The sequence below is a fragment of the Hyperolius riggenbachi genome, chromosome 12, assembly GCF_040937935.1.
Source record: "Hyperolius riggenbachi isolate aHypRig1 chromosome 12, aHypRig1.pri, whole genome shotgun sequence".
Lineage (NCBI taxonomy): Eukaryota > Metazoa > Chordata > Amphibia > Anura > Hyperoliidae > Hyperolius > Hyperolius riggenbachi.
This window is the reverse complement of record NC_090657.1, coordinates 174578770-174722948: the sequence shown is the minus strand read 5'-3', so window position 1 is coordinate 174722948 and position 144179 is coordinate 174578770. Positions and strand designations below refer to the sequence as shown.

At 45.5% G+C, this 144179-nt stretch overlaps 4 protein-coding genes across 17 annotated transcripts in view; 1 reads left to right on the top strand and 3 right to left on the bottom strand.

Annotated features, from left to right (window-relative positions):
• Positions 1–26182: 26182 nt before the first annotated feature.
• PCMTD2 (protein-L-isoaspartate (D-aspartate) O-methyltransferase domain containing 2) lies at positions 26183–45748 on the bottom strand. Its single transcript, XM_068263874.1, has 6 exons — positions 45673–45748; positions 38950–39278; positions 34088–34190; positions 33647–33818; positions 31353–31476; positions 26183–27520 (listed from the first exon to the last, which is right to left on the bottom strand). The coding sequence occupies exons 2-6, from the start codon at positions 39254–39256 to the stop codon at positions 27138–27140; spliced, it is 1089 nt and encodes a 362-aa protein (XP_068119975.1). The 5' UTR covers positions 39257–39278; positions 45673–45748; the 3' UTR covers positions 26183–27137.
• Positions 45749–60318: 14570 nt separating this feature from the next.
• LOC137541518 (uncharacterized) lies at positions 60319–64771 on the top strand. Its single transcript, XM_068262847.1, has 3 exons — positions 60319–60782; positions 62342–62504; positions 63009–64771. Exons 1-3 carry the CDS (start codon positions 60497–60499, stop codon positions 63820–63822), a joined length of 1263 nt encoding a protein of 420 aa, XP_068118948.1. The 5' UTR covers positions 60319–60496; the 3' UTR covers positions 63823–64771.
• Positions 61327–87563, bottom strand: LOC137541520 (uncharacterized). 2 transcript variants are annotated; one of them, XM_068262849.1, is made up of 4 exons: positions 87262–87563; positions 64527–64680; positions 63892–63993; positions 61327–62298 (listed from the first exon to the last, which is right to left on the bottom strand). In XM_068262849.1, exons 2-4 carry the CDS (start codon positions 64670–64672, stop codon positions 61446–61448), a joined length of 1101 nt encoding a protein of 366 aa, XP_068118950.1. In that variant the 5' UTR covers positions 64673–64680; positions 87262–87563; the 3' UTR covers positions 61327–61445. The 2 variants fall into 2 exon arrangements, with proteins under 2 accessions (XP_068118950.1, XP_068118949.1); XM_068262848.1 differs by lacking the exon at positions 87262–87563 and having other exon boundaries at positions 64527–64763.
• Positions 87564–92396: 4833 nt separating this feature from the next.
• The window catches only part of MYT1 (myelin transcription factor 1), a 485419-nt gene continuing 433636 nt past the window's right edge, over positions 92397–144179 (bottom strand). For 10 of the 13 annotated variants that reach the window (XM_068261871.1, XM_068261873.1, XM_068261870.1 and 7 more), the window contains 22 exons: positions 140568–140619; positions 138701–138734; positions 135408–135470; positions 133256–133515; positions 131198–132016; positions 124238–124372; positions 122322–122412; positions 121237–121347; positions 120406–120620; positions 118799–119004; positions 117498–117767; positions 117243–117397; positions 116440–116541; positions 113029–113091; positions 112834–112902; positions 109686–109748; positions 107857–107940; positions 102711–102932; positions 101881–101972; positions 97004–97107; positions 96504–96647; positions 92397–96153 (listed from right to left, as the gene is read on the bottom strand). In XM_068261871.1, coding sequence (XP_068117972.1) covers positions 96013–96153; positions 96504–96647; positions 97004–97107; positions 101881–101972; positions 102711–102932; positions 107857–107940; positions 109686–109748; positions 112834–112902; positions 113029–113091; positions 116440–116541; positions 117243–117397; positions 117498–117767; positions 118799–119004; positions 120406–120620; positions 121237–121347; positions 122322–122412; positions 124238–124372; positions 131198–132016; positions 133256–133515; positions 135408–135470; positions 138701–138734; positions 140568–140619 — 3495 coding nt within the window. In that variant the 3' untranslated portion in view covers positions 92397–96012. Of the gene's footprint in view, positions 96154–96503; positions 96648–97003; positions 97108–101880; positions 101973–102710; positions 102933–107856; positions 107941–109685; positions 109749–112833; positions 112903–113028; positions 113092–116439; positions 116542–117242; positions 117398–117497; positions 117768–118798; positions 119005–120405; positions 120621–121236; positions 121348–122321; positions 122413–124237; positions 124373–131197; positions 132017–133255; positions 133516–135407; positions 135471–138700; positions 138735–140567; positions 140620–141999; positions 142838–144179 lie in introns of those variants that run through there. The other 3 variants (XM_068261877.1, XM_068261868.1, XM_068261869.1) reach the window with 3 other exon arrangements.

Sequence of the window (144179 nt, the reverse complement as noted above, 5' to 3'; positions counted from 1 at the left end):
CAGGCAGAGAGGAGGGTAAGTGCTGGCTACCAGTGCAGGCAGAGGAGGGTAGTTTCTGGGTAACAGTGCAGGCAGAGAGGAGGGTAAGTGCTGGGTAGCAGTGCAGGCAGAGAGGAGGGTAAGTGCTGGGTAGCAGTGCAGGCAGAGAGGAGGGTAAGTGCTGGGTAGCAGTGCAGGCAGAGAGGAGGGTAAGTGCTGGGTAGCAGTGCAGGCAGAGGAGGGTAAGTGCTGAATAGCAATGCAGGCAGAGAGGAGGGTAAGTGCTGGGTAGAAGTGCAGGCAGAGAGGAGGGTAAGTGCAGGGTAGCAGTGCAGGCATAGAGGAGGGTAAGTCCCGGGTAGCATTGCAGGCAGAGAGAAGGGTAAGTGCTAGGTAGCAGTGCAGGCAGAGAGGAGAGTAAGTGCTGGATAGCAGTGCAGGCAGAGAGGAGGGTAAGTGCTGGGTAGCAGTGCAGGCAGAGAGGAGGGTAAGTGCTAGGTAGCAGTGCAGGCAGAGAGGAGGGTAAATGCTGGATAGCAGTGCAGGCAGAGAGGAGGGTAAGTGCTAGGTAGCAGTGCAGACAGAGAGGAGGGTAAGTGCTGGGTAGCAGTGCAGGCAGAGAGGAGGGTAAGTGCTAGGTAGCAGTGCAGACAGAGAGGAGGGTAAGTGCTGGGTAGCAGTGCAGGCAGAGAGGAGGGTAAGTGCTGGGTAGCAGTGCAGGCAGAGAGGAGGGTAAATGCTGGATAGCAGTGCAGGCAGAGAGGAGGGTAAGTGCTGGGTAGCAGTGCAGACAGAGAGGAGGGTAAGTGCTGGGTAGCAGTGCAGGCAGAGAGGAGGGTAAGTGCTGGGTAGCAGTGCAGGCAGAGAGGAGGGTAAGTGCTGGGTAGCAGTGCAGGCAGAGAGGAGGGTAAGTGCTAGGTAGCAGTGCAGACAGAGAGGAGGGTAAGTGCTGGGTAGCAGTGCAGGCAGAGAGGAGGGTAAGTGCTAGGTAGCAGTGCAGACAGAGAGGAGGGTAAGTGCTGGGTAGCAGTGCAGGCAGAGAGGAGGGTAAGTGCTAGGTAGCAGTGCAGGCAGAGAGGAGGGTAAGTGCTGGGTAGCAGTGCAGGCAGAGAGGAGGGTAAATGCTGGATAGCAGTGCAGGCAGAGAGGAGGGTAAGTGCTGGGTAGCAGTGCAGACAGAGAGGAGGGTAAGTGCTGGGTAGCAGTGCAGGCAGAGAGGAGGGTAAGTGCTGGGTAGCAGTGCAGGCAGAGAGGAGGGTAAGTGCTGGGTAGCAGTGCAGGCAGAGAGGAGGGTAAGTGCTGGGTAGCAGTGCAGGTAGAGAGGAGGGTAAGTGGTAGGTAGCAGTGCAGGCAGAGTGGAGGGTAAGTGGTAGGTAGCAGTGCAGGCAGAGTGGAGGGTAAGTGCTAGGTAGCAGTGCAGGCAGAGAGGAGGGTAAGTGCTAGGTAGCAGTGCAGGCAGAGAGGAGGGTAAGTGCTAGGTAGCAGTGCAGGCAGAGAGGTGGGTAAGTGCTGGGTAGCAGTGCAGGCAGAGATGTGGGTAAGTGCTGGGTAGCAGTGCAGGCAGAGATGTGGGTAAGTGCTGGGTAGCAGTGCAGGCAGAGAGGAGGGTAAGTGGTAGGTAGCAGTGCAGGCAGAGAGGAGGGTAAGTGCTAGGTAGCAGTGCAGGCAGAGAGGAGGGTAAGTGCTAGGTAGCAGTGCAGGCAGAGAGGAGGGTAAGTGCTAGGTAGCAGTGCATGCAGAGAGGAGGGTAAGTGCGGGGTAGCAGTGCAGGCAGAGAGGAGGGTAAGTGCTGGGTAGCAGTGCAGGCAGAGAGGAGGGTACGTACTGGGTAGCAGTGCAGGCAGAGAGGAGGGTAAGTGCTGGCTACCAGTGCAGGCAGAGGAGGGTAGTTTCTGGGTAACAGTGCAGGCAGAGAGGAGGGTAAGTGCTGGGTAGCAGTGCAGGCAGAGAGGAGGGTAAGGGCTGGGTAGCAGTGCAGGCAGAGAGGAGGGTAAGTGCTGGGTAGCAGTGCAGGCAGAGAGGAGGGTAAGTGCTGGGTAGCAGTGCAGGCAGAGGAGGGTAAGTGCTGGATAGCAATGCAGGCAGAGAGGAGGGTAAGTGCTGGGTAGAAGTGCAGGCAGAGAGGAGGGTAAGTGCAGGGTAGCAGTGCAGGCATAGAGGAGGGTAAGTCCCGGGTAGCATTGCAGGCAGAGAGAAGGGTAAGTGCTAGGTAGCAGTGCAGGCAGAGAGGAGAGTAAGTGCTGGATAGCAGTGCAGGCAGAGAGGAGGGTAAGTGCTGGGTAGCAGTGCAGGCAGAGAGGAGGGTAAGTGCAGGATAGCAGTGCAGGTAGAGAGGAGGGCAAGTGCTGGGTAGCAGTGCAGGCAGAGAGGAGGGTAAGTGGTGGGTAGCAGTGCAGGCAGAGAGGAGGGTAAGTGGTGGGTAGCAGTGCAGGCAGAGAGGAGGGTAAGTGCTGGGTAGCAGTGCAGGCAGAGAGGAGGGTATGTGCTGGGTAGCAGTGCAGGCAGAGAGGAGGGTATGTGCTGGGTAGCAGTGCAGGCAGAGAGCAAAGTGCTGGATAGCAGTGCAGGTATAGAGGAGGGTAAGTGCTGGGCAGTGATGCTCTCACGAGTAATACCGAGTGCTTAAAGGGACACTTAAGTCAATCAAAAAAAATGAGTTTTACTCACCCAGGGCTTCCAATAGCCCCCTGCAGCTGTCCGGTGCCCTCGCCGTCTCCCTCCAATCTTCCTGGCCCCGCCGGCAGCCACTTCCCGTTTCGATGACAGGAGCTGACAGGCTGGGGACATGAGTGATTCTTCGCGTTCCCAGACACGTTAGCATCCTCTATGCTGCTATATGGTATATGATATATGCTATAGCAGCATAGATGGCACTATTGTGGCCAGGAACGCGAAGAATCACTCGCGTCCCCAGCCTGTCAGCTCCTGTCACCGAAACAGGAAGTGGCTGCCGGCGGGGCCAGGAGGATCGGAGGGAGATGGCGAGGGCACCGGACAGCTGCAGCGGGCTATTGGAAGCCCCAGGTGAGTAAAACTCATTTTTTTGTTTGACTTAAGTGTCCCTTTAAGCACTCAAATTCGTGATTTAAATGAGCTTTAATTAGCTCAGGTGTGCGGCAGGGAGTGAAGGGGTTATTTACCCATAAGTGCACGTCCTCCCTGTGCACCAACTAGCTTGCACACGTCCTATTTGATGCCTCACTGCTTGCACTTCCTTCTTCAGGCAGGGAACACACTTGACTGTTTTCGTGCGAGTTTTTTGCACAGATAAACTGAAAACTTATGTTAATTAATGGGCTAGTTCACACTTAATATGTTGTTCGCGCACAGAAAAAAAAAAACTGACATTCTGCATGATGACTCTGCACATTTTGTCAGTTGTCTCTATCAATTACATTAGCTGCTGTGAAAAAACGCACGCGTTTTCCTGCATAAAAACACAGTTGGGCTCCCTGCACACTGCAAATCCATTTTCTGATTCCGTTTCCGATTGCATGCAGTGTGCAGAAAAGGTACGCAGAAAAACGCGTGCAGAAAACAGAAAGACAAGTGTGTTCCCTGCCTCAAGCCGGAAGGAGGAAGTGCGTGTTGGTGAGGCTTGCAACGCGACCAATAGGATGCATGCAAGCTAGTTGGAGCACAGGGAGGACGTGCACTTATGGGTAAATAACCCCTTCACTCCCTGCAGCACACCTGAGCTAATTATAGCTCATTTAAATCACGAATTCAAGTGCTTAAAGGGGAACTGAAGAGAGAGGTATATGGAGGCTGTCATGTTTATTTCCTTTTAATCAATACCAGTTACCTGGCGGCCCTGCTGGTCTATTTCTCTGCAGTAGTATCTGATTAAAACCAGAAACAAGCATGCAGCTAGTCTTGTCAGATCAGACTTATAAGTCTGAACCACTGAAACACCTGATCTGCTGCATGCTTGTTCAGGGGCTATGGCTAATAGTATTAGAGGCAGAGGATCAGCAGGGCTGCCAGGCAACTGGTATTGTCTAAAAGGAAATAAACATGACAGCCTCCATATACCTCTCTCTTCAGTTCCCCTTTAAACACTTGTTATTACTTGTGAGAGCATGGCTGGTGCTGGGTAGCAGTGCAGGCAGAGTGTTGGGTAGCAGGGCTAGCTCCAGGACATCTCCAGAGTACTCCTACTCGGGAATTCTCTTCCCCCACCCTTCACCACCACCATCAGACTCTCCCTCACCTTCAGCTTGTTCAAGCAAGCCTTAACCTCCCTGGTGGTATGGATGAGCCCGACTTGTCCAGGGAAAGATAGCTGTAACCAGCTTTTTTGCATGCGTTCTTCACATTAAAATTACATTTGTGTGCACATTTTGGAAACCTGTATTAGAACATTTGCACCTGAATTGTAAATGTGAAAAAACTACGTTTTCTGCCAAAAAGCTTAGGAGGAGTGAGGAAATTAAGGCAGAAAGGGAAAACTACCGTAAAGAAAATCATTTAAAAAAATAAATTATTTATACCCAATATGTATACTAGACCCTTGGTAAGCTACAGCCAAAAAAAAATTATGAAAATTTATTGAACCACTTTTTGCAGAGAAACCCAGCAGAACTGCATCCCTGAAAGGTTAAAAGACTAATCTTTTCAGCATTGTGCCATTTTCATAACGCCATCTCCCTTGGACTTACATCCCACACCCCCCTTATGTGTCCCTCATCCCCACCCTTTAGATTGTAAGCCTATTGGCAGGGCCCTCCTCCCAGTATGCTCTTCTCCACCACCATATGAACTTAGTGAATCGTCTGCTATATTTATCCCTACATTGTTACTGCCATATTTGTTTTGTATACCATTGCTGAACGCTTTAGCCTGGCGGTGCATTTCTGTCTGGAATTATGAGTCAAAAGTAGGGATGCTTGTCGGATTCTGCGGAATGGAGATTTCCGCGGTTCCGGTCGGTAATTGGCAATTCCGTTCCGGTAAGCCGGAACGGAAAAGCTATAGCGGTAATCGGAAATAGCGGAATTTCTATGTGGAATTCCGTCGGAATTTAAACAGAAGCGTGTAAAATCTGCATTAGCCAATCAGAGGGATCAGAAGGGGATAGACCCATCACAGAAGCTTAAAACATGATGATTTCTGCATTAAAAACGGAATTTCTGCACCAATTACAGTCTTAACAAAAACCAACCAATCCTAGCTACCTACCTACCATCAGCTATCCCACCCATTTTGTATACAAGAGGAGTGACAGTCACGAAGCTTGTGGGCTTCAGTCTGGTGTTGGAGAGAGGAGAGACAGACCCATATTAGTGGTTTCAACATACAACAATAGTCTTTTTAAAGACTGTATATAAAACAGAAGTCTTTTTAAAGACTGTGAGAGAGAATTAGATTGAGTGTGAGCTATTATTAGTAGTAGTTAGCTAGCTGTATTTGTGAGAGAGTGACAGTAGATTGTTAGTTTGAATCAGAATCGCTTTTATTTCGCCAAGCACGACTGGGTCGTGCCCGGAATTGGGCTTGGCACAACAGATACAGGGCATATGCATAGAAACATAAGATACATCAGAACATAGATCATAGTAGACAATATTTCATCGCATAGACATAACCATAAGCCACATAAACATAACCATAAACCACCATTCCCATCACTTCATCACATAAACATAACCGTAGGCCGTAGTTTTCCCTGACCAGGTGAGTTACATGCCTAAAGTCAGCGTGGAGGAGCAGGGGCAGCCTAACAGGGGAGGGCATGAGCAGAGTTTATCGCGTTCAGCAAATTTACCGCTGAGGGGAAGAAGCTGTTTTTGTGTCTCGTGGTCTTTGTCGCGATGGACCGAAACCTCCGATACCTCCGCCCCACAGGGAGCTGACTGAAAAACTGGTGGCCAGGGTGGGAGGGATCGTTTGCAATCTTCAGTGCTCTGGAGCGTAGTCTGGCCTTATAGAGGGAGTCCAGGGCAGGGAGTTGGTTTCCAATGATCCTTTCCGCTGACCTGATGACCCTCTGTAGTTTGCGTCTGTCGCGATCGGTGGAGCCAGCATACCAGACAAGGATGGAGGAGCAGAGGACAGATTCAATGGTTGCGGTATAGAAGCTCCTCAGGAGTTTTGGGGACATGCTGAACTTCCTCAGTTGGCGGAGGAAGTAAAGCCTTTGCTGGGCCTTCCTCTGGGTGGAGACAGTGTTTTCCTTCCACTTCAGGGTATTGGAGATGGTGGTGCCCAGGAGGCGTACACCAGGCACTCTTTCCACCACCATCCCTCCAGTGTGCAGTGGAGGCGGGGTGGGGGCGTGCTTCCTAAAGTCGATGATAGTCTCAACGGTTTTTGCATTGTTGAGGACCAGCTTGAGTGATAGATTGTAGTGTAGTGTACTAGTAGTTGCTGTGTAGAGAGGGTTAGACAGAGCCAACCAGGCCGCAGGCTTAGTGTTTGACAGAGTGAGAGAGGTGATTGATTAGTTAAGTTCATTTTTTTTTTGTTTTCGATTTATTTTCATTTCACCCCCTTATTTTCTTATCTGTTTTTTATTTCAAGTTAGTTGGATTTATTTTACTTTGGTTCTGTCGCTCATACCCCTTCCCCAATAAAAGTTTTTGGCCCCAAAAGAATGGAGCGAGAGCAGCAGCAATTTCCTGCCACTCCCAAAAGAAAATGGAGTGATGGTGGTGTTGGTGGATCACGTCAAGTACAGCTTGGTGTAGTTTGCCTTCTTAAAACAGAAGGAAATTTGCAATAATTCAGTTATAAGTGAACATTTGTGGTTACCCACAATGCCCTACTGAATATGCAAATTATCCCTTTTCGCCCTTGTGAAGCCAAGCAAGCATCCAGAACCGCTGGTATATAGCAAGCCTATAGCTTTAAGTTTTACACAGCCATATCAAACCCACATGTAGACAGCCTGTTTCGGACTTTTGGTCCTTATCAGTACATGGCAGGGATTGATAAGGCTGTATGAAATAGGGCTTGGACCAGTACAACAGAGTAACCAAGCAGCTCAGGGTGACCCAAACTACTAGGAATGTATAGGGGGATAAAAGGAACCAAAAAGGAGGGCTTTTTGGTTCCTTTTATCCCCCTATACATTCCTAGTAGTTTGGGTCACCCTGAGCTGCTTGGTTACTCTGTTGCTCTCACGTCAAGTACGTGATCAGGTTGAGGGTAGCAGCAGGAAGCGTTCCGCCCTGATCAGAGATGTCCTCCCTGTGTTGGCACGCAGGACATTTTTAACAGAGCAGCAGGCGAACAGAGTAGTTGATTATTTTGATCAGGAACCCTCTACCCAGTGTGAGGAACTTGAAGCTAGTTGCAGCAGCACCAGTAGTGGCCAGGTTCCTCATGACCAAAACCTGACCGCAGCCGCTTCTCTTGACGAGGTTTCTTCCTCCCAGTACTCTCCTCCAGAATTAAAGCACACCTATGTCGATGAGAGAGATCTGCAGAAGAATTGGGATGAGGCATTGGAGGAGACCATGGGACCAAGGTCCCAAGAAGTGGTGGGTTCTGTGGTGACAGATATGGCCCCTGTGTTTTCTTCATCCAGTAGTAAACCATCACAACTGGGAGCTTTTGTCACCACCAATCTACATCACCACCAGTCAACTACAGAGGTGTTTTGTAGCCAGGTGGAGGGTTCAGAAGAGTCATTTATGGGTTCAAGCGATTTAGTTGAACTGGATGACGTTTTTGATAAAGAGGTGGTTGATCCACCGTGGTTGCCATCTGGTGGGTTAGGCATTAGCAGGCTTAAGCAGCATGGAGAAACAGAGCAGACGGTTAGACAGCAGCCTGCAAGTACTTTCCCGTCTGTCAGTACCCACCAGTCCAATGCTGACGATAGACGTGCTAGAACAGGTCGCACCACTGCTCCACGTGCCTGCACGTCCCCTGCATGGAATTATTTTACGGTTCTGGAAGAGGATGAATCCAGGCCAGTCTGTTTTGTGTGCCGTAAATCGGTGAGCAGAGGCAAATCTGGCACCGGGTTCGGCACGTCAGGGCTGATAAGCCATCTGCGCAACCACCACAGACAGGAGTTTGAATATGTAAAGAATTACAATAAGATGGGTGGAGGAAAAGCAGCAGCAACAGGCCCCTCCTCTTCTTTTTCTACTCGTCCTGTCCCTATCCAACCTGCTCAGTCCCATTCTAGTTCAAATTCCTCTGCATGCCAGGCTGGAAGAGGACTCCAGACCTCAGCAAGCACCTCATCATCACCCTTGTTGGTTTCCTCTGAATCACCAGTGTTCCAGCATCAGGCCTCTGTGCCAGAAATGTTGCAGAGGAAGCGGATGCTCCCTGAAAGTGATCCATTTGTTGTGAAAAATAATGCGCTCCTTGCAAGACTGTTGGGCCAACAGCTGCTGCCCTACCAGTTTGTGGACTGTGCCCCTTCCGCAGACTGATGAACAGTGTTGCTCCACAATGGCGGATCCCCAGCCAGCCGCCATTATTTTGCCAGGAATACTATCCCTGCCCTTCACCAACACATTGTGGAGTGTGTCAGCCAGTCTATGGATCACGCTGTCGGTGGCAAGGTGCACTTCACTATGGATGGCTGGAGCAGCAGGCATGGGCAGGGAAAGTATCTAACTTTTACCACCCATTGGGTCACCCTCCATGGTGCTGCTGCAGAGGGTGCAAGATCTGGGGCATCTCAGCTGGTGGTGCCGCCACGTGGGTTAAAGAGGAGGTCTGTTCTACTTCCCTCTGCTACCTGTTCTTTCCAAGGCCAGTCCGCCGTTGCTGAGCCTCCCAGCAAGTGATTCCGCTCCTACACTGGTCTGCAGCACCATCGATGCCAAGCAGTGCTGAAACTCGAATCCATGGACGAGAACAGGCAAACCGGATCTGTAATCCTTGCAGCCTTACAGGATCAGATTCGGGAGTGGCTTTTCCCCCTAAAACTGGTCACAGGGGTAGTGGTGTGATAATGGTGCTAACATGCTGGCGGCCATTCCGGAAGGTGGCTACACGAACTTACCTTGCTTGGCCCACGTCTTCAACCTTGTAGTCCAGAAATTTCTAAGAACTTTTGATAGGTTGAAAGAAGCTGTGGCCTCAGCACGAAAAGTGTCAGCCCACATGAGTTGCTCCACAACCGCGGCCTTGAAACTGCTGCAGCGCCGCCATAGCCTGCCGCAGCACAGGCTTATTTCTGATTGTCCGACACAGTGGAACTCCACCCTCCACATGCTGGAGAGGTTGTGGGAGCAGTGAATGGCGGTCAGGCTATACCTATCTTAGACATCTTCCCCCAGAACAGGGCCACTGGACTACATTACTGGGGACCAGTTGTAGCGGATTGGACAGGTCTGTAAAGTGTTGGAGCCATTTGAGCAGGCAACAAAATTGGTCAGTGAGGAGCACTGCAGCATATCAGAAGTGCTCCCTATTATCTTCATGCTGGACAAGGCTCTTGACAAAGTGCTCGGACAGGTGGAGGAAGCCCTACTGAACAGTGGTCAGTCAAGTGGGGGAGTGAGTGAGCGAGCATGCTCAAGTCCTGGATGAGAAGGCAGAGCTTGTGGAAGCGGAAGAGCCCATTGTCCGGGGGTGGGAAGAAGATTCTGATGATGTGGAGCTGGAGCATGAAGACAGTTCTGACAGCCAGGAAGATGTGATTAATGGCAGACATCTCTTCCCTATGGCTGCACATATGCTCCAGTGCCTCTGTAAGGAGCCCCGGATTAAAACTCTAAAATCAAGGCGCGACATGTGGGTGGCCACCATCTTAGATCCCCGGTGCAAGGGGAAAATGCGGCAGTTCATACCCCCTTCCAAGCAGATGCCAGGAGGAGCCACATCCAGGATGCCCTTATTCGTTGGGTAGAAGATGCGTTTCCTGCACCTGTATCCCGGGCCCAAGCTACCAAGCCTCATCATACTCAGCAAAGGTCTGGTGGTCCCACTCCCAGCAGCAGCACCAATAGCCAATCTGTGAACCTGCTGAGTATGTAGAAGGAATTTTATCCGCCAATGCCAGATACTCCTTCTAGCAGCAGCACCACCAGCAGGCAAAGTAGTCACTGCCAGCGGCTGGCCCGTATGGTGAATGATTACTTGGGGTCGGCCAGTGCTCCAGACAATATGGAGAGTAATGATGACCCCATGGAGTATTGGACAAAACAACTGGATACCTGGCCTGAATTCGCTCAGTATACACTGGAGGTTCTGGCATGCCCCGCCACCAGTGTTCTTTCCGAGCGAGTATTTAGTGCTGCAGGTGGGGTGGTCACCGACCAACGAACCCGTCTGTCCACAGACAATGTAGACAGACTAACGTTCATAAAAATGAACGAGTCATAGACCAGTGATAATTATAAGGCCCCTCTCACTGATTCACGATGAAGATTCGACAGACTAAATTAAAATTTTGCTGTAAAGACTTCCGTGGAACCACCTCTAGGTCCCATGGCCTAAGACAACTCCTGCTGCTCCAAAAAAAATTGTGATGACTGCCATGAAACCACCTCTAGGTCCCATGGCCTTCGACAACTCCTGATGCTACAGAAAAAAAAATTGTGATGACCGCCGTGAAACCACCTCTAGGTCCCATGGCTTACGACAACTCCTGCTGCTCCAAAAAACAAAAAAAATTGTAATCAGGATTGTGATTCAGCCACCACTAAAGCCAAAGTGATCAGCAGGACTGCCAGGGAACTGGTATTTGTTTAAAAAGGAAACATCCAATAGGTTCCCTTTAACATTGTGGAAATGGTTCCACCGGAATGCGGAATTCCACGGAATACCGCGGGGATCCGACGGAATGTAGCGGTTACGGAATTTCGTTATCGCCTGTTCTGATCATCCCTAGTAGGGGGAACTTGGCCAGGTTCATTTTAAATGGTTACTCTACTTACATACAACATACATCACTATGAAAAGAATTTTGTAGCATTATTACATTTAAATATTATTTTATAACTTCTTTCTACAACAGTTTGCCACCACTATACCTTTCTTTTATTTATGTTCAGAAAAACCATGGCAACAGTATGTGACCTGGTATGAAAGCTACCCAGAATCCTCTGTGCCACTGGTTCAGAAATCTACACAAAGCAGATAGCAAAAAGCATTGCAGTCTTGTTCACCCTTACAGCTCTTCTCTGAGCTTACAGAAAGAACCCCTTTATTTATTTTTTTACTACTTTTTGCAAAACGTATTGAATTACCTGACTAACTGGCTCCTGTAGCTCCTTCTTGCTGGTTGAAGAGATTATACGTGACACCAAATGTCCATCTCCATGTTTGACTGTGGGGATGGTGTTCTTGGCGTCACAGGACATACCTCCTCCTTCAAACACGTTGAGGTGATATCAAAGAGCTCAATTTTGGTCTCATCAGACCAGATCACTTCCACCCACTTCTCTTCTGGATCATTCAGATGTGCACTGGCAATCTGCGGACACAACGGTACATGTGCTGTCCTCAGCAGGGGGACCTTGTGGCAGGCTCTGCAAGATTTGAGTCCTTCACGGTGCAGCGTATTGCCAGTTGTTTTCTTGGCCGCTATATGGTCCCAGCTGCCCTGAGATTATGGACAAGCTCACCCCATGTAGTTCTGGGCTGCTTCACCACCATTCTCATGGCGATTACAACTCCATCAGGTGAGATCTTGCATGGAGTCCCCGATTTAGGGAGATTGACAGTTTCTTCCATCTGTGAATTAATGGGTCAACTAGTTTCACCTTCTCACCAAGCTGCTTGGCGATGGTCTTGCCTTGTGCAGGTCTACAATATTACCTCTGACATCCCTGGAGAGCTCTTTGGTCTTGGCCAAGGTGGCTAGTTTGGAATCTGATTGGTTCATTGATTCTGTGGACAGGGGTCTTTTATACAGGTCCTGCAACAAGCTGGGATTAGGAGCACTCCCCTAAGGTGCTCAAACATCTACCGACTTGGCGTTCAATTGACCATCCGATTCGATAATTCAAACAAGATGAAAATCGGTGTCACCAAGAGCATGCCCCATTGATGATGCAACAAATTCCGGGCCAAAATTGGTCGCTGCATCAGACATGCTGCAAGACGTCGGGCCGACATGCTTGATTGGGTGCACGGCAGTAACAGTGTGCGATAACCGCCAACGAACCCAACGGAAACCCTCGGCCGCTGTCCCCCTAGTGTAAAACGTGCAGTTATGCTTTATCTGCCGCCGCCATCGTTGTAGTTACTGGCACATTGTGCTGTAGCACAAAGGGCATGTGGGAGAAGCAATGCGCCACCCACATGGTGCGTAAATCCAGGAGTGCGGAGACAGCGGCAGGTAACGTATAACTGCACATGGGCACATTTTACACTTGGGGGGGGGGGGGCATCAGCCGGGGGCTTGAGGCGTCATGAGGTTGAATCCCGAAATACTTCATGCTGAACTCAGTCGGGAAACGTCCTGCGGTTTATGGCGTCCAACAGATCTCTCTCCGATCAGAGAGATATCTGTCTCTGTTGATCTGCCCATACATTGGCTGATATATGGGCACCTTTACAGAGGGGCTCCTAACCTCAGCTCGTTACTTGCATACAGTGAAGAAACCTTGGAGCTGGTTGATAGGGGATCAAGTACTTATTTCATTCATTACAAAGCACATCCAGGTCAGACTTTGGGGGGCTGGGTTTTTTAGGGTTCTTCAGTTGTTGATTCTGTCTCACAGCTACAATAAACCTTCAAATACAATTATAGACTGGTCGTTTTTGGTCAGAAGGCAAACAAGCAAATTCGGCAGGGGATCAAATACTTCTTCCCCTCATTGTATATGTGATTTATTGCAAACACTCGTTCATCTGTATTGTCATTCGAGGACCCTTATCATCTACCCTGCATTGTGCAATCTGACTCTGATCAGTAACTGATTGCAAAACGCAGGATACAGTCTAATCCAGCACTGGGCAAACTGCTTCTCCTGCCCTCCGACAGGCGGCTGGATTCCCCTCTCTCCATGAAAAGTTGTGAGCGGGCAGCGGGGGATTTGAAACTCACCTCGTTCACCGATGTCCAGCGTCACATCTCCATGGCAACAGGGCATCACATGTCATGATGTCAGGACGCGCTAGCGTGTAATACACTGGTACGTCCTGACATGTGACGCCCTGTTGCCATGGAGATGCAGCGTGGGACATCGGTTAAAGAACCACTACTGCCAAAAATTGTAACGTGTAAAATACATGTAAACACATACAAATAAGAAGTATGTTTCTTCCGGAGTAAAATGAGCTATAAATTACTTTTTTCCTATGTTGCTGCCACTTACAGTAGTTAGTAGAAACCTGACGGAACTGACAGGTTTTTGACTAGTCCATCTCTTCATGGGGATATTCAGTATATCGCATTTATTCTTTACAAAAGCACTCCCTGGAAGGAATCTATATAAAGATGGCAGCCAACCCTACCACCTGTTTGCACACTATTCTGGAAGGTGGTCTGAGCAACCGCCATTCACCAAAATGTTTTTGAAAATAAAGAAAACCCTCAGAATCCCCATGAGGAGATGGACTAGTCCAAAACTGTCAGTTCTGTCAGATTTCTACTACCTACAGTAAGTGACAGCAACATGAGAGGAAAGTAATGTATGGCTCATTTTACTCTGGGAGGAATGTACTTTTTATTCATGTGTTTTAATGTATTTTACAATTCAAAGAGAACCTGAGGTGGATCATCGGTGGGCAGATGGGACACAGAGGCATGTCCTCTGCCTAATGACATGCCCTTGTCCCCACACCACTGCGCTCATAACCCCCCCCCCCGACAAGATTTGTTGCTAACTAGGAGGTAAACACAGGAGAGAGGGATTCCCTGTTTAAAACACCCACCAGGGCGATGCCTCCTGCAGCTCCCTGGCCATGCCTCCTGCAGCTTCCCCGCCTCCCTGCACGCTATGAGAGACAGCACCAGACGCGTATCTGGAGGGGTGCAGGCATGGTACCTGCCCCAGGCCCACTTCAAACAGGGGAGGGGCGCAGTGCTACTGACAGCATTCCTGAGTCTAAAGGAGTAACGATCATCCAACAGCCTGGACCTCTCAGTCTTTGTCATATATCTACATTAGTAGCTATTGAGAGGTGAGCTCCAAACTGTTACCTCTCTCCCTACCACAGATCATGTCTCAGTCCCCTGAGATAGCAGCAGATGCTTTTGGTCTGGAGGTTACAGGATCTCCCTTATCTCAATGTGCTGTTAACTTCCTTTTATTTATGACACGCTCTGCACTTTACTCATTATCCTGCTGGCATCTCTGTGGCCAGTTTTAACAACTTCTCTCTTGTACAGTGTACCTCAATTGTTAAAACGCACATTATTTCTAGCTCAGTATCTATCTACTGATATTTAATAGGTTGTCAGGTTTTTATTATGTTATAATCGTCACTGCAAATGTTTCATTGCTTTCATTCATATGAGAGTGGTGGCTGCCATATTTATTTCCTTTTAAACAATACAGTTGCATGGAAATTGTGCTGATCTTTCTGGTCAGTAGGGTCTAAATCACACACCTGAAACAAGCATGCAGCTAATCTTGTCAGATGTGTCATAGACATTTGATCTGCATGCTTGTTCAGGGTGTATGGCTGAGGCAGGAATCACACTTGTCTTTCAGTTTTCAGCTCGCCTTTTTCTGCGTAGATTTTCTGCACACCAAGTGTGTTTCTATGCAGAAAAATGTGTTTTTTTTCACAACAGCTAATGTAATTGATACAGAAAACTGACACAATGTGCAGAATTATCATGCAGAATGTCAGGTTTTTTTTTTCTGTGCAAGAAAAACACATTACCGTAAGCGTGAACTAGTCCTTTGATTAACTTGAGTTCTCAGCTTTTCTGTGCAGAAAACACGTATAAAAACAGTCAAGTATGTTCCCTGCCTTAAAGTATTAGAGGCAGAGGATCAGAAGGATAGCCTTAATTATTTCATAGTGACTGTTGCATTCTGGTATGTGTGTGTGCGCATATGTTCTGATTGCGTAAAGGGGTTACCCTGTCCAAAAAGGCTAGACAGGATGCTGTTGTTTGTAGGTGTGTGCGTGTGTGTGTGTCTGTGAGTTTGTGCGTGTGTGTGTGTGTGTGGGGGCGCAATTTTAGTAGTTGCCATGGGCGCTGTCTTACCTAGATACGCAACTGGACAACACAGTCTCTCAGTGCAGCATCGAGACCCAGAGGTCACGCAAGTGAATGTGGGCCATTGCGACCCACGGGAGCGGCGGTTTTTGCAGCTACCTGATATGCTCAGCCCTGCAGATCAGGTAGACTTTTTTTTTTTCTTGAGCCCACCTCAGGCTCTCTTTAGGGACTTCAAAACAGCAAGGGGTAAAGCAACACTCTCTCTCCTACTCAGAAAGCATAGCCAGGAGGATCCCCACATGTTTGAACAGGCCATTATAAGGAACTGTAGTGAAAACAACAATGCATAAGATGGCTTACTGTTTACAGTATTCATTTATAGATTTAGCCAGTGTTTGGCCATTGTAAATCTTTCCTCTTCATGATTTAATTTTTGAACTGCTGGTGACAGCTTCAAGTTGTATCTGCCCGCCTCTGGGATCAATGATTATGATGGGGAGTCCAAATCCGGTAAGAGGTCCATCAATCCTCCCTTCTAAAGTCCAGAACAGCCAAAACAATCCCAGTTGGGACTCGACCCTCAGCGGATAGATATCCAATCAATTTTTATTGCATACCACTTGCGGTAGTACAAAGCATAAAAGCGAGCATGTTGTTTCGGGCCAAGTGCCCTTTATCAAATGCATTTGATAAAGGGCACTTGGCCCGAAACGTCATGCTTTGTACTACCGCAAGTGACATGCAATACAAATGGATTGGATATATATCCACTGAGGGTCGAGTCCTAACTGGGATTGTTTTGGCTGTTCTGGACAGCTTAAAGTTGGCCATACATCTAGCAATTTTGAAGCCGATCATCCAATTCGATAGTTATCAAATCAGATGAAAATCAGTGCCGCAACAAGCATTCCCAATCAACCTTTTGATTTTGGCACAAAATCAGTCAAATGTATCGAACAAACATGCTGGGAAATTGGATGTGTGGCAGCAACGGCGCCAGATATCGGGATGATCAGCAAACACAAGAGACCGCGGCTGCTGTCCTTCCCCCAAGTTTAAAACATTTACCCTCCCGTTGCCCGTGCGGTGTAATAATGCTCACCTGCTTGCTGGTGAGCAATGTCTTCAGCTGTTACCTGGATTACAAAGTACCTGTGGTTTGTGGCACGCGCTTGTGACATCACACACGCATCACGCAGTACACGCGCCATGTGATACAGGCACTCAGTAACCCGGGGTGACAGAGGAAGATGACGGATGGGGTGGGGTGGGGGGGACACTTAAACATTTGAGGGGACAGTGGCCAGCCAGGAGAAATCAGTGGCGTCATGAGGTCAATTCCCAAAAGATTTCACGTTAAAACCGATCGGGACTTGGTCTGCGGAGTATGGGCAGCCAAAGGATCTCTCTCCGATCAGATTCGATCAGAGAAAGATCTGCTTCTTGGTTGATCTCCTCCATACATTGCTAGATCCATGGGCAGCTTTACACCTGTCTAGTGTAGCTCTGCAGAATGTTCATTTACTGAGAGTTCTGAAGCCAGTACAAAATATACTTGGTCTCCTAGAATGTTCTGGGAAAAGAATTCCGCATAATAAACAGCCTAGGCTAAGCCTCAGTGGGAGAAGAGAGTCACATTGCAATATACAGCATTATATATGTATTGGAGGAGTTTCTGATACTGCAACCAGGATTCTTAACATAAAGAGAACCAGAGATGAAGCTCCCTCATGCATTTTACCATATACATCAATGAGAACATGACAGTAAACACCTACCCTGCTCTCGGTTTCATTTTTGTCTGCTAAATCTGCCTGTTATCAGCCTTGATAAGAATCCCCGACTGAGCATTCAGTCTAGCTTTTCCCGGAATGCTTAAAGCTGAGTCAGTCTTCTGTGATGTCTTTTCAAGCCCAAGCCTGCATCCTTGTGGCTCTGCTTTGCTGCTTCGAGGATAAATAGCAGCAAAGCAGAGCCACAAGGGGGCAGACTTGGGCTTGAAAAGACATCACAGAAGACTGACTCAGCTATAATCATTCCGGGAAAAGCTAGACTGAATGCTCAGTTGGGGATTCTTATCAGGGCTGATAACAGGCAGATTTAGCAGAGAAGAATGAAACCGAAAGCAGGGTAGAGGTTTACTGTCATGTTCCCATTGATATATTGTAAAATACATGAGGGTGCTTCGTCTCTGGTTCCCTTTAACATAAAAGTGGGTATCCTGAATAATTGACTGCATTCTACTATATGTCACTACAGGGCCTCTTTTAAACATATGTATTATCATTTAAAACAAAAAAAATATATATATCCACTCAGAATAAAGCACACCAGATAATCATGAAAAAAGAACATATATTTAAACACTATAGAAGTGACAAAACACCATACAATCCAAGCAAGAGAGACTGGGCAGCGCAGAATAACAAGAATGAAAAAAAAAAACTCAAAAAAAACTCACAAAAAGAACAGATGGGTAGGAAGTCTAAGATAGGCAATGTCTATTTTGGCACATGAAAGTGCACCTGTCACGTTTGATGAAATTAAGCGTTTTGTGTGCCATACTTAAATTATTCAATGGGACCTTTAACTTAAAGGACACCTGAAGCGAGAGGGATTTGGAGGCTGCCATATTTATTTAATTTTCAACAATATCAGTTGCCTGGCTATCCTCCTGGTCCTCTGCCTCTAAAGCCTCATCTACACGGGTAGATGAGGCTGCGATCCGGAGGCTCGATTAGCCGCCGGATCGCCTCTTCCGCGTCCCCGCTCGACACGCGTGTGCCGGATTCGATTCCCCGCTCGTCCCCGCTTATCTTCCGCTCGATTCTCTGCCATTGTCCCCTCGCAGGTAATCGGCGATGGGGAGATCCGTCCTGTCGTCCAGCGGCTCGATTAATAAGCCACATCGCCGCCGCATCTACGTGTGTACAGTGGAGGAAATAATTATTTGACCCCTCACTGATTTTGTAAGTTTGTCCAATGACAAAGAAATGAAAAGTCTCAGAACGGTATCATTTCAATGGTAGGTTTATTTTAACAGTGGCAGATAGCACATCAAAAGGAAAATCGAAAAAATAACCTTAAATAAAAGATAGCAACTGATTTGCATTTCATTGAGTGAAATACGTTTTTGAACCCCTACCAACCATTAAGAGTTCTGGCTCCCACAGAGTGGTTAGACACTTCTACTCAATTAGTCACCCTCATTAAGGACACCTGTCTTAACTAGTCACCTGTATAAAAGACACCTGTTCACAGAATCAATCAATCAAGCAGACTCCAAACTCTCCAACATGGGAAAGACCAAAGAGCTGTCCTAGGATGTCAGAGACAAAATTGTAGACCTGCACAAGGCTGGAATGGGCTACAAAACCATTAGCAAGAAGCTGGGAGAGAAGGTGACAACTGTTGGTGCGATTGTTCGAAAATGGAAGGAGCACAAAATGACCATCAATCGACCTCGCTCTGGGGCTCCACGCAAGATCTCACCTCGTGGGGTGTCAATGGTTCTGAGAAAGGTGAAAAAGCATCCTAGAACTACACGGGAGGAGTTAGTGAATGACCTCAAATTAGCAGGGACCACAGTCACCAAGAAAACCATTGGAAACACATTACACCGCAATGGATTAAAATCCTGCAGGGCTCGCAAGGTCCCCCTGCTCAAGAAGGCACATGTGCAGGCCCGTCTGAAGTTTGCCAATGAACACCTGAATGATTCTGTGAGTGACTGGGAGAAGGTGCTGTGGTCTGATGAGACCAAAACAGAGCTCTTTGGCATTAACTCAACTCGCTGTGTTTGGAGGAAGAAAAATGCTGCCTATGACCCACAAAACACCGTCCCCACCGTCAAGCATGGGGGTGGAAACATTTTGCTTTGGGGGGTGTTTTTCTGCTAAGGGCACAGGACAACTTAATCGCATTAACGGGAAAATGGACGGAGCCATGTATCGTGAAATCCTGAACGACAACCTCCTTCCCTCTGCCAGGAAACTAAAAATGGGTCGTGGATGGGTGATCCAGCACGACAATGACCCAAAACATACAGCAAAGGCAACAAAAGAGTAGCTCAAGAAGAAGCACATTAAGGTCATGGAGTGGCCTAGTCAGTCTCCGGACCTTAATCCAATAGAAAACCTATGGAGGGAGCTCAAGCTCAGAGTTGCACAGAGACAGCCTCGAAACATTAGGGATTTAGAGATGATCTGCAAAGAGGAGTGGACCAACATTCCTCCTAAAATGTGTGCAAACTTGGTAATCAATTACAAGAAACGTTTGGCCTCTGTGCTTGCAAACAAGGGTTTTTCCACTAAGTATTAAGTCTTATTGTTAAAGGGTTTAAAAACTTATTTCACTCAATGAAATGCAAATCAGTTGCTATCTTTTATTTAAGGTTATTTTTTCGATTTTCCTTTTGATGTGCTATCTGCCACTGTTAAAATAAACCTACCATTGAAATGATACTGTTCTGAGACTTTTAATTTCTTTGTCATTGGACAAACTTACAAAATCAGTGAGGGGTCAAATAATTATTTCCTCCACTGTATATGCGTCTTTATACTATTAGGCTGGTTTCACAGTGGGACGTTACAGGCGCACGTTAGAGCAGCCTGTAACGCAGCCCACCGCACAGCAATGAAAAATCAATGGGCTGTTCAGTGCCCACGTTGCGTTACATTGTAACGCAGCACGTCCTGATAACGTACTGCATGCAGTACTTTATGTTAGACTGTTTGCACATGCTCAGTACGGGTGGGTTTTTTATTTTGGGGGCGGAGAGGAGGCGGGGAGAGGCCGCTACGTAGCCAAGCACATGGCTACTTAATATTCACTGCACTTGCAGTGTTTTCTTCTTGGAGCGGCCGCTGATTGGCTGGCGGGACCACGTGATGTGGAGAGCTCCGCTCACGTGGTCTCCGCAGTGCCTCCGACAGAGCAGGCGCACCAACAGCTGCTTGAAACGCGGCTCTTGGTAGCGTCCTGCTCCAACACCACCAGGCGTTGCGTTAGGGGCACGTTATGCAACCTTAACGTCCCCTAAAATGCAACGTCCTGGTGTGAAACCAGCCTTAGCCCCCGAACAAGCATGCAGCAGATCAGAGGTTTCTGACATTATTGGCAGATCTGACAAGATTAGCTGCATGCTTGCTTTCAGGTTTGTGATTCAGACATTACTGCAGCCAAATAGACCAGCAGGACTGCAAGACAACTGGTATTGTTTAACCCAAGCTTTCTCAACCAGGGTTCCCTGGAACCCCAGAGTTCCTTGAGTACTCTGCAGGGGTTCCTTGGCATTTTCCCCTGTTGTGGTGGTGGGGGAAGTATGATAGAGCAAATTATAATAGGAGGTATTGAAAAAAGAAGCACAGTTATAAAACAACTAGAATAAGGAGACACTGTAATAAGGGGTAGTTAAATTAACAGCCACACCTACTTTTAAAGACCATGCCTCCAGCAAAATAAATGCAGGGGTTCCTTCGAGATCCAAAAATGATTTGCAGGGTTCCTCCAGGGTAAAAAAGTTGAGAAAGACTGGTTTAACCACTTCGCATTCAGTCGTTTTCACTTTATGCGTCCGAGCAATTTTCACCTCCCATTCATTAGCCTATAACTTTATCACTACTTATCACAATGAACTGATCTATATCTTGTTTTTTCCGCCACCAATTAGGCTTTCTTTGGGGGGTACATTTTGCTAAGAGACACTTTACTGTAAATGCATTTTAACAGGAAGAATGAGAAAAAAAACTGAAAAAATTCATTATTTCTCAGTTTTCGGCCATTATAGTTTTAAAATAATACATGCCTCCATAATTTAAACCCACGTATTGTATTTGTCTATTTGTCCCGGTTATTACACCGTTTAAATTATGTCCCTATCACAATGTATGGCGACAATATTTTATTTGGAAATAAAAGTGCATTTTTTCCGTTTTGCATCCATCCCTATTTACAAGCTTATAATTAAAAAAAAAAATTAAATATTTCATCTTTACATTGATATTTAAAAAGTTTAGACCCTTAGGTAAATATTAACTTGTTTTTTTTGTTTTCTTTTATTGTAAGGTTTTGTTGGGTTTTTTTTAATTAAACATTTCATGTGGGTATTTTTTGGAGGGTGGGGTTTAAATTGTCATTTCTAAATGTAAATATATGATTATTTTTATATTTTTTTTACATTTAGGTGTAGTTTTACTTTTTGGCCACAAGATGGCAGCCATGAGTTTGTTTACGTGACGTCACTCTAAGCGTAACGTACGCTTAGAGGGACGCTAGAGCCAGAAAAAGTGAAGCTTCCGAGAGATCGGGCACCATAGCCTGATTCACTGATTGCCTGGCTAACGAACCGCAGGCCGGGAGCACGCGTGCGATCGGCCGCGGGAGCGCACATGGCCTCCTGGACGTAACTTTTACGTCCAGGAAGGTGAATTGGCTTAAGTGATATAAATATGGCAGCCTCCACATACCTCTTGCTTCAGGTGCCCTTTACCCCTTTCACTTTAAGATATGTTAACCACACCTAAGTATAAAGCACACCAACGCTTTAAAGGATAACTGTAGCGAGAGAGATATGGAAGCTGCCATATTTATTTCATGTTAAGCAATACCAGTTACCTGGCAGCCCTGCTGATCTATTTGGCTGCAGTAATGTCTGAATCACACACCTGAAACAAGCATGCAGCTAATCTTGTCAGATCTGAGAATAATGTCAAAAACACCTTATATGCTGCATGCTTGTTCAGGGTCTGTGGTTAAAAGTGTTAGATGTAGAGGATCAGCAGGATAGCCAAGTAACTGGTATGGCTTAAAAGAAAATAAATATAGCTTCCTCCCATATACCGCTCACTACAGTTGTCCTTTAAACAAAATGTGTGATATTTGGTATTTTTTGTTGGCTATGCTAAAAAGAAAAGCTAAACCAAAAAGACAAACGAAACCCAAAACAGCATACAGAAAACCTACACAAGAATGATGTCAGTTAGAGGAAACTAAAGGGCCTGTTGCTATTCTGACACCTGCAGGTACTTGGTCTCCCTCCGGTGGCTGGATTGAAGCATTGCAACAGAGTGCAAACTTGCACAGTAAGGCAGTTAATATACGATTAATCTTTTTCTATGAATAATTGCAAGTATTTTTTTGCCATCTTGCACCTGGATTGCAGTACTGCACGATGTTAAAAAGAGTAGTGAGCTTGTGATATAAAAAATGCTAGATTATACCCCCAACATTTACCCCCAATAATAATGCAATCGTAATCAATTGATATCCAAAGAGAAAAAGAAAAAAAAAACTTAAACTCAACTGAAGACTTGTATGTTGTAGATGATGTTTCGTGCGGTTACAGGAACCTTTCTCAAGTCAAACGAGGTGGAAGAAGAACTACCCAGACGCCTATATGAATAGATAGTTCACTTAGGGTGACCATACACCTATCGATTTTTCCCATCAATATCCAGCCGATTCCAACACTGATCGAATCTGCTAGATTTTGATGCCATGGCCAGCAGGATCAATCGTCCAATATGGATTGATCGATAGCGGGATCAGCGGCAGATCAACGGCCCGCAATACTGAAATCTATTAAAAATCTGTGCCTAGTGTGTGGCAGGAATAGATCCCTAGCAGATGAGATTTGAACTGACAGAGAGCTGTCTGATGGTTCAATCTGGTGGCCATCCTTTATGCCTAGTACACACAACGAGATTTCAGGCAGATTTCCTGCCAGATCGATTATTTTCAACAGATCAATTATTTCCCACAATGCAACAAGGCTCCCACAGTGTGATGACAGCATATCAGTGCTATGAGGTGCTGACTTCACACTCTGTGGGAGGGGTTTCACCACAATATCAGCCATACCGACCCCCCCCCCCCCCCCACACACACACACACACACACACAGGTGTACACTTGTTTCAAAGAAAAATGCACTGTAAATGTAAATCCTATCCCCTCTGCTGTTTGCAATCTACATGTTGCCACTCGGTACACTTATCCAACGACATGGCCTGACGTACCACTGCTACGCCGATGACACACAGCTATACCTGTCCTTCAAACCTGGTGGAACAGACCCTACCCCAAAAATAAACTCTTGCTTAGCTGAGCTACAGGCATGGATGAATGATAACTGGTTGAAACTGAATGCTGACAAAACTGAGGTCCTGTTTGTCCAAAGCCAGTGCTCGCCATCAAAACAGCTCTATCCTAAAGCAACACCAATCAGTATTGGGAATTCAGACATAAACAGCTCCAACTTTGTGCGCAGCCTTGGCGTACTAATCGATGGGGAATTGAGTTTCAGAAACCAAATTTCATCTGTAGTTAAATCTTCCTTCTTTCATCTGAAGAACATTGCAAAGATTAAACATCTGATTCCCCCAGAGGATCTTCCAACCCTAGTTCACGCCTTCATCACATCACGGCTGGACTACTGCAATGCCCTTTATGCTGGCCTCCCCAAAAAAGACTTGCGTCGCCTGCAATTAGTGCAGAATGCTGCTGCCAGATTGCTAACAAACCAGCCTCGCCACTGTCACATTACACCGATCCTTCGTTCACTGCACTGGCTACCAGTAGAATGGAGAATACTCTTCAAGATTGGACTGCTGACATTCAAATCCCTGCACAATCTGGGCCCTGGATACACGAAGGACTTGCTGAAGCTGCACCACACCTCTCACAACCTCAGATCAGCAAGTTCTATAAACTTGGTCACTCCCAGAGTGCACCTCAAAAAATCTGGAGACAGAGCCTTCTGTCATGCTGCCCCTACTCTTTGGAACTCCCTACCACACCCAGTAAAGACAGCACCATCCCTGGAGCTATTCAAATCCAGACTGAAAAGCCACCTGTTTAGCCTGGCATTTCCAGATTTATAAAATTCTTCCCCTGTACCACGATGGTCGGAGCCATGCTTATGCGCTTTGAGTCCCACGGGAGAAAAGCGCTTTACAAATGTTATTTGTTGTTGTTGTTGTTGTTGTAATGTAATTGTCACTTGGTGAGCGCTAGTGCACACTCGGCGCTTGGAACGCCGTTAGCCCGAGTTTGGCTCCGCGATCGTGATTTGCGGCTAAAATCTCGCAATTCAGCGTGATTTGCGCTTGTGGTTTCTGTTCAATAGAAAGGCTGCATGCAGCACGTTTGTAATTGATTAAAATGCTGCAGTGTGAATGTATCCATCAGTGCTTTGCTGATCACCAAATGTGAACCAGCCCTCAAGGTTTTTAAAGCAGCACGGACAGCCATACCATTGCTGGCGGCTGAATTGCATCTCCCCCCCCCCCCCCCCCCCCCCAAGTCCATGGCAGCCTGGAGGGGGAATAGTAATGAACGCCGCCGGGACTTTTGCAGGAGCAGGGTGAGCTGTTTTTCGGCTTTATACTGCACCCAAATTCCCCGCCCCCCATTTTTGCATGCATGTGACAAGGGTGCATGTCATTTAACATTTTATAGCTTTTGTAGAAGTGTCCCTTTAAGCATCAAGTAAGCAGCATTGTACGGATGACAAAATCGTGTCAAAGGCCCTCTCCCCAGATTGTCAAAGATAGAGCGCAGAGTAGCCCTGCAATGGCGGACCACGATTTCAGCACAGGACTTTGCTAAGATGAGCTCTACCCCAAAGCGTGCATGCGTGTTTCTTGCCTCAGATTGAGGCAGGGGTCACACTTGTCGGCTTTCATGCACGATTTCTGCACAGAAAAACTGTTTTTAACTGAGAACTCATGTTAATCAATAAGCAAGGTCACACTTGAATGTAGATTTCGCACGCAGAAAAAAACCTGACATCTTGCGCAATTTGTCAGTTTTCTCTATAAATTACATTAGCTGTTGTAAGGTAGAGGTCACATTTGTCTTTCAGTTTTCTGAAAAGTGTAGAAACTGAAAGACAAGTGTGACCCCTGCCTTTAGAGTGATATCTGTACAGACAAGTCTGGGCATCTCATTTCAGCTGAATAAGATTCTTGGACTAGCAAAAGATCTCCCAGAACATAAGAATGTTGGCCAGTCTTTTTTTCCTTAGAAGCATCGATCCTGGAGATGGTCAATGAGATGCAAATCATTCCAGTTAGCATGCAAATATAATACAAATTGTATGCAGATTGGGACTAGGCCAATAAGAAGCCACAGGAAGTGGACTGGATTGGCCCATTTCCTGGCTACACACAACTTTCACCAAGCAGATATTATTACATCCCACTGGCCATTTCGGACCATGACATTACAGATTCTACTCCGCCTACCTATTGTTTATAAAGCCCCTCCCACCACCAGCAGACTGTACTCCATATTCACACTAACTAAAGCGGACATTACCTGCCTGCGATACAAAACTCATATCTGTGATCGCCTGTCTGCCTGCTGGATTAGACAGGAAGGAAGAAGGTTCAGGCTGAGAGCCGATCACAGAGGGGGAGTAGATCTTATGCAAGGTACACATGATGAGATTTCCTGCCAAACAGATTATTTGTAGCATGTATAATCTGATTTCCGGTCAATTTCCCATGGAATTGAACGGAAAATCGATCAAAAATCATATCGGACATGCTGGGAATAATCGATCTGGCAGGAAATCTGCCAGAAAATCTCATTGTGTGTACCTAGGCTAGCATTAGAATCTCAGTGGTAGGGAGTTAGGAGTTCAGAGGGTGATCCTGGCACTGATGTATATGGGGTACAGACTGCTGGTGGAGGGGGATGAGTTTATAAAAAATAAGGGTCAATAGATTACAATTGCATTACTTATCAGACTAGCCCCTACTTATCAGGGGGCAATGCGGGCCCATGTAGTACACATCTATGTTAGTTAGAATTGATCACTTAAAGGAAACCTGAATGAGGAGGGATATGGAGGCTGCCATATTTATTTCCATTTAAACAACACCAATTGCCTGGCAGCCCTGCTGATCCTCTGCCTCTAATACCTTTCAGTCATAGACCCCGAACAGGCCTGCAGATGAGAGGTTTCTCACTGAAGTCCAACAATCTAGTCGGACCTCAGTTGCAAGCTGCATCCTTGTTTCTGGTGTGATCCAGACACTACTGCAGCCAAATAGACCGGCAGGGCTACCAGGCAGCTGGTATTGTTTAACAGGAAATAAATATGGCAGCCTCCATTTCCCTCTTGCTTCATGTACACAGCCAACATGACAAAGTCAATAAGCAGTTTTCTATTTACTAGCACAAAAAACAAAATGCTCCTTGGCCTGCTCCCTAACAGAGGATACTTATAGGAGGCAAGTACTTCTAAGCAGTCTTACGCCACCTGCAGGCAACGAGAAGCTATTAAACCTCAGCCAACAAAACACTGGGACAAGCCACTAAGATGAGGGAGCTTCTCAAGTCAGAAAAGGGAGTACAAGTCAGCACAAACAACAAAAGCTAAACACAAGTGAGTATCAGATCAAATGTGGTTAATCCTGGATCTGGAGTAACCACGTTCTGTTTTGAATCTTCTGCAAAGTCTAGGTGGCCTGAATTGTAGGTGGCCTTCTAAGGCTTCAGGCGTATTGTCCAGAAGCATCAAGGCGTAGGGCAACTGGATGAGGTTTAACATGGAATGAGCAAAGCGACAACCTCTGGTGAAGGCCGGTGAAAATAGATCAGACTTTACTTAGCTAGACAATAAACTTTGCCATCTCCTCAATATCTCCCAGTCCATGTAAAGTCCTTCTACCCCTCCCCCAGGAACAATCAAGGAACAACCCATCACAAGTCATCTTCTGTGACGGTCTCAACTGTGGCAATCGTCCGCCGCAAAAAAAAAAAAAACCACCATCCGAAAGCAGATTTCAGAAAAGAAAAAAAAAAGACCTGGGGGTGCTTTAAGTAAGCTGTTGGAAAAAGCATAGGCGTTTCTGAGAGGAAACAAAATACCTTGCACAGGAAGTAGGCCTACAGCTGCTATGGATCTTCTGCCATTTTCCTTTCAAAAAAATGAAAACTTTATTCTTCATTTGCTGGAAATGCACAGACAAAGATTGGCCAGGCTCCCCCACAGCCAAGAATGGTCACCTCCATGCACAGACATGTCTCGTGTAGGTGACTACAAACCCACCCCCCCCCCCAGAGGGCCTCAGGCTTGTCCTCAATCAGATGTCAGAGACCCCGGCGGTCACTTCTCTCTGTAATAGAGCAGGTACTGCTTCAGAGGATCCGGCAGAGGAAGGCGGAGGATTTTCTGACGAAGGAAGTTGATTGGTGGGTCGGTTTTCACGTCACAGGGCACCTTCTCTTCCTCCTCCCTTAGGTCATCCTCTGTGTCGTCATAGTTGTTGTTGTCGTCAAAGGGGTTGGGGATCTGGCTGGCGAATACCTCCTTGTCTAGAAAGACGATGGTCCCCATGCGACGCCGGCGCAGGCGTCTGCGCTTGTATCTCGGCGGGTTTTTCAGCACTCCGCTCCCCTTGCTTCTGGCCTCCTGACTGACTGATTTCTTTATTCGGCCGCGGATGGTGATGCGAGCCAGATCTTGCAAGGAACGTACGTTGGGCAGCGCTGTGGAGAGAGACAGAAGGAAGACGGTTATGGTTAGGACCACACAGAAAAAAAGATCGGTGGGTAAAAACAAAAACTGGCTAGGTATAACTACAAGTCACAAGGTGTACATGTAATAAAGACCTCAGGTAATTTAGACGTCAGATAAAGCCAGTATTAGAATATCTGTAATGTTACCGATACCACCCTAATTAGGTGGTTGCAGACAGAGGTTAAAAATAGCCCCAAGAACCCCCACTGTTATGGGGGATAAGGGGGTCCCAGTCCTGGGGTGCAGAGTAGCGTGGGAGCAGAGCTTCATATGCAGCATTCCAGCGGTGGGACAGCTGCAGCCAATCACCTTGTAGCAATGCAACATATGTATATAAATGTATCTGCACTAGAGCATAATCTGTAAACTGCCAAAGTAAAGTCCACAGGATAGATTTCTCAGATAATTGTGCCAAACCTCAGCGCTGTGCGTGTGCAGACCTCCTCCACACCTGTCAAAAGCGTAGACTTACCGAGATGTAGTAAGAACAAAATGATAAGGTCTATGCCAAGGATGTCAAATCGGTTCTACGAGGGCCAAGGTCCTCACACATTTTTTAAACGGTCTAAGGGCTGGTGCACACCAAGCGGGTTCTTCGGCGTTTTTGCCGACGCTTGCGGCTGCGGATACGCTTGGTCAATGTATCTCAATGGGGTGGTTCACACCAGAGCGGGAGGCGTTTTGCTGAAACGCATACTCCCGGGGTGAGGCATTTTTTGGATTGCGGAGGCATTTCTGCCTCCAATGTAAAGTATAGGAAAAACGCAAACCGCTCTGAACGGCAGTTCAGAGCGGTTTTGCAGGCGTTTTTGTTACAGAAGCTGTTCAGTAACCGCTTTACTGTAACAATATATGAAATCTACTACACCAAAAACACTTCCCAAAACCACAAAATACTAGGTGAAACGCTACAGAAAAATAAGAAAAAAAGTGTTTCAAAATCTGCTAGCAGGTTTTGGTGTGCACCGGGCCTAAAACAGGAAAGGTGTGATCCATCAGGTAGAACACATTCCTCTCTTTCTCAGTCCATCCTAAGCACTGGCATGGATCTGGCCCTCCAGGCCTGGAGTTTGACACCTGTGGTCTATGCGCATAACAAATCGCCACTAGGTCAAGCAATGGTCTCCTCCTCCTTCACTCCTGTGGACATCACATGCACCCAGACCAATCAAATTCCCAAGGTCTTTGAATATAATCAAATATTAAAAACAACTATATGTGCACACTGTTTCAAAGTACACTAGACACTTTATTTGCCCCAGATAAAGCTTCTTGCGAAACCGGTAGAGCGGAGTGGAAGGTGGACCAGGGGACGGTGCCCATGGTCATTTTGATTGTGGAGCATGCAAGATAAAAAGGAGACAAACGAAAGCCCCTGATAGTGCAGTATGTGGAATAAGACAATATCCAATATTAAATGTAGTGAATTGATACTCACAAAGGAGGGTTACCACCAAGGTAACCACTGTATACACAAGTGAGCAGATTAGACTTCACCCATCTTGTGTTAAGATGTCGATGTCCAAGATGATTGATTGAGGCAAGATACTTCTGTTGGGTCCCTGAAATACCGGCCTGTATGCAAGTTCACTTTTATTTGATGGTTCATTCTTTTTTTGTAATTTTAGCTCAATAAAGTTACCCAAACACCAGGTGACTTGGCAGGCCATCGACCATCCGATTCGATAATTATAATCGAATTGGATAAAAAACGGTGTTGCTAAGTGCATGCGCGATAGGATCAATTTCAGGCTAAAATTGGTCACATGTATCGGTTGGACATGCTGCAAGATGTTGGGCCGTCGTGGTCGATCAGGTGTGCGGCCGTAACAGCAAGCGATATCGGGACAAGAGACGAATGCGATGAAACCCCCAGTGATGTTCCTGCAGTGTATAAATGTGTGTGTTTGTGTACATTTATACATTACCTGTCCTGTGTCGTGGTGCCCGTCTGTCGTCCGAATCTGCCACTCTATAATTAGCCCCATACACACCGACGGTGCATAGCACACGGCACGTGCGTAACGTGACATGTGTCACGCCGGCAGCTAATGGAAGAGTGGCAGATTCAGAAGAAAGACAGGCACCGCGACACAGGACAGGTAATGTATAAATGCGCACATACATGTACAGTACATTTATGCATTAGGGGATCATCGGTGAGGCGGCCGATTCCCAAGAGAGTTCATGCTGAAATTGATCAGGAATCAGCCTGAGGTGTATGGGGAGCTGACAGATCTCTCTTTAATCAGATTCGATAAGAGAGAGATTTGTCTCTTTTGGTCTAATCTGCCCATCATCACTAGATGTATGGGCACCTTAAAGGGATACTGTAGGGGGGTCAGGGGAAAATTAGTTGAACTTACCCGGGGCTTCTAATGGTCCCCCGCAGACATCCTGTGCCTGCACATCCACTCACCAATGCTGCGGCCCCGCCTCCAGTTCACTTCTGGAATTTCTGACTTTAAAGTCAGAAAACCACTGCGCCTGCGTTGCCGTGTCCTCGATCCCGCTTATGTCATCAAGAGCGCACAGCGCAGGCCCAGTATGGTCTGTGTCTGCGCAGTACACTCCTGGTGACATCAGCGGGAGCTAGGACACGGCAACGCAGGTGCAGTGGTTTTCTGACTTTAAAGTCAGAAATTCCAGAAGTGAACTGGAGGCGGGGCCGGAGCATCGGTGAGTGGCTGCGCAGGCACAGGATGTCTGCGGGGGACCATTAGAAGACCCGGGTAAGTTCAGCTCATTTTCCCCCGACCCCCCTACAGTATCCCTTTAAGAGCAAATAAAGTGTCTATTGTACTTTGAAACAGTATGCACTTAGATTGTTTTTAAATGTTTGAATACAAACAACGACCTTGGGAATTTGATTGGTCCGGGTGCATGTAATGTCCATAGGAGTGGAGGACCTGGTGGCGATTTGTTATGCGCATAGACCTTATAATTTTGTTCTTACTACATCTCAGTAAACCTATGCTTTTACAGGTGTGGTGCAGGTCGGCACACGTACAGCGCTGAAGTTTGACACAACCAACAGCATACAGGACCAGATTTACATGACAGGAGCCTATAGGTACAGATGTTCTGGCACCCTAGACTCCGCCCTCTATGAACCTACAGACCCCGCCGAACCAACCACAAGTGTGCTGGCTGGCCCAGGTGTCACTTCTCCCTTACCCGTCATAGGTAGCTACAGGTGCCCCTTAGCATTAGGTAGCCAGAGGTACCCTCAGTATTAAGTAGCTAGAGGTGCCTCCAACCGCAGGGCAATCTCGTCACCTGAAACCTGGGTGAGCAACCTCTCATTTACACAGTTCTGGTGATTCTGCACAGAGGAGGAAAGAGGGAGGGAGGCACTAGAGGAGGGGAGTGGGCCGCCTTTCCATCATCAGGCGCCTGTAGGCACGTGCCTACAGTGCCTTATGGTAATTCCAGCCCTGACTGAATGCAACACGCAGCGAGGTGATAGGCTGCACAGTACTGCCACACTGAAGAGAAGTGAAGAGGACCTGTCCTGCCAATGAAATGACATAAGGTATGTATCTCCGCTACCCTGACAGCGAATTTCCAGACAACTGTTTCTTTGCATTGCATGTTTGCTGTGCGTCACCCAAAGTGTGACATCAGCCGCCGTTCGCTTCGGGAATTGCACATGGTGTGTGAGATTAGGCTCCAGGCAGCAACATTTTTCCCCTTATGCAGGAAACGCATTTAGATGTGAACAGGCCCGTTGATTGACATGTGTGCGGGGAAAACAAGTGCAAAGCCTCCAAGCAGTGCCTTAGGGGCTTCCAAACTTACGGAGATCCAGAGGTTGCCGCCTCCCAGCATCGGAATGGTTTGGTTGGACCAGCGGGGCAAAAGACACGGCCAGGATCTTCTTGGTCTCCCAGGAGGCGGGTCCTGTACGAGTGATCTTTGTCAGCTTCAAAAATAGCAAATAAGGTTAACGTTTTTGTATTTACACTTTGAAGGAAAACTAGTGAGAAGAATATGGAGGCTGCCAAATGTATTTCCTTTTAAACAATACCAGTTGCCTGGCAGCCCTGCTGGTCTATTTGGCTGCAGTAGTGTCTGAATGACACCAGTTACAAGCATGCAGCTACGCTTGTCAGATCTAACAATAAGGTCAGAAACACCTGACCTGCATGCTTGTTCAGGGTCTATGGCTAAAAGTATTAGAGGCAGAGGATCAGCAAGAGAGCCAGGCAACTGGTATTGTTTAACAGGAAATAAATAGGGCAGACTCCATATACCTCTCATACTACCAAAAGGGAACCCAAGGTGAGATATATGGAGGCTGGTATATTTATTTCCTTTTAAACAATGCAGGTTGCCTGGCTGTCCTGCTGACCCTCTGCCTCTGAACAAGCATGCAGATCAGGTGCTCAGACGGAAGTGTCACTGAATTAACCACATGCTTGTTTCAGGTGTGTGATTCAGACACTACTGATGCATAAAAAAATAATAATTAAAAAGAAAGTATTTATTTTAATTTTTTTTCATATTTTAGGCAATCTTGGGTTCGCTTCAGCATTTATTTGGTTGGCTAAAGCTTTCAGATTCAAGTGCATTTTAAATGATTTACAATGAATGTACATGTTCTGGGTAATTAAATGATCAAAAATCAAAGTAGCAGCCCAGGAGCTGGTACCTCTAAAAAAAAAAAAAACAACAAAAAACACAAGTTAGCAGTGGCTCCAGAGCGTAGCAATAAGGGATGGCGAAGTTGTGACTGCATCAGGGCTCTTGGGCCAACCCCCCCTGCCCCGCAGTATTAGCTCTCTATAGGTCCTGTGCTGGTAATAATCACTCCTATAGATACTTTGAATAGTAGTAATCACTAACAAACTGTTCCCCATCCCCTTCTTGCACCTCTGACACTGTGGTTGTTCCTGGCAGGTTTTGGTGCGCCGTATCAATTGTTATGTATAGAGTGCTTGGGGGGCCCTAGTGTAAAACTTGCACTGGGGCCCTTAGCTACACCACCGCAGTGGCTGCTTGCATATCTGTATTATGACAGGTTAACCTCAATGCTTCAATAAAGGCAGAAAAGCTGGGAAACTACACAAACAATAACTTAAAGCCAATGGGTACCGGATTAAAAAAGAAAAAAGTCAGATACTCACCTAAGGAGAGGGAAGGCTCGGTCCTAATGAGCCTTCCCTCTCCTCTCCCGGTGCCCTCGGTGCTGCACTGGCTCCCCCGTTCGCGTCCGCCGCCGCAGGGACTTCGGAGGTCTTCGGGAGCACTCGGGCTTCCGAAGACGGGCCGCTCCATACTACGTACGCGCGAGTGCGTCATAGAGGGCGCTCGCGCATGCGTAGTATGGAGCGGCCGCGTCATCAGGAGCCCGAGTGCTCCCGAAGGCTTCCAAAAGCTCCCGAAGGCATGCGGAAGTGGCAGTATTTGACCGAACTGGTCGAATACTGCCACGGGGGATCCTGCGCGGGACCGGGCACCGGGAGAGGAGAGGGAAGGCTCATTAGGACCGAGCCTTCCCTGACTTTTTCTTTTTTAATCCGGTAAACATTCACTTTAACATGAGGGATAGCCACGGAGATGCGTTTTGGCCAATAAAATGCACTTCCTGTCAAATCTAAATGGCCCATTTTAAAGCAGTCTTCAATTTGCATGGAAGCAAGAATCATTTGCATCTGACATTTCATTGACCCTCTCCCTAGTGGTTGGCAGATATGTAAAAAAGGTTTAGCTAAATTTGATTAATTTACATTTGGTAAACATTAGTCCTTTATATGGACTGAAATATGTCTTACAAAAAACTGTGGCATGTTGGGGAACATTACCACTGGGTTATTAATCTGCTCTTTAGAAAGTAAGCTCCTCAGGGGTGGGGTCTGAAGTAGAATGTAAACTCCTCAGGGGTAAGGGGCTGAAGTAGAAAGTAAGCTCATCAGGGGTGGGGTCTGAAGTAGAATGTAAACTCCACAGGGGTGAGGGGCTGAGTTAGAATGTAGGTTCCTCAGGGGTGAGGTCCGAATTGGCATGTATGCTCCTGAAGGCTGGGTCTGAGAGAGAATGTTCTGAGCAGAACACAGAGTATCCAGATGATAAATATTTTTGTAGGGGGCTACCTTCTCCTCCAGAGGCATGACCAGTATCCCGCCCACTTTCAACAGATTCTTCATATAGTCTTCGTGTTCCTTCTGTACTCCAGCTCCGCAGTATACACGGTCGTAGGCCCAGGACTCCAAAGAGATGTCCAGGCAGTTCCCGGCTACAAAGGAGGGCTCGCAAAACTCAAACCTAGGAGGGGAGAGACATGAAATAAAAGTAAATTAAAGAAGTCCTCCAACAGAGGTATACAGTGGGACTCTGCATGGGGATGATAGGACACAGTGCTTCTGCCATGAAATTACTGATAATAAATCAACTCAGCTATGCAATGCAGGGTGCTGCTGCCTGATATTATTATTATTATTATTATTATTATTATTATTAATACGCCCTACACGCACATTCATTTTTTGGTAGGAGTTTTAGTTGGACAAAAGAAGTTCTTGAACAAGCTGTACCTGTCAAAGCTGTCACTGGTGCGGACAAACTGGTCCAGCTTTTGCTTGGCGTACTCAATGACATCTGGGTGGAGCTCAACTCCGTGGTTAACGCCGAACGGCCCTGTGGACACAAAGCTAAGTGTTAGACGTGTAAAGTCATGTCGTGTTCCAGACGCTGAACACGCTCTCCCAACCGCAGACGCCAGATTCCCGTTCCTACAAACATTTAAAGGTCAGTTTGGTTCAGCAATTTCCAATTTTTATTAAGTACACTTAATCTACATCAAATGGTGGTACACGCCCACTGCAACAAAACTGGAAAAACAGAAAGCCCGACTTCCAGCAGAAATCAGAACGAGATTTGTCTGTCGGTGCGACAGTGGATTTATACAGCTGCTCTAAAATAAAGGGATTGCTGCCAAACAATTTAATTTTCACAGTCAGTCAATTTACTGCTCAAAACCAAAAACAAGATTGAAATCTTTTTGTGTGAAGTTGCAAATTGGTCTAAAATTGTTTAATCTTAGTTAGCAATTGTGAACTTTGTCGGATAGATGTCCAGCTTAGAGTGAGGCTGTGTCAAGTAAACAAGACATTTTCTAAACTTAAGATTGGATACTTACCCAGGGCTTCCTCCCGCCCATAAACATATCTAAGTCCTATGCTGTCCTCCTGCTGTCTGCCGTTCAGCCAGGGTAACTGGCTCAGTCGGGTCAGTCTGGGTCTACTGCACATGCGGAGAAGACCCAGACTGGACCCGAATGAGCCTATTACCGTGGCTGATCGCGGCTGAAGGGCAGACCGCAGGAGGACTGCATGGGACTTAGAAGTGTTATGGGGTGGGAGGAAGCCCCGGGTAAGTATCCAATCTTAAGTTTAGAAAACCTCTGGTACACTTTAAAAGGACAACTAAAGTGAGAGGGACATGAAGGCTGCCATATTTAGTTTCCTTTTAAACAATACCAGAGACCTGGCATCCTGCTGATCTTTCTGGACATCCAGTCAAGTGCTCCGACTCAAGCCTGACTGGATTAGCCACATGCTTGTTTCAGGTGTGCAATTCATGCACTACTGATACCAGAGGTGAAGACAGCCAGTGTAAAATAGGAAGATTTTAAAAATATTGTAATAAATATTTATAAAAATAAACATCTGGGGGGCGATCAGACCCCACCAACAGAAAGCTCTGTTGGTGGGGAGAAAAGGGAAAGGGTTGGGGAAATCACTTGTGTGCCGAATTGGAATGCCCTGCAGCAAGGCCTTAAAGCTGCAGTGGCCAATTTAGTGAGAAATGGCCTGGTCTTTAGGGGAGTTTAACAAGTTGCCTGGCAGCCCTGCTGGTCTATTTGGCTGCAGTAGTGTCTGAATCACACCAGAAACAAGCATGCAGGTAATTTTGTCAGACCTGACAATTTCAGAAACCCCTATATGCTGCATGCTTGTTCTGGGTCTTTGGCTAAAAGGCAGAGTTACATGTTTTGTTAACCTCAAAACATGTTATGGGGGGGGGGGGGTTAAATATATATATGCGCAAAAAAGTGGGATCAGCGCATCACCAGGCCACCTCTGAATGGCCTCTGCTCAGAGATGCGCTGAGCCCCCCCCAGAAACTACAAACGCACCTTGAACCCAAACAGAGGCTCTGCATATACACCAAAGGCAAAACTGTTAAAGAGGAACTCCAGTGAAAATAATTTAATATAAAAAGGTGCTTAATTTTTACAATAATTATGTATACATGATTTAGTCAGAGTTTGCTCATTGTAAAATCTTTCCTCTCCCAGATTCACAATTTGACATGTATTACATGGTGACATTGTTACTGTGGGCAGATTATGTAGCTGTTCTGGCTTTAACAGACAGCTATAAACTGCCATTTCCTTTGTGTGTCATTGTTACATTGTGGCAGTTTGCCCAGAGTACCGTACGGTACCAGAGCCTCTTGTGGGAGGGGTTTCAGCACAAAATCAGTCATACAGCGCCCCCTGATGGTCTGTTTGTGAAAATCATATTTTTCATGTAAAAGTGGGTATCAGCTACTGATTGGGATAAAGTTCAATTCTTGGTCGGAGTTTCTCTTTAAGTGGGAGCAGCTGACCAGAAATAAATTATAACATAGCAAAGAAATGAACAGCGCTACTTAAAAACAGATGAATGCTTACCTGCAAAAGAGTGCAAGCCCCACTTATGGGATAAAATACACACTGAGCATACACATGACCTGTCTACCACTTGGAGGATGTTAGTTTCCTGTAACAGCTTGCATGCAACTTGTTAAGTACTCGTCCCTCCCACTGTCGAAGAAGTCTTTCCTCCTTGGGAGGGGACCTAACACTAACTAAATCCTACCTATACATATGCACAGCCTGGGCGCGCTACCAAGTATACATATATACACACACACAAATTGGACTTGTAGTTTTTGAGAAAATCAGAAAAAAAAATCAAAGTAAAAAGGACTTTTAAACTTGTATAAACAGGTACAAAGGGCAGAGATGACACAGGGGGGGGGGGGGGGGGGGGACACTGGAGGCATAGAGGAGGTACAGGGAACAGAGATGGCACAATGTTCCAACTTAAGAACAGATTCAGGTTAAGAACGAACCTACAGTACCTATCTCATTCGTTAACCGGGGGTTATCGAGAGGGAATAGAGTGTGTTATAGAATTCACAATCGATGAAAAGTGACTGATTTCATGTTGAATCGACCAGCTTAGTCGATCGAGCAGGGTGCAATATATCAGGCGATTGCACGGGAATCGGCTACTGTCCACATTTCATTCCATCGACTCTGAATCGATTTTTGCATTCAGAGCATTGGAGACAACATTGGTCAGATTGATGAGGGATGGTGAATCGCATTGGATATCGCCTGTAGTGTGTGTGTTACTAGTCAATTGACTTTCGATCAACTATACTGAAGTCGATTCCTTAATAAAGTTGATCGCTTTGTCGATTGAATCAGAATCACTAGATGTATGGCTACCTTTAGTGAAACCTCCACTTCTTTCAGAAGCTCGGAAGATAAGATTGTGGTTGTTGTCACTGTACAAAATTATCAGGTTGCGTGAGAGCGAACAATGCAGAAAAGTTTCTGCTGTATCCAGGATACATCCAGGCCAGAGAACTTGCCTTGTTTGTTCAGCAATTACAAGACAATCTAATAATTTGTCCAGCAACTGGCAATGTTATCAATTTGCTCCAGTGGAGTGCAGAAATATGCCTTCCAGTGACTGTTTTATAGCAGTTTGTTTTGTTTGTTTTTTTGCTTGGTTTAAGGTTTTAGAGCAAAAATGTAATTTTGAGCTTCATACCACTTTAAAGTGAACCCGAGCCAAAGCTTGGGTTCAAAATCTGATACTTACTATGAAGAGACGGAAGCCTCAGGATCCTATTGATGCTACGCTCAGTTGTCACAAGCCCCCTGTTGCTGAGTGTGGCCTGTCTTCACACCAGGGGACTACGCAGCTCCTCTTTCTGGACCATGTGCGCGCAACAGCCACACGAGCCCGTCTGCGCAAGTGCAGTAGCACGGAGACCATGGCTCTGTGCTACTGCGCAAGCGGGCTCATGCGGCTATTGCACGCACATGGTCCAGAAAAAGGAGCTGTGCAGTCCCCAATATGATTCGTGACAATGCCTTGTCGGTAATCTTTCTGGGGCAACGAGGACCGCGGAGTAGCGAGGGAAGCCTCAATAGGATCCTGAGGCTGCCCTCTCTTTAGGTAAGCATCTCATTTTGTATCCCTGCTTCAGCTCAGCTACACATCAAATAAAGATCTGTTTTAACTACTTGCCAACCGCGCGTGAAGTCCTGGGGGCATGTTTTGCAGATCGTGTGTGCATCTCCGCTTGAATGACGGAGCTCCACTCCATCATCAGTCTTCCACTGGCGATCGGAAGCGCAGTGACCTACGGCAGCGCTGTACTGGGGAGGATCAGGAGCGATCAGCTCTCATAGGCTAATGCCTATGATAGCCGATCGCTGTCATTGGCTGGCGGGGGGAGGGACGGGAACAAAAAAAATAGTACATTTAATTTAAAAAAAATAATTATAAATTAATTTAAAAAAAAAACAAAATAAAAACAATAACCTACAGCAGCAATCATAGCCCTCCAACAGAAGGCTCTGTTGATGGGTAAAAAGGAAGGAAGGTGGAAATCACTTGTGTGCTGAGTTGTACGGCCCTGAAGTGAGCCCTTAAAGCTGCAGTGGCCTAATTTGTAAAAAAAATAGCCTGGTCACTGGAGGGGTGGGGGTAAAGCCTCTGGCCCTTAAGTGGTTAAGTCATTATAGAAATGCATTTAAGTATGACTAACTAAATTTGGCAAATCAATGAATAGATCCCATCCAGGTGTGGACAGCATTAGATGACATTTATCAAGAGTATCTTGGGGTACAGTCCTTTTTATTGTGAAGGATCAAAACACAGTCCTTTTTCAGGGTAATCCACCTTACCCACCAACGCTTATTTGTAACTTTAAAAAAAAGGACCATATATGAAAAAACTGATGCAATCTCAGAGAGGCCAAAGAACTATGAAAAAAAATTTGACACATATAGAAAAAATATCAAAAACACATGATTCTTCAATATCGCAGTAATAGGTCTTAGAAGTGCATAAGATTGATTTGAATCAACAAGCGGTTGTAGCTTTACGGGTATTGAACTTCAAGGCCTTGAAGTTCAATACCCGTAAAGCTACAACCGCTTGTTGATTCAAATCAATCTTATGCACTTCTAAGACCTATTACTGCGATATTGAAGAATCATGTGTTTTTGATATTTTTTCTATATGTGTCAATAAATATTTTTTCATAGTTCTTTGGCCTCTCTGAGATTGCATCAGCATTAGATGACCCCAGAGGTATGGCTCACCCAGGATCAGGCCAGCCATAGTGCTGAGATAGCCAGTCCCGCTCCCCAGGTTCAGGAAGGACAGGCCGGGCTGTAGCTCCAGCGCCTCCATGACTTCGGAGTAGATGCACGGCGCGGACAGGTGAATGTTCCCGTGTTTCCACGCCAGGTCCTTGTAGGCGTTCTCCTTAAACTCCTCCAGGTAGTAATCTGCCCGATCGATGGCTCGGAAGGCCTGCTCCACCTCCTCTGTGCGGATGTACTGAGCCTCCTTCAGGTTGTCGATTAAGTCATCGTTGTCCTCGCCGGCACTTACAGCCCCGCCCATGGCGACCGGAGAAATGAGCAGCCTGGAAACAAAACAGACCCATTCTATGAGAAGCATGGTACTGCCTTCTTAAAAGGCCACTATCGTGAAAATTGTAGAATTTAAAATGCATGTGTACACGTACAAAAAAGAAGTAGATTTTTTTCAGAGTAAAATGAGCCATAAATTACTTTTCTCCTATGTTGCTGTCACTTACAGTAAGTAGTGGAAATCTGATATTACCGACAGGTTTTGGGTTAGTCCATCTCCTTATAGGGGATTCAGAGGGTTTTATTTATTTTGAAAAGCATTTTATGAATGCCAGTTGCTCTGTCCAACTGCCAAATCAGTGTGCAGTGAGCAGGGCAGGCAGGCTGGCATCTTAGTATGAATCCTTTTCAAAGAGTGTCTTTATAAAGAATAAAGGCCGCACTGAGAATCCCCTATGGAGAGATGGACTAGTCCAAAACATGTCGGTAATGTCAGATTTCTACTACCTACTGTAAGTGACAGCAACATAGCAGAAAAGGCTCCTCCTCCAGTTATCCAAAACAATGTTGTCCGAGCTCCACCCACTAACATCTAAACACCATACTGGCCCATCCTCCAGTCATTCAAAACAATGCAGTACCAGCTCCGCCCACTGACACCCAAATACCATGCTGGCTCCTCCTCCAAAACAATGCACCCCAGCTTCACCCACCGACACCCAAATACTATGCTGGCTCCTCCTGAAAAACAATGCAACCCCAGCTCCGCCCACTGACACCAAAATACCATGCTGGCTCCTCCTGAAAAACAATGCAACCCCAGCTCCGCCCACTGACACCAAAATACCATGCTGGCTCCTCCTCCAATCATCTAAAACAGTGCAATCTCAGCTCCACCCACTAACACCTAAATACCATGCTGGCTCCTCCTCCAATCATCTAAAACAGTGCAATCTCAGCTCCACCAACTAACACCTAAATACCATGCTGGCTCCTCCTCTAAGCATAAAAACCAATGAAATCTCAGCTCCGCCCACTAACACCCAAATACCATGACGGCTCCTCCTCCAAAACAATGCAGTCCTAGCTCCGCCCACTGACATCAAATACCATGCTGGCTCCTCCTCCAGTCATCCAAAACAATTCTGTCCCAGCTCCGCTCTTTGACACCCAAACAATATGCTGGCTCCTCCTTTAAGCATCCAAAACAATGCAATCCCAGCTCCGCCCACTGACACCCAAATACCATGCTGGCTCCTCCTCCAGTCATCCAAAACAATGTTGTCCGAGCTCCACCCACTAACACCTAAACACCATACTGGCCCCTCCTCCAGTCATTTAAAACAATGCAATCCCAGCTCCACCCACTGACACCTAAATACAATGCTGGCTCCTCCTCCAGTTATCCAAAACAATGCTGTCCTTGCTCCACCCACTAACACCTAAATACCATGCTGGCTCTTCCTCCAGTTATCCAAAACAATGTTGTCCGAGCTCCACCCACTAACACCTAAACACCATTATGGCCCCTCCTCCAATCATTCAAAACAATGCAGTCCCAGCTCCGCCCACTGACACCTAAATACCTTGCTGGCTTCTCCTCCAGTCATCCAAAACAATGCTGTCCCAGCTCCGCTCTTTGATACCCAAACAATATGCTGGATCCTCCTTTAAGCATCCAAAACAATGCAATCCCAGGTCCACCCACTAACAACTAAATACCATGCTGGCTCCTCCTCCAGTCATCCAAAACAATGTTGTCCGAGCTCCACCCACTAACACCTAAATACCATACTGGCTCCTCCTCCAAAACAATGCATTTCCAGCTTCACCCACTGACACTTAAATACCATGCTAGCGCCTCCTCCAATAATCCAAAATAATGCATTTGCAACTCCACCCACTGACACCCCAATACCATGCTGGCTCCTCCTCCAATCATACAAAACAAAACACTACCAGCTCCACCCACTTACACCCAAATACCATGCTAGCTCCTCCTCCTCCAAAACAATGCATTTCCAGTTCCACCCAAATACCATGCGGTCTCTTCCTCCAATCATCCAAAATAATGCATTTCCAGCTACACCCACTGACACCCAAATACCATGCTGGCTCTTCCTCCAAAACAATGGATGCTGGCTCCTCCTCAAATCATCCAAAACAATGCATTGCCAGCTCTGCCCACTGACACCCAAATACCATGCTGGCTCCTCCTCCAAAACAATGCATTTTCAACTCCACCCACTGACACCCAAATACCATGCTGGCACCTCCTCCAAAACAATGCATTTTCAACTCCTCCCACTGACACCCAAATACCATGCTGGCTCCTCCTCCAAAACAATGCATTGCCAGCTCTGCCCACTGACACCCAAATACTATGCTGGCTCCTCCTCCAAAACAATGCAACCCCAGCTCCACCCACTGACACCCAAATACCATGCTGGCTCCTCCTGAAAAACAATGCAACCCCAGCTCCGCCCACTGACACCAAAATACCATGCTGGCTCCTCCTGAAAAACAATGCAACCCCAGCTCCGCCCACTGACACCAAAATACCATGCTGGCTCCTCCTCCAAAACAATGCAGTAAAAGCTCCGCCCACTGACACCCAAATACCATGCTGGCCCCTCCTGCAAAATGATATGTTAGCGCTTTATAAACACAACAAACAATACAACCCCAGCTCCGCCCACTGACACCAAAATACCATGCTGGCTCCTCCTCCAATCATCTAAAACAGTGCAATCTCAGCTCCACCCACTAACACCTAAATACCATGCTGGCTCCTCCTCCAATCTAAAACAGTGCAATCTCAGCTCCACCAACTAACACCTAAATACCATGCTGGCTCCTCCTCTAAGCATAAAAAACAATGAAATCTCAGCTCCGCCCACTAACACCCAAATACCATGACGGCTCCTCCTCCAAAACAATGCAGTCCTAGCTCCGCCCACTGACATCCAAATACCATGCTGGCTCCTCCTCCAGTCATCCAAAACAATTCTGTCCCAACTCTGCCCACTGACACCTAAATACCATGCTGGCTTCTCCTCCAGTCATCCAAAACAATGCTGTCCCAGCTCCGCTCTTTGACACCCAAACAATATGCTGGCTCCTCCTTTAAGCATCCAAAACAATGCAATCCCAGCTCCGCCCACTGACACCCAAATACCATGCTGGCTCCTCCTCCAGTCATCCAAAACAATGTTGTCCGAGCTCCACCCACTAACACCTAAATACCATGCTGGCTCCTCCTCCAGTTATCCAAAACAATGTTGTCCGAGCTCCACCCACTAACACCTAAACACCATACTGGCCCCTCCTCCAGTCATTTAAAACAATGCAATCCCAGCTCCACCCACTGACACCTAAATACCATGCTGGCTCCTCCTCCAGTCATCCAAAACAATGCTGTCCTTGCTCCACCCACTAACACCTAAATACCATGCTGGCTCTTCCTCCAGTTATCCAAAACAATGTTGTCCGAGCTCCACCCACTAACACCTAAACACCATTATGGCCCCTCCTCCAGTCATTCAAAACAATGCAGTCCCAGCTCCGCCCACTGACACCTAAATACCATGCTGGCTCCTCCTCCAGTCATCCAAAACAATGTTGTCCGAGCTCCACCCACTAACACCTAAATACCATACTGGCTCCTCCTCCAAAACAATGCATTTCCAGCTACACCCACTGACACCTAAATACCATGCTAGCGCCTCCTCCAATAATCCAAAATAATGCATTTGCAACTCCACCCACTGACACCCCAATACCATGCTGGCTCCTCCTCCAATCATACAAAACAAAACACTACCAGCTCCACCCACTTACACCCAAATACCATGCTAGCTCCTCCTCCAAAACAATGCATTTCCAGCTCCACCCAAATACCATGCGGTCTCTTCCTCCAATCATCCAAAATAATGCATTTCCAGCTACACCCACTGACACCCAAATACCATGCTGGCTCTTCTTCCAAAACAATGGATGCTGGCTCCTCCTCCAATCATCCAAAACAATGCATTGCCAGCTCTGCCCACTGACACCCAAATACCATGCTGGCTCCTCCTCCAATCACCCAAAATAATGCATTTCCAGCTACACTCACTGACACCCAAATACCATGCTGGCTCCTCCTCCAAAACAATGCATTTTCAACTCCACCCACTGACACCCAAATACCATGCTGGCACCTCCTCCAAAACAATGCATTTTCAACTCCTCCCACTGACACCCAAATACCACGCTGGCTCCTCCTCCAAAACAATGCAACCCCAGCTCCACCCACTGACACCAAAATACCATGCTGGCTCCTCCTCCAAAACAATGCAGTAAAAGCTCCGCCCACTGACACCCAAATACCATGCTGGCCCCTCCTGCAAAATGATATGTTAGCGCTTTATAAACACAATAAACAAACAATACAACCCCAGCTCCGTCCACTGACACTAAAATACCATGCTGGCTCCTCCTCCAATCATCTAAAACAGTGCAATCTCAGCTCCACCCACTAACACCTAAATACCATGCTGGCTCCTCCTCCAATCATCTAAAACAGTGCAATCTCAGCTCCACCAACTAACACCTAAATACCATGCTGGCTCCTCCTCTAAGCATAAAAAACAATGAAATCTCAGCTCCGCCCACTAACACCCAAATACCATGACGGCTCCTCCTCCAAAACAATGCAGTCCCAGCTCCGCCCACTGACATCCAAATACCATGCTGGCTCCTCCTCCAGTCATCCAAAACAATTCTGTCCCAACTCTGCCCACTGACACCTAAATACCATGCTGGCTTCTCCTCCAGTCATCCAAAACAATGCTGTCCCAGCTCCGCTCTTTGACACCCAAACAATATGCTGGCTCCTCCTTTAAGCATCCAAAACAATGCAATCCCAGCTCCGCCCACTGACACCCAAATACCATGCTGGCTCCTCCTCCAGTCATCCAAAACAATGTTGTCCGAGCTCCACCCACTGACACCTAAATACCATGCTGGCTCCTCCTCCAGTTATCCAAAACAATGCTGTCCTTGCTCCACCCACTAACACCTAAATACCATGCTGGCTCTTCCACCAGTTATCCAAAACAATGTTGTCCGAGCTCCACCCGCTAACACCTAAACACCATTATGGCCCCTCCTCCAGTCATTCAAAACAATGCAGTCCCAGCTCCGCCCACTGACACCTAAATACCTTGCTGGCTTCTCCTCCAGTCATCCAAAACAATGCTGTCCCAGCTCCGCTCTTTGATACCCAAACAATATGCTGGATCCTCCTTTAAGCATCCAAAACAATGCAATCCCAGCTCCACCCACTAACAACTAAATACCATGCTGGCTCCTCCTCCAGTCATCCAAAACAATGTTGTCCGAGCTCCACCCACTAACACCTAAATACCATGCTAGCGCCTCCTCCAATAATCCAAAATAATGCATTTGCAACTCCACCCACTGACACCCCAATACCATGCTGGCTCCTCCTCCAATCATACAAAACAAAACACTACCAGCTCCACCCACTGACACCCAAATACCATGCTAGCTTCTCCTCCAAAACAATGCATTTCCAGCTCCACCCAAATACCATGCTGGCTCCTCCTCCAATCATCCAAAATAATGCATTTTCCAGCTATACTCACTGACACCCAAATACCATGCTGGCTCCTCCTCCAAAACAATGCATTTTCAACTCCACCCACTGACACCCAAATACCATGCTGGCTCCTCCTCCAAAACAATGCATTTTCAACTCCTCCCACTGACACCCAAATACCATGCTGGCACCTCCTCCAAAACAATGCATTTTCAACTCCTCCCACTGACACCCAAATACCATGCTGGCTCCTCCTCCAAAACAATGCATTTTCAACTCCTCCCACTGACACCCAAATACCATGCTGGCTCCTCCTCCAAAACAATGCATTGCCAGCTCTGCCCACAGACACCCAAATACCATGCTGGCTCCTCCTCCAAAACAATGCATTTCCAGCTCCACCCACTGACACCAAAATACCATACTAGCTCCTCCTCCAATCATCCAAAACAATACAGCCACCGATCCACCCAATGCTGTCCAAGCTCCTCCCACTAAACTAGCTACTGTCATGGCTCCTCCTCTAATCCCCAATTAATGCAGCCGTCTCCTCCCACTGTCAGATTCCTGGCTCATCCCACTTTCTGTTATTCCAACATAACTTTAGCCACTCCCACTCAGGGTATACAGTACAGCGCTGGCTCCTCCCACTACACGGGAAAGCAAAACAGCCGTAGCCCCGCCCCTCGCCACCGGTCACAGCGCCCCCTCCAGCTAGTCATGCATAACAGACGCTTCCCCGGAGCAAGCCTGAGCCCCCCCCCCCTACCCCTGCTGCACGGCACAGAGCCCCCGTCCCCGCACACAGCGCACCCCTCTGCCGAGCCCGCCGCCTGCTTTACCTGCCGCAGCCCGGAACGCAGAGTGCACAACACCCGTGACGTCACCACCACAGCGGCCAGCCCCTATATCTCAAACTCCGCCCTCACTCCGCCCACTTCACTGCCGCTGCGCAAAACTCAGCGTGCGAGTCACGTGCCCAGCGCCACATGCGAGTAATTCCGCCCACCCGGCCACAATCAACTGCTGTTGTCACGCGGGGCGGATGACGTCACAAGCCAGGACTTTAACTTAAAGGGGCAGGCTACATAAATGACAGCAGTGAGCGGAAACGGCTGGCGCTGTATAAATCTAAAATACTATATCTGCCACATGGCCAGGATGAGATCTAGAAGCTTATTATTATTATAATTAGACTGTTGTCTTGATATTCTTCATTTTGATTGTAAGACGTGTGAGTTACCCCTCTCCTCCCGCCTGGTACCATTTCTGCCTTTGCTCCTTTAGGAAACACCCGGTTAGAGTGAGGTGTATAAACGTTCACCTAGAAATAGTGATCATTCCGACTTGAAAATAGACCCGAATCATTAACTACATTTTATTGGTTAATTCCAGGCTGCACGGATTTGCAAGAAAAACAAATAGTAACATAACATTTATGTCAAAATATAAAATATAAAACAAAGCGCTCTATATAATTCACATATACAAAGTGACTAAACGGATAAAAGTATATCCTATAGCCATCACTTAAAATGTGTCTTACACAGCTGATCAGACAATGCACCAACTTGTGTGCAATGTAATTGTGAAAAAGAGTCCAAGTTCAGCAAACATAGTACAGGGTTTTGTTGGTAATTAATGCATAGTCAAGGTTTGCACTCTCTGACTCTTCAATATTTCTATGCACAACACAATGCAGGCCCCCGGAAATGGCGTGACTTTGAAATGATTCCTGAGCAAAGCCAGACTGAATGCTCAGTCCGGGATTTTATCAGGACCAATAACAAACAGGCTGAGCAGTTAGGAATGAAACAGAGAGCAGGGTAGGTGTTTTCTATAATGTTTACACTGATATATATATATATATAGTAAAATACATGAGGGTGCTTCGTCTCTGGTTCACTTTAAAAAGAAAAATTCAAAAAAGAACTTTTAGTTTTTGAGAGAATCGATTTTGAAATTTCAAACAAAAAAGTATTCGTGATTAAAAATCCGCCAAACCCCGCCGACTTTAGCAGTTAATAGCAAGGCCCCCTTACGTGGTAGGAACACCAACGACCCTGATGAGTTGCTAGGCAACAAAACGCATTGGGCGGAGCCAGCAGAGTGATGTCACTGGTGGAGGAGTGTAAAAGCGAACGAGCAGCGTCCAGCGTGCCAGCACAACATGACAGCGGCGATTAAGGCAGCAGATGGTTATAGAGCGGTCACTCAGGGACTGGGCTCACCTGTACCTTTTGTAAAGCCCATGAGACGCTTGCCAAACTTGTAAAGTTTTATTTAAAGACTTTTAAACTTTTACAATAAACGATCTGCACAATTGGAAGCGCTTTCCTCCCTCCCTTCCTTCTCTTTGATCAGCATGTGGATGTACATGATGGTGATCTGAATCTGGTAAACGAGGAAATACGGAGGAAGAAAGCAGCTTGCCAGAGAGGCGACGGGTAGGCATACACCCCGGAGGCGTGATTTGGTCGGTCAGACCAGAAGATCTGGTGAGTTATACCCTGAAGAAGGGGGGCCTGCATTGTGTTGTGCATAGAAATATTGGAGAGTCCGAGAGCGCAAACCTTGAATATGCATAACATTTACTGTATGTCAACTTGAAAATATTAGAATTTCTTTGACTGTCTGTTAAAGTGTGACCCATTAGCCTATGTGTTTACTGTGCTAGAAAAGAAATAGTGCGGCACTCCCATTCAAATATCCAGTGGCAGGGGCGTAGCAATAGGGGTTGCAGAGGTAGCGACCGTATCGGGGCCCTTGGGCCAGAGGGGCCCCGGAGGGCCCTCCATCAACTACAGTTTTAGCTCACTAATGGTCCTGTGCTCATAACAATCACTTCTATAGATACTTTGAATAGTGGTAATCATTAACAAACTGCTCCCCATCCCCTTCTTGCACCTCTGACACTGTAGTTGCCATTGGCAGGTTTTGGTGCGCCGTATCAATTGTTTTGTATAGAGTGCTTAGGGGCCCCATTATAAAACTTGCATCGGGGCCCACAGCTGCTTAGCTACGCCACTGGCCAGTGGAAGAATAAAAAAGAACAAGCAAAACTCTCTCACCGCTTCCAGCCAAATCCTTGCTGCCACTCACATGTGGGACGTGTGCTCCGCTGCGTAGTAGGCATAGAAGTAACAAATCTTGGTAATGAAGAAAGAAAATGCGTGCACCTTCCGTCCTGAAACATCCGTGTTTATTGCAGCAGTGAAAGAAACATCACGTAGGATTCCATATAGCAGTTAAGTGGTTAACATACCAGCTTGTGGAGCGATGATGGTGAAGGAGGTGGGTGGCGGGTGTGGATGGCGGGGAGCGACGGCCGTTTCGTGTCACAAAGACACTTGGTCACGCTGCGTTCCACCTGGCAGTAGCGGCTCTCCACTCTGATTCTGGTGGAAACAGTATTGCCCCATCGGCTCTGCTCTACTGCGCATGCACACTGGTGGTACTTGAAAATTTTCAGGTGTTAAAACTGGTACAATTAGTGAAAAGATTGAAAAGCCCTGCCCTAGAGGAATGAACAGAAAGGTCAGAGGTCAGTGCCCATTACAGGCCCCACCTCTAGACAAGCTAAGGGGAGTGGGTAAGTCACAGGTGTATTAGTCATCTTTTTTTTTCCAACAAATCATTTTATTGATTTTAATAACTCAATCCTCATATTTGTATACTTTTAGAAATGCATTTAACTTGGAAAAAAAATCAAAGCACTGAAATGACCTTGGGTAGGACACCACTATCACGCAGTCTGTTCTACGCATTCTAGAGGAGTAATCGTTCTCCACCACCCCTCCTTCGTTCCTCATCAAAGGAAGGGCTATGAGCAAGATCATTTAACAAATTGGACACAGTACTAGAATGTTATTGTTCCCCCCTAATGGCAGCTCTGACAGAGTACACTGAGAATTCATACTTTTTCCGTACCTACCTAGGCCAACTATGATATGTAGCTGACCATATCATTCCATGTGCAGCAGACCACCCTCATTCCATGTGCAGACCACCCTCCCACCCTCATTCCATGTGCAGCCCCTTCTCCATGTGAACAACTCCCACCACCCAGTAAGTACTGCAGTGACACTGTTTCAGTTGGGTCCGGGTGGTGCCGCTAGTAGTAAAAGATCAGAAATTTAATTTAGTGATATTTTAATATGCAGGTCCGGCACCCATTCTCACTTGAACCCCCCCCCCCCCCCCCCCATTACCTACTGCCTAATCTAAACCCTCAACACCTCAAAACCCTCCCCCCATTCCCTAAAGGCACTTCCCCACCCACTCTAGTAAGAAGAGCACCTTGGCCTTAGGTCAAAGGGGGAATGGCCTAAGGAAGAGCGTATGCTTACTGGAAAAAGTGCGTTTTGAGGAAGCGTTTAAAGATATCATAGGTTTGGAGAGTGACAGATGTGTTGTGAAAGGGGATTCCAGAGCAGAGGTAAAGCACGTGAGAAATCTTGTATATGTGAATGTGAGGAGGTGATTCTAGAGGAAGACAAAAGAAGGTCATGTGCAGATCTGAGATTGCGGTTAGGATGATATCTGGTAAAAAGTGAGGAGATGTACAGGGGAGAGAGATTGTGAAGAGCTTTGTAGGGTTAAGAGTTTAAACTGGATCCTCCGGTTAATTGGTAGCCAATGAAAAGCTTGACAGAGAGGAGCAGCAGAGGAGGAGCTAGAAGAGAGATAAATGAGACAAGCAGCCGAGTTCAGTACAGATTAAAGCAGTGCCAGTCTGTTAGTTGGTTGTCCACAAAGTAGGGACCGCTAGTTGTATCGTCTATGATCAGCTACAACCATTTTCCTATGTATCAGCTACTACCCTCATCAGGGGCCGAAATCACCATTTAGGTACTGGACTATGATACTAAACACGGTAGCTAGTAGATGCCTGCCAATCCTTGTGCTCAAATGACTTGATCCGTCGCTCAGGGCAGTTTCTAGGCTAAATTTCACCCAGTTTGAGAGTCAAAAAATACTGACCGTCAGACCACCATGGTCTGACTTTGACTCCCTGGCTGTGGGTGGTAGGGGGGTGCTCTTTTTGCCCTGGACTGGTGGTCAGAGCCCACCATGGTCTGACTGTGACTCCCTGACTAGGGATGGGGGTACTCTTTTTGCCCTGGGCTGGTTGGTGGTCAGACTCTGACCACCAGCCCAGGGCAGAAAAAGCGCCCCCCTACCCCCAGCCAGGGAGTCACACTGTTAGACCATCACCATGGTGGGCTCTGACCACCAGTCCAGGGCAAAAAGAGCGCCCCCCTCCCCCAGCAGCCACATCAGAAAGAGAGAGGCAGTGCAGTACATAGACTGCCTGCCTTACTGCCTACTTACCATGATGTCCATCTCATGGCAGGTGGAACTGGAAGAAGGCGCCGGGCCAGGATCGGTGGGGGTCCGGGCTGGGGACCACGGAGGTGCTAGCGGGCAGCGGCAGCAAGGGCCAAGGCACACACTAGCAGCAGTGGCAGCGAGAAGCCCGAGTCCGACTGGCCAAAAAGACTCCACCTTCTGGGGCTGGGCTCCGCCGCACACCGCTGCTGCACAGTAGGAGGAAACGTCCGTGACAGGATCGATGTCATCGCGCGGCCGCTCCTGTCACGTGACGTTAACACGCAGGAGTGCCCAGAAGGATCTAGGAAGCCGGTGATCACACTGGTGCACAGCTCCTCCTGCCTCTCGCTGCACTGCGTCCGCACGTCACCGGCTCCTAGCAGTGACGTGACGTCACATCCTTTCTGCCTGGCGCCCCCTAATCTGTCACTCTCATCGGCTCCCCGTTCAGCAGAACCGGCTGAACAGGGCAAGAAACGGCCCTGCCGCCGCTCCTATTCATGTATCGCTCCCATGGGAAGCAGCTTGCTCCTGTCTTCTATATGTTGCTCCCCATTTGCATCCTCCTCTTCCATATGCAATAAGTCCTCCTTCCAGGGGCGTAGCTAGAAATCATGGGGCCCCATAGCAAAATTTGGATTGCCCCCCCCCAAAATATATATACAGTGGTGTAAAAAACTATTTGCCCCCTTCCTGATTTCTTATTCTTTTGCATGCTTGTCACACTTAAATGTTTCTGCTCATCAAAAATCGTTAACTATTAGTCAAAGATAACATAATTGAACACAAAATGCAGTTTTAAATGATGGTTTTTATTATTTAGTGAGAAAAAAAACTCAAAACCTACATGGCCCTGTGTGAAAAAGAAATTGCCCCCTGAACCTAATAACTGGTTGGGCCACCCTTAGCAGCAATAACTGCAATCAAGCATTTGCGATAACTTGCAAGGAGTCTTTTACAGCGCTCTGGAGGAATTTTGGCCCACTCATCTTTGCAGAATTGTTGTAATTCAGCTTTATTTGAGGGTTTTCTAGCATGAACCGCCTTTTAAGGTCATGCCACAACATCTCAATAGGATTCAGGTCACGATTTTGACTAGGCCACTCCAAAGTCTACATTTTGTTTTTCTTCAGCCATTCAGAGGTGGATTTGCTGGTGTGTTTTGGGTCATTGTCCTGCTGCAGCACCTAAGATCGCTTCAGCTTGAGTTGACGAACAGATGGCTGGACATTCTCCTTCAGGGTTTTTTGGTAGACAGTAGAATTCATGGTTCCATCTATCACAGCAAGCCTTCCAGGTCCTGAAGCAGCAAAACAACACCAGACCATCACACTACCACCACCATATTTTACTGTTGGCATGATGTTCTTTTGCTGAAATGCTGTGTTACTTCTACGCCAGATGTAATGGGACACGCACCTTCCAAAAAGTTCAACTTTTGTCTTGTCGGTCCACAAGGTATTTTCCCAAAAGTCTTGGCAATCATTGAGATGTTTTTTAGCAAAATTAAGACGAGTCTTAATGTTCTTTTTGCTTAAAAGTGGTTTGCGCCTTGCATATCTGCCATGCAGGCTGTTTTTGCCCTGTCTCTTTCTTATGGTGGAGTCGTGAACACTGGCCTTAATTGAGGCAAGTGAGGCCTGCAGTTCTTGAGATGTTGTCCTGGGGTCTTTTGTGGCCTCTCAGATGAGTTTTCTCTGCGCTCTTGGGGTAATTTTGGTCGGCCGGCCACTCCTGGGAAGGTTCTTCACTGTTCCATGTTTTTGCTATTTGTGGATAATGGCTCTCACTGTGGTTCGCTGGAGTCCCAAAGCTTTAGAAATGGCTTTATAACCTTTAGCAGACTGATAGATCTCAATTACAGTACTTTTGTTCTCATTTGTTCCTGGATTTCTTGGGATCTTGGCATGATGTCTAGCTTTTGAGGTGCTTTTGGTCTACTTCTCTGTGTCAGATAGCTCCTATTTAAGTGATTTCTTGATTGAAACAGGTGTGGCAGTAATCAGGCCTGGGGGTGACTACAGAAATGTGTGATAAACCACAGTTACGTTATTTTTTTAACAAGGGGGGGCAATCACTTTTTCACACAGGACCATGTAGATTTGGAGTTTTTTTTCTCATTAAATAATAAAAACCATCATTTAAAACTGCATTTTGTGTTCAATTCTGTTATCTTTGACTAATAGTTAACGGTTTTTGATGAGCAGAAACATTTAAGTGTGACAAACATGCAAAAGAATAAGAAATCAGGAAGGGGGCAAATAGTTTTTCACACCACTGTATATATGTTACGGCCAGAACCCGAAGTTTGGCCAGAACTAGAAGTGGCCGGCCACTTCGGGTTCTGGCCGGCCAATGTGCGAACTGGCCGCTGCGCTGCGGCCAATGTGAGAAATGCAACAATTCCTGTAAGGTTAATGTTATGCTGTGGCCGCAGCGCAGCGGGCAAATGTATCACATCTTAGTTTATTCAATGAAATTAAGCCGCCGGCTTTTTCTCTGCCTCTCTCCTCCCCCCGCCTCTCTCTCCTTCTCTTATGGGCAGCGGGCGGGGGACACGCGTGTCCAGGAGAGTCGTTCGTTGCGGCAGGAGAGCAGAGCGGGGAGGCTGCAAACATTGCTTCTGCCAGCACCCGCTCTGCAAGAACGGCAGGATTCCCTGCCGCGACGAACGACTCCGGAGGGACACGCGTGTCCCCGCCCGGCTGCCCATAGGAGAGCGAGAGAGGCAGGGGGAGGAGGAGAGAGAGGCAGATAAAAAAAAGGCAGTTCGCACATTGTCGCCGGCTTAATTTCATTGAATAAACTAAAGATGTGATACATTTGCCCGCTGCGCTGCGGCCACAGCATAACATTAACCTTACAGGAATTGTTGCATTTCTCACATTGGCCACAGCGCAGCGGCCAGTTCGCACATTGGCCGGCCAGAACCCGAAGTGGCCGGCCACTTCTAGTTCTGGATAAACTTCGGGTTCTGGCCGTAACATATATATTACCTTGTGCCCCAGGTAGCCCCCCCAGTAAAGGGAGCTAGAGATACCCTCCAGTATTAGGTAGCCCCCAGGTCCGGTTTAAGCAACAATGGGGCCCCAGTGCAAAATAAACCTGGGGCCCCCCCCCAACAGATACCCCGTAACAAAAATCGGCATTAAGGGACCTTTTTTGCAGCTGGTATAGTCAGGGTGTGAAGCCCCAATCGGTCGGAGCTCCACATTCTGGCTACCCCAGTCTGCATGGAGGACAAGGGGTTAAAAAGTTTCAGGAGGGGGGACCCCACATAATTTTTTTTTAAATTCCCACACTCTAAACATAAAAAAATTGGGAAAATAGGAAAAAATGCCAGGGATCTTCATACAGCCATATTGCGGCTGTATAGCAATCCCTGGCCAAAGCGCTGCGGCTCTGTATGGACCCCTTGGAAACCCCGTCAGGAAATTTATTGCTCTTTCTTTTGATGCATGTAAAATTACACTACCGTTAGGTTTGCTACTAAAAGTGACATTTACCGCATTTAAAAGTATACTTTTTTCCTTTGAAACTTTCGATTTTCTCAAAAACTATAAGGTCGATTTGAAATAGTTTTTTTCCTCTTGTAGCCACTGGGGGCCCCTACAAGCTCTGGGGCCCTGGGGCAATTGCCCCCTTTGCCTCTATGGTAGCGCCGGCCCTGGTAGCCCCCACAGGTAGCCACAGTATGTATAAGTAGCTTAACCTCCCTGGCGGTAAACCCATGCTGAGCACGGGCTATGCCGCCGGAAGGCGCCGCTCAGGCCCCGGTGGGCCGATTTGCATAATTTTTTTTTGCTTGCTGTGTGTGCAATGCGATCGCCGCCGCTACCCGCCGATCCGCCGCGCCGCGGCCGCCCCCCCCCAGACCCCGTGCGCTGCCTGGCCAATCAGTGCCAGGCAGCGTTGTGGGGTGGATCGGAGTCCCCTTTGACGTCACGACGTCGATGACGACGGTGACGTCATCCCGCCCGTGGCGACGGGGGAAGCCCTCCAGGAGATCTTGTTCTTTGAACAGGATCTCCTGATCTCCGATCGCCAGAGGCAATCGGAGGGGCTGGGGGGATGCCGCTAAGCAGCGGCTATCATGTAGCGAGACCATGTCTCGCGACATGAAAAAGAAAATTAAAAAAAACGGATTTGCTGCCCCCTGGCGGATTTTTAGCAAACCGCCAGGAGGGTTAAAGGAGGCTGCCATATGCATTTCCTTTTAAGCAATACCAGTTGCCTGGCTGTCCTGCTGATCCTCTGCCTCAAATACTATTAGCCATAGACCCTGAACAAGCATGCAGCGGATCAGAGGTTTCCAACATTATTGTCAGATCTGACAAGATTAGCCGCATGCTTGTTTCTGGTGTTATTCAGCCACTTCTGCAGACAAATAGAGCAGCAGGACTGCCAGGCAACTGGTATTGGTTTAACAGGTAATAAATATGGCAGCCTCCATATACTATCTATCAGGTGTCTCGCTGTAACTTCGTCTTTCTCCAGGGTGCCTCTGTCCCCTCTGGGAGACCCCCTACCGCAGCTGTAGTTATGGGCTACTGTGCATGTTCAGGCACGCCTCTCTTGATCAAGATCCTGTAGATGGGAGCATTCTACACTTGCCTAGTTTGTCTTTGGGAACTGTGAAAGCGCATAATGCTTCTGGCTAAGGGAGCATTCCCTTCTGGCTATGGTTGCTATGGCGATTCCTACGCCACTGCCTCCTTCCTATCCAGCTGCCCAGGACCTGGGCCTGTGTGACCTTTCCGGAAATCTGTTCCCTCTCCTCCACTTTGCCAGAGATATAGATTATGGCACTTGACACTACTGGTGGATAGTCACAAAAATTATTATTTTTTCCTTTAAAGGGGGGTTGCTTTTATTTTGATTGTTGAAAGCTGGGCTGGCCTTACCATGAAGCCACCTGAATAATTGGATTTAGGCAGCAACATCTAAGAGGAATGGCAGGGGAGAAGTGGCGCAGAGCGGCTGCTGTAGAGCACGATTACTTGGTTATTGCCAGGTTCTCCTCTCTTCTTGTGCACTGTGCACCTCCTATCACTGTGCGGAGGTATCTCTCCATAGGCTCCCAATACATGTCATGTGACATTCAGAGCCTACGGGGAGATGCTGCCACCTAGTGATCGGAGAGAGAAGAGGATCCAGCTCCTGATACATGTCATGTGACATTCGGAGTCTATGGGGAGACGCTGCCACCTGGTGATCGGAGAGAGAAGAGGATCCGATGCCTGATACATGTCACGTGACATTCGTAGCCTATGGGGAGACGCTGACGCCTGGTGAACGGAGAGAGAAGAGGATCCAGTACCTGATACATGTCATGTGATATTCGGAGCCTATGGGGAGACGCTGCCACCTGGCGATCAGAGAGAGAAGAGGATCCGGCTCCCGATACATGTCATGTGACATCCGGAGCCTATGGGGAGACGCTGCCACCTGGCGATCAGAGAGAGAAGAGGATCCACCTCCTGATACATATCATGTGACATCCAGAGCCTATGGGGAGACGCTTCCACCTAGTGATCTGAGAGAGAAGATGATCCGGCTCCTGATACATATCATGTGACATCCGGAGCCTATGGGGAGATGTTGCCTCCTGGTGATCGGGGAGAGAAGAGGATCCATCTCCTGATACATATCATGTGACATCCGGAGCCTATGGGGAGACACTGCCATCTGGTGATTGGAGAGAGAAGAGGATCTGGCTCCTGATACATGTCATGTGACATCCGGAGCCTATGGGAAGATGCTGTTACCTGGTGATCAGAGAGAGAAGAGAAGAGGATCCGGCTCCCGATACATGTCACGTGACATCCGGAGCCTATGGGGAGATGCTGCTTCCTGGTCATCGGAAAGAGAAGAGGATCTGGCTTCTGATACATGTCATGTGACATCCAAAGCCTATGGGGAGATGCTGCCACCTAGTGATCGGAGAGAGAAGAGGATTCACCTCCTGATATATGTCATGTGATATCCGGAGCCTATGGGGAGACGCTGCCTCCTGGCTATAAGAGAGAGAGGAGAAGAGGATCCGGATCCCGATACATGTCATGTGACATCCGGGGCCTATGGGGAGACACTCCACCTGGTGATCGGAGAGAGAAGATAATCCGGCTCCCGATACATGTCATGTGAGATCCAGAGCCTATGGGGAGACACTGCCACCTGGTGATCAGAGAGAGAAGAGGATCCGGCTCCTGAAACATGTCATATGACATTCGGAGCCTTTGGGGAGAAGCTGCCACCTGGTGAATGGAGAGAGAAGAGGGTCCGACTCCCAATACATGTCATGTGACATCCGGAACCTATGGAGAGACACTGCCACCTGGTGATCGGAGAGAAAAGAGTAGAGGATCCGGCTCCTGATACATGCCATGTGACATTCTGAGCCTATGGGGAGACGCTGCCACATGGTGATTGGAGAGAGAAGAGGATCAGGCTCCCGATACATGTCATGTGACATCCGGGGGCCTATGGGGAGATGCTGCCACTTAGTGATTGGAGAAAGAAGAGGATTCGACTCCTGATACGTCATGTGACATCCGGAACTTATGGGGAGACACTGCCACATGTTCATCAGAGAGAGAAGAAGAAGATCAGGCTCCTGATACGTCATGTGATATCCAGAGCCTATGGGGAGTCACTGCCATCTGGTGATCAGAGAGAGAAGAGGATCTGGCTCCCGATAGATGTCATGTGACATCCGGAACCTATGGGGAGACAATGCCACCTGGTGATCAGAGAGAGAAGAGAAGAGGATCCGGCTCCTGATACATGTCATGTGACATCCGGAGTCTATGGGGAGACGCTGCCACCTGGTCATCAGAGAGAGAAGAGGATCTGGCTCCTGATACATGTCATGTGACATCCGGAGCCTATGTGGAGATGCTGCCACCTGGTGATTGGAGAGAGAAGAGAAGAGGATCTGGTTCCCAATACTTGACATGTGACATCCGGAACCTATGGGGAGACGCTGCCACCTGGTGATCGGAGAGAGAAGAGGATCCGGCTCCTCATACATGTCATGTGACATCCAGAGCCTATGGGGGGCACTGCCACCTGGTGATCGGAGAAAGAAGAGGATCCATCTCCCAATACATGTCATGTGACATCCGGAGCCTACGGGGAATTGCTGCCACCTGGTGATCGGAGAAAGAAGAGGATCCAGCTCCCAATACATGTCATGTGACATCCGGAGCCTATGGGGAGATGCTGCCACCTGGTGGTCGGAGAGAGAAGAGGATCCGACTCCTGATACATGTCATGTGACATCTGGAGCCTATGAGGAGACACTGCCATCTGGTGATCAGAGAGAGAAAAGGATCCGTTGATAGACCAGTCAATTGTGCTGCCTCTCTGCATAATGTAAGTGGGTAGAGGATTGAGGAACACACTGTCCACACTCCTTGTTTGCTGGGGACGGAGTGAGGGGTTATGGAAGCACAGGTGACCCACTAATTGTTTGTCAGTTGGAGGGGTGTTTTTGAGCACACTGGTTCCACTACTTGTTTGAGGAGGAGGGGGCACTTATTGGAGGATAGGCGGCTCATGGTTGAGAACCATCCCTGACCGTGACCATAGCTGCTGCTAACTCTGGCACCACCACTAGTCAGAGTTTGGCTTACTGTACTTTAACGAACTCTGGTGCCTGGCACCAAAATTACCCTTGTGGCCTATGGCGGCGCCCAATTGCCCACATGCGACTCATTGACAATTTTAGTGTTTCAGGAGGGGGAGAGGGGATCCATAAAAAAAAGTATAAAGGAAAAAAAAAACATAGAGTACACCTTGTCTGAGGTCCACACAATTTTATGAATTTGGGTGGTGGTCCTGTTGCAAACCAGAAGTGAAAATAAACTGATGAGATAAACAATTAACAATTATAATTATTTATCAGTGAGAGTAAAGGTGCCCATACTTCTAGAGATTTTGGTTGTCGATTGACCAAGAGACAGATCTCTCTCTAATCGGAACTGAACGCAGAGAGATCTGCAAGCCCCCCCAACCATCCCGGATCCTGCGGGACTGTCCCAGGTTGGGGGGGCTTTCCCGATATCCCGTGCCACCCCCGTTGTGTCCCGGTCAGCTGGGCAGAGAGGAGGCAGCAAAATATGGTTGAGGCGGCAGCTGCGCCAATGCCGGCATCATTCCTTTCTCCCTCCCTCCCTCTGAATGGCCCCCCTACCATGTCCCCCTGCTTGCAGAGTTTGCGCAGCGGAGTGGCCGGTCCATCCACACATACTGACAGCCGCCTCTTCTCTGCTTCCTGTTTCTATGACGTTCTGCCGGTATGCTTGGATGGATGGTAAGATGACTGCCTGCTCTGCTGCGCAAACTCTGCAAGCAGGGGGACACAGTAGGAAGGGCCCATTCAGAAGGAGGGTGGGAGGGAGGAATGATGCCAGCCCCACATCCCGCATTGGCACCTCGATATTTTTTTTTTGCCTCCTCTCTGCCCAGGGCATCTTCCTCCCACTCTTAAAGTGGCACCCCCTACCCAACCCACGGACACCATCCTCCCCACCCACTGGCAATCCCCTTTCTACCCACTGGCACCCACCTCCCCACCTAAAGGCACCCTGCTCCTACCCAGCAGCAACCTCCTCCCCACTTAGTGGCACCCTCCTCCCTACCCACTGGCAACCCCCTATTACCCACTAGCACCTTCCTCCCCACCCACTTACAACCCCCTCCTACCCACTTGCACATTCCTCTCCACCCACTGGCAACCCCCTTCTACCCACTGGCACCCACCTCTCCATCCACAGGCTCTCTCCTCCCTGCCCATTGGTACCCTCCTCCCTGCCCACTGGTCCCTCCTCCTTCCCATTAACATCCCCTTCTTCCCACTGGCACCCTCCTTTTCACCAACTGGCACCCTCCTCCATCCCATTGTCACCCTCCTGCAAAAGCAGGGGTGTGGCTTAAGGCCTCACAGGGGGCGTGGCTTAAGTTTCCCTCTTTCGCATCTTCAAATGTTCGGAGGTATGGATCTGTTGGCCGCCGTAAGCCACAGGCCGATTCCCGATCGATTTCAGCATGAAAAATCTTTCTGGAATCGGCCTAGTGATGCCGCCTTGCCACCCCTGGCACTGTCCCCCCTTGTGTAAAATGCCTGAGATTTGGCAGCATGTCCGATTAATACATGCAACCAAATTGGCACGAAATCGATCAGGCATGCTCTTGGCAACACCGATTTTATATGATTTTATTGTAATCCTCAAATCGGATGGTCGATCAGCCGCCAAGTCGCCTGATGTATGGCCACCTTTACTGTACAGTCCAACTCACTGTACAGAATGTAGTGTTGTCTGAGGCCTAGTGCACACCAGAGCGTTTCGGCTGCGGTTTGCGATCCGCTTGCGGGTGCGGATCCGCTTGGGTAATGTATTTCAATGGGCTGGTGCACACCAGAGCAGGAGGCGTTTTGCAGAAACGCATACTCCCGGGCTGCTGCAGATTTTGGATTGCGGATGCGTTTCTGCCTCAATGTTAAGTATAGGAAAAACGCAAACCGCTCTGAAAAACGGCACTTCAGAGCGGTTTGCCAGGCGTTTTTTGTTACAGTAGCTGTTCAGTAACAGCTTTACTGTAACAATACATTTAGGGCCCATTCACACCTGAGCGGGAATCGCACGATTCCCGCTCGCGGCAAACCGCTAGCGGTTCTGCAAGAACCGCTACACATTGTAGCTAGTGGCCGTGTTCTCACTGCCGCGGTTGCGGTTAGCGATAACCGCAACCGCGTTGCATGCAGCGGTTTGCCGGCGACGAGCGTTCCGCGATTTGCGATCGTGATTAGCGTGCATAGCACGCTAATCGCGATCGCTCCAAAACCGCCGCAGTGTCCAGTGATTTTTCCGCGCTAATCGCGGGAAAATCACTCCCGCAGAACGCCGGCGGTAATCGCCGGCGTTCTGCGATTGTAAGTGTGAATGGGCCCAAAATCTACTACACCAAAAACGCTTCCCAAAACCGCAAAATGCTAGCTGAAACGCTACATAAAAATAAGAAAAAGCGTTTCAAAATCTGCTAGCATTTTGCGGATCTGCTAGCGTTTTTTGGTGTACACCAGGCCTATGGCCTAGTGCACACCGGAGCGTTTCCACTGCGGTTTGCGATCTGCTTGCGGGTGCGGATCTGCTAGGGTAATGCATTTCAATGGGGTGGTGCACACCAGAGCGGTAGGCGTTTTGCAGAAACGCATACTCCCGGGCTGCAGCAGATTTTGGATTGCGGATGCGTTTCTGCCTCAATGTTAAGTATAGGAAAAACGCAAACCGCCTGTCAAACCGCTTGGTATAGCGTTTTTGGAAGCGGATGCAGATGCGTTTTTTGTCAGAATCTGCTCTTCCAGGTCAAAGTGTACTTCCTGTTGTTCTGCTTTGCATGAGGGATTGCAGAGAAGGTTTGTGCAAGATGTCTGGCACGTGGTTTACCACAGAAAATTTAATAATTAAAATACAGAATAGTCCAGAGCTGTATGACAAGACATTGCCTGGACACAAAGATCATCAAAGGCTGCATGACATCTGGAGAAACATTGCCCATGAGTTCCTGGGTGAAAAATGGGAAAAATTGTCACCAAAGACTCAAGAAGCAAAAGGTGAGTGTATTTGTTAAACATGTGTTGTTAACTCTTTTAGGTTGACTCTTTTGGCACTGTGCTGACAATATGTGAAGACCCCTCCCCTGAAAGGTTAATTAGCTAATCCTAAGTGTCATTACCACATGTCTCTCTTGCAGTCTGTGTCTCTGTATAGGCATCTCTCAATCGGAACAGCACGTCAGAGGCGGGACAAGGTCCTCCAGCACCCAAGGCTGAGACACCAAAGTGCGCCCCTCCATCCCTCCCCCCCAGCCATCACACACTGATTGCTATTAGACTAAGAGGTGCCACAGGGCCCACAACCTCCCCAACACCTTAATATCTAGTTATCTGGCTTGCAGTCACTGCTATGTATCCCCTTGTCTTATTTCTTTCTGCTTCAAACACAATTAGGAATGACAGCTAAATGAATTGTGCGCCCCCTCCTACACTGCGCCCTGAGGCTGGAGCCTCTCCAGCCTATGCCTCGGCCCGGCCCTGCAGCACGTACATGTGTGTCTATGTATGCACATGTATTCTGCATGCGGTTGTGATATTACAGTAAAGAACATGATCATAGATTAACACATACAAAGAGGTTGACCTATTTTTTAATAGTAAAGTAAAGATCATAATGTAATCAAATTAAATGTCAACCTGTAATATTTACATACTTATCGGTTATGGCACAAAGTAATCTGCGAGTTTATCTCGCATTTGAATGGCAGAAATAGGCCCACGTAAGGTAGAAGGGGCAACATTTTGAAGAGCACAGGGTGGAATCTCCTCCTCCTCCTCTGTGTTCATGCCATCTAATGTTCTGACATAATTGTGTAAAACACATGTGGCCTTCACAACTGCAATAGCATACTGTGGTTTCATTTTTAGGGCAGTATGAAAAATGCGCCATTTGTTAGAAAGTATGCCAAAAGCACATTCCACCACTTGCCTGGCTTTGGTAAGGCGCTGATTAAACACTTTTTTTTTCAGAGACATATCTCTTTGGGCATAAGGCCGCATCACATGCTCGGATAGAGCAAATGCCTCATCAGCCACAAACACACATGGGTAAGGTGGGTGTTGTCTGTCAGGCCAGGGTCGTGGTGCTGGTAAGGTCATTTGGCCAGTTAGGAGTTTCAAGCCAAATCTGCTGTGTTGGAAAACAGCAGAATCATGTGAACTGCCGTAAGCACCCACATCCACATATATAAATTTTAAATTCGGATCCACCACAGCCATGAGCACAAGAGAGAAATATTTTTTATAATTGTAATACACACTGCCAGTGGCTGCAGGCATAACAATACGGACATGTTTCCCATCCACTGCTCCTAGGCAGTTAGGGAATTGATGCTTTTCCCAGAAATGCTGAATATTAGCCTCCCACATAGGTAGATCAGGAGGTGGCATAAATTCGGGCTGCAGTGTTTTCCAAATCAGTTTGCATGTGTCCAAAACCAGGTAGCGGATAGTAGATCTTCCCATCAGGAACTGATAATGCAGAGCTGCATATGAATGTCCTGTTGCCAGAAATCTGAAAAGTAATACAGAAATGTTTATTTGTTTTTTGTTCGAAGTTGGTCTCCTGCGCAAAAGATGGAAGTCTGTGCGAGACAGTTATAAAAAGGAGCTGGAGAAACAATATCAAGAATCTAAAAGTGGGTGTGGCAGTTCCCAAAGAACAAGATATAAATTCTGTGGGATTCTGGAATTTATGAGAAAACATCATGAGTCGGCTGAGTAAGTATGGCGCAAATGTACACCTATTACACTTCTGAAAAAAGTATCCGCTACAGCTGTAATATAAATACAAGTCACACAATGCATTGCAGGAGTGTGATAGACTCAATGTGATTCACTGCAGGTCATTTTACAGTAGGCCTTTGCTTAATATGATTGTTTACTAAGCTATTTATAGTGCGATTATCTGTCAGGAATCTGGTAGGATTTTGTGGACAAATACCAGTTGCCTTACACTCATGTGGATCTATTTGGCTGCAGTAGTGTCTGAATCACACACCACGAACAAGCATGTGTAGATTATACATTAATACTTCACTACAAACATGTGATCTGCATGATGACTCAGGGGCTGTGCCTTAAAGTAATACTCACAACATTTCTGCAGGAGAGAAAGGCAACTATGATTGTTGTACAGTTACACATGTACATCAATGACATTTTCTATTTTACATCACTGGCCTCTATACCAGTACTCAATTCTTCTCTTCTTCTTTACATTAGAACTGAAGATAGCCTGCCACCTGATCCTGATCCTGAGGAGGCGGAAATAGATGCAGGCCACAACACTAGCAGTGATCTGGAAGTGGATGATTTAACTCCACAGGATGGTGACACAGCTACACTGAATGAGAGTGACTCAACAACTGCTGATCAAACACAACCCAGTACACTAACTACTAGGCCACGCACAACTCACAGATCTAGTAGAGGTGTGAGGGCATCAAACCAAGGCAGGAGAATAGCAAGAGGTATGAGCAGGGCTGAATATGATCACAAGCTCATTACTTCTATTGAAAAGGCTGTGGATCATATGGAGAAGCGAGAGGAGGAAATCAAACAATTAAAAGAGCCATGCACCCAGTATCTGCTAAGTTTAGTGCCATTGTTACAGAAAGTGCCACCTGATAAGCAATGGGCAGCCAGACATGCCATATCTGAGACCCTGGGCAAATTTTTGCAAACTCAGAGCCAGGCAGAAGAAAATAGCTCCAACTATGTCACTCAACAACACATGCCTCATGCCACTCCTCAGTATCATTCATACCCACAACCATCTTACCAGAGTCACCGTATGTATGACCCACCTAGTTACCCACCTATGCATATGGCAACCCGGCCATATGGGCAGCAGCCACATTATCCTATGACAGGACCTATGCGTTTTGAGCAAGCTAATAGGTATCAAAGATCAGACACTCCAGTGTACACTGATTTATCAGCTCAGACCCAGCCACAAACTACTTCAGAATCAGCTACACAAGCTTTCATTCATGACACTGGAAGCATGTCTGATTATCTTGCACAACATGAGTAGGAAGTGTGCCTTATAGGTAGTGTAAATCGTTATATTTTATGTTAATATTTTAAAGTTAGTTTCACATACCTCAAAGTTATGAGGAGACGCTCCGTTGGAGTGATTGCACGGCGATAATTAGTATCTTGTCTTTGAAGGGCATCCTTCAATTTGGACAGTAGACAATCAAAACTGTCAAAAATACAGATGTATATGTAATTTGTTGATGATGTTTGTGATATAAAAGCATTCTTTTTTGAACATATACATTCTATGTTTGCAAAAATACCTTCATGACAACATGGCCTAAAGAATTATTTGGGCAACCACTACCAAAAACAAATAAAATAATGTCGCTGGCCACAACAAGTGTCTTTACTGAGTTTCTGCTGTTCATAGGTGCATGATATTGGTATAGGTATAAATGTGTGTTACGTGGGGTTATTACCTTAGGTTATTGTTCAAAAATGATGTATGCTTATATACTATAGTAGTTACTGGGTAGTCCAAAAAAGCAATAGGTGTTAGGCAGTGTATGCATAACACACCAGGAACAAGCATAATGGTAATCTTAGTCTTTTAATGCATATACATGATTGCTGAGTGTGTTGGTTTGTACATTGGAGTCCAACAGAGTGTTAAATAAGGCTCAGCAATGACTGCAACATTCATTATTTAAATAACAAGAATGCCAAATGGTACAGAACAAACAAAACAACTCTTACCTGCCCACAGACATTCTGGTGTAGCCAAAGAACTTGTCTGGATGCTGCCTCAAGTCACGATAGAGTGTCCAAAATTGACCCTTCCTGCGCCGCTGTTGCAGTATGGGATGCACCCAGTATCTCCGTGTCCTTGGCCTGCGTCTCATATATGCTGCTACACATATTAGTAATAGCAAATCAGGATACATTTTCTCTCTCCACAAAAACAACTCACTCTCAAACACTATGTCACCTCTCCTCAACTAACCCACAATGCTGTGAAGGAGCACTCCCTTTTTATATTGGTACTTGCACTTTAATTCCTTCATTTGATCCACATGTCATCAATATATCTAATTTTTAGCCTTTGGTTCAACTCTTTCTACCTTTTTCCTTAAAAAACGCAAAACGCAAAACGCTAGAAAAACGCATGCTAAACGCCACCGCAAAACGCAAAACGCTAGCAAAACGCAGCTAAAAAAACAGACAAAGCGTTCAGAAAAACGCTAGCGTTTTGCGGATCTGCTTGCGGTTTTTGGTGTGCACCAGGCCTCAAAGTTTGTTAAAGCTATACTGCCTCTGACCACCAGGTGGCAGAGGTGTACATGTTATGCATCAACACAACAGTTCCTGCACGGTGAACTTACTGCACAAAGATCCACACAAGAATCAGCGTATTCACCACTTAACTGGGTCAATGCTTATAAAAATGGCATAACTTAGAATGCAATGATCCTAAAAAATGATGAGTATTTATAATAGGAATCCTTTAAGCTGACCATCAGGTCTGTAAATGTGGCAATCTGCAAATCTTTAGAAAAATGCTGTGATTTCTCCCGATTTCATTCCTGCGTCTCTCATCCCTGCTGACTAATACCTTGATTAAAGTAAAAGGAAATTAAGGAAATTAGTAAACACTCTCAGAGGAGATATCACACTTAAAATTGATATTAAAGCTAGGTTTCATACAGGGAGTGTGTGTGTGTGTGGGGCAGAGCAGGATTATCCTCCAGGCACAATAGGCAGGTGCTTGGGGCCTCGTAGGTATCAAGGGGCCCACATGTCACCCTCTGTGACCTCTCTCCACTTCAGCTTAAAAGGACCACAAAGGGGCCCCAAATCTAAAACTCTAGAGCACTGTTACATCTTAATCCATCTTTGGTGTGTGTGAGAGGGGGGAGGGAAGGGGTTAGGGTGGCATGCAGATATATCACCTGCCCTGATAACCAGCTCCTCCTGTCCAATCAAACAGTTCCTGGGACCTGAGTTGTTGGAGCAGACCATTCAGCTGCAGGAGGGCCAAGGGGGCCCCCATCTTTAAATGCCAATGTGATGGGAAACAAGATTTTTCTCTGAGGGCCAACAGGACTTATAGTTACACCACTGCCTGCTTCTTGCTTCCTCCATCCACTCACCTTGATCAGCAGGAGGAGAGACCAGGAAGGTCTAGGCACTATGCAGCGAGTTGTTCCAACCATAAACTACACTGACTAGCGATCCAGCGGCATTATTCCCATGAAACCACCAGGATAGTGAGATATCGAAAACTGCAGCACCACCACTGCTTGATACTCAGCATTATGGGATTATGACCCATCCATAGTCCGAACTTTTTTTAATGAACAATATGGATGAGGCTCAGGGGCGTAACTATAGTCCCAACACACCCGGATTTACATCACAGGAGCCTATAGGCACAGATATCCTGGTATCTTAGACTTCGTCCTCCATGAACCTACAGACCCCACCGAACTGCACCGCAAGTGTGCTGGCTGTCCTGTCTGTTACTTCTCCCTTACTTCCCTTGCCCATAGGTAGCTACAGATTTCACTTAGCATACCCTCTGTATTAGGCATTAAGACTGAAGGGAGATCTCGTCAGTGGAATTCTGAGAGCTGGGCACATACCTTCTCATTGATGCTCTGTTTGGGACTCTGCATAGGAAAGTAGGGAGGGAGGCACTAGAGGAGGGGAGTGAGTCACCTCTCTGCCATCAGGCACCTGTAGGCACATGCCTACAGTGCCTCATGGTAAATCTGGCCTTAAGCCATGATGATGGAGTGGGGGGGGGGGGGTAAGGGGAGAAGGTGGTCCTGCAGAGTGGCAGCAGAAGATTACCTGCTTCCAGCAGCGATACAGGTCCTCTTCTCTTCCTGTTCAGTTTACAAATGCAGTGCAGCCAGCCAATTACCATGCAGCTTTCGTCCTGGTCCTTCATGGGACTGAAGCCGCATGGTGATTGGCTGGCTACACGGCACTTGCAAACTGAACAGGAAGTGAAGAGGGTCTTGTATTGCCACCGGGAGCAGGTAAATGACAGATATCTGTGGGGCGGCCCGGCCTGATGCAGTTACACCTTTGATGTGCCCATTTCTACAGACTATCCATAAATATATAGTTGGTAACCGTGCCTCTATCACTTAAAGAGGAGCTGTTAGGTATAAGGTCTCAGAGAAAAAAACCACATATATCAGTAGCTAAATATTGGCTATACTTACATTACATATGCATTTTACTGTCCACGTTTAGATTTCACAGAATTTTTATATAGTATTTGCAGAGAATGATGCTCCTGACAGCTCATGGCAGGTTCCATGTTTGTCTGTCTCCTATGAAGCCAATTGTGTCGTCATGTCCTCCCTGCTTCCTGATGATTCGACTCACAAAAAAGATCCTAATGGACAACACTACTGTGCAGTGAATATTAATTAGCCATGTGGCTAGGAACAATAGCGGACTCATGCAGTATACTCTGCCCTGTGATTTTTCAGTGCTGTGAGCTGGACTGCATTACAAGCTGTTGTAACATGAGCCTGTAACTTCTCACTAGCAGCTGTGGGGAGGACCCAAGGTGGGGAGAAGCAGCCCCAGAATGCTTTGCAGTATGTTATGCGGCCTCTCGTCCTTTTAAGAGCTTGGGAATAACAGCCTTGCTGTTCAGCACATATCAAAAGTAAGAGAGATTTTTAACTTCAGTATTGCCTTTTTCTAAACTGTTTAACACAGGACAATAGAGGTTTAAATTAGCTTTTGCAGCCTGACAGTTACTCTTTAAAGTGTACCTGAGACGTGGATGAGGGAAAAATTCATACATACCTTGAGCTTCCTCCAGCCCTCTTCAGACTTTTGGCTCCCTCACCATCCTCCTGGGCCACCTCGATCTGATGCTAGGGTCCTCTGAAGTTCCTCTAGTCAGGGCCAGTCGGCACATGCACCATCACGCGATGGGAGCATGATGGGGCGCGCGCTTGTGGCCAAGCCACACATGCACAGTAGCAAAACCAACCGGAGAAACTAGGACCCTAGTAGCGGATTGAGGCAGTCCGGGAGGACAGCGAGGAAGACAAAGGTCTGCATGGGACTGGAGGAAGCTCCAGGTATGTATGATTTCCCCCACCACCATCTCAGGTTCCCTTTAATATACTCCTCTCACACCCTCTCAGTTCTCTTACTACCCACCATCACCTCCCATCATCTCTCTCTCTCACCCTGCCACCCTAAACACATAATAATCTGAGCAGACGCGTGGTTATTTCTTGGGAATAATCCCTTTTGGTGGGGGAATACAAAGATGAGAAATAATGAAATTCTAATAATGGAAGGCTGAAGGTTGTAGGTCTCCAGAGTTTTGCTGCTACCGTGGCAAATCTACTGTTCCATTCAGCCTCGCCCTCCCATGTCCGTCACACATTAGCCAAGATAAGCTTGTCAGTGGTGGTCAGCAAGACACAAAGGACAATGGCCTTGCCCAGGACCTCCTCCTTGACACCCCGGCTGGACCTGAAGGTTCCATCTCCAAGATCTAAAAAACTGGTAGAATAATCTGTCTGTCTCAATGTTCTGCTCCAGTTTACTTTTATCGTAAAAATGAAGGAGGCAATCACAACTTGTCATTGATCATTTCCAGCATCCTGAGAAGCTTACGCAATTCACTGAGCAATGACTTCTGGTGTCACTGCCAAAGACCCATGTCCAATAAAGATCACGTAGGTTGTGGAATGGCGGGATGCTGCATGAAGGGTTTGGGGCAAGGAGGCCACCTATAAGAGGGGAAGAGGATGCTCCAATGGGTAGAGGAAAATGTCTTGAGTAAACCCAAGGCCCTTCCAGGGAAATACAAAAACAAAGAGACCACAAGAGGCGTACGTATGATTCCGCCGACGGTGAGCTGTGCGCAGGGTGAGCTAAATGACAAATCACCGGCGGTGTTAGAAGTACTATACCCTCTCCGAGTCATAGCAACTTGGAGGGAGAAGTAATTTGGGGTTCGGAGCTCGGCGGAAACCTGAATTACACTTGTATTGTATTGCACTATAGCATTACTGCTATAGCAGCACCCAGCTTTGGCGCTGAGTGTCGAAATAACCTGCTTCGTACAGGAGCTCCTTATAGTGTAGTAATTCACTGCACGGGGTATCTATTCTGTATTAAGGAAATGACTCACAAGTGTGGGTTCCAAGACCAGAAACCACAGTGTCAAGCAGGTGAGAAGCATAAATACGAAGGTGTCACTTCTGGTCCAGACGCGCAGGTGTTGGTGATACTCTGCATCTCCTATTACACCACTGAGTGTGCAATAGATGCGCAAAGGGTGCCACTTCCGCGTCAGGAAGACTCCAGTAAGTAGTGAATTCGCTTCCATTGCTGCCCTGTGTCTTCCAGCCAACGGGATGGTTACCTTATCCACCTATCCCAGTGGGCTAACTACAAGGGGCACACCGCTTGCACCCTCAGAAAAATCCTGAGCTTTGGTTGACTCCAGCTTTTTACTCTCCCTCGTCCCTCCCTCTAAGCAGGTAGGTGTTGCTGGGACCTTCATGACCATGCAAGCCTCTCCTTCATGTTAGATGAGGCAAAGGCAACCCCCATTTAACAGTCAGTGGATCCCAGGCTGTGTAGCATGACTGCACCAGTATGGATCAGCCCATCATTCACCTAGGTGAGTGGTTCCTCAATAGTTAGGCAGATCCTGTTAGATATAAACCTGTTGATCTCTGTTGCTTTGCTAGAGGAGTTACACTGACTGGTCTTGCTACCCCACCTCTGACAGTGAGATCCTGCTCATCATATAGGTCTAATTCGGTACCTGCTATCTGTGAAAGAGCAGGCTGCCTATAGAACCAGAAGGCTACACGCGTACAAAGGAGGCTACTGCACAAGAGTTTAGGAAACACTGGTGGAGGCACTCTTAATACAATACTATGTACTATTATTTAGGTAAGAGGTGTGTCATATTACCAAGTTAAATGAAAAAAGTAGTTATTCATGCACAACGCGTTTCCTCGAGTCAGTAAAAAGTGCCTTTGCAGCTATTGGTCACAAGCTTGAGCGCCTCTATTCCTACTGCACAAGAGGGTCTGGACACGGGAGTGTGAAGCCGATGTACATAGAGTAGGGGCAGGGGTATTGCTAGCCCTAAAGATCAGTGACACGTGCCCCGGATCTATTCTGGGGTGCCCCAGATGTTCCCCAGGCAGAGTCAGCTGTGGTGCCTCAATGGTAGGTATGTTGGGAGCTGTGATGCATCAATCAGGGGTATGCTGGGTGCTGTGGTGCCTCTATGGAGGCATACTGAGTGCTGTGGCGCTTTGCTGGGCACTGTTATGCCTTTCTGGGGGCGTGCAGGGAGCTGTGGTTCTTCTATGGGGGCATGCTGGGAGTTGTAGGAAGCTAGGTAACTCTGCCTAGTTATGTTTGGTATGTTTGGACTTCATCCAACATTTTCTGGGCAGGCCTACTTAGACTGATGTTAAGTTCATGTAAATTTGTCTCCACCCATGACCACACCCACATTCTGGTGCGTGGCCACACACATTTTCTGTCTAGAGTGCCCAAAAGTGCCCCGGATCTCTTAGGATCCTAGCAACGCCCCTGAGTAGGGGTGATGTGTATTCACAGGCATAACTATCAGGGTAGCAGGACCTTAGTCACTGCATCTACCCCACTCTGCCTCTCCTCCAATCTTATCTGCCCCCCCTCCTCCCATCTGATCTGCCCCCTCTCCCTCTCACCTCCCTTCTGATCTTCCCCTCTCCTCCCATCTGATCTGCCCCTCTCCTCCCATCTTATCTGCCCCTCTCCCCCTCCTCCCATCTGATCTGCCCTCTCCTCCCATCTGACCTGCCCCCCTCCCCCATCTGATCTGCCCCTCTCCTCCCATCTTATGCCCCTCTCCCCCTCCTCCCATTTGACCTGCCCCCTCCCCCATCTGATCTGCCCCTCTCCTCCCATCTTAATTGCCCCTCTCCCCCTCCTCCCATCTGACCTGCCCCCCTCCCCCATCTGATCTGCCCCTCTCCCCCTCCTCCCATCTGAACTGCCCCCTCCCCCATCTGATCTGCCCCTCTCCTCCCATCTGATCTGCCCCTCTCCTTCCATCTGATTTGTCCCCCTCTCTCTCTTCCCCTTTGATCTGCCCCTTGCTGAACCCTCCCTCTAACCCTAAGACCTCCCTCATCTGATGCCTAACCCTTAACACTTAAGGGCTCTGCCTCTGACACAGGAGACCTGGGTTCGAATCTCGGCTCTGCCTGTTCAGTAAGCCAGCACCTATTCAGTGTGAGACCTTAGGCAAGTCTCCCTAACACTGCTACTGCCTATAGAGCGCGTCCTAGTGGCTGCAGCTCTGGCGCTTTGAGTCCGCCAGGAGAAAAGCGCGATATAAGTGTTCTGTGTTTTGTTTGTTTAAATCAACCCCTTTCTCTATTACCCAGAGCTTTACAACAGCATTTTCCTTTTACCGGTCTTTCAAAGTAGCTTATATACCAGCGTAAACAAGAAATAAAAATGATATTCAAAGATTGATTGAAATATCTGATGTCATGCGGCGATATATTAGTTCTACACTTTTCAGAGCCCCTTTTCATCAGATGACTGTAGGCAGCTGCCACTAAACCATAAACCAATCGCAGATTCAACTCACCTGCTAATTCAATTTGTGCTGCAATCAGCAGCAATCGCCGACCAGCCGAATAATAGCGTTAGAAGGGCAGCCTAGACCGCCGCGTCCGGCCAAACGCCCCCCAGTATCATTTGTCAAGTCTACAAAATGTATCTTGCCTAATTAGACAAAAATTAGCAAAGACATTGCTCCGTATAGATCTATAAAAAAGGCAGGTCGGTAAAGAAAAACTCCCTTTCCCCACAAAGATATGTCAAAATATCGATTGGGGCCTTTCAGAACTAGGCCCCTGTGGGTTGCGGACAAAAGACCTGTCTAGTTGAAGGCCGGAACCTCCCCTTCGGCCCTCTCTCTGCCCTACGGATCAGCCTCAATTTGTGCGAGACTGAACTTTACCCCCAGGGGGCTGCCCTGTCCACACCAGAGGCCAGAATCTGGGCCGCCGCCATTTGTCCCCCTCGCGTCAAATCAAAGAGCAAGCTGGGCGAGTCTGTCTGCGGCAGGCCGCCTTGGTTTCCCATGAAAGTACTTCTCATTTCCCAGATGTCACCTCTCCTGCCCTCTCTGCCTTGATGAATACATTAGCACTAACTTCTTAACAACTGTTCCAACAAGGTTAAATTTGCTCTTTGTGTCTGAGAACTCGGCTGGGATTGTTTAATCCTTTCTCTGGCTGCCTTAAGGCTTTATAAAAAAAAAACTGGGACACTGAACAACCACAATGGACAACGTGGGCTGCGGAACGGCCTGTTGTGGGAAGTATTCTTCAGTTGGAAAGTTACCAGACTTTTTTTAGGCAACTTTGGGTAATGAGTAAACTTTATCAGTAGAGATGGTCCGAACCTCCGATCTTCGGTTCGCACCGCAAACAGCTGTTTGCATAGTGACGGCCGTGCTGGACTGGTGCGCACCATGGCAGGCCATGGCGGTTTTCAAGCCCATATGGTCGCCGGGCTGTGGTAGCTCAATGATAGAACAACAGTGCCTGTCCAGCTGATCAAATTTGGTCTGTCCACAATGAACGACCTTATTATCTTTGGTGTGCCACCCCCCGAGACACTCATATAGCCGGCGGTCATTGCTTCATTGTGATACGCAAGCTTCTTCACCGCAGCAAGGTGATGATCACGAAGGGGAATGGGCACATGTACATGCCTTTTGTTTTGTTGTTGCAGCCAGAAAAATTAGGCAGGCATGTACACGCACCAGAAAAATTATTATTAAAAATTCAGGAATCCGCCTGGAGTCCTGGACCCTGTTGGTGGTGGCGGAGAAGGCAGTCAAGCGGCCTGCGGGCAGAGATGCTGAGTGGGGAGCGACTTAGTCTTGGGGCAGGCAGTCACACGGCGTCCAGGCAGAGATGCTGTGTGTGGGGAATGACTAAAGGTGGCCACTAACGGTCCAATTTCTAGCGAAAAATCGTTCGAGCGATCAGAAATTCTGATCGGATTGGTTGTAAATAATCTCCATTGGTGGACACAATCGATTATGAATGGGTGAAAAAAATGTCGTCCGAATGAATTTTCGTCTAACCAAAATTTGCATTTTCTTGTTGGTTGTGATAGATAGGAAGCAAAGATTGGTTCATTGATGGTGTAGTGAACGATGTATTACAATATTTCACTTCCGATCAGAATTTCGCTCTAATGATTTTTCGATGGAAATTGGACAGTTAGTGGCCAGCTTTAGTCTTCGGGCAGGCAGTAGCCCTCCGGGATCCATGCCTCATTCATTTTGATAAAGGTGAGGTACTAAACACTTTTCTCAGTGACAATGCCTCTAGATGCGCTGAAGGTCCTTTCTGACAGGATGCTTGAGGCAGGGCAAGACAGAAGTTGGATGGCAAATTGGGACAGCTCTGGCCACAGGTGAAGCCTGCGCACCCAGTAGTCCAAGGGTTCATCGCTGCTCCCAGTGTCTACATCCACACTTAAAGCCAGGTAGTCGGCTACCTGTCGGTCTAGGCGTTGGTGTTGGACTAGTCGGCTACCTGTCGGAAGGGCTAAGGCGAGGTGTTGGACTAAAGAATGTCCGCATGTCCGACATCACCATCACCGTTTTGTCCATATGGGGGGGGGGGGGGGGGGGTATGCACTGATTTGACTAATACAATGTGCAGTCACACAGGTGCAGTTAACAGGTATGCATGGAGTGGTATGGAGTGGTATATCACACTGCGTGCACTCACGTAGGTAGGTGGGTGCACTGAACACAACAGGTAGGTATATGCAGTGATGAGGTGGGTGCACTCAACACAACAGGCAGGTATATGCAGTGATGAGGTGGGTGCACTGAACACAACAGGTAGGTATATGCAGTGATGAGGTGGGTTCACTAAACACAACAGGTAGGTTGTGTTGTATGCAGTACTGGGTATTACAATGTGCACCTGTCACACACACAGGTAGTCACTGAATGTGCTGTGCCTGGCAGTGGCACACACACAGTATGAATTATCAAGGCTGTCTATGCAACACAAGTGTCAGTGGGACACACAGAAAAAAAAAAAAAAGATCACAAGAACAAGATTAGCTCTTGAAAGAGCTGTTATGGGGTGCTATTTTAGCAATAAGAAATCAGCAAGGAGCAAGCTAACAAGCCTACAAGAGCCTAACCAAGCTTTCCCTATGAGAGAGTCTACAGCAGCTCTCCCTTCTCTAATTACTGCAGGCACACGAGTGAGTCCAATGCCTGACGCTGCATGCCTTTTATAAGGGGGGGAGTGGCTCCAGGAGGGAGTGTAGCCTGATTGGCTACAATGTGCCTGCTGACTGTGATGTAGAGGGTCAAAGTTGACCCTAATGGTGCATTATGGGGGCGAACCGAACTTCTGGAAAAGTTCGCCTTACATGGCGAACGTGAACCGCCGGAAGTTCGCCGGGAACCGTTTGCCGGCGAACCGTTTGGGGCATCTCTATTTATCAGTAAGTCACTGAATACCAAGCATTAAAGGAGTAGTGTATGGGCAGCCAACAGATCCCTCTTTGATCAGATGCAATCATAGAGGGATCTATCTCATGGTTGATCTGCCCATACATCTCCTACTGTATGACTACCTTAAAGAGGAACTCCAGTGAAAATAACGTAATAAACAAAAGTGCTTAATTTTTACAATAATTATGTATAAATGATTTAGCCCGTTTTTGCCCATTGTAAAATCTTTCCTCTCCTGCTGGCAGGTGATGTCAGTGGAAGGAGATGCTGCTTGCTTTTTTGGCAATTGGAAACAGCTGTTATTTCCCACAATGCAACAAGGCTCCCACAGTGTGATGTCAGCACCATGGTCCTGACATTACACTGTGGGAGGGGTTTCAACACAATATCAGCCATACAGAGCCCCCTGAAAATCCATTTGAGAAAAATAAAAATTTCTCATGGGAAAGGGGGTATCAGCTACTGATTAGGATGAAGTTCAATTCTTGGTTACGGTTTCTCTTTAAGCTGAACTCTGACATAGACATAAGCCTCACAAGCGCCAGAGCCGGATCATCCACAAAGCAATTCTAGGCAGTTGCCTAGGGCCTGGAGAGAGTCTAGTAACTGTGTAAAAGTGTGGATATTTGGAATAAGGTAACAGGTGAATCAAAGTACGGCTACTTTTACGAAATTATGATTTAAAATGTTTAATTTTCTTTTTTTAAGCTCCTCAAATAGTCAGTGTTGTCAACAACAGATGAACCTATTTGAATTTTCTTTTCTGCCTGAAATCGTCCTTCAAATTGGCGTATTAAAAAAACAAAAACATACTTTTATGCATATTCTATACACATTTTTTCCCGCTTTGATGAGCGATGTGTTGTCTACCTGCCAGAGAGGCATTCGCTGATTAATTCAATCCCCCCAAAAAGTTTTGGGTTTTTTTTTTTACTTTTTCTTTGCAAAGTTGGAAAACAAAAGGAGTGTTTGGTTGGCTGCCATCTGTCACCTGATTTCTAAGGGGCTGATTAGCATATTAACTGCGGCATCTCTTAAAAGCATCAAAGTGGCAGAATTACCGTCGACAACATCGCCGCACAGCAGTCGGCGGGTGTCACGGCAGAATAGAGGAAAAATTACCCACCAAAGAGGAAGAATAAGTACAAAGAGATGCGGTAACATCCACCAGATTCTGCAGGACGCCATCATTTGAAGTCTTTCTTTTTGAAACCGGAAACTATATCGGAAGTGGAGTCGTCCACAAAAAACACACAGCAATGACAAGAGAACAATAGACGAGAAAGCCCTGCTTTTGCAAGCGGGGAACTCACTTGCTCGATTTGTGTGCGTTTTTCCGCACACAGCAAAATGCGCATTGGTCATTACAGCGAATGGCCCGCTCAGGAATCGCACATCGCAGGTGATCACATTCCGCCGTCATGTTTTTCCCTGCAGAGCCGGGACAAGGTCCTCCAGCACCCAAGGTTGAGACACCAAAGTGCGCCCCTCCCACCCCAGCCGTCTCACAGCTATTAGACTAAGAGGCACCCCAGGGCCCCCAACACCTTTATCTCTAGTTATCTGGCTTGCAGTCACTGCCCTTTCTTATTTCTCTCTGCTTCAAACACAATAGGGTAATGATAGCTGAGTGAGTTGTGCGCCCCCTCCTACACTGCGCCCTGAGGCTGGAGCCTCTCTCGCCTCTGCCTTGGCCCGCCTTGTTTCACCGAGTTATTTTTAATTCGGACTGCTTTCTTTCTTTTTTTCCCTGCACAACTTGAAATTAGGATATATTCTTCTCATTGCAGGAAAACATGATCACGAGTGCAGAATGAAGACTGTGGAACCAGAGCTCTGTCACCGGCTGAAAGGAACATCCTATAATGGGCTTGCCTGAAGACGTGAAGGTGGCCACTAATGAATTAGGCTATGTTTCCACTTGTGCGTTTTGTGTCAGTTTTTTTGGTCAGAAAATTCGCATAGATTTTGTAACTAATGTTAGTCAATGTAGCCGTTTCCACTCTATGCGAATTTTCGTTAGCGTTCGTACGCGTGAAAAAAGGTCCTGCATCAGATTTTCGGACATCGCGTACGATTCGCGTACAATGCTTTGTATAGGCAATGCAAAAATTCGCATTAGATCCATGGTTACAGGAAGTTGCCAGCAGTCATGACTAAGCTGTTACTAGGCAGATTATGTATATTTAACTAATGCGAATTTTCGCGTAAGAAAATTCACATAAAAACGCATACAAATTTACGTGCGAATTTTCACCACTCAGAAAAATCTTAGACGATTTTTTGCAGGCGAAAATGTAACGCTATAGTGGAAACGTAGCCTCAATCTTCATTGTAAAATCTTACCTCTTCTATACTGTATATGGTGCAGAAACAAAGGGGCCTTATGCAGTTTATGGGGGGTCATGTCATTGCTGCCCAAGCCATTCTTGCCCTGGCTGTTGAACCAGCCTTGTCCCTACAGTTTTATTGAACATTTAAAGAGGAACTGTAATGTAAATAACATTATGAATAAAATTGCTTATTTTTTACAATATTCATTTATAGATTATTTAGACAGTGTTTGCCCATTGTAAAATCTTTCTTCTCTCTGATCTACATTCATTTATCACTAGTGGTGACATTTTTAGTTCTGCCAGGTGATCTGTACGGAATGTTCGTTACTGAGAATTCTATGCACAGAGGGAGTTGCTTGTCAGTTGGAAAAAACTGTTATTTCCCATGGTGCATGAGGGTCACAGACAGCAAACTGTCAGTGTCAGGACTATCCTTAATAAATCTTCTCGAAATAAAGAATCGATAATAAAAATTGTACTGTTATGGGCACCTTAATATGAGTGACTAACTTATTGAATTATCTATTCAAAGTTACATGCATTCAAAAATACAATCTAAATAGTTTCGGAAAGATTGTACAATCAAGATTGTATCATCGATGGTCACCTCACCTTTGGGGCTGATTCACAATGGAATTGCGATCGCCTGTTGGAAGGCACTTGTGATTTTCTCTACTTACAACGTATGCTTTGCAATGCAAAAAAAGCCTGTTCTGATGCTCTGAAATGCATTTGTGATTTGTGATATAGGAGGGGTAAAAAAAATCTATTTCTATTGCAAGAAAATCACCTAGCTCTGCCAGTTGCTATGCAATTTACCTGTGATCCTAGGCTTGAGTGCAAATACTTAAAAAGTGCAGCATGCAGTGTATTTGCGAGCAGGACAAATAGTGTCACAATCGCATTGCAATGATGTGAGCGTCCCTGCACTTTATCCGCTATATCGTCGATGGATGTCCTTGAGTTTAAAGATCTGCATGCAATCTGAAACGGATTGCAAAACTAAGTAAAACAGGTGCCGTGTGAGACTGCCCTTGGTAGAGAGGTTAAGAGGGTTGGAGAGTGACAAATGTGCTATGGGATTGAATTCTAGAAGAAGTGGAAAGCTCATGAGAAGTCCTGCATACAAGAATGATTATAGGAGAGTTGTGCCAAGAGGAGGCTGCATGTGGGGTGGCAGCTGGAAATGAGTGCGCTTTGTAGTTTAGAGGTTTAGATCTGCTCTCTGGATAATTGCAAGTCAGGTGTAAGGGCTGGTGCACACCAAGAGCGCTTCTGAGCGCTTTTTAAAATGCTTGCAATTTGAAAAGCGTTTGGCTAATGTATTTGAATGGGATGGAGCACACCAGAGCGATGTGCTTTTTTTCTCAAACGCAAACGCGGGTCCTGCAGCATTTTTGCTGATTTCTGAGGCGACTCAGCCTCAATGTTAAGTATAGGAAAGTGGAAAATCCCTCTGAAAAGCGCTAGATCAGAGCGATTTTCCAAGCGTTTTTGTTACAGAAGCTATTCAGTTCCAGCTCTACTGTAATAAAAAATAAAAACCGCCACACCAAAACATTCCAAAAATCGCTGGGCATGATTAGAAAATTGCTAGGCATATGCCTAGAATGGCCTAGGAAAATCACTTCAAAAAGCGCTGAACGTTTGCGATTACGCTAGCGCTTATGATGTGCACTGGCCCTAACATAGGAAGGCGAGGCAGCAGCTGAAAACCTAGAAAATGTGGGCAAACTAACATCTCCAATGGGTGACGCCTGCATCGGAGGCAGGGGATATAAGCAGCTGCCCCCTCCACCCCCTCCAAAAAAAGGTACTCCCATCCCAAAGAAATGAATATGAGAACTTTGTATTAAAAACTATGAGAAAATTCTCATGCAAATCTGCATTAATGTAGTTTCTCCAGCAGGTGTCTCAATATTTCCCTAGTAAATAGCAACACAGCTTAGTTTTCCAACCGCCGAACCACGGCAAATAGAATCACCTTGAGGCTGGGAACACACTGGGCGCTGCGTGAAAGGTTGCGTTTTGCTGCATATGCGTTTGGGCGTTTTAAGTGAATTTTGAGTGCGTTTGCATTTTGCGCATACGTTTTCCTTGCGTTTTAATGCGTTTGCATTTTGCACATAAAACTCGCATGTGCATTTTTGTGCGTATTGTATGTGATTTTTATATGCGTTTTATGCTCATCACTAGGAAGTCAACAGGAAGCGGAAATACATCATCAAACTTGTTTTTTTAAAATAAAAATAACGCATAAAAGAAACACATACAAAACGCAATAAAACTCTATACCTCCGGGTCGCCATTGACATACATTAGGTGCGTTTTAGATGCATTTAGGAAAAATATGCAGCAAGTTCAGCGTTTTTAAAAACGCACATTGCAGAAAGCGAACATGTGTTTTTTCATGCAGCCCATTGACTTGCATCATGTGTGTTAATGCTAGAATTGTACGCAACGCTAGCGTATCTGCCTAGTGCACTGCTCTGTCTCTCTCTTCTCTCATAGCAGCAGCGCAGAGTACATCAGGAAATGCGAGTTAGATAGAGAAAAGAACAGAGTCCTCCAGCAGCAAAGAGTATATCAGGAAAGAAAAGTCATATAGAGGAAGGAGCAGAGTCCCCCAGCAGCACAGAGTATATCAGGAAAGAAGAGTCATAGAGAGGAAGGAGCAGAGTCCTCCAGCAGCACAGAGTATATCAGGAAAGAAGAGTCATAGAGAGGAAGGAGCAGAGTCCTCCAGCAGCACAGAGTATATCAGGAAAAACGAGTCATAGAGAGGAAGGAGCAGAGTCCTCCAGCAGCACAGAGTATATCAGGAAAGAAGAGTCATAGAGAGGAAGGAGCAGAGTCCTCCAGCAGCACAGTGTGTATCAGGAAAGAAAAGTCATAGAGAGGAAGGAGCAGAGTCCCCCAGCAGCACAGAGTATATCAGGAAAGAAGAGTCATAGAGAGGAAGGAGCAGAGTCCCCCAGCAGCACAGAGTATATCAGGAAAGAAGAGTCATAGAGAGGAAGGAGCAGAGTCCTCCAGCAGCACAGAGTATATCAGGAAAGAAGAGTCATAGAGAGGAAGGAGCAGAGTCCTCCAGCAGCACAGAGTATATCAGGAAAAAAGAGTCATAGAGAGGAAGGAGCAGAGTCCTCCAGCAGCACAGAGTATATCAGGAAAGAAGAGTCATAGAGAGGAAGGAGCAGAGTCCTCCAGCAGCACAGTGTGTATCAGGAAAGAAAAGTCATAGAGAGGAAGGAGCAGAGTCCCCCAGCAGCACAGAGTATATCAGGAAAGAAGAGTCATAGAGAGGAAGGAGCAGAGTCCCCCAGCAGCACAGAGTATATCAGGAAAGAAGAGTCATAGAGAGGAAGGAGCAGAGTCCTCCAGCAGCACAGAGTATATCAGGAAAGAAGAGTCATAGAGAGGAAGGAGCAGAGTCCTCCAGCAGCACAGAGTATATCAGGAAAAAAGAGTCATAGAGAGGAAGGAGCAGAGTCCTCCAGCAGCACAGAGTATATCAGGAAAGAAGAGTCATAGAGAGGAAGGAGCAGAGTCCTCCAGCAGCACAGAGTATATCAGGAGAGGAGAGTCATAGAGAGCAAGGAGAAGAGTCATCCAGCAGCACAGAGTACATCAGGAGAGGAGAGTTAGATAGAGGAAGGAGCAGAGTCCTCCAGCAGCACAGAGTATATCAGGAGAGGAGAGTTAGATAGAGGAAGGAGCAGAGTCCTCCAGCAGCACAGGGTATATCAGGAGAGGACAGTCAGATAGAGGAAGGAGCAGAGTCCTTCAGCAGCACAGAGTATATCAGGAGAGGAGAGTCAGAGGAAGGAGCAGAGTCATCCAGCAGCACAGAGTATATCAGGAGAGGAGAGTCAGAGGAAGGAGCAGAGTCATCCAGCAGCACAGAGATTATCAGGAGAGGAGAGTTAGAGGAAGGAGCAGAGTCCTTCAGCAGCACAGAGTATATCAGGAGGGGAGAGTTAGAGGAAGGAGCATAGTCCTCCAGCAGCACAGAGTATATCAGGAGAGGAGAGTAAAGGCCCATACACACGTCGGATTTTCCCGAACGACGGGTCGTTTGAACGTCCCGTCGTCCGCACACCAAATCGGGCGTGTGTACAGTCCGTCGTTTGGGTGATAAGACTGGTCTTGAGTGATCTGCCCGGTGGACGTTCAAACGACCCGTCGTTCGGGAAAATCCAACGTGTGTATGGGCCTTTAGATACAGAAAGGAGCAGAGTCCCCCAGCAGCACAGAGTATATCAGGAAAGAAGAGTCATAGAGAGGAAGGAGCAGAGTCCTCCAGCAGCACAGAGTATATCAGGAAAGAAGAGTCATAGAGAGGAAGAAGCAGAGTCCCCTAGCAGCACAGAGTATATCAGGAAAGAAGAGTCATAGAGAGGAAGGAGCAGAGTCATCCAGCAGCACAGAGTATATCAGGAAAGAAGAGTCATAGAGAGGAAGGAGCAGAGTCATCCAGCAGCACAGAGTATATCAGGAGAGGAGAGTCAGATAGAGGAAGGAGCAGAGTCCTCCAGCAGCACAGAGTATATAAGGAGAGGAGAGTTAGATACAGAAAGGAGCAGAGTCCTCCAGCAGCACAGAGTATATCAGGAGAGGTGAGTTAGATAGAGGAAGGAGCAGAGTCCTCCAGCAGCACAGAGTATATCAGGAGAGGAGAGTCATAGAGAGGAAGGAGCAGAGTCATCCAGCAGCACAGAGTATATCAGGAGAGGAGAGTTAGATAGAGAAAGGAGCAGAGTCCCCCAGCAGCACAGAGTATATCAGGAGAGGAGAGTTAGATAGAGAAAGGAGCAGAGTCCCCAAGCAGCACAGAGTATATCAGGAGAGGAGAGTCAGAGGAAGGAGCATAGTCCTCCAGCAGCACAGAGTATATCAGGAGAGGAGAGTCAGAGGTAGGAGCAGAGCCCCCAGCAGCACAGAGTATATCAGGAGAGGAGAGTCAGAGGAAGGAGCAGAGTCCTCCAGCAGCACAGAGTATATCAGGAGAGGAGAGTTAGATAGAGAAAGGAGCAGAGTCCTCCAGCAGCACAGAGTATATCAGGAGAGGATAGTTAGATAGTGGAAGGAGCAGAGTCCTCCAGCAGCACAGAGTATATCAGGAGAGGAGGGTAGATAGAGAAAGGAGCAGAGTCCCCCAGCAGCACAGAGTATATCAGGAGAGGAGGGTAGATAGAGAAAGGAGCAGAGTCCCCCAGCAGCACAGAGTATATCAGGAGAGGAGAGTCAGAGGAAGGAGCAGAGTCCTCCAGCAGCACAGAGTATATCAGGAGAGGAGAGTTAGATAGAGAAAGGAGCAGAGTTCCGCAGCAGCATAGAGTATATCAGGAGAGGATAGTTAGATAGTGGAAGGAGCAGAGTCCTCCAGCAGCACAGAGTATATCAGGAGAGGAGAGTTAGATAGAGAAAGGAGCAGAGTCCCCCAGCAGCACAGAGTATATCAGGAGAGGAGAGTCATAGAGAGGAAGGAGCAGAGTCATCCAGCAGCACAGAGTATATCAGGAGAGGAGAGTTAGATAGAGAAAGGAGCAGAGTCCCCCAGCAGCACAGAGTATATCAGGAGAGGAGAGTTAGATAGAGAAAGGAGCAGAGTCCCCCAGCAGCACAGAGTATATCAGGAGAGGAGAGTCAGAGGAAGGAGCAGAGCCCCCAGCAGCACAGAGTATATCAGGAGAGGAGAGTCAGAGGAAGGAGCAGAGTCCTCCAGCAGCACAGAGTATATCAGGAGAGGATAGTTAGATAGTGGAAGGAGCAGAGTCCTCCAGCAGCACAGAGTATATCAGGAGAGGAGGGTAGATAGAGAAAGGAGCAGAGTCCCCCAGCAGCATAGAGCATATCAGGAGAGGAGAGGAGAGTTAGATAGTGGAAGGAGCAGAGTCATCCAGCAGCACAGAGTATATCAGGAGAAGAGAGTTAGATAGAGGAAGGAGCAGAGTCCTCCAGCAGCACAGAGTATATCAGGAGAAGAGAGTCAGTGGAAGAAGCAGAGTCCTCCAGCAGCACAGAGTATATCAGGAGAGGAGAGTTAGATAGAAGAAGGAGCAGAGTACTTCAGCAGCACAGAGTAAACCAGGAGAGGAGAGGTAGAAGAAGGAGCAGAGTCCTCCAGCAGCACAGAGTATATCAGGAGAGGCGAGTCCTCCAGCAGTAAAGATGTTATTAATCTTGTATATAGTCATGCAGGCTTACACATCCATTATTTTCTGCATTAGTAGTAAATATGACACCCATTCTGCAGGGAGGCGGTCCCCAGGCAGCTCTCGCAGTAAATAGCAGAGGGGTGGTGGTGGTGAGGACCGCTATTATCAATGACATATATCCTGCCAGCATCCTCTCTGACTCCGCGAGCCAGTTGCCATAGTTACTGAGCATCTTATGCGGGGATCATTCATTCCCTCACTGCTCAACCTTTCCAGGATTTTATATATATGTGTATGTATGGGCTGCAGTAAACACGGAGTACGGAGGCAGAATACAAATAACCCGGGTGAAATACAGAACAGAGGGAGCTTTTGTATGTCGCTTCATAAAGTGAGGATCGCCTGGTGGAACTACAACTCCCAGCAAAGTTTGCCAGGGGAATCCATGAGCCTAATACAAGATACAAACCCCAATCTGAGGCTTAGGAACCAATTTTGTGCTTTTTTAAGTTTGATCCGTATTTGGGTTGTATTCAGAGAAATGTAAGATGGAAGAGTCAATAAGTCTCATTCACTAAGCATAGGAATAACTACGAATTACGGGATCTCCTCCACCACCCAGGCCCAATCAGTGCAAAGCAGGAGGTTTGGGTGCACTGTGCTGAGCGGCGAAATTAGGCACTGCCATAGCAGTAATGTTATACTGTGTATAAAAAATAAACAAGTCAGGTACAACACGGCCAGCACGGTGCACCAAGAAGAGGGGTCCCTGGATAGTGTACAGGGGCGAGGAAAGAAAAAACAGGGTCTACTTGCATGGGGCTTCTTCCAGCCCCTGGCAGCCTATCTGTCCCTCATCGCTGCTCCGATGTCCCGGGATCCCCTCCATTGCAAATGCCGACCTCCCCGCTGTCAGCATCTTCTGCTCCTGCGTGGGCCTGCTTGTGATTGCGCTCACGTGGCCTAGACCGTTCTGCGCAGGTGCAGAAGTACTGTGCCTGCATACAACGCTCTAGGCCACGTGAGCGTGATCGCAAGCGGGGCAGGCACAAAAGATGCGGACCTGGCGAGGTCGGCATTTACAACGGAGGGGATCCCGGGACACCGGAGCTGCGATGAGGGACAGATAGGCTGCCAGGGGATGGAGGAAGCCCCAGGTAAGTTGACCCTGTTTTGTCTTACCTCGCACCTGTCCATTAACCAGTACACTATCCAGGGGACCCCTGTTCTCAGTGCACAGCGCTGGCCGCATAGCGCCTGAGTTTGGTGCGGCTATAGAAGCAATCCTGTAGTCCGCCGTTCATGCACACGTAATTCTGGGTTCCTGCGATCATCTGACCTCCCTCAGAGTTGCTGTGACTCAGAGGGGGAATAGTATTTTCACCCACCAGGGATTTGAGCGGCAGCAGCGTGAGCTTTCATTCGGCTCTCTCTGCTCCCAGCTCACCGGCGGCGCAACTATATATACGAACGCCAATCAATGTTCCCACCCTTTTTACCCTCTTCTCCCCCTTAGTGATCTAATGTCCACACCAGAAATGGATTAAGATGAAATGGGGCTCCAGGCAAGACAACAGTTCTGCTCACCGCTGATGGTCACCTGACTTACTCAGTAAAATTTGATTGGGGCTAGCATCCACCAGGCCCCTAGATTCTCTCCAGGCCCTAGGCAACTGCCTTGTTGCCTTGTGAATGATCCGGCTGTGGTCCACACACAAAATATATAGCAAATCGCTCCAATCAGCATTAAAAAAATGTAGTGTCTAAAACAAGTCTCTAAATCTAAGAATGTCTAACGTCTGTGTGTGTTCTTTTGGAGGAACAGTCCCTCTTTGGGAACCAAATCCCTCTGTCCTTTTTTCTTCCTCATTTGTCCCTTTCAGGACTGATGTACAGATCCATGTAAATATATGTATTTTTCTACTGAAAAATGTGTTTAACCGACTTAACATTTTATCCCATCAATTAAATTGATATATTTCTTGTTTTCATATGTTATAAGCCCACCCACACCCCGCATGTGCGTTGCATGGTACAGGCCATGGGGTGAGGGGGGAGAAGAATGGATAAGGGCGAAATCATGTGAGGTTGTGGGGTGGAGCCAAATTTCCACAAACCTAAGGGCCTAAATTCCATATAAACAGACATATGAGACGTAACACAATAACAATTTTCCAAAGTAACCGTTTGTTAGACACAGAACATTTATTTTGCGCTTTTCTCTCGGCGGACTAAAAGCACCAGAGCTGCAGCCACTAGAGCTCACTCTATGGGCAGTAGCAGTGTTAGGGAGTTTTGCCCGAGGTCTCTTCACTGAAATAGGTGCTAGCTAAATTATGTTTCAGCAGAAACCTCCCCCACACACAATGATTATTGCAGCATGTTTCCTCCAAAACACATTATTCAGCAGTGTGGGCACCAGACAACATAACTTGCAGCGTGTCCTTCAAAAAATAAAATTTGTCGGCCACAAACAAAGTAGCTAGGCAGCTCCAAGCCACCCCCCCCCCCTCCCCCACCAAAAAAAAATAGCTAATGTTTTTACCTAAAATAAACATAATTAGGCAGGATGTTCCACAAACTTATTTAAGCAGAATTTCACGCATTAGCGTCCATCTGCCCCATTAATTGCCTGGTAGTCTAATAGGCCCCCTTCCTTATTAAAGTTTTCCATAGTAGTCCTAATTTAATGATCCACCCCTCTTAATAATATAGCTTTGCCAGGTAGTCTAGTTGTCCCACCTATCTTATAGTATGCTCTCCATCACCACATCTTTCCTGAGTAGTTCCCCCTCCCAACAGTATGCCCTGGTGTGCTTTTCCCCTACATATAGAGATTGGCATGGGAATTGATGCTGGCTAACTAACTCTCCAGTCCCAGCATCTCTCCCGTGTTCTGCACAGGAGCTGTATTCCTCTAGTCCTGGTCTCAGCTTGATATCATTAAGTTAGGACTCGGAAGATAGCATTAGAATTTACCCAACTCCTAGAATCCATACTTTCAGCTGTACAAGATCATCCTTCTTCCAAGAACGTAGGGCTAAAGGCAGCTTTTTTCCCACACTTGGTGGACTTGCCCTAATAGTCACTCAACCATGGGGTAAAATCTCACGACTTATTGAAAATGTCAAACTGCACATGGTCCCAAGAGGACTAATAGGATAGCATGCCATATGCAAAACATAAATTACCATATTTTTCATTCCATTTAATTCCCTAACCTACAAAGCTCTCCAAAATCTCTCTCCCCTGTACATCTCCACACTAGTTTCCAGATACCAACCCAACCGCACTCTCAAATCTGCACGAGCTTCTTTTGTCCTCCTCTGTAATCACCGCCTCGCATTGATGTCTACAAGACTTCTTACGTGTTTCACACCTCCTCTAGAATGCCCTCCCAAAACACATCCGTCACTCTCCAACCTTTATTGCCTTTACACACTCTCTCAAAGCTCACTTTTTCCGACAAGCATAAACTCTACCTTAGGCCAGTTCCCCTTTGTCCTAAGGCCAAGTTGTACTCCTACTAGATATCCCGAACCACACTGCCTCTAGGTATGATTATTGTATGCCACCTCTTGTCCCCCTCCTATTCCTTTAGAATGTAAGCTCACAAGGGCAGAGCTCTCTCGCCCTTTTTTGTTTTGGAATTTGTTATACATTTTATTCAACTTATTGCTTTTGTCACTGCAATTACCAATTTGGTATTTTGTATCCACCCTGTATTTTGTATATTGGTGTATACCAGGCATGGGCAAACTTGGCCCTCCAGCTGTTGAGGAACTACAAGTCCCACAATGCATTGCAGGAGTCTGACAGCCACAGTCATGACTCATAAAGGCAAATGCATTGTGGGATTTGTAGTTCCTTAAAGTGAACCTAAAGCCTAGAAAAAAAAAATGAGATTAACTCACCTGGGGCTTCCCTCAGCCCCCTGCAGCCGATCGGTGCCCTCGCAGCCCCGCTCCGACGCTCCAGGACCCGCCGGCGAACACTTCCGGTTTGGCAGTCACCGGCCGACAGGCATGGGAACGCGAGTGATTGTTCGCGTTCCCAGCCTGTACATCGCCCCCTATGCTGCTATTGCGGCCAGGATCCAGAAGCATCGGACCGGAGCTGCGAGGGCACCGATCGGCTGCAGGGGGCTGAGGGAAGCCCCAGGTGAGTTAATCTCATTTTTTTTTCCAAGCTTTAGGTTCACTTTAACAGCTGGAGGGCCGAGTTTGCCCATGCCTGGTGTATACCATTGTCTTTATTATTATGTACCCAAAGTTTCTTTCTCACTTTGTACAGTGCCATGTATGTTGGCACTTTATAAATCAATTATAATAAAAATTCCATAAAATGCATCTGACCATAAAATGCACCTAGGTTTAGAGGGAGAAAGGCAAGAAAAATGAAAGACAAGAAAAAATATACTAAACCAGATGCGTCTTTAGGGTGCAGCGTGTCCTCTGGAGCGTTTGGGCTGCCATCAGGGCTCCCTCTAAATGGGGTTCTGGCCCCAAGCTGTCAGGCCTCCATCTAAACTTTTTTCTTTGGAGGAGGGGAGTATATCTTATGGAGCAAAAAAATATGGAACGTCAGCTTATAAACACTTCACTTAGAGTACATATTGCTTCTAAATGGAACAAGCCCAATTTAGCATTTAAAAATGTGATGGGTATTGCACCATGTCCCCTCTCTGCTCAGCAAGCAGAAGTTAGAAGAGACAAATCACCATGTGTGTCCTTCACAAAGGCTTTTGGCCTACTCGAAACAAAAACTTTATTGAAAAGGCACCTGGCTATACACAGACATAACTGGCTATACACAGTGGTCATAACTGGTATTGCAACATAAGGTCAAAGTAGTTGTACATAAGACAGGCTTGTACTCTTAACAAGTAATCATTGATATAATCAATGTGACCATGATTTATAAATAAATACAAAAATAATGCTAACCTTATGTACCAGATAGCGATATATAAAATTTGGAATCCTTGGATTCTCAACTGAAAATTCCTTGGACTGTCCAGGCAGCTATGTACAGTATATGTCTGTTATGTCTCTCCCCACCCACCTTTGAGTGGAAACTTTATATATTTTACTGTATGCTTTTAAAGTTTCAACTTTTCTGAACCACTACAACTTAAAGAGGATTTGTAACCAAGAATTGAATATATCCTAATCAGTAGCTGATACCCCATTTCCCACAATAAATATTTATGTTTTCTCAAATAGATCATCAAGGGGGTCGGTATGGCTGATATTGTGGTGAAATCCCTCCCACAGAGTGATGTCAGGACCTAGGGCTTGATTTTGTTCCTCTGGATCAACAGGGATATGTGAGGGAGCAGGCTGGTGTTGTACTTTGTTCTCTGGTTGAACTCGATGGACGTATGTCTTTTTTCAACCAAAATAACTATGTAACTATGTTTATTTTTGTCCCTGGTTTGCTAAAGTTAACTTTAATGTATAGTTTTTTTAGTTTATTGTTAATCTTGTTCTCGTAATCTTTATAAGATTGAGAAAAGATGAAATGCTATCTTTTGACCATGTTAAAGAATTGGTTTTGAACCTAAAAGTTCCTGGGTTATGCTGGATATTAGTGGGAGGTGCTAATAGATCAGAAGTAGTGTGATTGCAGCTTTGTATATGCCGTACATTACAAGAACATGCACTACAACTCATGCCCTAGTTGCATTTATTGTAAGAAGATCTCCTTGCTATGGATGCTATATATGGCTTCACTCGCAGAATCACAGACCCTGAATGGGATCTGATTTGACCTTGGTAAAGGTTGACAAATCTGAACCACTTAAAGAGTACCTGTGACAGCACAAGGGTTTATATTTTCCTGGGGCTTCCTCCTGCCCCGTGTAGTCTGCTTGATTCTAGAGGAAGTGGGATTTTGGCTATAGCAGGTCTGGTTTGGCACCTCAGGGGGTATATATTTTCACAGCTGTTGATGGAGCTGCAGTGTAAATGGGCTCAGATATAGAATTAGAATATTCCAAGGCCTGAACTGGTTTACTCCACACATATAATGAACTATTGACCTTAGCCCGAAAAAAAACGGGCTAGATCTGTCACTGCGCCCGCGCGCACACGCCAGCCGTTTCTGGCCCCGTCCTCCCCTGCAAGCCTTCAGTGTCTCTGCGGGGCAGAGACACTTGCAAATTATATATAGAGATGGAATATACCACAAGGTACAAAGAGATTGGGACATGCCACAAGACACTCCAAGAATGGAACATTCCAAAAGAAACTCAGGGAATGGAACATACCACAAGGTACTCAGAGAGCAGAACATACCACAAAACACTCAAGAATGGAGCATACCACAAGGCACACAGAGAATGGAGCATACCACAAGGCACACAGAGAATGGAGCATACCACAAGGCACACAGAGAATGGAGCATACCTCAAAGCACTCAGAGAATAGAGTATACCACAACACACTCAGAGAATGGAGCATACCACAAGGTACTCAGAGAGCAGAACATACCACAAAACACTCAAGAATGGAGCATACCACAAGGCACACAGAGAATGGAGCATACCACAAGGCACACAGAGAATGGAGCATACCACAAGGCACACAGAGGATGGAGCATACCTCAAAGCACTCAGAGAATAGAGTATACCACAAGACACTCAGAGAATGGAGCATACCACAAGGCACTTAGAGAATGGAACATACCACAAGATACTACAAGGTTGGAACATTCCACAAGACATTCAGGGAATGGAGCACACCACAAGGCACTCAGAGATTGGAACATGCCACAAGGCACTTGGGGTTTGGAACATACCACTAGGCACCCAAAGAATGGCACATACCACAAGGCAGAGCATGGAACATATCACACGGCACTCCGCAGTATATAGTATGAAGGATGATTAGGTTACATAGTCAAATAGGTTACAAACAATAAATCTATCAATTTTAATCTCCCATAAACTTTGTCTCTCATAATATGCCCAGAACCTGCTTTTGTCAAGAAATCATTTGATTATATCGCTACACATGACCAGTTATGGCTCTTGTACTTTATGGAAAATGATGATGCAGACCACTGGACATCACAGAAAGCCCTACATAAGCTTTCCTCTTCATACAGTTCCTCATAGATCTCTAGATACCATCCCTACGGAACCTTCGCTCCTTCCAGGAGATCCTTTGTCATCCAGCCTGGTTACCTCCTCTGACTACTGCATCCAGGATTTCTCACAGGTGTCACCACTCCTTTGGAGCTCTTTCAGCAGCCTGTTCATCATACCCCAAGCTTGGAAACCCTTAAATGCAACCTTAAAACACACCTTTTTCAGACAAGTTTATAATTTGCTATAGGATGCTCACTGCCTCATTCCCTAATCTCTTTTGTCTCCTTGCCTAGTGTCTCCACCCTACTACCCTCTAGACTGTAAGAGTGCAAGGGCAGGGACCTCATCCTAGTGTTTCTTGTTTCTGTACTTAATCAAATGAACCAGTTTTGTTGAGATTTCACACCACACATTTACTACCATATGTCCGTGAATATAAATCGACCTTGTGTATAAGTCTAGTTGAATATTTGACCATCTTAATCTGGAAATTTTTATTGACTCAAGTATAAGTTAATGGCTGCACTTGGGGCCCAGGAGGGGTTAATGACTGCACTGCATACAGTATTGAAGCCAATAATCCCTCCTGTCCCTTACGTGCAGCCATTAACTCCTCCTGGCCCCCAAGTGCAGCAAGTATTCTCTCCCCTTCCTGCAGCCCAGTATTTCCCCCCTGTTCCTTTCCTTTCCTCGTTAATTGTTGTGACCGGGACTTTCACACCTGTGTTTTCTTGGCATTTCCTTTACCAAGAAAGTGTCACTTACCACGGGGTAAATTGCTGTAAATGGGAATGTCACTAATAGTACATTACTAAGTGTGCTGAGTGTTGTTCGTGGCTCGTGTATAAGTCGACCGCTATACTCTTATTTTGTGAGTCAGACCTAAATATCTAGACTTATAGTCAAGTAATATGTGTATATTAATACTTGTGTTGCTGAAAGTCCTGATTATACAGTGTGGTGAACTACTCATGGTACCTATGCTCCCCTCTATTTGTTTTGTATTATGTACAGTGCTACAGAAGATAATGGTGCTATATAAATAAAAAATAAGATAAATAACAACTCAACTATTCACAATAAACAGCACCTAGCAGTCTCTTCCCTGTCACATCCATTCCTTTCTTCTGTAGCTCATTGCCTGCAGGCCCTGAAGAGGAGATGGAGAAAGAGATTGAGCATGAGAGCTACCGCCAGTTCCTCCTTCTCCGACTGATTGCCAGTGGAAACAGAAGGAAGAAACGAAGGTATTTCCATACACTCAAAGCAACACTATTTGAATTTAACAGCATGTGCAGATTGTCTCAAGAGGAAGGGGTTGGTTGGGCTAGTCTTTCGAAAAGTGTGGCATCTACATTTTCGTATTTGTTTGGGGGCACATATAGTTCAAGTCTGCTCTGAATGGTTCTAGAGTGGTGTCCAAAAAAAATGTCTTTACATTTTTGACTGCAGAACCGCTGTTCTATTTCATTCCCCAAGATTCAATTCAACTAATCTTGTCCACTTGAACCCATTCTAGATGTCCCATTTCCCACTGGAAAGTAAGGCCCAGAACTGCTCCCCCTTTCCATCACATTATTTATACAGGTAATATCTAGGAGTATGTAGTGGGAACATTAGAGAAAACACCTACTCTGCTCTCTGTTTCATTCTTCACTGCTCAGCCAGCTTGTTATCAGCCCTGATAAAATCCCCGACTGAGCATTCAGTCTGGCTTTGCTCAGGAATCATTATAGCTTAGTCATTATAGCAGAGCCAGACGGGGACAGGCTTGGGCTTGAAAAGACATCAGAGGAGACAGATTCAGCTATAATACTTCCTGAGCAAAGCCAGACTGAATGCTCAGTCGGGGATTTTATTAGGGCTGATTAGAAGCAGGCTGAGCAGTGAATAATAAAACAGAGAGCTGGGTAGGTGTTTTCTCTAATGTCCCCACTAATATATATGGTAAAATACATGAGGGTGCTTCGTCTCTGGTTCACATTAAGCAGGTAAGATCTACTGTACATACTCCTGGATATTACTTGATGATTAGAAACGTAGGGCGCCTACAACAGTGTATATAGATTAGCTTTACCCTACGTGGTCTTATATTATGAACGCTGGGTTCCCAATTAAACCAAGGAGTGCGAACGACCAGAGCCTGCCTAGTGGATCTGGAATACCGAGCGGGGGCAGTTACTTTCCCATAAGCCTGAATGGTGGTTGCAGGGTATAGTGCAACCCATCCTTGTGTGTATAATACTTACATATTAGCATATCCAAATCTAATAAACGATACTGCACCATTGGGCTCCTGGTCCGTCTCATCTAGATACTTGGAGGCGATTACGACTACAAGGAATCAACACCAGTCTTTATTTATACAGGGGCAACAACATACTATCCTCACATTTTTATCTCCTGTTTACACAACTCAAAGTTTGATTTGACTTCATAAAAACGAGAAGAGACAGATGGCCGCAAGTAGAACGTGAATTTTATTTCAATTAGGTTGGTTTTTGAAAGTTCCCTGAGACAGGAATCACAGTATTTGAAATATTATCACGGAACAACAGCAAATTAGCATCAACCTTCATTGCAACCTTTTATTATTAATATTTTCTTCTTTTTTTTTTTTTCGTTATTTGACTTTAAATATTAACAGGAATTTCTTCACATAAACAATCACAGAACAGGCTCACAAACATGACAAAATAAATATACAAGTTCACAAGTTCATTTTCAGTTTTTTTGTACTTAAATAGTTAATAAATAAATACAGCATTTAAATATACTGTCATCAGTGCCTGGAATATTTGTGGCCCTTTCACGGTGGAGAAGACTGCAGTGAATTTCAAAAAGTTTTCCCTGAAGTCTTCACCAGCAAACAAGGGATTACATAAATGAAAAAAAAAATAATTACGACAAACAAAACCTAAAGAAAAAAATAACATTTTTTTCCCTTTGCCCAATAAAATTAAAATAAACAAAAATATCAAAACTCCTGCTTTATAAAATATCTTTAAAAAAATCCCATTGCTTAAAAGAATAAATAACAAAATATATAAAAAATAACTAGGTTTCTTCAAAACTATTAGCTGTAGATAGTGTTTTTATTTCATATTTTCCCATGGAATATAATCTGTCAAAAGTTTTTTTATTATTATTATTTTATTTATTGTTTTCTCATTTTTCTTTTTTTTTTTTTTTCTTTTCTTTTTTCTTTTGCTCCTTCCCCTTATTGACGTGTGGTGTCCAGTTTAAGGTAAACAAAAACAAATGAATAAATTAGAATGAACTTTAAATAAATATAAAATGTTCACATGGATTAAAATGTATAAATTACAACAGAACTTGGTAAAAAAATTAAATATTTTACACAATTAAAATTAGGTCTAGGTTTTCCGTGGAAGTGCAGCTGTTCTATGGGTAAGTACACTCACTGTTTCATATGAACAGACTGCGTGGATTTTATGTGCAAGTCCAGAGATTTCTTTTTTTATTTCATCTGCTTAGTACACACAAGTTTTAAGAACCATATTTTTGAAAATTCTAAAGTTTGTTTTGGAGTTTACAGTTATTTAAAAATTCTCTTGACGTTGTACAAAAAAACCAAAACCTGGATTATCATATTTTTTGACTATCAATTAGGAATAAATATTTGGGTTTTTCCACGGAAAATCCTCAGTGCACTAGTCAATATTTCTCCAGAGGCAGTCTCTTCAACTTCAGACAGGTCTTAAAGTGCACAGTGAGACATTGAAATGATATTTCATACCCAGTCAGTGCTATGCGTCATGCAGTAGATATTTCTAATAGTATTCAAGTCCCAAAAAATAAATTAATTCAAGGCGCTAATGATAAACAAAACTGTAAGGTCGGACTTTAAAGTTTGATTTTTTTTTATGAATGTTCACATTTACGTAAGCTACTGATTTTTATATTTTTAGCACTATGCCTAAATACTATTACCTACTTCTCCTTTACAAAATAGCTATAAAATGTGGGCTGTTAATAACTTCAATAGAAGTGGTCTTATTTACAAGGAGACTTGGAAATGAAGGACCTTATGTAGGTTGTAGCGTTACTACAGGGGATAAGTAAAGTCTAGCCTAGTGTTCACACTACAGCTAAAGCAAAGGCGTAGGGTTGCTTACTTATCCGTTTTAGGTCCAGGCATAGTATATGTTTTGTTACCTCTCTTTCGATGGAATCCAGCGATAGGCTTTAACGTTACACAGGTAAGTTTACAGTATCCGTTTTACTGAAATCCATACATAGACTACATAACTTTCTCTCTAACTTGGGAACAGATATAGGTTGCCAACATTTCTAAATTTTACAGTGAAGTAGGCCCTTTAATCAAGAAAACCAGTAGCTTCCCAGCACTTTTTAGGTACTAAATTACGGGGAATGAAAACATCTTACATGCTTGAGTTGAGACCAAGTTTGGTCAAGAGTCAGAAACTGCAAATGTTTTTTATCGCAATATAGGTGTGGCCACTCATTGGTAAAAAATAGATTTTTATGAATGGCTAAGTGGGTAAGTTTTACAGTGAAGTAGGCCCTTTAGTCAATGGCTATGTGATCAGGAAACCTATCTGCATGGTGTGCTTCCCAAAATTGTGTAACTTTCCTCTGGGAACTACAGGATCCTGCCCAAAATTAAAAAAACACAGCTAGGTTGCTGTGAAGCGAACATTGCGTAGGTGCCATGTCTAATATTAAACGGTTTATGTCACTTAATGCATGGTAAGTGGTGTGGTGGGTTGCACCACCAAGCAGGAGATCCTAGAGAGTGCTATAGGTGAACTTTCCCCTGGTCCAATTCAGAAGAACGAACCAAGCTACTAAGTCATCTGTCCTTTACTGAGGCACAGAGATGGGTCAACTAATTATGAGTCTTTTCTATTGGGGTTCACGTAATAGCTCTTAAAGGCCTACCACAAGATCGTAAAAATATAAAAATGTATTGCAAAATCACGTACAACTGCCTTCCAGCTGTGTTCCTGAATAATTGATAAAACAAAAAAAAATAGAAAGAAAGAAAAGTTCACAATTAAAATGCCCAACAAATTTACATTTCGTCACTACAGACTCCATAACGTGCAACAGATATTTACTCTCTCATAGGTAGGGGGATAGTAAAAGCATAAGGAACATGGACAGTCATCGAATGCCAAAAAGTCAAGTCACATTTTTGCCAGGCAGCCAATAGAAAGGCGTTCCACCCTTCCTGCTTGATGCAGAAATATTGCTGCTTTCATTTCCTGCACTGCAGCACACAAGAGACAAGGACGATACGGAAATTTTTCAAACAAAATCATAGACACGGTAACATAACAGAGACCTGGCCCACCCACACACAGCCACTGGACATCGACAAACTGACACTTTAAAACGTTTCCGGTCAGCAACCTATTTTGAGGCTGCTAGTTCCTGACATCCAACTGCTTATCGTAGGGTTAAGACACAAAGAAAACAAAAAAATTACGCAGTTGGTAACTCCAAAAGCTTTCCCTGAGAACCGATAATCCTTTGCGCTTCTGATGGAATTATAGAACTGCTCTTCGAATGTTTCTTGAAGAAGATCATTAAAAATAAAATTATACAATATTGATTACTCTTTTAATGAATAATACTTTGCCTTATTTTTTTTCCCCTGCCAGGTCAAGTCGTGAAAAACAAAAAAAGCAACCAAAAAACCACAAGGACTGAGATAGCCCAGACAGCAAATCCGTGGAGGTAAAGCTTACACCTTGTCTTCCAGTTGAGTTTGGTCCATGTAATCATATCAGGAATTTACATTGGTTAAGTGATTTTACTCTTTTTCTGGTCCACAGGAAGTTGATGGTGTGATTTGGCTTGTTGCCACCAATCGCAAGCGAGGACCTTCTCCTCCCACGTTCTGTCTTGGTAACCACATATAACCGACAGACAAAAAAAAAAAAGTTTACTTTTTGTCCAACTTTTTTGGGCTTCTTCATAGTTTTTTTTTTTTTTCAAATTATTTTGGTCCTTTAAGTTTTGATTCAAAGCACAAACCAGGAAGGCTTGTGAACCTGAATACTAGATGGGAAAGTCTGGGTTATTCCTCTTGTTAGACCTGAATACCTTTAACTGCTTGTTTGATACTTTCCAGCAAAGCTTTGTTCTCGGGGTTTTGGTAACACTCTTGGTTACTGTACATGTCGGTGAGGGTGTTAACGTAGGCATCGAAATTCTGTTCGCTGATGGGTTCCTGCAAATAAAAGGAATGAAAATTAAAAAGATAGATGACATATTCCAGCTAACGTCAATTGTTTTAGGGTTCTTTTGACTTGTTTGTTGGAGAAAATATGCTGAATGTGGTCAACCAGATGGACCCATTTCTAAAATAAAGAGGAGATGTTGAATGGGAACTGGCAGCATCCAGGTTTTGAAGGTGAGAATAGAAGTTTATCCAATTATGCAAATGTTCCAAAAATGAATGAGTGGTGGTGTGTAATGTACCGATATTGACATGACTAGCCTTCTGACATTATCTAAGAGAATAACTATAGGTAACGTCTACAGAATACTGCAAAGCTGAGTGACGACTCAAAAACTCACCAGGTGTGGAAGGCGGATGTTGGTAAGACTTCGTATGAGGGCCTGACTGAGCCCAGAAAGCTCTACAAACAGGGCCTCATTTTGTTCCTCGATGACCTTGTTCTCATCTTCGATGTTCTTCAAATTTTTCTCCATTGATGTTATCTGTAGTTAGAACATACTCCAAATTAACATTCACCAAAGTCCATTGACAACTCTGAGTATGCCGCCTATCCATTCACTAGAAACCAGTGACATCACTGAAAATGCAGCCTATCCATTCACTAGAGGCCAGTGACATCACTGAGATTGCAGTCTATCCATTCACTAGAAACCAGTGACATCACTGAGAATGTAGCCTATCTGTTCACAAGAGACCAGTGACATCACTGAGAATACAGCCTACCAACTAGTACTGACACTTAAATGCTAGTGTTGTTGGTAACAATGAGTTGTGTGAGGTTTGGCCTTGGCTGGAGACATAAAGACTGGACTCATTGTATGTGAAATTTTTTACTGACCTGAGTCTGTAGGTTCACCATGTCTGATTCCATCTCAGAGTTGGACTCGGTCAGTTCATTAATCTCCTTGTTGAGTTGTTTTATCTCTTCATCATTCTCTAAGACTGCAAGAAAAAGACAACCATAAGGCTATAGCAGGGAAGTGGACTTCTTATAGACCCTAGACAGATATGCTTGTTTGATCCTTCACGTTCAGCTATAAGGCAGTTAGGCTTGTCCATTTAAAGGGATCCAAGCTATAACATCTTGATTCTAGAGGTAGAACATGGTGTAACGAACCATGGTACCAAGCCTCACAGAGGGCCTGTATAAAAGAACTCCATTGTTCCTCAAAAAATCATATTAAGGTGAAATTCTGAAGTTGTATTGTAACACACCATTTGGATTTGAAGGCTGGAGGAGTAAAATCCTATTATAGGAGTAGAGGGCAGAAAGGCGATGAATTCATTGGCCAGTCAAAGCAACTGCTGAACAGGCCATGGGGCATTTGAAGTGGGCTCTTCCCCCATTGGTCCTTATTTAGTGTCTGCACTAGCAGGATCCTTCATGGGTTAAAGGTGACGTATCAGGAAAAAATGGCACAGGAGCCCTAAGGAAAAAACAGCTCTGCCATAGGCACCTATTATATCAAAAATAATAATAAAGAATGGAAATTTGGGCGTGCGAACTGTACCTTCTCAGCTTTTATAATGGCTGCGATATGAGGCAAAGTAAGTATATTTTGGCCACTGGAGGCACCCGATAGAATTGCGGGCACAGGGGGCTTGTGGCATTGTGTATCTGCAAGCACCCACAACTCTATCGGGCGCCTCCGGAAACAGAAATTTAGCATGTTTGGCTCTAATCGCGGCCTAGTGGTGTCGCCTCCAGGCACCCAAATTGACTTTCTTTGCTGCAAATCATGTCTCTTCGGCAGAGGGGGTTAAGATTTGGGGGCTTAGAGTCAGGCTCCACCTGGGGGGATTAGGGTTAGGCACCACAAGGGGGGAGCTCTTAAGGTTAGGCACCACCAGGGGGAGCCTTAGGGTTATGCACCACGGGGGGGGGAGGGTGTCTTAGAGATAGGCGCTACCAGGGGGGGTTAGGGTTAGGCACCACCAGGAGTTAGGCATCGGTGGAGAGAGGGTTCTGTGTGAGGGTTAGGTTTAGCCATAGTAAAATATCGGTCAACATTACCGATAGTTTACTATCGGAATCCAGCAGTGGAATATTGCTAATTTTAGCGGCAATGCCCTGCGCCCATTTTGCCAGGCATCTGTTTCCCATGTATGCTACAGGTAACCCTAGATTGCAATGCACTTTCCAGTTCTGCTTTAAGATAGAGCATGGTGTGTATGTAGGCACACACGCAACCATTGATTAGCAACAGTAATCTGAAAAAGTTTGGCATGATTTTAATAAAGAGGGGGAACTCCGCTATAAGCGAACTGCTGGTTTATTTTTTAGGTTACAGTCATCCCTTTTCTGTATTCATCCCCCCTCCCCATGTTGTAGTCAACTATAAAGCTTGCGCACATGATGGCTGTGTTCACAAAAGATCGGTAAGGTTGTCGTTCTCAGGAAGCACACAGCAATTTTATGTAGCGTGTGTTGCGAATTAGTGCGACCGGCATCACCTAGGTAAAGTGAGCGTAACGCACAACGCGCATGTAGCATAATGCGTGTTTCCGTGGGGTTCAGCTAATTTCACAATGAGCAAATGGTTGTGCGCTACTTGTGCACTGCAATTTGTAATGAATATGGCCCTGCGTCCACTGCCCCATATTACTGCGGTGGACCCCAGCAATGGATAAACAGACGGGCAGAATGTGCACATGCTACCTTATGGGCCTGTTCATTCAAGTCCATTGCAGACCGCTGCAGAGACCAGTATGATTCACACGGAGAGCAGACTGTTGCCATTCGTCCAATGAATGACAAGCATCTGCACCAGAGAGTCAGCTGACCCTGCAATGGATCCTGGAGCGGTATAGCTTATCTGTTCAACATGGATTCAGTATTGCCAGTGCAGGGTCATTCATCAGGCAACCTAGGCAGGTGCTTGGGGCCTAGTCGGTGTCAAGGGGCCCACCTGCCGCATACAACAAATAGAGGCGCGGGGAAAAAAGGGCGCACAGTAATGTTGTTAGTATAATATCATTATTAAATACCAATATTTTACTATGAATATCGATATTAAATGCCGATATTTTACTATGTCCAAACCTAACCCTCTCACACACAAGCCTCCCCCCAGGTGCCCTTATTTGTCGCATGTACCTGTTTGCCGAGGTGGAACCTGCGAGTATAGAAAGTCCTCATAAGTGTGAAAGTGAGTGATAGCAGCACCGCCTTCCTCTTTATCCGGCTGCCGCGGCACTCCACATGCAGGTGTGGGGAGAGTGCTTTCCCCGGGCAGCTCCGAGGCTCGTCTCCCCAGCCCACCCCCCTCGCAAGGCTGCCTGGCTCACGGCTCAGCTGGAGAAACAATCGGAAGGCGTCCCCCCCCTCGGCTGCATCACTTGGTGTCTTCCAGCAGGGGCTCAGGAAGAGCAGAGTAGAAGACACGGAGGAGCGCAGGTACGACAGACTGGTAGGGGACAAGATGACTGAATAGGCACCGCTATAGGTGGCAATACAAAATAGCGAGATTTGGGCACCTGTGTGATGCCTGATTTATAGCGGGTGCTGTATAGGGCACTCAAATTTCTGCTCTGTCGCCCAAAGACCACTGTTTTGTATTCGCGACTATGGTGGCGCCCATTTAGTCCGCTTGCTGCATGCGCCCTTTTTTCCCGTCCCGCCACCTTCTTTGACCTCACTTCAGCTTACCAAAAGGACCACAAGGGGACCCCAAATCTACTACCTTGCCTGGAGCCCCATTACATCTTAAAGAGGAACTTCTGCCTAAACAAACATACTGTCATTAAGTTACTTTAGTTATGTTAATTAAAATAGATAGGTAATATAATCTCTTACCCACCCTGTTTTAAAGAAACAGGCAAATGTTTGATTTCATGGGGGCAGCCATCTTTTTGGTTGAAATGAGGTGACAGGGAGCATGAGACACAGTTCCAACTGTCCTGTGTGCTGATAACCCCTCCCAGTTGCTAGGCAACATGAACAACAACATAGGAAATCCAATTAGTATGTAATACTGCCCATAGACATAGGACAAGTACCCCGGAAATTCCGCATTGCTTAGTGTTTACTAATTGTTCGCAAGATGAACATTACGGAATGGGCTAAATATGTTCAACAGAAGCTATCCTGTCACATTACGGCATACGCGTTGAGGCCGTCATGTGCAGGAAGTAATTTGCATAACTGAGAGTGTAAAGCGTCTCCCTGCCAACGCCTAGGCCGAGCCCCTGATGAGTCATACGTGACGAAACCGGTAGGGCGTGGCCTCAGGCGCGATGGCAGCAGGAGACGCGGATGACTAACAGTGGAGGAGGACGTCCATTGTGATATGCGCAAATCTGATTTATCTATGTGAGTGCACTTTTATCCTTTTATGAGTATTATTAAACGGTATTACGCTATGGAGGCTTCTGTCTTAAGTTTTTAAGGAGGAGGCTCTCAGTCCAAGTGAAAGGTCTATCAGAAAGCGGCACCATAAGCGAAAAAGCTGGTCTTCACAGGGTCAGCCTGAATATCTGGTGAGCGCTTATGAGTTTATGTTGGCGAGACACGGGCTGCATGTGGGTTGCACGTACTAGGAGGCAGTCAATTCACCTTGAGAATCTTCACTGGTGGAGGGAGTGTCTATGACAGCTGTGTCCAGACTGGTTCACGCTATGTGCCTTTTCGTTTCTTTGAGCTACATATAGGAGGAAGTCTGTTGGGAAGCTGATATCTACATATGAGCGCTTTTGCTGATTACTCCAATATCAGCCACTGGACATTGGTGAGAGTATATAATTGTGACATATGCATCCGTAGAACTGTTTGGAGGTAGAAGATCCTAACCCTCTATCATAGCGGAGGAGGAGGAGGCTGGACTCTATATAGCAGCAATATAACTACCAGCATTTACTAGGACTCTATGTTTGATATTGAAATTTGCTTGTGTTTATATAAGGTTATTATTGCTGAATTGTTACTTACTTGGATTTGATAGTGGGAGCGCTGTACACTGCCATATCTTAAACATAGGAAATCCCATCATGCTCTGCACAGCATCAGGGAAAAAAAGCCCGGGCAGGTTTCTTTGATGAGTGGAGCTTAGCTAAAAATGATGCTTTGGTAAGAAAAACAAAGTTCTGATGCTGTGAAACTGTTAAAGAATCACCAAGCCTTTTCAGTTCTGCTGAGTAGATTTTTAGTCTGGAGGTTCACTTTAATCTATCTCAGAGCATTGCTCCAGTTGGCTCCGGTATAGTGTGAATCCAGCCTAAGCTGAGTCCCTCCCCCGAAATTGTTAGACTTACAGTCCAGTCTGTAGGTACCAAGGACATACCTCCCAACTTTTTGAGATGAGAAAGAGGGACACTTAAGCCACGCCCCTGATCACGGCCCTAGTCATGCATACCATAAAGATTTCATAAGAAAAATATATTGTTTTATAATTCAAACCTCACTGGTCCTTTCTATCCTGGTTCATTTTCCTTCATATTAATATTTTAAAATTCATAATACACATATAAATTTAAAGGATGGGAATAAAGTTTAGAATCAATCAAACACATTGTTTAGTAGATAAATACATATATTTACATAGAAAGGGACAAATGAGGAGGAAGGAGGGACAGGGGATCAGGGCTCTGAAAGAGGCAATGTCTCTCCAAAAGAGGGACAGTTGGGAGCTATGCAAGCACATTTTTAATTTTGTTTTGGTATATAGTGCAGATGGTGAATATTCTCTGCAGACCTCCCTCCCTTTGTGGCACACTTACCATCGCTGGTTTTGAATTTTGTCCCTAGAAGTTCATCCCCTGAGAGTTTTCCCTTTTTTGAAGCAAAAGAAGCTCGCGGACAGCCAGACAAACTGCGGAGGATAAAACAAGAGGATTTTAGCACCAACCGTCATGGGCGGCCATACCAGTTACAGGACAGCATGATCGATGTAGATTTTCCAAGGGCCTAAGAGCAATGCATGCTGGGCACATGGTGGTGGCATAGTTCCAGACCCCAGTTCTGTCAGGTAGAGCCCAGTCTTGACCCCTAAATACCGAATAATGTAAACCCAGTTAGGATGAGTGTTAAGAGCTTCTTTACTGCCTGGAGTACCTCTTACCGCACTCTCCTAGCCAGGATCTCACACAGGCTTCACTGCCCTTTTGGTACATTCTTGGGACCTTCAAATATACTCTTGGACTTTTATCCACATCTGCCTCCCCTTACAGAGGAACTTCTCTGTTCCAGTTGTGTCACCATCACTAGTGTTTCCAACCCCCTCTATTATGGATTGTATGCTCACAAGGGCAGGTGTCTCTCCCTAGTGTTTTCCTTTTCCTCTTCCCCCTCCCCTTGCTTGTAGAGTCGTGAGACACAGGTTGGGGGCTGAAATGATTTCTCTGTGATCTGTCCACACAGGAGCAAATATCTAAAAAGATATCTAAAGCTCACCATGCAAACATCAATTTTGATCACTCAAGTGGGCCCCACCAGCCAGCCATCATGCCCCCCCCCCCAAAAAAAAATGTGAAGCTGGCGCTGCCATTGCCAAGAAGGGTTGGTTGAGTCCCAGGCTTGCGCAGATTACTTGCGCTGATTACCGGCTTACCTGCGGTGAGTCAGGAAGCTGCCGTTGGCGTGACCGGATCCATCGCAGCCAGGAGTGGGGCAGGTGGGTCCTTCATTTTTCAGAGACTTCCACGAAAACGCTGAGCCATTGAGAGCGCCCTCCTTCTGCCTACGAGCGGCTAGCGGGCAGCCGGACGCACTGCGGTGAGAGGCGTATTTCCCGCTGATGTGTCCCAGCCCATCGCAGCCAGGCACTGGGCATCTGTAAGGAGGGAAATGTGTGCTATAAATACATAGCCATGCCTTACATTCCATATACATTCATGGACTCCCATTTCAGTTTTATAGGGAAACAGGTGGAAGAGCAATTTGAGGGATACCTTTTTTTCTTTTAAAATGCCAGTTGCCTGGCTGTCATGTTGATGACAACTGAAGTGAGAGGGATATGGAGGCTGCCATATTTATTTCCTTTTAAACAATACCAGTTGCCTGTTACCAGTTGGTAAGTTCAGGTAGGAAAATGGTCAAAGAAAGTGGCAGCTGGGCCCCTTGATACCTACTAGGCCCCAGGCAGTAACCTGGATTGCCTTGTAGATGATCCTGCTCTGCACACACACACACACACACACACACACACACACACACACACACACACACACACACTCATTCATCCACAGATACAGTCACACACATACGCTAACTCATGCACGCACATATGCACACACACTCATTCATACCCACGCATATGTCATTAATATACAGACACACACGCACATATACACATGCTCTCCTTTGTACACACACTCATTCATACACACACACGTCATTCTCATACAGGCACACACATTCGTACCCACACCCATACATCATTCATATACAGACACACACACACATATACACTCTTTCATACACATATGCATATGTCTTTCATATACTGTACAGACACACACGGACATATACACATGCACTCCTTTATAGACACACACACACACACACACACACACACACACACACACATCATTCATATACAGACACGACACACACGCACATATACAGATACACACATTTGTACCCATACATCATTCGGGCAGCACGGTGGCGTAGTGGTTAGCTCTCTCGCCTTGCAGCGCTGGGTCCGTGGTTCGAGTCCCAGCCAGGGCACTATCTGCAAAGAATTTGTATGTTCTCTCCGTGTCTGCGTGGGTTTCCTCCGGGCACCCAGGTTTCCTCCCACATTCCAAAAACATACAGATAAGTTAATTGGCTCCCCCTAAAAAAAAAATGTGGCCCTAGACTACAGTACTTACACTACATAATATAGATATATGGCAATGGTAGGGATTAGATTGTGAGCTCCTTTGAGGGACAGTTAGTGACAAGACAATATATATATATATACACTGTACAGCGCTGCATAATATGTCGGCGCTATATAAATACTAAATAATAATAATAATAATAATTCATATACAGACACACACGCACATATACAGATACACACATTCATACCCACATCCATACATCATTCATATACAGACACACACGGACATATACACATGCCCTCCTTCATACACACACACACACACTCATTCATCCACACATGCATATGCCATTTATATACACACACACACACACACACACACACACACACACACACACACACTCGTACCCACACCCATACATTATTCATATACAGACACACACGCACATATACACATGCACTCCTTCGTACACACACACACATTCATACACACATGCATTCATATACAGACACCAACATACACTCATTCATACACAGATACACTCACACACATACGCTAACTCATGCATGCACATATGCACACACACTCATTTGCACCGACATGCATATGTCATTCTTGCACAGACACGCACACACTTCGTACCCACACGCATACATCATTCACATACAGACATACACATACACACTCACTCATATACACACACATAGCAGAGGTCCCCCATTTGCCTGCAGTGTTTCCTCCATGGGAAGGAGGATTTGCAGTGGGAAGCATGGCTGCTTGTCATGTTTGGATAATTACAGTGAGAGTGATTTGCGTTAACATCTGCGATCGTTTATTTGAAGGATGATTAACATGGCGATGGGTTTGGAATTGCTCGTCGCCCGGCGGGGGGCAACCATAGCTCAGTCTTGTTCCGAGCGGCGTGTAATATCCCGCCGTCGCCGCAGAATAGCTTTCCTTGCAAGACAGCTTATCCCTACCGCTGGGGTGACTATTGATGGAGGGCCGCGTGCCTACCTCCCGGGGCCCACAGGCACTTGGCAGCCGCGGGAGTTTATAAATGTGTCGCTTCTGTCCGATCCCTTCACCATGGCGACTGGCGCTCGCTGCCAATAGGAGGCTGGGATTTAAATGCCTTTCATTTTTCATTACCAGCTGATGCCTCTTTGGCGTGAGCACTTCTTGAAAGATGGAAGTGCTCTTCAAGGTGACACCCCCGTTAAAGCAGAAAATAGCGCAGAGTCAGTTATGTTTAAACTGGTGGGCTCAGCGGGGTCTAATGCAAACACTCCCGCGTCCCTTGAAAGGACTCAAAAACGGATGTCTCTCTATGTGTATATTCTCTGACGCACCGCTCGAGATATTACTAAGTGGCGCTACTATAGAACATTCACATCATTTTCTGCAAGCTCAGGCTCCGTCCGGAAGTGTGTGTGTGTGGCTGCTAAAAGGAGAGGGGCGTGGCAGAGTTGGGCATCACTGACGCAGACATAACCCCTCCCATCACCATCTCTGATAGTGCCATATTACAGGAATAAAATTTGAATACAAAATTGAAATCCGACATTCTCTAGCCTTGTACACACGCTAAACTAAAGTCATTGCCTGGCCCGGATTTCATAACAGGAGCCTATAGGCACAGATGTCCTGGCACCCTAGACTTCACCCTCCATGAACCTACAGACCCAGCTGTCACTTCTTCCCCCTGCTTGTCATAGGTAGCTACAGGTGCCCCTTAAAATTAGGTAGCCAGAAGTACCCACAATATTAAGTAGCTAGTGGTGCCCCCAAATATTAGGTAGCTTGAGGAACCTCAGTATTAAGTAGCTGGAGGTGCCCCTGACTGAAGGGAGTTCTCATCAGTGGAACGCCAGGAGCAGGGTGAGTAACCTCTCATTTACACTCTGCTTGGGACTCTGCATAGGGAGGGAGGTACTAGGAGAGGGGAGTGAGCTGCCCTTATATCATCAGGCGCCTGTAGGCATGTGCCTACAATGCCTTATGGTAAATCTGGCCCTGGTCATTGGAAACGTTTGATAAGCTATGGATTTCACCATATCAGACAACAATTGCATGCAAAAATGTAGCCAAACGACAATGATGAGCGATCGACATTTGGCATTATGCCCAATCCATCCTGTGCATTAACTCAGATGATGTGTGCAATGTCGTTTCAATGACATTGTTCTACTGAATGCAGGCATGTCATGCAGAATGTCTTTTCCACTTCCGCGCTCAGCATATTAATAAATTGGTCGTTCGCAATATAGTTTTACAGAGACAACAAGTCTTTTCAACGACATTGACGGGGGAGTTGTATCCGTGATGTTGGTCGTCTGCTTTCGGCAACCTTAGTTGGGCGTGTGTACGGACCTTGAGATTTGCTTGTGACATATGCATAATCCATTTAATCATTTATTGCCTGGAATAACTTTTCCAATCAACTATCGTTCATACTTGTTGGTTAGACAATAAGTTGAACGTGTGGATTCTAAACGACCAACTGATAAGAGGCGGTTTGCCTGATCCAACTTGGGGATCATTTGGGACCACTATCAGGCAAACGGCTGTCAAGTCAGTGCATGTGTACAAAGTCTTCTAGTTGTCTGACCAACTAATAGACCTGCACTGCAGACAAACAGTCATTTTATCCAGTCCATTGTTCGTTTGATGTGTACAGTGGAGATCAGACAATAGCAGCTATTAGCAAGTTAGTTAAAGGACATGTAAATTAGTTCTTTGGCCGCTTTGTTGGTCAGTGTGTTCAGGACGTTTTAAACGACGTGTTGCTTGCTCTTAAGGGGCCCATACACTCAGCCGATTTTATGGCCGACCGATCGATCCCGATCGATCGATCGATTGATCGTTTGCAAATCGGTTGGCCAATTGACCGATCGATGGCCGATTTCAATCGATTTCGATGGATTTCCATCGAACTGGCAGGGTGGAAAATTTAGGTCGATCTGATGAGATTGCTTATCAGTTTGCATTGGCCTTAATGGAAATCTGATGGCAAAAAAATGCCATCAGATCGAATTTCAATAGATTTCAAACTGAAATCTATTGGAATTCTATCCTGGTAAAAAATGTTCTAAAAACGCATCAGATAGATCATCAGATGCATTTCTTATCTATCTGCTGCCAATCTGACGAGTGTATGGGCACCTTTAAAGTCGTTCAAAGGACCTTAAACAAACTAAGTCCCTTCTTTAATTCACTTTTTCTTTTAAGTTTTCTCCTAGCTTATATTTTTACACCTTATTAATAAAATGCCTCTTATTTCACCAATAAGCAAGAAAATACTAATAATTTTGGCAGTACTTTTTCACCCACGTTTGGATACTTTTCCATTTGCAGAATGCTGAAAAGTTATTTTAAATAGAAGATGAGAAATTCTCTCCTAGGAGAAAAGTAAGGAGAAAAGGGTGAATTAAATAAGGGCCTATCTGTGCTTATAATAGCTGATGTTTCGTCACTATCGAGACTTTGCTTTATCTGAAGAAGGCAGTTAGTGGCGAAACATCTTCTGAAACATACATCGTCATTTGGTCTGCATTGCCTTGGGCCTTTCTCCACTAGGCACCATCCAAAAATCAGATCACATCCAGTCTCAACAGCACCGCGATTAACATGGACATCGTGGTGCTTTCTTTTCACTAGGGCGATTCGTTTTTTTCCCAAATCCCAATCGCGGGCCTTCAGGATTTTAGGTGCATTTGCTCTCATACCCAACGGATTGCGATGATGGAAATGGAAAGAAAAACAATCGCAGTGCGATTATGCATACAATCCTAGCGGAAAAGGAACCGTATGTCTATGGATAACCTGTGTGTTTTTATTCGTGTTTCTTTCTTTTTCGTTGCTTCTACACTGGATAACCTGACAAGCATTCGCTCTCCTCCTCGCATTCCGCGTGCTACTCACTTCATTAGCTCCGGGTCGTCCTTGTCGTCTTTCGTGGGCGTGACCTTCATTCCGCTTTTCTTGGCACGAGGACATCCTGACAAGCTATAAATTGAGAGAGGAGGATGTAATTATTGCCATATGCTCAGCTGAGATAGCACACATCCTATTCCCCGGGCCGCCGCGCGCACCTGAGCGGGCTGGCAGAGGCTGCGCGGAGACGCCGTGGAGAATGAGCTCGGTGAGTCACATGCTGCATGCTCCCTGGGGCAATTACGCTGATCTCTCTTCCCAGAACTATTGAAATGAGTACGACTCTCTTTTTAGGAACAGCGGCGGACAGGTCGTACAAATGTCATTTTAAAGAGGGTTTTTCAATTTGCAAGCAGCGTTTTGTACCGAGAGCTTCACAGCTGCCTCAATTTACTCCCAGCTAAATTTCAAACTGAACAAGGCAAATTCTCAAAGCAATCACGTTGATTAGTAGGAATTAGAAGCATTACCTTCGGAAAGGAACTTTTTTTTTTTTTTAAAGATTAATACGCCCCCGTGGTGTAGCGGTGCCTGCTGCAGCTGTGCACATATTCAGACAGGCTTAAGACCCCTTCTGACTGCCAAGTTACCGATCAGTTTGAGGTCTTACGACAGCTCCCTGCCTACTTCCTGCAAACAAGTCCCGCCCCCTCATGTAAACATGATTTCTACAGTGATGCAGGGATTCGGAGTAATGTATTCTGGCATCTCTCGTTCTTCTTACTTTGTGCATCACGTGGTTACCCTTGATTGACCCGCCCAGCAGCTGCATCCAGAGGGGGAGAGGATGAGAGCTGCGTAAAAGTTTGGCAAATCAATTTGATCCCTAAAACAAGTACAGTTTTCTATCCATGGTGCAGTTTATATTCACTATCATCCTGATTGCTATAGAATTAGACTTGTACAATTCTAGGTTCAGTTGGGCTTTAAAGTACGGCTTTCAAGAGACAAATATGGCACCTGCCATTGCTGACTTACTGGACTTGCTAGTTACAGGGCTGTATTTCTGAAACAATAACCTGCAACTAGCATTTAGAACCCCTGATATGTGCATCTATCTATGTACTGTGAAAAGAGCATAACAGATAGGGAGCCAGAGGTGGAACTACTGCAGTCATATGGGGGGGAGGGGTTTCAGGGTTGTAAGGGATCCACACCAGTTACCCTCCCAGCCTCCACCTCCAGTGTGTGGACACACCTGTTATGGTTGAGTGGAGTCATGGTGGTAGTTATGGTGGCCACACTTATTATGGATGAAGGGAGTTATGGTGGTCAAACTTGTTTTGGGTGGGGGGGGGGGGGGGAAGTCATGGTGGTCACACTTGTTATATGTGTGGGGAGTCATGGTGGCCACACTTGTTATGGTTGAAGGGAGTTATAGTGGCCAGACTTTTTATGGGTGGGTGGTGTCATGGTGGCAACACTTGTTATGGTTGTGTGGAGTTATGGTGGCAACACCTGTTATGGGGTGGGTAAAGCCACGGTGGTCACACTGTTATAGGTGGGTGGAGCCATGGTGGTGGTCACACTGCTATGGGTGGGTGAAGCAATGGTAACCCTAGTCAGTATAGTCAGTAAGTGACCCTTTACAACAGGTTAGAATTTCATGGTAGGCCTACAAGAGAAATCCTTTGCATCTGGTTGTTGTCTGATCTACAATTAGCTTTTTTTGAAGGGTACGCTGTGACCATGTATGATGCAAGTCCTGTAAACAGTTCCTCCTGGGTAACTTTGCTGTCTAAATCAGGAAGTGAGTTTAGAGGCACAGCAGGGAGGGATACAGCATATAGAAATAATGACTTCCCACAGGAACGTACCTCCGATGAGAGGCGTAATTCCCTGTAATGTGTCCGGACCCATCGCATCCAGGAGTGGGGCACCTGAAGAAGACCAAAGAAGGAAAGTTAGGCACCACAATTAATCCAGATAACATGGAAAAGCTGCTACTTTAATTCTATTTATGCAGTCTGATCAAGCTGAAGGTGCATGCACAGGCAGAGGTGTCTACAGTTATTTCTAGCAAGGTTTCTGCAATGAAGGAGCCAGAAGCTGAGGTGGGACTTTTCAGAATGTCTTTAGGCATAGGCCAAGAGCTGAGATGGGACTTTGCAGAATGTCTTTGGGCATAGAGACAGGAGCTGAGGTAGAACTCAAGTCGCACCTAAGCTCCTGAGCTTTCCAGAATGTCTTTAGGAACAAGGAAGGAGCTGAGGTGGGATTTTCCATAATGTTACTAAGCTCTGAGACAAGAACTGACTTAAGTCTTTCCATAATGTCTTTAGCAAAGATATAGAGACTGAGGTAAGACTTTTTACATTGAAGAAGGAACAAGGAAATGTACCTTAAGACTTTAAGTAGAATTTAGTGGAAATGTGTGATCTAAACATGATCTAAAAGGTTTATTTTAAATAGTGGGTCATATAATTAAAATCAAGAAAAAGAAAAGCAAAGCTATCGGACTTTAAGCTATTGACAACACTGAGACTTGTAGATGCTAAGTGGTCCCTCAGGAAGCTCCCCCTAATAGGTCTCAAAAGGCCTAGAAGACAAGTTATCCTAAGAAGGTTACCGGCATTTTTAAACCAACTCTCATGTAGGTACCATATAATATCTGCAACTGCAAGAAGAACCACTGAACAACTCCAACTCATTTCCTCTGTACCCAGACAACAACTTCATCTCATGTGCAAATCAAAAAGAGACCTTGACTTCTCTGACTCTGAATTCTGCCACGCCTCTTCCAGTTCTCTACCAACCAGTAAGAGCACATCAGTCGAAAATAAGAGCTATTTCATGGGACAGAGAACATCAGGAACAATCAGAGCAGGACACTAAAATCTTCTAATCTGAATGATGTAATTCCTTAGTTGCATAGGGATAGGATTTGGTACCTGCAAACACTCTGAGGTGCCTACTTGCCAGTTTGCACATGCTTGTACTTTTGAACTGGCATCAACCAGAATGTCAAACACTGGGCAGCCAGGGTAATGGCAGTATACAACCTCTGATATAAACGGTTATGAATTTCCCCTAACTAGGTCAATCAGATCCCCCTGTTTATTTTGCATACTCATATATAAGTTATTTAAAATTAGACCTGCACTCTTGCACAGGCCAGAAGAAAAACATAGAGAAATGCACCCTGTATGTATTTAGAGAATTTGCCTGTCTAATTATCCCTCAACTGTGACTAATCATAGTGTAATTTGATTTCTCAGCTGTGTCAGTTGGCTGCCTGCTAATTTATAAACACAGGATGTTAACCCTATGTCTGCCTCCATGAAAGCAGGAAGTAGACACACTGCAGATTTATTGTAGGATTTGTATCAGCTGTAGCAAATAAATGTTTTTCTTTAAAAGTTATTAGGCTGTGGCTTATCTTTTAGAGCAGAGAGAAAGTTCGGAGTTCAGATTCGCTTTAAGTTTGGTCATTTTAGCCACAAGGGCCATTATTCAGTTTTTCTCCTTGGTTTTCTCCTGGGAGATAATTTTTCCTCCTCTGTTTATAATAAGTATTTTCTTGCTTCGTGGTGGCTGAAAGGGCATTTTATTAATGAGGTGTGAAAAGATCACCAAGGAGAAAACTTAAAGAGTAAAAGTGACTTGCATATGGCCCAGGCTGTCCACGTAAGACTTAGCAGAGGTGGAGGATTAGCATTTTAATTAGTTTCTGTGCGAGTTTTAGTAACAACAGTCTGAGAACCCGGGGAAGAGGCACAGAAAGGCTGTTACAGTTCCTTAACTCTGTGTAAAGTTTCAAACTGTGTAAATATAAGATTCATGGTCTGCATCAGGGATATCCCAACCCTCAAGGGCTGTCTACATGCCAGTATTTTGGGATGGACTGGCCTGTTATACTTGGTGCACCACCCCTTTGTCTCGTCAGTACAAAATATGTCAGGATCCCGGCCACACCTCCCTACTAGAGTCTGACTGCTAAGATTGGGTATCAGTCATAAGTGGGCGTGGCTCCTGCACCTCCATGCCCATGACACTCAAGGAAAGTGAGGTGTTAGATTCTGACGGTCTAGGTTTGACCAGGCAATTAGAGGTCACAGAGGAAGAGATGAGATTCAGTGAATTGGTGCCGAGGCCTAGGGTATTATTTTTTTTTATTATTATTTCGCAAGAACTTTTTTTAGCAAAACTTTATTTTTTTTAATGGATTTAATAATGTTTAATAATGTTTTATGGAATGCATGCCTCCCTTTTGCAATCCTCCATAACCCTCATAACCAGGGGGAAAAAAACAGCCTCGGGTCTCACCGACGTTTCGCATTTCAATCGTTATTGTGTTGTACACATTGGCAGCTGCTCCACAGCCTGCGACAGCCACACATGGCCATTGAGAGGCTAAAAATTCAGGTTTGCAGGCAAGCTTAATGCAGACTGCCCACAGCTCGGAAACTGGGGGTTAGTCTAGCTTAGGAGACCCAGCAGGAAACCTCATGGGGAAATTCCGCTAACATGACTGGGTGGACAGCACCCTCTCAAGCTGCTAGGTTTCCAATAGATTGTAGTAAACTACGCCCACACTGCTTGGCCAATCACAACACTTTCTGCTTTAGAGGGTGCTGTGATTGGAGAACTGTTCCCTATGAGCTTTCCTGCTGGGTCCCCTAAACTAGACTAGCTCGGGAAACTGAGCCAATCCAATGACCATCCTGTCATGGACTGGCCCAATTCCAAGCCGCAATACATTTTGCAAGAACAACGATCACAAATTTGTTTTTTACAATTTTTGGCGATTGTGTTCCATTAAATTTGCATACGAGATGGAGTCGTTGGCATCTTATTGGCTGTCGCTAGCGATAGGATTGGGTCACCCTCAGCAGATTTTGGCAACAAGCAGGAGGATATAAGAAAAGAGGAGGAGGAGGGGAAGGAACTGAAAAGGCAATAGCAGCAACAGGAGTAGCAGGAGCAGTAATAGCAGCGAGTGCAGTTATCTCAGCGCAAACATACTTGAGATCAGCAGAGTGGGCAGCCATGAGATTTCTGAGACTCTTGTCAGCAAGAGGGCAACCAGAAAGGCTGAAAGAGAACAGACGGAAATCCAGATAAGCCAAACGGAAAAAAATAAAAAAAGGGGAAAGTGCAGGATAGTTCTAAACAGCTTGCAAGCCAGGGCAGAGAGGAGCGTTTGAGAAGGCAACTGACCTGCGGTGGGAGGCGTAGTTCCCAGTGATGTGCCCGCTACCATCACATCCCGGCGTAGGGCAACTGTGGAGAAAGAGAGAGAGGACGCTAGATTAGTACCGCGTAGTGCCGTCACAAGACGGCCACCAACCAATCACGAAAGAGAAGTCACATGACCCCCAAAAAATCTCAACCGCTGAAATCTGATTGCTTCAGGCCAGACAGATGCTGTTTGCGTCTCAGCGTACAACAATGTCACATGACAAGCAACCAATCAGATGGAGGATCATTACGAAAGATGGTCAAAGAGATACAAATAATTCCAAACTCAATGCGAATTAAACGCCGCTTGGGACTGGGCCAATCCAACACACTTAATTCCAATCCACATTAAATTTGCATAATAGCCAGAATTATTTGCATTTGCATTGTTGACCATCTGTAATTATTAGGAGAACAGAGAGGTTTATGGTTTGCCTGTGGTGAGGAGTCCCTGTGCCTAGCTCTGTGAAGGCTGTTTTTTTACCCAGGCCATGGTATTTCCAGAAAAATAAGGTAGCTACGAATGGACTCCGATTTTGCTTTGAAACTTTCCTATGTGCTAATTTAAATACACTTACTTACATTTTATTAAATGGGCCCACGAATCGGACGTTTTTTTTTTAACTGGCGTTACACATATGTAGCAGAACACAAAGAGAATCATGTGATCCGTTTGATAAGGTGATAGATGTTTTTGAGGTCCTGGTTTGCTGGAGTCACTTCCCGCTTTAGCCTACAGAGGAAGCAAAAGTGACACATGATCCTGAACAGCAAATCAGAGCCCTACCAATCGATCACCTGATTAAACTGGTCACGTGTTTCCCACAAGTTCTGCTCCACACAGGCACAAGGTGTCGGACTTCTGAAAAGAGATGTTTTAGTTACCGGTGGATATCTGGTGGCCAACTTCACCAGAAATTTCCTAATCACAGCCCTGGTGCCTGCCTAGATTGGACTGTTGTCTACTCTCCCTCACTCTGGAATGTCTGCTATGGGTTTGTCTGATTTATTAAGATTCACCAAACCAGAGAACAATGGAGATCATCATAAGCAATCATGCAAACGTGGCATGGACTTATAATGTAAAAGATGTTATTCAAGTTTAAATGTTATCATGGCCAATTCACACCTTCGATACCTATGTACAACGTCATACTACTTGTTTTTACTTCCCTTTCTTCTATCTCTCCACTTTAATACCCCACTGATGATAATCCATTGATGATACTATAAGACCATAGATGAGGATTCACTCATGGAAAACCTGCTGACTCAGTGCAAACTGCAATAACCGTACTGCAGCGCACTTAAGGCCTATCATCATCCACACCAATACGACACCGAAATCAAGACAGCGAGAAGAACGCTCTAGACAACAGTGACCCTAAGACACCTCAAGTAAAATGATCCAGAGGGCTACAAACATCAAAGACAACAAACTACTCTTGGGAGAGGGCGAGATACGCGGCATCCGAGAACTTAAAACCCGAATTACTCTTTTGGCAGAGTGAATAGCTCTAATGTTCCTTGAGTTCCTAAAATTAAACAGTCTTCAGTTTTCTATATTCCCCTATTCCGAGAAATTCACCCAAGCAGATAATCATCTACTCTTTCTTTCTTCAAACTGAGATTTTCACACTACGGAGATTCAGCAAGGCACGTACTCTATCTGGGCTGGTAAATGATGACATGGTAGGCCTGAAATGTCCATTAGCACCCCAAAGGCAAATACCTATGGCCTGGCATTTAGAGAGAAGGTAAGATAATGACTCAGAGGACTCAGAGGATGTTGTACTGATCACTTTTCTAAAGCAGCTATAAGTGAAGATAGAATTATCTTTGACGAGTTGGTCTTGGCCCTGAAAAATGACATACCTACTCGTCTAAATCTCAATAAAATGATATATTTATAGGAGTCTATAAAAAATTAACCCTTCAAAAATTATTTTAGTTCATGGAATTTGTGTATTATGGTCATATTGCATTTGTCTGACCTATTCATGTACCACCAAATATGAATAAGTCAAACGGAAGTGTAACTGCAGGGATATACGTACATTTATTAGACTCATTTTTTTTATTTAATGTCATCAGCAATGATGCTTCCTTTGTTCAGTATAAACACTTTGGCAAGAAGGTTTGTCTACATTTCGTACCACTCTACATGCCGTTGGCGTAGTCATATGTTTGATCTGCTATATAAGATTATCTTTTAACTTATGTCCCATCTCTCTTCCACATCCACAAGGCAAACCTAGGCAGTTGTCTAGGGCCTGGAGAAAGTCTCGGGGCCTAGTGGATGCTAGCCCCCACCAAATTTTACTAAAAAAAAGCCAGGTGACCATCAGTGCTGCTATCTTACCTAGGGCCCCATTTTATTTTAATCATTTTCTGCTCGCCTCTTCCATCTGTCATCATCAAGCAGCACATCTGAATGTTTTTAGTTGTGCTTGTTGAAACCTACAGAAGAATCAAGTGTTCTGAGTTCTGCTAGTCGTGTCTAAAACTACACATACTCTTTAGATTTCGATGGTGGAAATGATTGTTTTTACTCATTGTGTCAGTAGATACATTGTTTAAAATTGATTGAATGTTGAAGCCTTGGACCAATCAACTAATGCAGAATGCAGGATTTCTGCTGTAATTTTAGACCAATCAAAAGACTCGTATACTATCAAGTTTTTCCGAGTCTTCTAATTGGTTTAAAATTTCTGTGGTTTTTTCGATTTCTGTGATAAAGTTTTGCATTCTCTGCATCCGTCCAATACTTCAGAGTATTTCAGAGTCAGACTATATTGTGGATTCCGTATAAAAACAACATTTTTTAAATTACCTAACTTTACTAACAAAAATGGCAAAAAAACTATTTTCTGTGGAAATTGGAAATCTGTTAGATTTGGTAATCGGCATTTGCAGAAATTGGAATTTTGCTGGAATCGGAAATCGGCACTTCCAACCATCCCTAGTACTGATGATACTAAGTAGTCTGGTTAATATATGCAAGTCACTGCAGTTACACTAAGAAAGTGATCATATGACTAGGGACCGCTAATTAATTGCCATATAAGTCCTCCAGCTGCTTTGGTCATTTGTTTCTTGACTGTTTACCTTTTTTTTTTTTTTTTTTTTACATGCGGCATAAACTGTTTACATTGTCTAAGCATCCAAAGAGCATTGCAATCCATACATTTCCTGGAGCATGTATGAGTACAGCAGAAGTAGTCGTAGACAACATGGCTGACGGTAAGTCTGGTTCACAGCGGAATACAAACCAAATGTGTTCAGAGTCAAATTTGGTAAGAGACTGAAGACTGTGGCTCCTCTTGCTGTAAAAATACATGGCTCCCAACAGCTACATTTTTCTACTTGAAGGATGTATGCAACACTTACTCATTCAGGAGGGCTCCTGTCTTTTTTCCTGCTTCGCCCCCTTTTGGACTTGCGCACCCCCCATCACGTACCGGCCGAAAATCCCGTTGTGCAGCAAAATATCTGGGAAAATATCGGTTTCAAGTAAGTCCAACGGGTAGGCCGTGTTCTGCCAGACTTAAAGTGTACCCCTCCATCCGCACACGATAAAGGCAGACATTTTGAAGGCTCAACCACAGTCCATGAGAAAGCACCAACTACAATGTGGCATAAAGTTCTGATCATGTGCTGAATTCACATGCCTAACGGTGGAGTCTGCATGATGTTGACCCTCAACCTCATGTGGATGGAGGGTACACCTTAATGTAGGGGTACGTCTAGGCAAAATAGGGAACCTTTATATTCTTGGGGGGGAAAGAACCTGACTTACCAGACCATGGTGCTCTCGGCTGAAAAATGGGACAGTTTTTTGGTGCCCCATTTTCAAGCCTAGAGCAGATGTACCTGATCCACAAACACAAGACAATAACCTACAACACATAATAATAAAACATGCTAATAACAAACTAAATAAATGAATAAAATCAAGGTCTTCATGTTCTTCAATAAAAATTGGCTATTACTCATCATCCTCAACCATATTTAAACAAAAACTCTTTGGACAATTCATGGCACGCCATGGTGTCCACTTACCTTCTTTCCTAGCAGAAGGATGGACCATTCAGAATGGTCCCGGATAGCCTACTCATGTGTCTAGTTCTCACGCTAAGCTACTGACTCATGCACAGTACAATCGCTCACTGTTTTTTTTTGGTTCTACTTACGTCAGCAGCTCTTTCTTGCTGTCCTTGGTCAGAAACTTCAATTTGAAATTGCTGAGAGTGACGTCACCGGGATATTTACGATCTTCAAAGTTCTCTTCCTGCATCTCTTGATCATCGGCCTCCGATGAAGCAAAAGACGCTCCAGCAGGTTCAGACTTTAAAGGAAGATTTCACAATTAAGTTTTACTCTTTTAAGTTAACGTGAAACTCTGCATCACCAGACACGGTTGAAGGAACATGCCTTCCGTAACCTACTTCTTCAGGTTCTTCTTCCCGTTGGCGATTTGGCTTGGTGTAGTCAATGGGCCCATCCCAATCATCTTGCCGAGAGGTCTGGCTGGACTGGGGTGAGGTCATGTTGCTGCTTGTGGCACTTGTGCAGTTTTGGCGTTGGGACTGGTCGGGGGACTTCATGCTGGGACTGCTACTGCAACTACTGCTACTGGGAAAGGTGCTTTCACGCTTCCGATGTTTGTTCATGCTCAAGTCCAAAGTGCCATTCTCATCTACTTCAATATCCATGTTCTGCAATCCCAGATAGAGAGCTTGTTTCACTAAACCATAGTCAAGAATCACCAGTTTATAGGGATAACATCTCCAGAACAGTAAAGAAAGAAGCTCAGCTGGTGTATCAAATTAACGATAATGAGGAAAGTATTTAAAGAGGAAACTTAACCCAGGATTACACTTCATCCCAATCAGTAGGCGATACCCCCTTCCCCATGAGAAATCTTAACATTTGCCTAAATAGATCATCGTGGACTTCTGTGTGGCTAATATTGAGGTGAAACCCCTCCCACAGTGTAATGTCAGTGCCATGGTCCTGACAGTTTCCTGCCTGTAAACATTGTTGCATTGTGGGAGACAATGGCTGATAAATGCCAAGCAAACAGTATATATACATATATATGTTGTTCTTTATTCAACCCAGTAAATATTTGCTAAGTCACTTATGATGACAGTTGACCAATGAGATGCAAATAATCTGTCTTGCATACAAATTGAGTGCAAGATGTAAGCAGTTTTAAATTGGGCCAACCAAAAATGGCAGGAAGTACATTTCATTGGACCAGTTCCAGGCTTTGCATGAAATCTGTATGTAAGTTGGAGTTATTAGCATCTCGTAGACCGTGTCCATTGTGTCCCTTGGAGAAGGATGGAGACCTCTTGAGATGCCTTCATGACTGTACTTTTTCAGTGATGAAGGTATTTTTATACTTATACTTTATGAGGTTAGGAGAGATTGAGCTCAACGTGCTCACCAGAAGTCCCAGATGTGTGGGTTATTAATTATTTCACTCGGAGAACTACTTTATAGTTTCTAGCAGGTGTTCAAAGATGGATCTCGCAGACTTCTCCTCTCTAAGCTGATGGATCCTGAAATAGTCTGGCCTGAGTCTTAAGGTAGGCTGACTGACTTAGGAAATTGCACTAACAACAAAGTGGGCCTAGGCAGTGGGAAGTAACATCACTGATAATGGATTGGTGGGGTCATAGTAGTAGAATGCACCCAGCTTGTGTAAGCAATACATAATTTTGCATAGAAGTCCACTTACTTTATTTGGCAGGTCCTGTTGCTTTGTGCTGAGGTTCTCTGGCATCTCCCAGCACCGGGTGGATAGGTTCAGGATAGCCGTCGCCGCCATGTGCGCGGCCTCCGCGTCATGGGTGTAGTCAAAACCAGAGGAGGAAGAGGAAGTGCTTTTTATGTAACTGCTGGATGGACTGTGGTTAGGGGATGAGGCCTTTGGATATGGTTTAGCTGCAAAAGATTACATTTGGGCAACCAAATTAGGAGAGAAGACCAACACAGCCTGAAACGCCAGTTATGAGTCTGACCCCTGTCAGCCAATCAAACACAACTGCCTTGTTTAGAGGTGTGGTTAAAAGTGAAAGTCCAGTTAGGTTGAGGGAACAAAAGTGGTTTCAGTTCAACTCTGGATACACCCTAACTTGTCTGTTTGTCTGTTAGGTCATGCACGGTGCAGGTGACTGAAGCAATGCATGTGACATGTGGGCTTTATATTAGGCCCCTCAATCTTAACACAAGAACCAGAAAAAAAACTTTTACACAGACACTCAAAACATTAAAATATAAATAAGTGGGTAATCCCAACATAAAAAGTACATATCTAAAAATATAATCAGGGCATTGGAAGAGACAATTATTTTGGTTTATTAGCTGTGAATATAAAAGAGGAGTATCCCTTTAAAATTGTATCAACCCCATCTTGGACAGCAAGAGAGGACTCGTAGGAGATACAACCGTGCCGCGTTACAATACAGAGGCTACGCTGCACCGCAATGTCCCACTGTAAACCTTTCTGTGCTCTGCACCGCACCCTAAATAACCATTCTGTAGGCATATCGCAATATTTCTGCCATTTCCGCTTTGCATATGGATGACTTTGGCTGATCACCACAGCAGCGGTCAGCCTATCACAAAATGTCGATAAAATCTGACAATTAACTTTGCCCCAAAGCATCAAATACTACTATCCCCACCCACCCACCCCTTAATGTAAAGCACAACTTCTTGTTGCATGCTGTAAACAACCCTCCTGCAGTATAACTCTATTCATTCCCATCATAACATAATTTCCCTAATACCGCCTCCCCCTTCCCCACCAGCACCTATGCCTACATATCCAGCTCCAAAAAACCTCCTAAAAGTCCAAGATAAAATTCTAAAAGCCCTAAAATACTGGCCCAATGAAGAAGTTAATGCTGATTCACTGATGCCGAGATCCTCTGATATAATAATCCTAGTTTACATGTAAATTTTATGCAGTTTACAATTCAGCCAATCAAAACTGACAGGAAGTACTTGCCATTGTCTCAATACAGGTTGTATTAAGTTTACAATGAGTTAATTGTATGTCATTGACCATCTTTGGTCCTTACCACAGTCTAGGGTTCATTTGTGGGGAGGCCGATTACCCAATCAGAATATTTTTGGGGTGTGGAAAGAAAACAGAATGCCTGGAGGAAACCCACGTGAGTACAGGGAGAAAATTCAAACTCCATGCATATATCATCTATCAGGATTCGGACCCAGAATCCCAGTACAGCAAGATGAGGGTGCTAACCACTTATTCGCTATGCTGCCCCCTAACAATTGTCTGCATTGCATTGGTAGCTCACATCAGGCTTGCTGACTTACTTTTAAAGGCTTTGGGTGAGTTTTCGCTTGTCTGAATCTTTGGGGCAATCAAGCGCTTGCCGAAAACCTGAGCGTCGAAACTTGCATAATCGAAAGTGACCTTGGAGTACTTCTCCAGTTCCTTGGCGAGATTGGCCCTTGGCGTTGCCGGGACCATGTTGGGTCTGTAGCTGCCGTATTGTGGTATCTCCAGCTGTTTCACAAAGCACATGGGCCTGGTGGATACAAAGGGGTCACATTTTCAGATGTCTATGCAGTAAAACATGGAGGTGATTGTTTTATTTTTACCCCAGGTAGCTCCGACCCGCATTGCTGTGATTGCCCCCTAAAGGTGCGTACATACATGCTAGTCTGACCTCAGTACAGAGGACCCCAACCAGCCGCCTCTGCCAAAAAGCTACCATGTGTATCATCTTGACCCAGTGCATTGTTTCCCTCCTTACACTGCCCACTGGAAGCTGCTCAATCATGCAATGCTCCATTGTCCCTCCTCTCTCCTTCATAGAGAATGTGTCGCTAGCCTGTAGGCTACTGACATGTCTATACGAAACTCCTAAAGTGACCTGAACTATTGATGGACCTCACCCTCCTTGTACTGACACAGCAGTGAGCAGCACACTGTGGTCCAGGATAATACTAACTGGTATATCTGCACTGCTAGTGTTCCCTCACTGATATATGGTTACACAGTGTTCTGCCCTCTCACATGTCTCTTCCATGACAAGTTTCAGTTAGCTCTGTGTATGATATATAAATATGTAGCGTGTCTTCCCCGCTTCCTTAACTATTTTTCTCTGCTGAAGTGTTTACTTTTTTTTTTTTTTATCTGACCTGAGTATCCTGTCAGAATTTGTGTTGTTTTTGGTGAAATCTCCAGGCTGCTGTTGCTTCTCGTGGGATCGGGCCAGCTTTTCCGCGGCAGCGATGGGACATCCGGATAAACTGGATGGAGAAAGGAGAAACAAAGGCGACAAATTATCTGCAGTGCCGAAATCACAAACACTCACCGAGTACTTTACTAGGGACAGGTGTCCAGTCGATTACACCTGCAGTTAATCAACCAGACTATCGGTAGAACATAAACTTAAGGCTCTTTCAAAACTGAGACTCCTTCATCAAGGCAGTGTATGGACAGATGACTTGTGTCTGGTTTCTGAAATGCAAGACAGTCCGCCACCACCTTTTCCTTTGCTACCATTTAGCTACCATTTCAGCATTCACACAGTGTGGATAACCGCAATGTAGCAGCCAAAATGACAAAAAATGTCATGTAAAAAATTATATACAGCATAAAACATACTACAAAAAAAATTGTAGCAGAAGAGCATTCAAACAGTTAAACACAGCACTTTGTTCTTAAAGTAGAAAGCTCCTTGCTTCAGTGAGCAACATCTGGCCACATCTTAAAAGGTGACAACATTATCTTTTGTTTTACTTTCCTTTGTCAGATACATTTAGTAAACATTAGCAAACTGCTGAAACTGAGCTGAAAAGCAGAGAGAGCTGAGAAGTGATCACTAAATAGATTTTAATACATAAATACAGCAGCTATGCAATAAAATGCAATGGCAGCCTTCAGAGCAGATACTTTGGGAACTTGTAATTTGTAAACAGATAATATCACAAAAGCAAATATGGTAGCTGTATGGGTAATAAAAAGTAGGAAAACACATTTTTATTGAATGTTATGTCAGAGTTTTATCCCACTTTATTGGATAACACCAGAAAACCAATGAACAGATACTTTGATGGAAGAATATGCATTCTGGAGGAGTGCCAGGCTTCTGGGAGGCTGTTTTCAGATATCCACGGCAATTCCATTTCTCATTCAACACCTACATGCAAACACTCTGCACTTCTGACATGGACAATCTACATTGGGGACACAGAAGCGCTCGAGTCACCTATGTCCTTACCTTCGGTGGGTGTTCCGGTTGCTGTTGACATGACCCTGTCCAGTGCACCCGGGCGTGGGACATTTTAATACATTCTCGTGCATAGCCAGGACTGCGCGGCAAAAGACAAAGAAAAACAAAACTCAATGTAACTTTATGTAAAGGACAAAATGAACAAATCCTGTAGAGGATACTTTTATTTCTCTATTGTTAATTTTCACTCCCATTACCTGAGAAGGTTTTCTGGAATCGGAGCCCTTATATGAAAAAAAAATCAGTTGAAAAGGGGGTGTGATAGAGGGTAAACACTGCTATAGATAGTTGTAGTGAGGGGCGTGACTACAATCATAGGTCGCCCAGGACAACATAAATGGGCCTTTCACATTCATATCCCCTCCTCCAGTGATGACCCCTGCAGCCATCGGCCCATATATCGGGGTTCATATAACAACTGTAGCCACCAGGACCTCCCCAAAACAGTGTGGCCTCCAGGACTCCTTCCAGTAATAACCAGTGTGGCTGCCACAATATCTGGCCTGAAGGGGGCAGCGAGGAGCGTGGCACAAACTAAGAAAGGGTCCCGGACAGTGGTGGTGGCCTTGAGGAAGCCTCTGCACTATCCTGGGGCTTCCTTCTAACAAGGTAATTATCTAAATTATAATAAAAAAATTGCTCCAAACATTCATCAGTGCTCCACAAGACTTTTTTTTTTAAATCATGTTGTTTAATGACCACTATTGCAAAAACAAAATGTAAAATACACACATTTAAAATATTCAGTTCTCCCAGAGTAAAATGCACTATGAATTACTTTTTTCCTATGTTGCTGTCAAAGTTGGATAGTAAAGCTGACAGATCTGGTTCTGGACTAGTCCATTTCCTTATGGGGGATTCTCAGTATTGCCTGTTCTTTACAAAAGGACTCCCTAAAAGGATCTCTACTCTACATCTCTATGTCATCCAGCTTACCTACTGATTTGCACACTATTTGGGCAGTTGGACTGAGTCACTGCCAAAGTGGATCTCTGACCATTAATGGAACTGTATGTAAAAGTACCTGTTTTTTGGATTTTAGCCCTATCTTAAAGTGTAACGGTCGGGCAGAATCAAAAATCAATTCTTTATTTTTATCTGGCGAACAAGTCATAAGGATGCTAACCAGGCAATCCAAAAGTCTAAAATCACTTTTTTTCTCGATAAAACATCATTCCCCAGTTTCCCTGGCTCTTATTTGGTACATCTGCCGCCAAAGGAAGTTGCAGGGCATACTGGGTTTTCATTTTTTCTTCTTTACTTTCCCTTCAGACAAAACGAATACAGCCTGATTGGCTGAAGCCTCTTTCCCTCCCGTTTTCCCCTCCTACTCCTCTGTTCCTCTCTGATTGGCCAATATTTCTCATGCTGAGAAGCTTCAGAGTCACACAATGACAATGCACTTTCTAATGCAGAGCTGGGTGTTTGAAGACTGGGAGGAGGGCGGGCAAAACAAACACAGACAGAGTAAGGGAGGAAATGATGTCAAGATAGTTAAAAATGGAAAATCCTAAGAAGAATTTTCTTTTTTTACTATAGAAAAATCACTAACATCAAACCGTGGACAGTGCAATACATATGTTATGCAAGTAGAGCAAGTATTTATCTACTTATGAGTGTATTTTTTTTCTCAGATAGTTTGGCTGACAGCTCCTCAAAGGCACTGGCATGCCACACTCAGTATGTATAGTAAAAGCTGCTACTCTGTGCTGATAGTAAACTAGTTGCGGTGTGCATGGAGTTCTTTGTGTGTAGCGGACTGCCTGGCGAAGCATGCAATCAGCTGACCAACTTGTAAGGCTCTGGTTTCCTTACAAAGTGATTGTGTCAAGGAATGATCGCTGTACAGAGGTGCTGCTGGGTTCCCTGCTGAACAGCCTAAGAGTGACATGTTAGTTGCTTACTCTCTGGGGGGATCCTGTCTTTGTGGGGACATCCTGAGAGGCTTCGGTGATGGGGGTAGAGGCCAGTGACGTGTCCGGTGCCGTCACAGCCTGGTGTTGGGCATTTAATCTCCCTCTTCTCAGGCCTCGCTGCATCTGAAAAAAACCCACATAAACAGAAGGTCACATCAAGGCAAAATCCAATCGTATGAAAAATTCCATATAGGTCATATAAGGTAACATAACATTGATCAATTCTGTAATAGATAACTGAAATATCAGTTTTCAGCTATTGTACTTAAAGGCCAGTAGGTGTCGCTATCACAGGAGGCCAACCTAGTAGCCACTGGCACCATACTGTGTCGGCTACTTTTTCTGTTAGGCAACTTCATGCAGGTTCTACTTACTGGGTACTGAAGAATACATTTTCAAGATGCTGAACTGCAAAATCTATTGGCTAAAAAAGTTATAAATATCCCCCAAAGTGTCTCTCTAGTCAGCTGTCTCTACAGGAGGTCATCAGGACCCCCTAAATGCCTGTCTGACAGCTTCAGACACAATGGAATGGGCGGGTTCCTGCTTGATTGGCAACTAGGAAATACTGAAATCTTCTGCAGCTAGTGTCTTTTGAAGGATTAACCTTTTTTGCTTAAAAATGGAAAAATCACAACTTTTTTTTAGACAATGACCGATCTAAAGAGGTTTCATTGAGTTGTCCAACAATTTGCACCACTACTTTGCATTGTTGAAACCCGTAAGAAAATAAAAACTGCAATAAAAACTCCAAATTGCACAAAGCAAATCCTAAAAGCAATCATTCTGATAAGTGATGAGTAGAAGCAGTATACAGAAGCAAAGAGACAGACCGTATACATGATTTCATAGGCCAAATGTGCTTCCCACTGCAGTACAGCCTGATTCCTCTCCTTCCTGGCTAGCTGCTGGGTGGGGCCAGAGATGGATTAAGACAAAATGGTGCCCTAGTCTAGGATATACTTTGGCTCCCCGTGGAAAGCAAAGCTATACAAAGGACTTTTCAATTTAAAAGTTAATTTACGCCGGTAAACCTTTTAATTTACACTAATCAATGTAAATGCTTTGGAATTTGCTCTGCTCAAACCTCAGTTTAATTTGGTTTTAAAATAATAAAATATGCGTTTGCATTGAGCTCGATTCCAAAGCTATATGTGCCGGACTGGGTGCCAACTTGTAAAGAAAAATGGTGTCCATCTTGAGAAGAAAGTGAGTTACCGTAAGTGTAAGCCCAACCAGCCATGTCCTGTAGGATGGGGACAGACAGAACCAGGATTAGCGCATCAAATCTCCAGGAAAATTGATGTCTGATCCTTCTTTAGGTACCATAACAACATTAAGGGGTCAATTCATAAAAGGCTGTGTGAAAAAAAATCTGGTCGGGAAAATACCGCATTCGGTATTTTGTGTGCTAATTCATAAAAAATGTCACAGGTGCAGTAGAAGTTTGGTAAATTATCGAAGCCCTTTGACAGAAACCTGTTGGTAACAGCAGAAGAGAGTGAGCTGTTCCGTTCAGTGAGGGCATTGCAAGGCATCCCAACATCCTTTTAGATGTACATGTTTAGATATACTGCCTCTGCTTGCTCTGAATCTGCCCTGAATCTGTCTATTAGCCTTTCTTAACATTCTGTTTAATTGCCACAGCTTAGATTAACTTCCAAGAAACTTTACACAAGCCATGCTTAGGTGATTTTCATCACTAGCTCCTACACATCTTCAAACAGGAACCCAAGAGGTTAAACAGTGCTCAGTAAAGTCAGTTGTTTTCTGCATGACCAAATACGGTAATGCTTTATGAATCAACCCCAATGCAGAATGTAATACATTGTTCAGGATACCCAATTTTCCGTTAATTGTCCTGGTTTCACCATCAGAAACACTTCCTATAGCTATGTAGTGCTGTATATTGATATATAACCCCTCCTTTCAGTGATGCTTAACTTAGGCTGTTTAGTTATGCAGCCTTCTGCTCCAGAGCACTCTGGGAAACTAGGTGTTTTTTTTTTTGCTCGCTTCAGAACACACACCAAACCTTCCGCAGTGATGCACCTACCAGCAGTAAAGATGTCGCCACCTGGGATACATTTCACAACGTAAATCAAGGTGAAGAAAGATTTTACAATGGGCAACACTAATTAAATAATGTATAAATTAATACTGTAAAAAAAAAAAAATATATATATATTTTTTGTATGAAGTTATACTACTCAGTTCATTCTTCATTTCATGAAACTTGTATTAAATAAAAATACATTTCACTGCAGTAATTTCTTTTTGTACAAGCTGCTGTGAACGGCGACCAGTGAGGGAGATAAAAGGAAATGTTCTGAGTGTCTATCTCAGATCATCACCTGACCCCCCAGATGATGAATGCAACCGAGTATAAAACGATCGTTAGGGCAAAGAACATCATCTGCCCTTTAATTAAGAGCCTCTATCATGCTTTCAGCTTTTTATGAATCCTTGAGATGAATGTAGCGGCTTCAGTCTGCTTCATAAGACTTCTTTCTTCTGTTTTGTCTCTAGTTTTGCCGTCATTAATATGTGGTCAGATACCAAGTTCACCATAGCTTCCCTGCAAGCTCATTATACATGACTATTATCTATTGTGAATCCACCACATCGCATTGCATTCCACCTCCATGCATTGCTCTATCAGATTAAAGTTCACAAAAACTACATGCCCCTCCCTCTCTGTCACCCCCCTCCCCCTTCCCCACACTGGTCTGGCTTCCTGGAGTCCCGACACCGCCCCCATCCCTGGGTCACACCCCCTCCTACCATGTTATGTGCTGCTTTTCAGAATATTTAGGCTAATCTGCAAGCACCCCCCCCCCCTCCCATGCCATAGCAACCCTTATGGCTGCTGCCCAGAACAGGAAGTAGGAGTGGTAAGTGGTTGTAACCACTGCACCCCCCCCTCCCCCACTTCCTGTAACTGCAAAGGGAGAGGGAGAATCAAAAGGGATCATTCACAAGCAGTGGCATAGCTAAGGAGCTGTGGGCCCTGATGCAAGTTTTACAATGGGGCCCCCCAAGCACTCTATACATAACAACTGATACAGCGCACCAAAACCTGCCAATGGCAACTACAGTGTCATTTGTGGGGAGCCATTTGTTAATGATTACCAATATTCAAAGTATCTATAGAAGTGATTATTATGAGCACAGGATCAATACAGGGCTAATACTGTAGTTGAGGGTGGGTCCTTCGGGGCCCCTCTGGCCCAAGGGCCCTAATGCGGTCGCGACCTCTGCACCCCCTATTGCTACACCCCTTTTCACAAGGCATCATTGGCAACTGTCTGGGGCTTAGTAGATGTCAAGGGGCCCAGCTCTCTGACCACTCTCCCACTTCAGCTTACCAAAAAGACTATAAGGTGAAGCAATGGCTAGTACCTGGCTTTGGGCCCCACTTCATCTTTAATCCTTTTCTGGGGTGAATGCCAGGAAATAAACATCCCCTTTAAGAAAGGACTATGGGAAGCAGGACTAGATTTCTGGAATGGCCACACAGGCTCTGGCCTATGGCAGCTGCCACTGGGGGCTGCACATGAATGGGAGGGAGAGGGGCTATTGCACATGTAATGGGAGTCAAAAGACAGCTGGCCAGATTTCTGATATAACCTTCATTGAGAAGCCAGTGGGACATCAGTAGCCCCTACATGCTCTGAGGTCTGGGACCCATTAGAAAGCATGTATTGCTATTGCAATCGCCGAGTGCGTTGGGTAGCGACTTTAGCTGCGTTTTTTGGATCCATTTCTGTCTTTTTGAATTTAATTGAAGTCTTTTGTACAGGGATTGTGATTTTCCATATTACATTGATCTATTTCTTATTTTCAAATGTTAAAATGAAGGAAAACGAATGATGATACGAAGGAGCAGTGTGGTTCGAATTATAAAACTGCTTCCTTAGCTACTGAATTCCGACTGCTATCAGTGACAAGGGGTGTGATGGGGGCGTGATTAGAGGTGTGGCAAGGGTGTGTCTTAAAGTGTCCCTCTTATATCAAAAAGTTGGGATGGATGATAACACTGTGGTAACACCCTATTGGCTTTTATTAACCTAGAGCTTTTGGAATCAACTGCGATTTTCATAAAACTGCTGAAAGCACTTTAGTGGGTAACAGGCCTGAGAACTAATTTGTGCAGAATGAGAACCTTGAGAGATACAGACCAGTTATTCATTCTTAACTGCCTCGCCAAAACTTCTCCTACTTCTGTTTATAGATGGCAGCTGGTGGTGGGCGGGGTCATCGGAGGAACTGGCAAGGTGACAAGCCAGGCTTCCCTCCGCCGCGGACGCCATAATGGTTCCCCATGCCTATTGTCACACCAACGGGCGCTGGCAAAACACCAGATTCCAAAGTATCCCAATTCAGCAAGAATAAACCGTAACAAGATGCTTTCTGAAGAGGCTAATCTAGGATAATAATACAAAAAAATGTGAAAGCTAAAAACAGGGATCGATGTGCAGGATCATCTTCCCTGGCAGTTTGGGGAATTTGTTTCCGGGAATCAAGCGGGGGGATTATTTTACACTTTCCTAACATTGCTGGAGAAGTCACAACGTGAGCCTCGTTCAGAGAGATAAGTGAGAGGGGCGGCTGGAAGCGAGCGGCGATCCGATAAACTGCTTAGCGGGCAGAAAATTCTGCTTATCACCCTTGGCAACGGCATAATGAACATCAATTTGCTGAAATACATTATCTGGGCCCTTTTGGAAAAGCCTGTTCCCGTCGCCAGATAAGAAACAAGATCTTAGAAGGCATTTCTGCTGCGTCAGAGCTGCGCCAGATAAGCAGACCGTTTATTAATTTTTAATTGGCTCGCCAAAATTCTACTTCTAGTGGAAGCTGGCAGTGCTGGGCTGTCAGTATTTTAATGCCTGACATCTTTAGGCAGGAGGAGAAACTTAAAGGAAACTTAAAAGCCGGAGGGGATATTTAGGCGGCCATACTGCTGACACGTTTTAAAGCGACACTCCAAAATGAGAGGTTTCACATAGATGGAATTTCGCATAGAAATTCACAATTACGATGCAAAATCGCAATGGGAAATTTTAGGAAAAAAATCTTAATTAATTTTGCTTGTAATTGTAATCATTCGTAATTTGGCGTAATTTTCATGTAATTTTGTGCCGACTTTAGTGGTTAATAGCAAAGCTCCCATACATGCTATTGTCACCAAAACTGCTAGCTATATATGTTAAGGAGAATAGTACAATAGTACAAGCCAAAAAATGTTTTTTTTTTTCAAAAAGACCTTGTAGTTTTTGAGAAAGTCAATTTTAAATATGCAAAGGAAAAATGGTTTTTAAACTCAGGAAAATGACAGTTGAAAACACATTTTTCCTTTTCCTTTTTAAAGTCGATTTTCTCAAAAACTACAAGGTCTTTTTTTTTTTTTTTTTGGCCTTCTACCCACTATATTATTACTCCTTAAAGGGACACTTAAGTCTGTGTAAAAAAAATGAGTTGTATCGTGCCCACGCAGACTCCATCAGATGCTCCTGACCCCGCCGGCAGCCACTTCCGGTTTCGGCGACAGGAACCGACAGGCCAGGAACGCGAGTGATTCTTTGCGTTCCCGGCCACAATAGCGAAGAATCACTCATGTTCCCGGCCTGTCGGCTCCGGTCGCCGAAACCGGAAGTGGCTGCCAGGAGCATCTGATGGAGTCTGCGTGGGCACTATACAACTGCAGAGGGCTGCTGGAAGTCCCAGGTGAGTAAAACTCATTTTTTTACAGAGACTTAAGTGTCCCTTTAACATATGTATCAATTTTGGTGATAACCACTAAAGTCGGCATGGAATTACGTGACATTACACAAAATCAATTGAATTTACAAATCGTAATGTGTAATTGCAAAAATTCACGTGAATTTTTGCATGATCGTAATTAGGTGATTACGAACATCACTAATTAAACTCAAATTTCATGCAGATTGGAATTTGGCCAATCGGAACTGACAAGTTGGATTGGCCCCATGTCAAGCTGCCTTAGTTTTGCATTATTACATTTGCATCTTATTGGCCATCTTTATTAGTTTTAAGGCTCTTCCTGTGTGGGGCGGGGCTTCAGTTCCCAGTGACTTCATAATCCCAGTTCAATCCTTCTTCACACTGTGCTGTTTAGCCCTCTCCTGCTGCAGTCACTTTATATCTAAGTAACAGGTCTGTTGGTTATGCTTGGCCAGTTTTCTTTTTGAGCATTCCCATTGGTCAATTAGTGTGACTACAGGGAAAAAGGGGGTGGTTACATTATCAGAGACCACACTGACTTATCTTTAGTTATTCTCTGAGTGCCAAAGCTTCAAGCTACAATTTACAGGTCGTCAGCTGGAAAGAGATAACCTGACCAGTAAGCAAGATTAGTGTGTGTCCTGAATCTGCTCTGTATCGGCCTCTCACTGTGGGGTGATCATTTGCGCTGCACTTAGCAGTTTCACACTTTTGTCTAGAACAGTGAATCTATAGGTGCTATAAGTAAACAATAAATGAAAAAAACAATAGCCAAGCAAATATAACCATTAAACGGAAACTCAGCACATGGCATATTCCAAACCTTTCTTGCATCTAGTTTACTTTGAAGAAAACCTGAGACCATTATGTGTATAATCTTATATCAAAAATTCTACAAACCTTTCTGTAATGTAATGTTGTCATAATTATTACAGATGATCAAACCCTTTGCCTTTTGGGAGAGTTTCTTCTGCAGGGAGAGGGTTCAATGAGAAGGACTTTTGGGGTTTATCATGTGATTGATTTGTTCTTCTGGGATTGGCTGGTCACAATTTCATGTGAGCATGTCTTAACATTTGCTTCCTGGGTTTTGTTGATCTTGACCAGACAATCAGAGAAGTATTAATCGATCACCTGATGGATCATTCAATCTGGAATGACTGTGTTGTTGTACAAAACATAACGAAGAAGCAGATTTACCATAAAAGCTTTTCCTCATGGTATCTAGCGTTCGGTGTTGCTTCTCGTCGGGTTGAAAGCCCTTGATAGTATCCACGGGCGTCTTGCTAGGTTCCCGGACAACTTTAACTTGCTCGGCCTTCAAAGCTATTGCTTGTTCCAAAAGCCCCAGGTTCCCCCTGGTCATCATGTCGTACATCTCAGATTCGTCAGTCACCGCTGATTTTTGTGAATGGTTGTCATCTTCCTTATCATCGTCAGACCTGACCTCCACAATGACCGAGTATTCGGGTTTAGGGCTAAACTGTCCTTCACAGTGAATTTTGGGGGAGTCCTGAGAAGCACGGGGGGCATCTTGGTTCATCATCTCTGATGTCTGTTCTTCTTCATCATCATCATCTAAGTCATCATCATCATCTTCATCAAGTTCGTCATCGTCTTCGTCTTCATCCTCGTCATCGATGTCCTTTTTGCAGGTCTCCTCGGAGTTGATGTCCTCTCTGGGCTCCAAACATGACTCGCTGCTTTGTTCGCTGGCCACTTCGATGACTTCTTCTGCATCTTCCGTCTGGATAATGACTTCCTTCTCGCATACTTCCTCCACCACCGCTTCTTCCACCTCTGGCTGGACCATCTGTACAACAGCTGAGGTCAGTTTCGGGGTCTCCAGCTCACTCTCCGGTAAGTGCCCCTCAGACACCAAGGTTTCTTTTGCAATTTGGCCTAAATTTAAGAGAGAGTTGGCAATGATTTCTTGATAGCTGCTGTAGGTGGCTTTTGTGGGTGTCTCATTGTTGGATGGTCGATCTTCGTAGATTTCTTTAGTTGAAGAGTTCTCAGCTGCAGCACAAAGAAACAAATATAGGTTACCCTTACCGCACCCGCAATTAGTGCTCCAACCCGCTCAGATCTTATAATTACGTACTTCAAAAGCACAGCTGGGACAAAAGCCTGGTTAGCAATGTCACTGACTGGGAACAAGAAGACTACTTCATGGATAAACACCAAAATTACATCAATAATGCTTCTAATTTAGACTCCCAGATTGCATTTGTAAGAACTCCAACATCTATTTTTGCATGCATTTTATACACATACTATATACTGTTATAGCAGTCAATGTAATCTTGGCCCTGTCCATTCCGTTGATGGGTGGTCTCGGCGCTGCATCCTGTTCGCCTTGGTGCAGCAGATTTCAGTGCTGTGCTTCTTGGTTATGTCAGTATTTTGGACTTTGTTTTTTAGAGGGGTTATTTATTTGTATTTTTGGGGTTGAGATAAGTTGAGTCGGGGGCATGGGGTGACATGCAAGGAGAATAGTATTTAATGTTGGGGCAAATAACACTAAATTATAGAGGGGAGAACCAAAACTTTAGTTGAGGGTGGGGACTGCTAATGGATGGAGGGGGAGTAGATTATATTGTGGGTAGGGGTTCATAATTCAACCTCAGAGGGGTTAGTAACAGTTCTGAATTAATGCAGATTTTAAGCAGATTTATGCATCTTGGAAATGAACAAACCAATGGTCTATTTCCAAGTTGCAATAAATCTGCATAAAATTTGCGTCAGCTCGAAATTCTTAGCAGCTCATTCACAATCCCTGATTGGCAGTTATGTAACACGGTGATATAACTGCTGCGTTTCTTTTGATTGGCTGAAACATCTATTTTTTAATCTCTTGTGGTCTGGTCTCCAATGACTAAGAACTCCTCATCAGAGTTCCTTACTTTCAGCCCAGCCTCCATTTACCAGACCCAGATCACTCACAAGGAATACTAGGCCTATGCCTAGCTCAGTAAGGGTGTCTAAGGACCCAGCTGCTACCTTAACAAAAGCATCACTTGCTTTCATCTCAGTTCATTTCTATTTTCTATAATCCGGAATAAGTATAACATTTTAGAGAGAGAATGAGCTCATTGAGTTGACTACCAGGGATGGTCAAGGATGCTAATCATTCCGAGTTGATACAAAATACACGCTAATTTTCCGTAACTTATGGAGCCTGGAAATGGTCCTATCAAATTCAGCAGCTGCTGTATCTGATTGGTCCACCTCCAAGTTGCATAAACAGGGAAGCACCTTCTCTGGCCTCAGGGCTCGGAGTCTCTTTGGGTTCAGTGCTCTCCGATTCCTCTTCCGTCTCCCCCGTTGTCCCTTCAGAGTCCTCCGTCCCCGACTCCTCGTCTTTCACCTCTGTCTCCTCGCTGCCATCACTATCCATGTTGTATCCCTCGTCTAGGGCCAGTTTGAGGGGGTGGGACTTCCTCTTGGACGAGGGTTGCTGCTCGCTTTCCGAATCCTTCATCTTGCGTTTTCGAGCCAATGGGCAATTCTGTAAACTGCAATAATGGGAGAGACGCTGATAAATACTGGATTACATCTGACGTCAATAGAGACATACTCTTGTGAAAAAAAGAGAAAGAAGTTTAGGTGCTGGAAGTGCAAACTTATTTGGCCAAGTAAAATCGATTCTAATTCTAAAGCCGCTATAGAATGAGGAAAAAAAATGTTGAATTCCGTTCTGCATTTCAGAATGTTATTTTGTGATGTGAAATTTTCAATGTTATGTAGACATTTTGCACTTTAGCATTAGGCACACTGGCACTGAGCACTTTGTGTTACCCCTGACAAAGTCCTGCTTTAAGGGGGTGAAACATGTAGAGTATTTCATTTAGGGTGGTGTGTTTATTAGATACACAGCAGTGTGAGTTGTGGTGAACACCTCTCTCCTGATATATTGGGCATGAATTCTCAGCGACGGTACCCCAAATCACTACGATTGTATTTTCACAAAATTGATTTTATTAGCACTATCTCAAGTTTTTTATCTCTATATTTATTAAAAGTTGAGTTTTATGATTTTATCTCCTCCAATCAAGGTTACATTTTGTGTATCTAAACTGAGAAAGGGGCCTCAGAGGGAATATGGCAATTGTGTGTGTACATGTGTTTACAAATCGCATGGATTTTGGTGTGCATACGTGTGCAAGGTCAGCTAACACAGTCTTATTAGCATGTCTTAAAATATTTTAAAGCGCTTGACTCTGGTTTTTCAGTGCTGTCTATGTCCCTGTTGAGAAGATTCTCTTAATTTCCTGTTCCTGTGGCAGCTGACATAGAAGCGTAGAAAGGTTTCAGTGTCCAACTGTTTCATGGCCTGTTTTGTTGACAGGAAATAACAGCTTGACACTTAAATCTTTATTTGGTTCTATATCAACTACCACAGGAACAGGAAATGAGGAGATTTATTCTCATTTCCTGTTTGGTGACAGGAAACAGAGACTAACCTGAAGGTCAAAATGTTTATTCCTATCAAGAAAACAATGACTAAGTCTACAACTCCAAATGAAAAGCCTATTGCGCATACAGATCTCAGAGGAATGACGCCTTCCTCCTGCTTCCTGTCTGACATAAGAGGTAAAGGGCAGTCTCTTTAACAAGGCCACAGACAGCAATAACAGCCTGACAGGGTTTCTAAATTTTTCAACCTAAACTTAGTAACCTTCTAGGAGATAAAGACCAATAAAATCACTAGTAGGGGCCAGAAGCAACACTTAGTGCCTGCTGAAAGCACATGTCAAATCAGGATGTGTGTGCCAGGCTTACCCAACATAAACTGGGGAAAAGGATTTTTTTCCATCTCCCTCAATGTCTTTCCAGTCTCCTCGGTTGTGTCGTTGTCTGACCCATAAAGTCCAAGTCATTGCTCAGTTACGCACTACTGCGCATGTCTGGTCCAGGTTACATGCAACCCTTGATCGCATTCCCATGTCCGGGGGCATTTTGCGCATTCACAATTCATTAAGACTGTAACTGCACTTGCGCAGAACACTTCTGGCCATGGGAGCACGATAGAGGAGGTGTGCAGGCCGAAACAGCGCATGCGCAATGGCCCGCAAGCAGGGTCGCGAACTTCACAGGAGCACACCGGAAAAAGTATTGAGGAAGCTTATAGACTACAGGTGGCGTGAGAAAGCCCCAGGTAAGTGAAAACCCTTTTCTCCAATTCATTTCAGGTTTACTATTTAAGTCTTTGTGTGGAGTATTCATACAGCCACTAGAGGGAGCATGACCAAAGGTATTACGCATACAATTAAATCGGAGCAAACAGAGCGGAAAGTACGAGGCTAACCAAACTATTTCCTGGCTCATTCCACAATGAAAGCTAGTTAAACACACATTCATCTCCCCCTAGCCGCAGTGGATTGGCTGACCGTGCGTTTGGCGTTACCTTCTGTGTCGTGCATACTTCCCGCTGGCGTGTCCTGAGCCGATACAGCCTGGTGTGGGACAGCTAAGGGATACAAAAGGAGAGAAAACGCACAGTGATGTTATTCCACAGCGTTTCCCAGCCTGCCGTCCTCCCGTTCCCTGGCTGATCGTTTTCTCGTGAACCATGTGACCTCGCCGCCATGTGCTTCACAACTGATGAAACACTTCACCTCCTTTAATTAATTGAGTGCTTCATTACAGTTTTATGGCTACGCTTAATTAAAGATTTGTATGTGCATGGTTACAGACCAAGACACCTTCCCTGCCGCCATTAACTCCCCGACTGCATGAAGAAATAATTAGCACAGGCTATTTGACATCGCATGTGTGGAGGATGATAGCAAGGGCAATGGCCTGAGGATTCTACTACAGCTACTTTATCTGCTGCTTTCTCCACCAGTCCTTCCAGCAACACTTATGTTCCACTCTCTATTCTGGAGCCTACTGTATTCATTCACTAGAGACCAGTGACATAATTGAGAATGCAGCCTATGCAATCACTAGAAACCAGTGACATCACTGAGAATGCAGCCTATCCATTCACTAGAAACCAGTGACATCACTGAGAATGTAGCCTATCCATTCACTAGAGGCCAGTGACATCACTGAGAATGCAGCCTATCCATTCACTAGAGACCAGTGACATCACTGAGAATGCAGCCTATCCATTCACTAGAGACCAGTGCCATCACTGAGAATGCAGCCTATCCATTCACTAGAGACCAGTGGCATCACTGAGAATGCAGCCTATCCATTCACTAGAAACCAGTGACATCACTGAGAATGCAGCCTATCCATTCACTAGAGACCAGTGACATCACTGAGAATGCAGCCTGTCCATTCACTAGAGACCAGTGACATCACTGAGAATGCAGCCTATCCATTCACTAGAGGCCAGTGACATCACTGAGAATGCAGACTATCCATTCACTAGAGACCAGTGACATCCCTGAGAATGCAGCCTATGCATTTACCAGAGGCCAGTGACATCACTGAGAATGCAGCCTATCCATTCACTAGACACCAGTGCCATCACTGAGAATGCAGCCTTTCCATTCACTAGACACCAGTGACATCACTGAGAAAGCAGCCTATCCATTCACTAGAGACCAGTGACATCACTGAGAATGCAGTCTATCCATTCACTAGAGACCAGTGACATCACTGAGGATGCAGCCTATCCATTCACTAGAGACCAGTGACATCACTGAGAATGCAGCCTATCCATTCACTAGAGACCAGTGACATCACTGAGAATGCAGCCTATCCATTCACTAGAGACCAGTGACATCACTGAGAATGCAGCCTATGCATTTACCAGAGGCCAGTGACATCACTGAGAATGCAGCCTATCCATTCACTAGACACCAGTGCCATCACTGAGAATGCAGCCTTTCCATTCACTAGACACCAGTGACATCACTGAGAAAGCAGCCTATCCATTCACTAGTGCTTCATTACAGTTTTATGGCTACGCTTAATTAAAGATTTGTATGTGCATGGTTACAGACCAAGACACCTTCCCTGCCGCCATTAACTCCCCGACTGCATGAAGAAATAATTAGCACAGGCTATTTGACATCGCATGTGTGGAGGATGATAGCAAGGGCAATGGCCTGAGGATTCTACTACAGCTACTTTATCTGCTGCTTTCTCCACCAGTCCTTCCAGCAACACTTATGTTCCACTCTCTATTCTGGAGCCTACTGTATTCATTCACTAGAGACCAGTGACATAATTGAGAATGCAGCCTATGCAATCACTAGAAACCAGTGACATCACTGAGAATGCAGCCTATCCATTCACTAGAAACCAGTGACATCACTGAGAATGTAGCCTATCCATTCACTAGAGGCCAGTGACATCACTGAGAATGCAGCCTATCCATTCACTAGAGACCAGTGACATCACAGAGAATGCAGCCTATCCATTCACTAGAGACCAGTGCCATCACTGAGAATGCAGCCTATCCATTCACTAGAGACCAGTGGCATCACTGAGAATGCAGCCTATCCATTCACTAGAAACCAGTGACATCACTGAGAATGCAGCCTATCCATTCACTAATCACTAGAGACCAGTGACATCACTGAGAATGCAGCCTATCCATTCACTAGACACCAGTGACAGCACTGAGAATGCAGCCTATCCATTCACTAGAGACCAGTGACATCACTGAGAATGCAGCCTGTCCATTCACTAGAGACCAGTGACATCACTGAGAATGCAGCCTATCCATTCACTAGAGGCCAGTGACATCACTGAGAATGCAGACTATCCATTCACTAGAGACCAGTGACATCCCTGAGAATGCAGCCTATGCATTTACCAGAGGCCAGTGACATCACTGAGAATGCAGCCTATCCATTCACTAGACACCAGTGCCATCACTGAGAATGCAGCCTTTCCATTCACTAGACACCAGTGACATCACTGAGAAAGCAGCCTATCCATTCACTAGAGACCAGTGACATCACTGAGAATGCAGTCTATCCATTCACTAGAGACCAGTGACATCACTGAGGATGCAGCCTATCCATTCACTAGAGACCAGTGAAGTTTAAACAGTAGAGGGCGCTCTACTGTTTAAACTTCCCCCAGACAGGAAGAAGGGAAGCATGCCGGAGACCAGAGCAGACCAGAGCGGAGACGGAGAAGAAGAGCGGTGACCGGGGGCAGTCGCACCAGCGGAGCAGGTAATGTATGCGGGCGGGGGGAGCGGCGGCAGCACCACCACAACAGATTGTGATCGGTTTCAGGCTGAAATCGGTTCACAATCTGTTTGCAGTAAAGGTAGCCATACGATCCCTCACTGATCAGATTCGATCAGATAGGGATCTGTCTGTTGGTCGAATCTGATGGCAAATCGACCAGTGTATGGCTACCTTTAGTCTTGGAGAGGGCTGTTATCTGACTTTTATTATCTCAACTGTAATTGAACTGTTTACTTTTCCTCTGCTAGAGGAGAGTTCATTACTTCACAGACTGCTCTGAAAGACTCATTTTGAATGCTGAGTGTTGTGTAATCTGCACATATTATAGAATGATGCAATGTTAGAAAAAACACTATATACCTGAAAATAAAAGTATGAGAATGTTTTCTTTGCTGCTAATCTTCTAGTAATTATTCATAGTACACAACCAATTCATTATATCATACTTTTTTTTTCGCTTCAGTGTCTCTTTAAATGAAAAAAAATCTCCCCGTATAAATCTGCAACATAGGTTATCTTGCAAGAAATCAAACCTTACCTGAGTTCCTGTCCAATAAGTTCAACTGGGATACCTGCAGAGAGATGACAAACAAATAACGGTCACTCCCTCTGTCCTGTGGAGTAATGATGCTCTGCTTGCAGTGTTAGGTGTGTGCAGGCTGATTGTGGATCAAACAATATGAACAAATTACATGGCCAATATCAATCAATTCTTCATCTATCTTCTATTTTCTAACTTCTCATGTTGCAATGTATTGATTTATTTTTTTCCCTTTTGGCTAGAGTTTCTTTTGAAAGGACCACAATCGCAAAAATTACATGTAATACAAATATATGGAAACACGTACAAATAAGAAGTCTTCCAGAGTAAAATGAGCCCTAAATTACTTTTCTCCTATGTTGCTATCACTTACAGTAAGTAGTAGAAATCTGACTGAACTGGCAGGTTTTGGACTAGTCCATCTCTTCATGGGGGATTCTCAGGATTTTTTTTCTATTTTTAAAAGCACTTAGTGAATGGCAGTTGCTCCGTCCAACTGCCCAAAAAGTATGCCGTGAGCAGGGAAGCTGGCCAGCATCTTTGTATAAATCTTTTTCAGGGAGTGTCTTTATATAGAATAAAGGCCATGCTGAGAATCCTCCATGAAGAGATGGACTAGTCCAAAACCTGTCAGTTCTGTCAGATTTCTACTACTTACTGTCAGTGAAAGCAACATAGGAGAAAAGTAATGTATGGCTCATTTTACTCTGAAAGAAATAAACTTCTTATTTGTGAGATTGTATGTGTTTTAAATTTTACAGTTTTTTGTGACAATGGTCCTTTAATGATGAAAGTAATATATCCCGGTGAAATGGCGGTGTGCAGATCGCTGTAGTGACGGCGTAGAAAGATGGGCAGGGAGTTTCCCATGCCTGTCTCTAGATAAGAGAGCTGCGGAGTTCCACGCGCGGATTACAAAGCGCTGGTCTTGCGTCTCCCCCCCGGCTGCGATCTGAGCGCGGCGTTCCCTTTCACAGAGCCAGCGTGTGTTCGCCAGAGAGGCTTTTACTGCGCGTTCCCCCCCGGGACCCCTCGCGCTCTCTACAGCCCAACGCGCCGCACGTGAAGACTTGTATGCAATTAAAGACTTGCCAGAGTTCACGGAGGATTAATAAGGAATCTGCAGCGGGCATATTTGTGAATGAATCTGGCGGGAGAAGCGTGAAATACTAATTCTATAAGAGGAGGGAGCCTCCTTCGTAAAGGAGAACCCCACACTGAGCATGTGCTGTGACGCCGCCTGGCGGTGCCGATAGTGAAAATATTAGTAATGCCTTCTTACCGATATTCTCCTATTGACTTATCCAGGGCCCATTCTCACACTAACCCCTCTCCTAATGCCTAAGGAAAACTGAAGTGAGAGGGATATGGGGGCTGCCATATGTTTCCTTTTATAATATACCAGTTGCCTGGCTGTCCTGCAGATTCTCTGCCTCGAATACTGGCAATCCAATACAGTTTTTGGTCAGATTTAATAAGAAGTATAGCCACAAAAACACCTGATCTGAAGGATGGACCCTTTTATCAGTGGGATTAACGTAGTAGTTAGGTTCCCCTCACAGCTCTGGGCCCCCTGCGGTCACAGCGGCTGCTCCCTTGTATATACACCCCTGAAAGGGCCCCACACTTATTTTTGCCTCGGGCCTCATTTTGCCTAAAACCACCTCCTGGGGATACCAGAGATTGGGGGTGCCCTTCTATAGATCACCGTGGCCCAAAAGCCTGAGATCCACACTGATCTATGGAGATCGCTGGTCCGGAGATCCACACTGATCTATGGAGATCGCTGGTCCGGAGGTGGCTTAGCAAACAAGGCCCCGAGTATTATAGTTACTAGTGGTGCTATATACTGCAGATAGATTACCTCTGATTTTGGATCGTGTGCGAGTCCTTTTGTCGTCATTGTCTACATTCATCTGAAATGAGAGAATACCAAGAGAATACCATGAAATAGTAATATGAGAATATATTCCCCAACAGCAGAAGATACAGCTCGCAAGTTATCATTGCTGGTTGAGAATTAGGTGAACAGTTAGGCAGCATAAGCCACGTCTGCAAAAATTCTGCTGGTTACATACAGTGGTTTTCTTTAAAAGCCACACTATTCATAGCTGATTTATAATTCTGGGAGGAGACTGTGAATGTACACTACGTAACATCTCTGCGCAGATCACATCAGCACTTCAGCACAAACTGTGCAAAAGAATGAATTAGGTTGGGAAAACACTTGTCACGATTTTGCGGGCGTTTCCCGTGTTTGTGGCACTGTGTTCACTCTGCGATCGCATTTTTCGCACACGGTTTTCTGCATTTTAATCAACCTTTTATGGGATGCAATGAAATACATTTGAATCGGAAACACCTGCGTTGTGCGAGAGCTAAACTTGAAATTGTGGCAAACAACGCAAATGCAAAATACGAGCAAACATCGTGTGATTTCCCAGGCGGGCAATCAAATCAATTACCAGTGCGGCGGTGCACATTTTGTCACATGTGGCATAATGCACACCACTCTGATAATTATGCTCACTGCCTTAATGGTACGGGCCCATTCACACTTGAGCGCTTTGCCAGCGATTTCGGCATAAAACCCTATGGGCCCATTCTTACTTGGGCGATTTGCGCTAAGCAAATCGCGAAACGCAAATGCGTAGCCTGCACCATTTTCAGGCTGTTTCCCGGCAATCGCGTTTCAGTGCTTTAGAAGCGCTAAAAGCGATCGCAGAGAAATCGCTGCACTGTCCAGTGATTTTTCCACGTGAAATCGCAGAAAAATCACTCCCGCAAAACGCTGGCAAAAATTGCCAGCGTTTTGCGTTTCTGAATGTGTGAATAGGCCCTTAGTCATTTTAGTTTTAGTAGTGATGATGATACATTTTTCTAATTAGGTACAAATTTGCTTACAGTTTGTATGCAGATTGAACCTGGACAAATCACTTGGGATGATTTTTGATTGGTCCAGTTTCAGTCTGCGTACAAATTGCAACCAAACCTGCATCAACTCAGAAAACATCTCTCACTAACCATCTCTAACCACTACGTTTTATACTCGGGACTCAGCAGGAGATAACGTGACAATAATATCATTATATCAGGTATAAGAAGCAGCGCAGAGAGACAAATTGCAACAAGAGAGAAGGGAAGGAACAAGTTAGATACAGTTTAACCAAACATGGATTAACACATTCCCTAGTTATTTACTAGAGTCATTAGCACAGAGTACTTTTGCTTACTACATATATTGGGAGCAACATGCCAGTATTGGGTGTAAAATGCAATCGAGAATCAGCAACTACCTCACAGCATGGTTTAGCGATCCACCGTGGCAATTCGAAAAATGACAAACAAGCACATTGTGGAGTACATTTTGTCGTCTGCAACTGCTTGCGTGTTTATCATTGCTCATCCCTCTTTCCCTTTCCCCAGAACAGTACATGCTGTTTGGCTGTAGCTATACAGTGCTTCTTCCCAGTACTGTAGCCCTAATAGTCGATTTACGACTAGCGACAGGTATTAAGCATGTGTAAAAGGGATTGGTCCATCCTGGACAGATATACTGTAGCGAAAACAGTCAGTGGACACAAATCCTGAACAGCCATTCCCTTCAGCACATGATCTTGACTAATGTTAAGCCAGGCTCTTGTGTATTCAGTCTGCTATCGTATCTGAAAGCTTTTTCCCCCTTCTCCTCCCAGAGCAAAGTGTTCTTTAACCCTTTCTGCGCTTCATGCATTGCAAATCGTACACAAGACGTGGAAAGGTAGTCTGGATATTTCATCATATGCTGAATCTTTTATTACAGGAACCCCAAGGCTTAAATCTTAATAGATGCGTTGTTTCGGTGGAGGCGGGGAGGGCATCTGAGCTCTCCCAGGCAACAGAAGCGACTCCATATTGTCCTCTCCGGGGGACGGCCATGAACTGTTGCTTTCTATGGTATTTGCATAGCGGGAGAGGTGCGTTCCGGCTTTATTCTGTAGCGTAGACGCTCGCTGGGATGTTCCATTTCCTGGGAAAGAGAAAAAAGCCCCAGGACAGATCTGCTTTCTAATTATTGTGCATGCGTGTCCTACAGCACGCCGCCGATCGCTCCCTCTGCTGATAAACACTGCAGCCGTATTACAGGAGGTAGAGCCGACGTGCACAAAAGCAGGAGTCAGCAGAGCAAGTGTCAGCATTGCTAAATCACACTATTACAGGGAGGCAAGAGCCCACTTCCTGATATGGAGAAAGGGCAGAAGCTCATATCACATTATTACAGGGAGGCAAGAGCCCACTTCCTGATATGGAGAGAGGGCAGAAGCTCAAATCACACTATTACAGGGAGGCAAGAGCCCACTTCCTGCTATGGAGAGAGGGCAGAAGCTCATATCACATTATTACAGGAAGGCAAGAGCCCACTTCCTGCTATGGAGAGAGGGCAGAAGCTTAAATCACATTATTACAGGAAGGCAAGAGCCCACTTCCTGCTATGGAGAGAGGGCAGAAGCTCAAATCACATTATTACAGGGAGGCAAGAGCCCACTTCCTGCTATGGAGAGAGGGCAGAAGCTCAAATCACACTATTACAGGGAGGCAAGAGCCCACTTCCTGCTATGGAAAGAGGGCAGAAGCTCAAATCACACTATTACAGGGAGGCAAGAGCCCACTTCCTGCTATGGAGAGAGGGCAGAAGCTCAAATCACATTATTACAGGGAGGCAAGAGCCCACTTCCTGCTATGGAGAGAGGGCAGAAGCTCATATCACATTATTACAGGGAGGCAAGAGCCCACTTCCTGCTATGGAGAGAGGGCAGAAGCTCAAATCACACTATTACAGGGAGGCAAGAGCCCACTTCCTGCTATGGAGAGAGGGCAGAAGCTCAAATCACACTATTACAGGGAGGCAAGAGCCCACTTCCTGCTATGGAGAGAGGGCAGAAGCTCATATCACATTATTACAGGAAGGCAAGAGCCCACTTCCTGCTATGGAGAGAGGGCAGAAGCTTAAATCACATTATTACAGGAAGGCAAGAGCCCACTTCCTGCTATGGAAAGAGGGCAGAAGCTTAAATCACATTATTACAGGAAGGCAAGAGCCCACTTCCTGATATGGAGAGAGGGCAGAAGCTCATATCACATTATTACAGGAAGGCAAGAGCCCACTTCCTGCTATGGAAAGAGGGCAGAAGCTCAAATCACACTATTACAGGAAGGCAAGAGCCCACTTCCTGCTATGGAAAGAGGGCAGAAGCTTAAATCACACTATTACAGGAAGGCAAGAGCCCATTTCCTGCTATGGAGAGAGGGCAGAAGCTCAAATCACACTATTACAGGGAGGCAAGAGCCCACTTCCTGCTATGGAGAGAGGGCAGAAGCTCAAATCACACTATTACAGGGAGGCAAGAGCCCACTTCCTGATATGGAGAGAGGGCAGAAGCTCATATCACATTATTACAGGAAGGCAAGAGCCCACTTCCTGCTATGGAGAGAGGGC

Coding starts and splice junctions, on each gene's coding strand:
- PCMTD2 (XM_068263874.1), bottom strand. CDS start 39,256: ATGGGCGGGGCTGTAAGTGCCGGCGAGGACAACGATGACTTAATCGAC. Junction 33,819..34,087: donor ACCAGTGACAGCTTTGACAG/GTACAGCTTGTT, acceptor CTCCCCTCCTAG/GTTTGAGTTTTGCGAGCCCT. Junction 27,521..31,352: donor GCGGCAACCTCTGGATCTCC/GTAAGTTTGGAA, acceptor CTCTCTCCACAG/CGCTGCCCAACGTACGTTCC.
- LOC137541518 (XM_068262847.1), top strand. CDS start 60,497: ATGCAGATGCGTTTTTTGTCAGAATCTGCTCTTCCAGGTCAAAGTGTA. Junction 60,783..62,341: donor AAAGACTCAAGAAGCAAAAG/GTGAGTGTATTT, acceptor TTTTGTTCGAAG/TTGGTCTCCTGCGCAAAAGA. Junction 62,505..63,008: donor AAACATCATGAGTCGGCTGA/GTAAGTATGGCG, acceptor TCTTTACATTAG/AACTGAAGATAGCCTGCCAC.
- LOC137541520 (XM_068262848.1), bottom strand. CDS start 64,714: ATGTATCCTGATTTGCTATTACTAATATGTGTAGCAGCATATATGAGA. Junction 63,994..64,526: donor ACCAGAATGTCTGTGGGCAG/GTAAGAGTTGTT, acceptor TATTTTTGACAG/TTTTGATTGTCTACTGTCCA. Junction 62,299..63,891: donor CGTCTCCTCATAACTTTGAG/GTATGTGAAACT, acceptor ATTACTTTTCAG/ATTTCTGGCAACAGGACATT.